General features: G+C 42.1%; 3 protein-coding genes across 7 annotated transcripts in view; 1 reads left to right on the top strand and 2 right to left on the bottom strand.

The window, feature by feature from the left end:
- Positions 1 to 4,694: 4,694 nt before the first annotated feature.
- On the top strand, positions 4,695 to 66,047 carry kcnh1b (potassium voltage-gated channel, subfamily H (eag-related), member 1b; the record flags this gene model as incomplete). Of its 2 annotated transcripts, none has more annotated exon segments than XM_069168462.1 (10): positions 4,695 to 4,818; positions 6,348 to 6,454; positions 7,661 to 7,789; positions 10,637 to 10,755; positions 14,870 to 15,262; positions 23,756 to 24,185; positions 42,502 to 42,701; positions 44,537 to 44,789; positions 49,646 to 49,842; positions 60,093 to 66,047. In XM_069168462.1, coding segments are annotated over 10 exon segments (2,801 nt in total), but the record flags the coding sequence as incomplete, so codon positions are not given.
- Positions 66,048 to 79,204: 13,157 nt separating this feature from the next.
- pex6 (peroxisomal biogenesis factor 6) lies at positions 79,205 to 102,424 on the bottom strand. 3 transcript variants are annotated; one of them, XM_069167663.1, is made up of 18 exons: positions 101,782 to 102,423; positions 99,293 to 99,895; positions 96,327 to 96,496; positions 96,150 to 96,233; positions 95,214 to 95,343; positions 93,798 to 93,931; positions 93,535 to 93,637; positions 93,185 to 93,387; positions 92,083 to 92,269; positions 91,425 to 91,501; positions 90,353 to 90,470; positions 88,425 to 88,630; positions 87,723 to 87,784; positions 84,811 to 84,919; positions 83,084 to 83,206; positions 80,887 to 80,964; positions 80,572 to 80,711; positions 79,205 to 79,563 (listed from the first exon to the last, which is right to left on the bottom strand). In XM_069167663.1, the coding sequence occupies exons 1-18, from the start codon at positions 102,301 to 102,303 to the stop codon at positions 79,427 to 79,429; spliced, it is 3,186 nt and encodes a 1,061-aa protein (XP_069023764.1). In that variant the 5' UTR covers positions 102,304 to 102,423; the 3' UTR covers positions 79,205 to 79,426. The 3 variants fall into 3 exon arrangements, with proteins under 3 accessions (XP_069023764.1, XP_069023763.1, XP_069023762.1); XM_069167662.1 differs by having other exon boundaries at positions 93,535 to 93,640; positions 101,782 to 102,422; XM_069167661.1 differs by having other exon boundaries at positions 93,535 to 93,640; positions 96,150 to 96,496; positions 101,782 to 102,424.
- A 1,839-nt stretch (positions 102,425 to 104,263) lies between these two features.
- ttbk1a (tau tubulin kinase 1a) overlaps positions 104,264 to 119,932 on the bottom strand; it is a 63,229-nt gene continuing 47,560 nt past the window's right edge. For both annotated transcript variants that reach the window (XM_069167128.1, XM_069167127.1), the window contains exons 15-16: positions 105,790 to 107,246; positions 104,264 to 105,680 (exon numbers count right to left, since the gene is read on the bottom strand). In XM_069167128.1, coding sequence (XP_069023229.1) covers positions 105,266 to 105,680; positions 105,790 to 107,246 — 1,872 coding nt within the window. In that variant the 3' untranslated portion in view covers positions 104,264 to 105,265. The remainder of the gene's footprint in view (positions 105,681 to 105,789; positions 107,247 to 119,932) is intronic.

Raw genomic sequence — 119,932 nt, 5'->3', positions numbered from 1 at the left:
GTCCAACGGTAGGGTGTCTCCCTCCGGTTCCGTCCGGTTAATTGGCCGTACCTGGATTTAAACGGTGGCAGCGCGGTTGTTGTGTGAAATGTCTCGTGGTTCTGTTCGGTTGTTTCGTCAGCAGGCAGCTAGACTGGAGTCATTCTATATATATATATATATATATATATATATATACACATATATATATGTGTATATATATATATATGTATATATATATATATATATATGTGCATATTTAAAAAAAACATGCACAGGCTCCTTTTGGTAGCACTTCATTTTCAATGTTCTGTCGTGTAGCACATTAACCGGAATTTAAATAAGAAAATCAGACCGCAGGGATTAGGAGACTGAAACGGGACCTTTTTTGAGGAAAGAATAAATGGGATAAATTATTATTATTGTTATTATTATTATTATTATTATTATTATTATTATTATTATTATTATTTAAGTAGACTATTTATATAAATATTGCGAACCTACATGGGAGTCGGCCATTGGAAAAACAAGTTAAGTTAAACGGTGCGACAAAAAATGTACCATTTTGATCTTTTTTAAAAAACTAAAGTGCCAACGGTTCAAGCTTGACAAATGTGACGATGTGATGATTTTAATTTTGTTTATCATACGCTACATACAGTACATTGAATATGAAACAGGACTGTTGAAGATATCAGTTTGGAAGTTTTAAATCTATTTTACCAGTGAAATATTTGCTGGTATGTCTCCGTTTTAGTCTTTAATGAAACAGAAGTCCAACAATAAGTTATGTGGCTTTAATACTCAGTGTTGTTTGGCCATCTTTATGCATCAGTTACAATTCTCCTCTCTGGGCTGGACGACGTGGACAAAATCAAAAAGCCTATCAGAATAGTTTCGAGCAAATTGTCCTACCACTATGTGGATATGGTCGGATGACAAAATATTTACACACTATGATTTTTTTTAATGAATAATGACATATAGCCTGATAATAAAGCAGATAATGGTTTAAGTTCAGAAAATGACATAACTGTACTGTAATGAAGCTTTTAAAGCAGGAAATGACTTGTAAAATCAAACTATATCAAAAATCTAAAACAATATCTCGCCTCATATCACAATATCGATATAACACTAATATATTGTCGAGCTCCTGTGTGGCAGTTTATCTCTGATATTGGATCAACCTCACACTGTTGCCTTCCATGAGCAAAGGCTGCGTTCGTCTGCTGCTTCATTCATTATTGTAAAAACCAGAGCTTTGCCACCACTGAATCTACACTGCAGCAATAAGAGCCTAAATCACCACAGTTAAATCCCACATAAGTAATATAAATACTGTTTATTCCAGAAATCAGTGACAAGTCCATCATTACTCCAAACCGTTTTCTTTGAGTTTTGCTGTTCCTTCTTCATTTAGACCCAAAACTTAATCTGAGTTCATCCAAATTATCTTCGCTGTTAACTTCAGTTTTGTTTTGAGTTCTTTCCCCTTTTGTTCCCTTTTTCTTTCCACCACATCCACCTTCATCAGTCGAAATCAGCATTTTATTTGACGTTCATTCTTACAGAATTAAATTGTAAATGACAGCCTGTATTATTAAGTGCTACCATTGTAACACAGCAGGCTAACTTTTGCCTTCCAGTTTCCTCGACTTCCTCATTAATTACAGCTGATGTATTGCTTTCATTTAAAATAAACTGTTGCCAATTATTTTCAGATTTGAAAGGTCAGTAGCATCAGTTTAGCTCATTTTATTTTAGAAAGATATTTGAAGAAGTACTCTACATTAAGCTTCATGCAGTGACAGTGTTTTGGGCTCCAGCTGACTTTGGCAGGGTGGTGGACACTGTCCATGTTTCACACGCCATTATAAAGTTTTTCCACTATTTTTCTGCATGTCATTCGCTAAAGTCACTCTTCCAGATTAGTTTTCTGGAGGTCCATCTGAAAATAATCCCTCATTCATTAGAAAAGAAGATTCAAGAAGACCTGTTTTGGGGGGCGTGTCTGTTTGATTGACAGGTCTGTGGTGCAGTCAGGTTACAGCTATCGGTGGGCGGGACGTAGTATCGTCAGGTTTCCAATCAGATCTGTCAGATCCACCGCTGGCTCCTCCCCCAGCTCGTCCAAATATGGTCACTTCCTGCTCCAAACCGCTCTGAACTAGCAAAGATGGTGACGGACAGAATCTGAACTGGAGGATTCATAACGTTCACAAACCAACGATGACATCACTGATGGTTGATGACATCACTGATGGATGATGACATCACTGATGGTTGATGATTGGTTCAAACCCAGATTCTTCTCTCTGTGGGCCAATCACTGGACCACCACCATGTTTTAAGTATGTTGATAAATAAAAACTGGCTAGGTTATAATTGAATACTTTCAGGCCAAGTAGCCCATATTTACTCACTTTTGGAGAACTACTTTTTCTTTTGGCTAGTGACTCTGTTTGCTTCTCTAACATCAGACTTCATGTAAATTAAACCAATCTGTGATATTTAAATGATCAGTCAGCAAAACTTTGTGAATGTGTCCTCGTCAAAGTCAAGAAAAGATACCAAACTTTTGCCATTTCCAGCTGCTGCAGTGTAAACATTTGTTGTATTCTCTAGTGGATCAGCTGTATGCTGATAAAATATGACTTTTAATACAGCCTTTATTATTATCTTTAAATTTGGACTTATTGAAGTTTTGTGCACCACCTCATGTAGAGAAATAGTTGTTACATAAACCAAATTAATCAGTTGGATATGAGAGGCTATGACTTCTCGATTAAATTGATCTTTGGCTCCACCTCAAATACATACAGAACAACAGTTCGGCCTAATTAAAAGGTTTATTAACGTAGAATCCACTAACAGAATAAATTAAAATTAAATGACTAATAGTAACAGCAGAAGGCTCCCAGGTCGTCTGGTCAGGATTTATTTCTGTTGTTTGTCCTCAGCCTCTCTGTTGATGTTAAAAAACGAACATTCAGCTCTGTTCTCAATCCTTCAGCGCTCCTCTACACACACTTTTACTTTTTAACTTTTCACTTTGGATACTGTCACGTCTTCAGATAGATACAGACCGGTCACAATAGGTCGTGTACCTGTACGGTATCCTTTCCCCTCCATTGACCTATTTCACACACACACACACACACACACACACACACACACACACACACACACACACACACACACACACACACACACACACACACAGTGAGAGAGAGTCAGATCAACCTGCTGCTGCTGGTGGACTCTGATTGGCCTTCAGCTGTTTTTTCTTTTGTGTCTAGACTAAATATCACCGAACACAACGTGTGCCCTAAATGTAGTGTTCATGTTCGGCCCTGGTTTACTAACAATCTGCTAACTATTGCAGAAAGACAGATAGACATAAACTAGTAGCTCCGCCCCAGAGATCTGATTGGTCAACTGAACATCTGGAACAAATCATCATGACATCACATCCTGCTCATCACTAGAAATATCACTCCACCTCCTCAATGGAATATAGAATTAGAACTGAGTTTCATATAACATGTAATATAATGTAGTTTCTACTTGTTATAGTTCTATTAAATGACCCATTTGGTGAAGTCGGGTCTCTTTTGGTCCTTTTTGGTCGCTCCGAGCACCCGTACCGTAACACCACGGATAGTCACGCACTTACAATCCTAGAGGAGGCTAGCTGGACCGGTTTGGTTTGAACACATGACACGGAGCTAAAATGTTAAAAACACACGAGAACATGGATATCTTTGTTCATCAGATATCTTTGTTCATCAGATATCTTTGTTCCTCTGATATCTTTGTTCCTCAGATATCTTTGTTCATCAGATATCTTTGTTCATCACATATCTTTGTTCCAACCAGACTGAGCTAGCTGATCAGTTTAGTGTTTCTATGTTCTGTATTTATTCAGTTGGAGACTAGAAATCCTCTCCGTTGCTAGGTGGTTGCTAAGGGTCGGACTACTTCCTGGTAGAAGCAGTCCCCTTCCTGGTGATTGTTTTCCAGTTGTTAGGCATACCCCATGTGTTGCCAGGGAACGGAGATCACGCTAACAAAAAGTTTTATACTTTGAGAGTGAATTGCTCCACAATATGAACAAATGTAGATTATATGTTTTATTTAGTTGGTAACTTGTATAATCGCAATATTACACTTGATGGTGATGCACTGTCGTGCTAATAATGACGTTAAATCACTCCCTCTCGTGTAATATTTCTTAAATATGTGGTATTTATGTGCTCAGACTGTATGATTGTGGCTTAAGTGACAATTCACTTTTTTTTTCTTTTTATTTATAATCTCAATCATCAATTCTGATTTAGAAGAATCTTCATCACTTGTTGGGAACAAAATATTTTTCAGAGAAATTGAACAGATAAAAATCACCAACGTCTTTAATTATGGAAAAAAAAAATTGGTTTACTGGTGATTAATCAGTTTGTTAGCAGCTGATTTATTGACACCAGTTTTACTCGTTGATGAATTTAAGTCAATTTGAAGAAAAAATGGGAAACAATAATGACTGACATCAGTATCTCAAATATTTCCTGGCTTTGTTATTCTTCCATGGAAATCTACTGATGTGAGTCAGCTTTAAGACTGGACGAAGCATGTGTCATATATGTGTCATACATGCATTATACATGTGTCATGGGTCGGACGGGTTCTAACCTTCTGGTTTCTGTCATCAGATACCAACTTCGTGCTGGGGAACGCTCAGATCGTCGACTGGCCGATCGTCTACAGCAACGATGGCTTCTGCAAGCTGTCCGGTTACCATCGAGCTGAGGTCATGCAGAAGAGCAGCACCTGCAGGTACAACAACCGTCCACGTGTCTTCGTCTCAGTCCATGTCCTCTGAAACCAAAATAAGAAAATAAAAAAACGCAGCTTTTTTTCCCCAATTTTGTATCCTAAAATGAACATCAATAGAGGAAAAATGGGGCTTCAAAAAAATTGTTTTGTCACACAAGTTTACAAAAGTGGACATTAACGCATTTTCTGACACTAAAATTATTATGATTAATTATTATATTATTAAAATTTATAGCAAAAGGCTTGAAATTCTGATTCATTTTTCTTGATGAGGAACCCCTGCAGATTTAAAATTAACACTAATCATTTCACATAACAGATTATTGTGAGTTCAGTTAAGAGCTAAAAGTTCACTAACTGATTCACAGCATCCATGTCTGCTGCATAGATTATTATAATAAAATATTTAGCTTATAACGACTAATATGTGGTATTGAGGGAGAATGAGGTATTGGAATGTTTCAGGTACAAGTTCAGAGGCTGCTCCTGTTGCGCTGAATAGTTCACAGCATTGTGATGTTGATGCAGCGAGTCACACACGTTTTTTGTGACCAGGTGCATCACAGGTGTTCTCCGGTACTTTAATGGCACTACAGTCCACCTGCTGGCTTTCATTAGCCAGCTAATATCTTTTTGCGTGTTTAACGCCGACAATAAACACACTGATGGCTCCTGTCCAGGTGGTACTGAGTGGAAAACAAACACTTTTGCGGACATGTATGATGTGTATTTGTGTTCTTGGGCCATCGCGGGTTGAAACGTTTGTGGTCCCTCTCTCTCTGCTTTGTAGCCTTATTGATGACTGTTGGGGGTGGAAAGTGTTTTTACACCATTTGGTGCAGTGTAGCTTTCCATACCTGACTTGTGCGCTCGAAGGAGACGTAAGTACGGGATTGAGACACGGCCTTGTCTTTTTGTCAGGGATTCATATTTTCTAATGGTTAATTAAATGGGTTTTATGGCACTTTCTGTTTTGGCTGCGATATCTGATGACGTTTAGTTAAAGGAGCAGTGTGTAGGATTTAGTGGCATCGAGCTGTGAGGTTGCAGATTGCAACCAACTCAAGACTTCTCCCCTGAACCTCACATTCAAAGCATGAAGGAGAATCTATGGTTCAGATGGATGAAGACCTTTGACTTCAGCTCATACCTACATGGTATTTTTCCTTGGTTCTTTGTCGACCATTACCTCCATCCTTCTGTTCAGGGATGGTAGAGGAAGCGGAAACTCCTGCAGTGACATTTGGACAGTTTGACCACAAAGTCCAATGGACCTTAAAGTTCTGTAGTTATAGTATCATCAAGCTGCTTAGAAGTGGTCTGATATGGTGTGTTCCAGATGTTGTACTCGTGTTCCAGATGTTGTTCTCGTGTTCCAGATGTTGTACTCGTGTTCCAGATGTTGTTCTCGTGTTCCAGATGTTGTTCTCGTGTTCCAGATGTTGTACTCGTGTTCCAGATGTTGTTCTCGTGTTCCAGATGTTGACAATGTGAATGTGCTGATGCAAGGACTCTGTTTTCTCCTGCAGCTTCATGTACGGAGAGCTGACGGACAGCGAGACGAGTGAGAAGGTTCGACTGACCTTCGAGAGCTACGAGATGAACTCTTTTGAGATTTTAATGTACAAGAAAAACCGTGAGTACTCGACTGTATGCTGCGTGTGTCATGTAGGCTGTGTAGAAAGTGTTTCCGTGACCTCAATCCCAAAACACGCAGAGACCCAGGGATCTCTAGACCTCGAGACCCAGTTTATGTCCTAAACTGGGACAGAGTTGTCGACTTCTCTGCTTCCTGAGCTTAACAGATTTGGTAAAAGAGAGAGCGGTCTGACTTCATGTACTGCAATGAACCAGCAATTTCAATTATTTATTACAATGTCTTTTTCTTTAAAGCAACAGTTTGGAGGCTGACAACACATTTAAAACAACATTATCTCCTACAAGTATACAAGACTTGAGTTTAAAAATTGTAAAAATAGTTAATGGCTGCCTTTACACATGGTGAGCCAAAAGAGCTCCCTAAGACCTCTAAAGTTTCCTTGAGGTATCCGGCACACAGTTGCAAGCAGCAGTTCCTTAAAGTCCTGTCAGATGGAATCGGATGAGACATCCACTCTCACCTCGAGACCACTTCATGGTTGGTGAGCAGTGAACCAGAGCGGTGAAGCTGTGGGCTGTCAGATGCTGCAATATCACATAATCATAAAAGAGTCCAGAAACATTATATTTCAAGGAAAAATATATTCAAAACTGCGTTGCAGTAAAAGCCAGAGGGTCAGTGCCTACAAGTAGAGGTGGGCAATATGTTCTCAAAAATAATATCATGATATATCTGGATATTCTTGATGATATGACAAAAAAAAATAAAAAAAAATAATTGACCATTCATTTTAATTTAATACAATTTCAACAAAAGTGTTATCGATTTGTGTCAGTATAAACGTAACATTATGCCTTCAAGTATTCAGTAAAAACTAAAAATATTCTCTTATTTCTTTAGTTTGTAAACAGCAGTAGGTGGAAGTGAGATTGAGATCCTGTAAACAGCTGTGAGGAGGATGTGGAGGAGCGGCGGTGCAGAGAGCTGCTGCTCCGTCAGGACCAACATCATCAACAGCAGAGCCTCTGATAGACTTCCTCTGCACTGTCGGCACATTCAGTGAAGTTTTGGCTGATGAAGTTTAGTTAAAGGAACAGTGTGTAGGATCTAGTGACATCGAGCAAAATACCTCTGACAGTGAAACAGACCAAAACTAAAACTCCAATCATTGTCATTAGCGTGTTCTGAGTTTCCTTCCGTTGATGACATGACAGATTATTTTCTTTCTGTTTTGCGCTGCAGGATTGCCCGTTTGGTTCTTTGTAAAAATCGCTCCCATCAGGAACGAGCAGGACAAAGTCGTCTTGTTTCTCTGCACCTTCAGTGACATCACAGCCTTCAAGCAACCAATTGAGGACGACTCTTCAAAAGGTCGGTGTTGTTCCTAAATGCAGGGCGGCATCAGCTGGTCACACCGTTACTGCTTTGTGTCACTGATGCTTTGATTTTCATCAAGTCAACCAGAGCAGCACTTTTCTTGGAGCTTTAAGAATAAATCAGTAGGACCAACATTAAAACACTCGCTTTGATAAATTTTGTGAGACAACCATAGCACATCAACACTTTTACAAGAAACCAAATGGACAGTTTTTAAAAATAATATCTGTACATCGAAGACATTCATTCTAAATTAGTACTAATGATAATAACTTTATGTGTAGCCCAATATTTCAAATACAGGATTAAATGTAATGCAGCCAAAGACATAAACAAAACCTAAAAACACCATGAAACATTTGGATTACCTCAATATTAAAGCCAGATGGAAAAAAATAAAGAAACTATAGGCATTTATTTTGAGAGTTTGCTCTTCTCAGATGGAAACAAAAAGCAGTCTGAGTAGATTTCTGGTGGGAAAGTGATGGTTTCAGGCCTTCAGGGTCCCGCTGGCTGCAGACAGATGCCATCAGGCCAGTGGTGGTTGCAGCTGTGGAGGTCGCGGACACAAAAACTCAGTGGCACAAACGTGGAGAAAGACTTTCTATTTGTCTTCAATTTTGGCAAACCGTCCAGTGTTTCAGGATGGGAGCGCAGGGCTTACCACAAGGATTCAGCGGGGTGGCAGAGAACTGCTGACTCAGACGGGGAATATCATCAGGCGGTGGAAGGAGCGCTCTGACCAACATGTCCTCTGAGGAAGAGGCAGAGTAGAGATCCACTCATGTCTTGGCAGGTCTCTGAGGTAGTAAAGAAGCTCCTCGGGGACACAGTGAGTTGACTGGAGTCACACTGCTCAGCCTGCTGGCGACAGTTTCTGCCAGTTTGCTGGAAAAGAAGGCGTCGACCGATTTGAACATTTCAGATTCAGGAGGAGAGAGTGATGCTTTGTTAATACAGGGTGCAGTAGAGAGAACAAAAAATACCACTTTAACATGTAAAACATAAATTAATGCTATAATAATAGTTTGCTGGTAAAATGCAGCTGGTAGTCAATAACTGTTTACAACTGTATTTATTAATTTCTTTGTAAATAATCTACTTCCTGGTGCGGTGAATGAAGTCCTTCAACTTTTGTCGACCACTTGACCTGAGGCTGCTCTTCTATTGGTTGGTTCAGATTTTCAGACTCTCCCTCTTGTACTGGCAGCGAATCGGTATTGTTTTACGTTTTTCTATCAAATGTGATTGGACAACTCTCGACATTACTCCTGCTTCTTTCTATCTGACTGGCAGTGGAGCGGAAAGTTAAAGTGGAACTGATTTATTTTCAATTATTCCTAGAGATGAGACGAGTACTAGGCTGAAATGAGTATCCGGTACTGAAAACGCACTTTTGACGAGTATCATCCGAGTAAATGTGTCATCATTCGTGTTGATGAAGGCTTCTAACAGACACTAGCTGTGTGCACACATCGAGCCCAGCTACACACAAAGCCCCGCCTCCTGGTTTACACACAGAGCCCCGCCTCCTGGTTTACCATGGAACAGTGGACCAACTCTTTACCCTTGTAAGGAAACTTGCAGCATCATATGGAGTTGACCCATCCAGTCCACATGTGCGTTGTGGACTTTGTGGACGGCCCGGGGTTCATTGTGCGGGCGACTGCAGAACTACGGGATTCCTGTTCTGGGCAGGAAGTCCAACTGGTCTGTAGAGTGGAGTAAGAGGTTGAAGCTAAAAGCTGACCCTGAACGGTGGGGTTGAAGATAAAAGGTTTATCTAACAGTTAAGTGGGTGGTGATGGAGAGTGAGGTGAGTCGGAGAGTGGGCGGCAGGCAGGATGAGACTTGGTAAGTGTGTGTGTGTGTCTGAGATCCAGGCAGGCTGGATGATGTGGTAAGAGTCTGTGGCAGTGAGGTAGGTGGAGGTGTGGGTGTGTTTGTGCTTGTGAGCAGGGGGGTATAGGGGTGGGGTGAGGGGGAGGTGAGGTGGAGGGGGGGGGGTGGCCTGCACGGCGAGCCGAGGACACAGCAGAGTGCCAGCAGATGGCTGGAGAAGCAGCCGGAGAGGAGGTGAGCTGGAGGATCAGACGGAGAGGAGGGCCTTTAAACAGATTAATAATTGAATAATTGTTTCGTCTATTTGCTGTTTCTAACATCTTAGTATCAATATTTGGGGATTTTGGGTTATTCCTCAGACAAAAAAAAAACACATCACCTCAGCAAATTCTCAAAAAAAGCCTGTTTTTTCTTGTATTTTGTTGACAAAATAATGAATTGATAAATTTAAAAAAATGATGTTGAAAGTTGCAGATGTACATTTTCACACCATCTGTGGAATTTGCCATCAGTCTGACTAATAATGGTTCCTGGAGGAAGCAGGTGTGAAGAACAAAGATCAGCGCCCAGAATTCTTGAGGAACACCATCATCAATTTCAAATGTCTCATAAATGTGACATAAAACAACCTGGGATGTCACCATATTACCCATAAGAGGTTAGGGTTAATGAAAGGGGGCAAACCTACCAATGAATCTGTGTGAGCTGTAATTCAGTCTGCTTTTTTTTGCATCACTGACTCTCTTGTCGCCAACTTGACGTAAATCAAGTAACCGGAACATGTACACGTTTATCTTCTGCTGACAACTAGCAAAAAAACTTTCTTCCTGACAAGCGTTAAACGAGGTTGTTTTCTGGACCCGTGATATAACAGTTGTAATGTTGAAAGACCAGCTGTCATTTTGACCCAACATCCAGCTGGTTTGGTGATGTGCTGCTGAGTTATTCACTCTCGGAGTCGTTCAGTCTCTTGATGCTGTTGTTCGGTCTCGTCGGCAGGTTGGGGTAAATTTGCCCGTCTGACTCGTGCGTTGACCAGCAGCCGGGGAGTTCTTCAGCAGCTCACTCCAGCAGTCCAAAAAGGAGAGAACGTCCACAAACATTCACGGCTGGCAGAGGTAAGACCATTTCTTTACCTCCAAAAAAGTCCTGCATCTTCCTAAGATGGAGTCTTTTCTCGTCATGTTCCATCACCTGAGTTTGTGATACCTGTACTGTCTAAACTGACATGACAAGTTTGGCAGATGACACATGATATGAGGGTAAATCTACAGAGCAGCAGAAAGATTAAACCCTGATGAGCAACTGGTACAAACTTCATCATTGACCATCATCAGTTCCTGAGTTTCTTGTGTGTGTGTGTGTGTGTGTGTGTGTGTGTGTGTGTGTGTGTGTGTGTGTGTGTGTGAGAGTCTGTATGTGTGTGTGTGTGTGTGTGTGTGTGTGTGTGTGTGTGTGTGTGTGTGAGAGTCTGTATGTGTGTGTGTGTGTGTGTGTGTGTGTGTGTGTGTGTGTGTGTGTGTGTCTGTGTGTGTGTGTGTGTGTGTGTGTGTGTGTCTGTGTGTGTGTGTGGTGTGTGTGTGTGTGTGTGTGTGTGTGTGTGTGTGTGTGTGTGTGCGTGTGTGTGTGTGTGTGTGTGTGTGTGTGTGTGTGTGTTCTGGTGTCTCTGGGATGTTTCACACCTGAAACTTAATCAGAGCGAACATCAAAGTTTGAGAAACATTTCTGTGGAACAGAGACGTCTCTGGAAGACCAACCTGGTGAGGAGCTACGATTGTGTTGTTGTGGAGAGAAACACGTGTTTTCGTTGCGTTGTGAGCGGCGTGTTGTCGTGTTGGAGAACCCTGTTGCCATGGTGACACAGTTTGGGTCATTAGAAGTGACCGTGTGTCCTCAGACCCTCAGAAGGTCCAGCAGAGCTCCGTGGTTTCACTCCGACCCTCAAAGAAAACCTGCTGGTTCTCCTGATGTCTTCTTCCAGAGTTGGACGGAGACGTCCTGAACATCTCTAAGGACACGTCTCCAGGATGGTGTCTTCGTGGTCTCAGACCTCCTGAAGCATCATCAGAGTCTCCGTTGATGATTTCCAGAGTTTGATACTAAACCTGACGTGAAGCTTCTGGTCATGTTCACGGAGAAATCAGAACCAGAACTCTGAACCAACACCAGAACTCAGGAAGAGATGATGATCAGGAGATGAAGAACTGATGATGATGATCAGGAGATGAAGAACTGATGATGATCAGGAGATGAAGAACTGATGGTGATGATCAGGAGATGAAGAACTGATGATGATGATCAGGAGATGAAGAACTGATGATGATCAGGAGATGAAGAACTGATGATGATGATCAGGAGATGAAGAACTGATGATGATGATCAGGAGATGAAGAACTGATGATGATCAGGAGATGAAGAACTGATGATGATGATCAGGAGATGAAGAACTGATGATGATGATCAGGAGATGAAGAACTGATGGTGATGATCAGGAGATGAAGAACTGATGATGATCAGGAGATGAAGAACTGATGATGATGATCAGGAGATGAAGAACTGATGATGATCAGGAGATGAAGTTCGTACCAGTTACTCATCAGGTTTTATCTTCCTGTTCCTTGACGTGCACGAGCAGCAGTCTCAGAACTTATTGATTTACCTTCGTATAGTTGAGTTTGAATAATTTCAGTAAACAGTGTGTCTGTTTTGTTTGATTCGTTTGAAATAGGCTATCAGGCATGTGCAGAAAAAAACCCAAATATCATTTCACTATTAACCCACCGACCGCCAGCATCGGAGCACTGACCTCACTGTTATTACCAGAAATATGCACAAACAATCACAAACACTGACTGCTTAATGTTTAACAGGATCTCTTGAAAGTAGCTAAATTAATCAGTTATTAATATTACTCTTTGTTAACAAATTCATTAATGGCAGCAGCATCAATTCAACATCATCCTTTCTGTGAGCTGTGTCCTTTATAAGTTGGAATTGAATTAAACTGTACTGAATTAAAACAAGATTGATAAGAATGCATGTTTTCCCAGCTTTAGGAGACCTCCTGCCTTTTTCAAAGATAGTCTTATCTTCTCTAATAAAAAAAACAGAGTTGTATGTTCAGACATGAGCAGCAGAAACTCCCTCCAGGCAGCCTCACCTGCAGCCACACTTACCTGAGTGCCATTTAAAATGCTTTCTCCTTGTTTTTGACTTCATAGCAGATGTTTCACTTCAGCCTCCAAGAGCTTGTTAGATGGTTTAACCTGATGTATTATGAATGACTGCACTTCCGACTGGTAAACTTTGTGGCATTTGATGCAGTGTGACCACAGACTGGATATAAAAGAGTTCGTAGCTTCAGGTCTGTAAATGGTTCCGATCCAGAAGTGTCTTCAGCTGCAATACCAGCGAGTGCCACTAGAGGTCGGCTCCAAAAAGCCTCCGGCTCCATAGACTCCCATTCAACTTCTCTCATCAAATCCAAAGTGAATAAAATGTGTCCATCAGTTATCTCGGTGTTGTTAGCTAAAGTCACTCCTTCTTATTAGTTTTCTGGAGGTCCATCTGAAAATAATCCCTCATTCATTAGAAAAGAAGATTCAAGAAGACCTGTTTTTGGGGGCGTGTCTGTTTGATTGACAGGCCTGTGGCACAGTCAGGTTACAGCTATTGGTGGGCAGGACCAAAGACGACATAAGAAATGTTGAAACTGAAAAAAATTATTGTTTAATGAGCATATGTTTTCTATAAAACAATAATATTCCTCAGTTCTTTTTTCGGAAACGGGGTTTGTATTTTTTCAGATCAGTCAGATCCACCGCTGGCTCCTCCCCCAGCTTGGCCAAATATGGTCACTTCCTGCTCCAAACCGCTCCGAACTAACAAGATGGTGACGGACAGAATCTGAACTGGAGGATTCATAACGTTCACAAACCAACGATGACATCACTGCTGGTTGATGACATCACTGATGGTTGATGACATCACTGATGGTTGATGCTTGGTTTAGAAAAGAAATGCATTCTCCTTGTGCTACAGACACAGAATGTGAAATAGTTACACAATAAACATGAGGATTCATGAAGCCTCCAGTTCAGATTCTGTCCATCACCATCTCGCTAGTTCGGAGCGGTTTGGAGCAGGAAGTGACCATATTTGGACGAGCTGGGGGAGGAGCCAGCGGTGGATCTGACCGATCTGATCGGAAACCTGACGATACTACGTCCCGCCCACCGATAGCTGTAACCTGACTGCACCACAGGCCTGTCAATCAAACAGACACGCCCCCAAAAACAGGTCTTCTTGAATCTTCTTTTCTAATGAATGAGGGATTATTTTCAGATGGACCTCCAGAAAACTAATCTGGAAGAGTGAATTTAGTGAATGACATAAAGAAAACTGGAAAATTTGTATTGACTGAGAATATCATGAGAGAAGTTGAATAGGAGTCTATGGAAACCAGCACCTTTTGGAGCCGACCTCTAGTGGCACTAGATTGTATTGTACTTCCGCATTGGCCTCACTTTTTGCAGCAGGAAGCTACGAACACTTTTATATCCAGTCTGTGGTCCAAACTGAAAGACTGCTGAAGTAGACGGTGATGTAGTTGATGTGTTTTACGATCGTGAGTTTGCGCATGGGTGTTTTATTTAGAAAATTGACTGGGATTTAATTTAATTTAAAATCTGCGATCTGTTTTGTTCAGATTGCAGCGGTCTCCGAGCGGCTGCCGTCAAAAATAGATTTGCTGTCTATCTTTAGCGGAGACGGCTGTGGGACGCCGCTGAGACGGACCGCGGTGCCGTAGGTGGAGACGAAGCATCGACTTTAATGACGGAGATTCACTCCGGCAGCCTTATCGGAGAAGGAACCGTGTTTCAATCATAAGATCTCTGCTGCCTTCATAACACACGAAACCTCTCAAACTTTAAAAGCTCCTGACTTCCACGCAGAGTCAACTGTTTGCACCCCACCAGTCGATGTTGGTTTTAATCGTGACCACCATTTTTCTCCAACATTAACCAACGTTTTTTTTAACCGAACAATAAGCACAGAGGTGACATCACAAGAAATATGAGGCATTTCTTCGAGCGCTTAAGTGTGTTGTCATTGAACAGAGTATCTCAGGTCTACGGCCGTCACAGATACTGGTGAACTCTGACTTTACTTCTGCTTCATCTTTGTGAGGAGTTCATCTAACTCTTTGTTATTTTCTGTTGTGTGTCTCAGGTTCTCCAGCTGGGTTCAGAGATTTTGCCTCAGTACAAACAGGAAACCCCAAAGACGCCACCACACATCATTCTGCACTACTGCCTCTTCAAGACCACGTGGGACTGGGTCATCCTCATCCTCACCTTCTACACGGCCATCATGGTGCCCTACAACGTCTCCTTCAAGACCAAGCAGAACAACGTCACCTGGCTGGTGGTGGACAGCATCGTGGACGTCATCTTCCTTGTTGACATCGTGCTCAACTTCCACACGACCTTCGTCGGTCCGGCCGGAGAGGTCATCTCCGACCCGAAGCTCATTCGCATGAACTACGTCAAGACCTGGTTTGTCATCGACCTGCTGTCCTGCCTGCCTTATGATGTCATCAACGCCTTTGAGAATGTCGATGAGGTCAGTTGACTTTTATTCTATTTGTTTAATATACCACAGAGCAATCAGTCCCTCCAGGAAATCTTGCGATTGCAATAATTAATGCAAATATTTGCGGAGCTTGCAATTTTTTAAAATTCCCGTGATTTTTCAGCAAAAAATGCCGTTAGCAGAATCTGTGCTGAAAGTATTAACGACATAAAGTCAATATTTTCAGACAAAACTCGCTTTATTTACACAAATAACTTAATAATTATAGCATTTCCAACCAGAAAGTCTCTGCTCCTGTTTTCATCATCAAATCAAAGCTGGTTTCACAGGAGGAAACCTCAGAGACTGTATAAAATAATTCCCAATGATGTGACATTATGGTCTGGCTCTCAGTCAGATGTTCAGGGTTCTGTGGAGTCCAGTGAACTTCTGGCTTTGTGTACTTGGTCACGTTGAAACACAAGAGTTCACACAAAGTTGGCCCCATTGTCTCAAATCTTACTGTACACGTAGTTGTCAGTCTGCTGGCTACACCGGGCTCAAACCAGGAGAGACAACAGTCCTGCATTCAATCCTCCATGATGAAGGTCATGTTCGCTTTTTGTTGTAACTGTGTAACGGAGCTTGTAATTTTCTTTAAATTACCGCGATTCTTCTGCAAAAAATGTCGTCAGCAGAATCTGAGCTGAAAGTATTAACGACATAAAATAAGTCTTTTCAAACTAAACTCTCTTTATTACCAACAATAACTCCTCATTTCAACCAGAAAGTCTCTGCTCCTGTTTTCATCTCCAAATAAAACTCTGTTCACCGGAGAAACAGGAACAAGAGGAGAAACAGGAAGTGACGGGGTTTGTGGGAAATGTGTTCTTCACATTAAAATGATGATTAAATGTTTGTGATCAGAGGAAGTGATTCCATATTACTGGATGTTAAATGAGTTTTCTCCACACGTCCAGTTGTCAGAGACGTCTCTTTGTTTGTTTCATCCAGCAGGTCTATGTGTTGAATGAACATGAATTAAACAGCATCTAAAGCTCTTATTTTGAAAGGCTGATGTAGTCCTTGTTTCTATATTCCAGTCACAGACGGTCTGTTCTGGAAACATATGCAGCTTTTAGGACCTTTTAGGACCTTTTATCTCCACGGTTCTCAAGTTCAATAAATACATAAAAAAAGATCAGAACTAAAATATCTCTGATGTGCAGCATGATTATTATCACAGGAAGTGATTACACATTTACTACTTTATCAGGTAGGGCCTAAAAAAAATCTAATGTTTCTTTCTGAACTTGCAACTTTTTCTAATTTCTGCAACTTTACACAAGAAACTCACTTAAAACTCCACAACATACATGAGAAAATCCACCAGCAAAATCAAACATTTTTGATCGCAACAATCACAAAAATACTCAGCGAAATCCTGGAGGGACTCATCAACGTGAGATACTAATGTGCAATACACGCAAGCAGCGTTGCTGAGTCGCTAGATGTTACTCAATCTATGCTCACAGATACAGTGAATATGTTATACAGACAGAAGAAATAGTCAGCATATATTAGCCAGCAGTGGATGCTGGTTATACAAATTATTGGGGAGGGTGCCGTGTTTCGGGGGGACAAACAAACTGATAGTGGACTTTTGCTCAGCCAAAAAAAAAAAAATCAAAAAACAATACAACACACTAATGCTGCCTAAACACCAGCCACCAGTAAAAGAAGGAGAGTCTGAAAATCTGAAACAACCAATAGAAGAGCAGCCTCAGGTCACATGGTCGACAATAGTTGAAGGACTTCATTCACCCCGTAACAGGAAGTAGATTATTTACACAGAAATGAATAAATACAAGTTGGAAACAGTTTTTATTGAATGCTCACAGACTGACAAACTAACAGCTGCATTTTACCAGCAAACTATTATTATAGCATGAATTTATGTTTAACATGTTAAAGTAGTTGTTTTCTCTCATTGTTGGAGGGGGCGGAGCCCCAATGCCTCGTGATGACCAGGATGTTACAATCTGGGGAGCAAACTCAACAAAATCACAGTTTTTCTTGAGAGCTGACACACTTTAATACGGGGCAGTGGTATATCCTCATCCCCCTGAAGGCTGCAAATGGCTATCATTGTTATTATCAATGAATCTGTCAATCAGCTTTTTTAGTCAGGTCAATAAACATTGAGTATAGTCGTTTTTCTGCCAACAAAGAGTCTTATCCTTACATGTGCCTCAAAGAACACAGCTCAGACTCTAACACAGCATCATCTTCATATTTCACTCCAGATCTTTGGGTTCGTGTGTATCTCGTTAGCTGCAGGCCGTGGTGTGTTGCTGAGTTTCAAACAGACACCAGCGGCCGAGATGCTGAGGTTTTATAGTGCCCTGCAGTGTGTGAGCAATTCCACGTGATTGGCCAATGAGTTCAAAGATCTGTCTCAGGGCGGAGCCTCAGAGTGACTGACCAATAGTGAAGCCCGTTAGAACCAAGACCTTTTGGCACATTTCTGCTCCCACTGTTTTAGAAAGACAGTAAAGCTAAGTTTAGTTCTTGTTTTCCACAAGTTCATATATATAAATGAAAAATGTCCATTCTATTGATTTTGATATGAATAATAATTGTACTGAGACAGAAACTTGATGCCTTTACGTAATGGACTGTAAATTTAAATCTCGTTCATTTTCTTAAGCGTGAACAGTTTGTTGTAGATGCTACAGAGGATTATCCAAAGATAGAAGTATAATATCTGCATTTTGTTTCAGCCATTGTGTGGCTTTTATGGCAGTGATTGTTTTATTGACTGTGATAAATGATGTAATTGCAGCAAGTTTCAAGTCTCTGCAGTTTGATTTTCACCCAGTGCTGCACACAGCTGCCTCTGAGGAAGGAAACTCGTGTGCTTTGTAAAAAAAAAAAAAAAAAAAAAAAAAAAATCAGTGCAGTGAATCAGTAAATACAGAGTATTTGGCTGTCTAGGATGAGATGAGGCTCTGTTTCTGGTTATACAGTGGGTACGGAAAGTATTCAGACCCCTTTACATTTTTCACTCTTTGTTTCATTGCAGCCATTTGCTAAAATCAAAAAAGTTCATTTTATTTCTCATTAATATACACTCAGCACCCCATCTTGACAGAAAAAAACAGAAATGTAGAAATTTGTGCAAATTTATTAAAAAAGAAAAACTGAAATATCACATGGTCATAAGTATTCAGACCCTTTGCTGTGACACTCATATTTAACTCACATGCTGTCCATTTCTTCTGATCCTCCTTGAGATGGTTCTACTCCTTCATTGGAGTCCAGCTGTGTTTAATTAAACTGATTGGACTTGATTAGGAAAGGCACACAGCTGTCTATATAAGACCTTACAGCTCACAGTGCATGTCAGAGCAAATGAGAATCATGAGGTCGAAGGAACTGTCCAAGGAGCTCAGAGACAGAATTGTGGCAAGGCACAGATCTGGCCAAGGTTACAAAATAATTTCTGCAGCACTCAAGGTTCCTAAGAGCACAGTGGCCTCCATAATCCTTAAATGGAAGAAGTTTGGGACGACCAGAACTCTTCCTAGACCTGGCCGTCCAGCCAAACTGAGCAATCGTGGGAGAAGAGCCTTGGTGAGAGAGGTAAAGAAGAACCCAAAGATCACTGTGGCTGAGCTCCAGAGATGCAGTAGGGAGATGGGAGAAAGTTCCACAAAGTCAACTATCACTGCAGCCCTCCACCAGTCGGGGCTTTATGGCAGAGTGGCCCGACGGAAGCCTCTCCTCAGTGCAAGACATATGAAAGCCCGCATAGAGTTTGCCAAAAAACACATGAAGGACTCCCAGACTATGAGAAATAAGATTCTCTGGTCTGATGAGACCAAGATTGAACTTTTTGGCGTTAATTGTAAGCGGTATGTGTGGAGAAAACCAGGCACTGCTCATCACCTGCCCAATACAATCCCAACAGTGAAACATGGTGGTGGCAGCATCATGCTATGGGGGTGTTTTTCAGCTGCATGGACAGGACGACCGGTTGCAATTGAAGGAAAGATGAATGCGGCCAAGTACAGAGATATCCTGGAAGAAAACCTCTTCCAGAGTGCTCTGGACCTCAGACTGGGCCGAAGGTTCACCTTCCAACAAGACAATGACCCTAAGCACACAGCTAAAATAACAAAGGAGTGGCTTCGGAACAACTCTGTGACCATTCTTGACTGGCCCAGCCAGAGCCCTGACCTAAACCCAATTGAGCATCTCTGGAGAGACCTGAAAATGGCTGTCCACCAACGTTCACCATCCAACCTGACGGAACTGGAGAGGATCTGCAAGGAAGAATGGCAGAGGATCCCCAAATCCAGGTGTGAAAAGCTTGTTGCATCATTCCCAAGAAGACTCATGGCTGTACGAGCTCAAAAGGGTGCTTCTACTCAATACTGAGCAAAGGGTCTGAATACTTATGACCATGTGATATTTCAGTTTTTCTTTTTTAATAAATTTGCACAAATTTCTACATTTCTGTTTTTTTCTGTCAAGACGGGGTGCTGAGTGTACATTAATGAGAAATAAAATGAACTTTTTTGATTTTAGCAAATGGCTGCAATGAAACAAAGAGTGAAAAATGTAAAGGGGTCTGAATACTTTCCGTACCCACTGTATGTGACGCCCAGCGTCCACCCGGCTGAGGTGTGAAATTAAAGACAATGCTGTGTGACTGATGTGCCTGCAGTGAGTTTAATCACCATGGTGGAGTGGACTGTTTTACATTCATCCAATGACTTCACAGCATGTTACTTCCTCTAGATGCAGAGAGAAAGGTCATGACTGGGCAATGCAGAAGTGCTGACGTGTCAAAAATGCAAAGCTATCAGTGCAGCAACAAAAATATCTTTTAAATAATGGCAGTGATGTTTCTACAGCCCGCCACATCACTCTGGTGTTTGATTCAGTGTAGATACTAGAAAAAGGCCGAAGGAGAATCATGTTTGAGTGAAATAATCCAGTTTATCTCAAACTGCTGTAAAATGAGCTGAGAGCTGAAGTCTGTTACAGATCAGACCAGAAACACTCTGCTGTTCAACCTGTGAAGCATCATATCTCAAATATTAACATACTTTACATACTTTTTTCTTCTTTGAAATGAACAATTCAATTAAAATAGATATCTGGAAAGTTGCACTCGTTTCCTTCTATGAAACATATTTTTGGAGATCATTCAAATAGTAGGACCTTGATTCTTCTCTGTGCTGCCTAAAGCGTCAAAGTTATGTTTGAAAAAAACTCAGCAGCATTTGTCTTTATAAAAACAACGTCTTGGATGTAGTCGACTGTTTTCATACAGATGATTGAGGAGGAGGAGAAGAGGAGGAGGAGGAGGAGGAGGAGGAGGAGGAGACGGACCAGGAGAGGTTGTGGCGATGAATGATGAGACAGAGAGAGATGAGGCAGGCTGGGAACAGAGCATACAAGGAGCAGGTGGAGGAATCCAGGAGGAGCAGGTGGAGGAATCCAGGAGGAGCAGGTGGAGGAATCCAGGAGGAGCCAGAGCCGACAGAAGTGCAGGAAAAGGAAAGCAGGGTCAGGAGAAGGAGTGAAAGGCCTGAACACTGCTGCCTGGTGTACGTTTCCTCTCACTTGCTGCTCTGCTGCAGCTCGGTTGCATGTCTGTCATCAGCTGTCTGTCATCAGCTGTCTATCATCAGCTGTCTGTCATCAGCTGTCTATCATCAGCTGTCTATCATCAGCTGTCTGTCGTCAGCTGCAGCATTCAATGAGCTCCTCTTTGATGTGGACGTCAGAGAACTTCACGACAAGTGATGAGCTGGAACTAAAAGGCAGGCACGTGATATTTGTTTATCCTTGTTCATAGTGAGACACAAACACACACAGACACACAAAGACACACAAACACACACAGACACACAGACACACAAAGACACACACAGACACACACAGACACACAAAGACACACACAAACACACACAGACACACAAAGACACACACAAACACACACAGACACACACAAACACACACAGACACACAAAGACACACACAAACACACACAGACACACACAAACACACACAGACACACAGACACAAACAGACACACAAACACACACACAAACACACACAGACACACAAAGACACACACAAACACACACATACCCACACAGACACACAAAGACACACACAAACACACACAGACACACAAAGACACACACAAACACACACAGACACACACACACACACACACACAAACACACACAGACACACACACACACACACACACAAACACACACACATAAACACACACAGACACACACATACAAACACACACACATAAACACACACAGACACACACACTGAGACAGAGCTAGTGTTTCCCAGTGAGACGCGGGGAGTGAGACGCGGAGTGAGACGGGGAGTGAGACGGGGGGAGTGAGACGCGGAGTGAGCCTTGTGTCTCAGCAGGCTGTGTGGCTGCTCTGATCCGTTAATATGGAGGCCGAAATGTAATGACGCCACGTGGCGGTGTGTTCAAGGCCTAACAAACATGATTATTAACTGAGGAGCTTTTAGGATTTGTCTGGATGAAGTCAGCTGAGCAGAGTATTTGTAGGCAGCTATAAACTAGAACCTACCACTGATGCTTATCTACTCCTTTATTTAAAGTGTGTCTGTTCATATCAGCGTTCACTGAGCCACTCTGAAGGGCAGACCAATCAGCGGCCATCGTTTGTCCCGTCCCTCCTTCACTGTGATTGGACGGCTGGTGACAGTACCGAGCGGAGCGTTAACATTTTTCAACTCTCTGTGAGCTGAAAAACTCCGACCACAGCGCTCAGCGCAGATTAAACACTCAGCGTCTCGTCACGCTGCTGCCATTCACGTAAAACAATTTTTGAAATGCTTTGGTGGACGCTAGGCGGCTGGCCGGTTTCGGCGCCTGCTGATTGGTTGAAATAACGCGAGGTCTACGCCCAGTAGGATGGAACGACTAAACAATTCCCTTTGTCACTGAAGAATTGTTTCGGTTGTTACAAGAAAACAAGCTTATATCACAATAATTATATAATTGTGTCGTGATAGTAGAAAAACAAAAAGAATAGAAACTATTATTTAATAAACTGCTTGAGGTTCCAGAGAGAAGAGGAAAACAAAGTTGTTGATTGAATGCAGTTAAAGTGTCGGAGGATTTGACCCCATCAGGGTTCGATCAACTCTATCATTCCTCCTTCAGTCATGGTGCCGACTGCTGATGAGGAGCAGTGCATTGTGGGTGCTTCCCTGGTTAGGAAACAGTGTTGCTGATGAGGCGGCTGAGTGGTCTGATGAGAGGCTGCAGTGATGTGACAGATGGGTCAAACAAGGAGAGCATGTGTTTCTGTAAGCTGGGTGCTGCATGCTCTATACATATTTCATGCACTCTTTATACATGTTTCATACATGTTTATACATCTTTCATAGTGTCTATATCCATCCTGATTTTAAGGATCACATAAAATCACTGACACAGTAGTTGGTCTCAAACTGAAATCACTGGCTTCAGACTACAATGTGGAGTGGAACGTTTGGAAAACTAGACATACAGGCTGAAAATTAGCATCATGACATTTGGAGTGGAGAAGAAGAAAAGGAAATTAAACATGACTAGCTGTGCAGTCATTTGAGAACACTCTCTAGCTGATCATAATTAAGTATTAATAATCGTGGAAAAATCCACTTAGCAAAGGCGAACCCTCCTCAGTACCTGCAGGTTTCTTTGTGCTCCTTTGTTCTTTGCAATTCAAGACTTTTTGGTATTATATTTTTCTACCAAATAAAACACATAATGCAACCCAGACCATCATTCTACCGTACATCAGTGAATAACAGAACAAACTGTACAAAATAAAAGAAATCTGGACGATTGTACGAGCTAATTCAATGTGTAGGGCAGCTATAAACACTATCATGTACAGTACATACCATTTAAAAGGACTAGCACACTTCTATTGAAAAGTAAGAAAATATTTATTCTCCTTTTTATGCTTTATATATATATATAACTCAGTTTTCAAAACCTGTGTACAATGTAAATAAAACAGAATGTAATGATTTGAAAATCATATAAGCCCATGTTTAAATGTAAATACACTAAAGACAACATATCAAATGTAGAAACAGAAATGTTTTTGTTTTATGAAAAATATGTTTCTATCTTGAATTTAATGGTAGCAACACATCTCAAAAAAGTTGGGACTGGGTCATGTTTACCACTGTAAATAAATATATATATATATATATATATATATATATATATATATATATATATATATATATATATATATATATATGTTTACAGTGGTATATATATATATATATGGGACTGTGAGAAACAATTTTTTGATTTATCTGTATGCCATATGGTGGAATGAAATTAAAGTTAAAGTTGAAGTTGATATATACAGAGGAACCTCTAAAATACATGGTTTGATGTCTTCTGTTTACGCCTCTCTTTTCCTGGTCTTGTCTTCCCGTCTGTTTCCTCTTCCTCTGCAGGGAATCAGCAGCCTCTTCAGCTCTCTCAAAGTGGTCCGTCTGCTGCGTTTGGGTCGAGTCGCCAGAAAGCTGGACCACTACATTGAATACGGTGCGGCCGTGCTGGTGTTGCTGGTGTGTGTGTTCGGCCTGGCTTCCCACTGGCTGGCTTGTATCTGGTACAGCATCGGAGACTACGAGGTCATCAACGAGGACACCAACAGCGTGCGGATGGACAGCTGGTTGTACCTGCTGGGAGAGACGGTGGGGACGCCATACAGGTTCAACTCCTCGGGCTCGGGCCGCTGGGAGGGCGGGCCCAGTAAAGACTCGGTCTACATCACCTCGCTGTACTTCACCATGACCAGCCTGACCAGCATCGGCTTCGGAAACATCGCACCCAACACGGACGGAGAGAAGATCTTCGCCGTGGCCATGATGATGATCGGATGTAAGTCGCTGGTTTTCCTCTCTTAGTCACTGGTCTGCGCCAGATTTTCCAAACATCTGTTTTCCTCCCTTGTTTCTTGGGTTTTTAAAGGTACTTGGTGGGCAGGTTAATCAAAGCATCTTGAAAAACTTGCCACAGTTGTTGTGTGGATTTGGACTGTCTCAGTGTCTTCTGGCTTTGGATGCTGAGATCGTGTCTCTGCAGAGTCCAGTCCCACAGTGGGGACATTTAGTCGTCACAGCATCATAGAAACACAAAAAGGTGCACACAAAATGAAAACATTTACAAACACGTATACATAAAAATAAGATGAAGAATAAATAAATACACATACACACAGACTATATACACAAAAACAAATAAAATAAAAATAAACAAATATAGCTTGGGATGAATGGAAAGTGTCAGGTGCTATGAAATGAAATGTACAGTGCAGCGCCTCCCTGATGGGTATTACGTGATGGATAATAATCTAAACACATACAGTGCCTAAAAATTGGCAACAAATAATGCAGCCTGTAAGTGTAAGTCATAACGCCCCTCTACCATTCTTGTGTCACAGAAATTGTTCTTGAAATTTGGTGGTAGGTCTGTAGCTAGACCCGACACACTCAAAATCAGGAGCTAAAAGAGGCCAAAAAGCCCTGTAGCCCTGGAGAGTTCAAAACTGCCATGGACACTAGCCACAGTCCACATTCAGTCTTTTCATCTTTTGTTACTCTAATGGTAGTGATTGATTATAGCTTTAACACTTTGAACCCAAAGCAAAAACACTTCTTCAGAGTGACTCCGAATTTCCAAGAATTTTGCAATTTGTGACGTGATATGTGACGTGATTTAAAGTAGGATTAATTGATAAATACCACAGCAGCTGCTTTGAACTGACCAATCAGCCAACGTTAATTTAACATTAACATGTGAAATTAGTGTGGTTGCTGTGCGTGTGTATAAATGCTGGAATTCTGTTAGCTCTCCAGACGTCGGGGAAACCGTCTTCTGTCTGTCTTTTCCTGCAAAATGAACGTAACATCCTCTAATCCCTGTGTACGTAAACAGAGGACAGCAAACGTGAGAATCAGACAGTTCTGTCAATAATTTATTGATGGAAGACTTCTGACATATTCTGATTCATTTTCAGGTTTTAGGTCACAGAGGGGATCTCAAATTCTGTAGATTAGGACAGAATTTGAATTGCCATTCAAATGTAGAAAATAAATCATATTTATTGTATGTATGCCTTCTAATTAATTTTTAAAGTCCCTTTGTATAAGAAGAGCAGTGGCACAACATTGTTGCACAATGAAACACTTATACAACCAGGTTTTCCCAAAAGTTGGGACGCTGTGTAAAATGTAAATAAAAACAGAATGCAATGATTTACAAATCACATAAATCAATATTTGATTGAAAATAGACCAAAGACAACATATCAAATGTTGAAACTGGAATGTTTTATTGTTTTATGAAAAATATAGGCTCTTTTTTAATTTGTTACCAGCAACACGTGTCAGAAAGGTTGACAGAGTCAACAGAAGAAGTGTAAAGCAAAAAAACTAACACCTGGTGGAACATCTCAACTAATTAGGTTAATTGGCAAAAGGTCAAAATTTGAGATCGTTTTTAGAAATCATGGACGCTGCATCCTCCAGGTTGAAGAGGAGAGGGACCATCCAGCTCGTTATCAGCTCAGTTCTAAAGCCAGCATCTGTGATGGTACAGGATGCATTAGTGCACATGGCATGGGTAGCTTGAACATCTGGAAGGAAGCATTAATGCTGAATGACATATTCAGGTTTTGGAGCAACATATGCTGCCATCCAGACAACGTCTCTTTCAGGGAAGGTCTTGTTTATTTCAGCAGAACAACGTCCAACCACATTCTGCACGTATTCCAACAGCATGGTTCTCTAGTAGAAGAGTCCGCTGATAAACTGGCCTCCTGCAGTCCAGACCTGTCAATCATTGGAAACATCTGGAGCATCAGGACATGAACAATACAACAAAGGAGACCCTGAACTGTTGAGCAGCTGAAACCCTCTATCAGGCAAGAATGGGACCACATTTCACTTTCAAAACGTTTACAGTGTTGTAAAATGAAGAGGTGATGCAACACAGTGGTTAGCAAGATGGCGACGGCCGAAATCTGAATTCAAGGCCTCATAACGAAAGTCCACAAACCGACGGTTCACATTTAAAATGTGTTCTTGAGATATCGTATTCATGAGAATAGGTTGAGTTGAGGTCACAGTGACCTTGAACTTTGACTCCCAAAATCGAATCAGTTCGTCCTCGGTACGAAGTGAATCTTTTTGTTTGAGGACAGAGATTTGGCGTTCACGAGAACGAGACGGACGGACGGACGACCCGGAAACAGAATTCCTGCGTCTACGACTGTCTGAATCTCAGAGGATAAAACAGCAGCTGGTTTGGAGTTTAATTTTTAGCTAAGGAAGTTGTTTTCTTATGAACGTTGTGATAAAAACGGAGAAAGCAGCATGTTGTTGGTGTGAACTAAGCTGTGTATAAAGAGAGAGAACTGAACACCACGTTTACAAATGGAGTCCTGTTCATTCACAGAAAGCTGCTTCCTCGGTTCACAGGCTTCGTTGCAGGTTTTTGGGTTCACAAAGTCTGCTCAGTTTATTTCAGTCAAACCGGTTGAAAGCTGTGCGTCTCAGACTTCTGCTGACTCAGCCGGATGTCTTCTGTCCAACACATATGAAAGCCATAAAATAACTTGATCACGTGGCTCTTTCACACTAATTGGAGCAAATTGATCAAATTCTTGTTAAAATCGGTGGTTTTGAAATCAGAAACCTCTTTTATAGTTGCCTGTTGGGCGGATGAGGCTCCGATGGCAGAGCGGGTTGCCCACCAAACGTAAGACCCCTGGTCCACATGCTGAAGTGTCCTCGGGCGAGACACTGAACCCGAGGAGCTCTCCAAGCTGATAAAGTAGAATAAGTGCAGACCATTTACCACAACCGCTCATTAAACATGATTGTGTCCGGGACAGGTGCCTTTGGGTCGGCGTGCTTCACATGATAAATGTGCTCGTAGGTGAAGTCACAGCTCGGCCATGTTCCCGGCGGCTTGGACAGAAACTATATCGGCCCTCGTTCTGCTTGAAGATGTCTTCTTGGAAGCCGTTCTAGCTGCTGTGCTGTTTGTTTATGAGTTGTTTACACATCTGCATGTTGACTTCCTGGGGGATGCTTGATTTGAAGAACCAAAAACCCGCTCAGTGATGTTTTAAATCTGCTCTCTGAAGCCTCTCTGTGTAGCTCCAACCAGAACAGGCTGGTTTGTGTCTGTCTTTAAAACACTTTGATATCCATCGCCATCTTTAATGACAGGCCGGCTTTTTCCTGAGTGAATCACACAAAGACTAACCGCATGTTTCTGTGACCTTGTGGTTTGTTATCTCCATAAAGGAATGACGGCTCTGTTTAGGTCATGCTAAAGGTGTGCATATCATGTGAGTTTGTGACATCACAAACTTATGGAAATCCAAATGTCTTGTCGAAACAGCACAGTAGCTGAGAACCGGCTCTGCGTCTCTCTGTGGACTGAGCATTAAGACGCTTACTCAGCATTTCTGTGGCACTGAGATCTGCTTTATAATAAAAAAGACTGAATATGGGACCTTTAATAAAAAGCCTCACATGTTTGATTCACACATGTTCAATCATCTTCTAATTCATTGCACAGTAGTAAAGCAAGTCAGAGCAAGGAAGTTGTATGTGGTAATGTGTTATAGGCTGTCCACTATAAAACAAGCTCATATCTACAGAACAAAGGGATTAGTGCTCCTTTTTTGTTCCAATGCAGAATTGGTTTCATAATCTTTCCGCCACTTTATGCCTCTTTTATATTTAAAAAATGGCACGAGCATCGCCACGCTGCCGAGCTCTGAAAGCAGATGTGAGAGTGTGTTGACCTCTCAGCCCCAACCAGGTGTCACTCGCAATATATTTCACTTCCCAGAAAAACTGCCGACAGATTTAGTTACTGTAGTTTCAGAAGCAGCTGTTTGTTTCACTTTAGTTTTCATCTAAAAAACATTTTACACAAGATATTTATTTTCATAAAACAATAACATTTCTCTGTTTTTACATTTTGACATCTTGTCTGACTGCAGGTTCCACATTTATATACTGGTTTTATTCTTTGGAGTTATAGGTTCTATATGATGGATACCAAATGCTGAATTCTTCTGCAACAAAACAAGCTAATAATAAGTTAACTTGATGGAGACAAAAAACCAGAGACAGTGGGCTGTTTTTCATTCACAGCCATCTTGATCCATTGTAGAAGAGATGTTTTTCCCCTGCATCCGTTGAGTAATGTTTCACAGCGAGCACGGCCTCTGAAACAGGTTCCCAGCTCCTCTCGTCTGCCTCCACTCACACAGACGGCACGTCTGCAGCTCCTAAAACATCCCGGGAGGGGGGCAAAGAAATCAATGCAGTATAGTATCGCAATATTTTGTGTGGCAATATATTGATAAATGGACACCCAGCAGCAATACATTTATGATGGGACAGCCTGACAGACAGTCTGTCTGCTTCACCGTCCAATTGTTCTGCTATCGAAATGATTTCAGTGAGATTTAAAATGTTATTTTATCAGATAAAATAGATGTTGATAGTTTTCTTTTGAGGTCAAAGTTTGCCAAAACACCCATCAAGACATACGCAAAAAAGTGAAAGTGGCTCCTCAACCATTTGTAGCACATACATGAGTTTGGATGAAAGCCCGTGTTGCGTTTCATAAGAGGCAGTCAGAACCACTGTAGGCGCTTATAAAAGATGTTGAAGATTTTACTCTTTTTTATTAATTTATTTTGCAAACAGAAGCCTTGAGATGGCTGGAGATGGGACTTGCTAGCTGGAAAACACGATGGCACCACAGTATGAAGTCTTATCTCGGAGAGATTCTAATTTTTTATATTGCCTGAAAAATGATAGCGGTAGTATTGTGATCTGATATGGCACACCCCGAATGTCAAAGTTTACCTGGGTGTAATTTTATGTGCACATGGATGCACAGTCAACAGTACGTGATTTGCATTTGCAATATAGATGCAGTCTGCCGGAGTGGTTTCTGCTCCAGAGATGCGAGCTGCTCCCGGGAAACCAGGCCTGTGCATATAAATAGCTGCGCGCAGCAGAAAAGACGCACACGAGACGCCCTAAAATGGCGTCTCAAACAGCCACGATGGAGCCGCCTCGCGAGGCAGCCGCACCCTGTGAACGCTGGCTGCTGCCCTGCTCTCCGTGTTCAGGATTAGCTGTGGGCCCTGCTGGGTCTGACAGGAACACTGCTACTGGCTGTATTCACTAATGGCTGCTCGCTGCAGTTTGAACCCGATATGATTTGTGAGCGTTTTATAGATTTTCTAAGGCCTGACTGATCTGATCCACACTCGCTGATGGCCAGCCGCTCTGCTGGCAGTGGTTTCCTCAGCAGTGGGATTAGGCCTGACACACAGCGGTGTCGCGGAGTTCCTCACTGAAATATTAACTGTACTGTCTTATCGGCTGGACTCCCGGTCCTCCCCGCTGCCTGCTGCAGTCTGCACACATCAGCCGCTCAGCAGGACGCCTGGTTCAGTCTGAGAGCTGGAGGTGATTGTACTCATCTCAGCGATCATATTTTAACACCAGGGACAATAATACGTGTCTGAAGCTTGTAGAAACGGTTGATTTTAGTGTTAAAATAAATCTTTACCAGCAAGAGTAGAGGACAAATATATGAGAATCACTCCATTTACCATCCGCTGTGTATATTCACATATTTTTGTTCTGATTCTTTATTTTACAATTATAACACCTGCATTTGGTGTTTGCTTTATTTCTTTTCACTTTGTAAAATTACGTGTTTTCTCTTTCTTTTTTAGTTTTAGATTTTTATTCACCATTACAGACCACTACACTAACATAAATAGGATCAATAAGATAGATTTGACTCCTACTCTGATTTACTTAGAGTGAAGTCTAAATTTAAAGGTTTACTACTCTAATGACATTACCCAGCACTTACTGTTCTTTCAGAACAGTTTTTTCAAGCTGACTTTTGACCTCTGTGCCGGACGTCTTCCCGTGTAATACCATGGCTCCTTTTTACTCCTCCAGTTTTTCTTCTATAGATCACATCGGCATTTCCTCCTCCAGGGCGTGCTCTCCTGGCCACGCCTCTTTCTGGGGGAAAACATTGACATTGCTTTGCCTTGACAGCAACGGAGAATCAGAGGAAGTTGAGACTCCTCTCCGAACTGCTGCTGTAAACTAACCAGTTTAAATAATGTCATGCCGAAGAGTTGCTGTGTAGTTAGTTGCACCAACAATGGTGTGAAAAAAACTCATGTCTCTGATTTGTTTCCTTGTTATGTCCTAACAAAGTTTCTGATAGAAGGTCTCTATGGCTCCACCCTATAGAAGGGAAGACGGAAGGGACCATGGAGGGATCAAATTCAACTTTTTATCTCTCCAGCGTGTTCTCTGGCAGGCAGAGTGGAAATATAATCCCTAGAAATAGTGCCGCCGTGTCATTTTTAAAGTAATTTTGATCCAGTGGTTTACAACAGAGTGATTTGGTAACAGTATTTTACATTGAAGTCTACGGTGAGAGTCGTTTGTTTTCCCCCAAAAGGGGGCGGGGCCGTGCTGAAAGCCGAAGTTCCTGGATGTGCCGGTCGGATCTGTTGTCTAATGAGTGTCAGAGCTTCCCTCAACTCCCTAAAATGTGTCTTCGCTCTGGAAATGATCCAAAGGTTCAGTTTGATCTGAAAGGAGACCGCCTGATTGGGTCTGAGGCACCTTTCATTCATGTTATTTTGGTTTGGACCAAACCAGCCCAATGTGAAAGCACCCTGAATGTGTAAACCCCACAATTGTTCTGTACCTACAAAACCGAAATTTGACTCACTCTTTATCAACAAATTGAACACACTTGTCTTTGCCAGTTGGTTTTAGAGAGGAGGGTGTGGAGTGGGGGTGGCGAGGGGCAAAGTGAATCAATCAAAAAAGATTTTACACATTTTAATAGTAAAATAATTTAAATCAATACATAGGAGTCAATGTTGTTTGGTTAAATCACTATATGGGAAACAGTGAAATGACAATTGATTAAAAATTATAATTATCACTTAACGGGTCTATGCCTTCGTTTACGTCTATATCTGTTTGTATCTGTCCCGGGGACAAAAAAAAAAAGCAGCAGTAGTGAAGAATGTGAAAGAAACCTGAAATGTGTTCCCATGATTGGCCAATAAAGCTGATTGACAGGAGACGATGCTTCAACTATGGATGTTGGTGCAAAGTAGCTACAAATTCTAAAACATGGTACTTCAGACCAAACGGCAACCATCAGTGATGTCATCAACCATCAGTGATGTCATCGTTGGTTTGTGAACGTTATGAATCCTCCAGTTCAGATTCTGTCCGTCACCATCTTTGCTAGTTCGGAGTGGTTTGGAGCAGGAAGTGACCATATTTGGACGAGCTGGGGGAGGAGCCAGCGGTGGATCTGACTGATCTGAAAAAATACAACCCCGTTTCCGAAAAAAAACAACCCTGAGGAATATTATTGTTTTATAGAAAACATACTCATTAAACAATAATTTTTTTCAGTTTCAACATTTCTTATATCGTCTTTGGTCTATTTTCAGTTGAATATGGGTTTACATGATTTTCAAATCATCGCATTCTGATTTTATTTACATTTTACACAGCGTCCCAACATTTTTGGGGAGCGAGGTTGTATTCCAACGTCTTTTTAACATACCTGCTCTCCTGGAATGAAAATTCCAGAGTGTGCGCTGCAGCGTAATGTATTAGCAGTGTAACGGCTGTTTGCCATCAGCCTTGAAAGCTGGGCGGACACTGTGCCAATCTTATTAGATATGTACGATGTGTTAACTCACTACACGTTATATTGAATGATAATCGGCCTTCCTCCGTGGCCAGAAACGACTTCTCTGCTTGCTAGTGACCTAAATCTGCAACGTCTCTGTGGAATAAAAGCTAACAACTAAAACTCCATATGATTATGTTTAAATATAGTGTGCTCAGAGAGGAGCAGCTCATCACACAGGGGTCCCTTGTCATGTGTTTGTGAGGGGGTGGGGGAGGTGGGGAGGATAGCGAGGAGCAAAGTGAATCAATCAAAAAAGATTTTACACATTTTAATAGTAAAACAATTTAAATCAATACGTAGGGGTCAATGTTGTTTGGGTGGCCACAAATAAATCACTGTGGGAAACAGTGAAATGACAATTGATTAAAAACTATAATTATCACTTAACGGGTCTATGCCTTCGTTTACGTCTATATCTGTTTGTATCTGTCCCGGGGACAAAAAAAAAAAGCAGCAGTAGTGAAGAATGTGAAAGAAACCTGAAATGTGTTCCCATGATTGGCCAATAAAGCTGATTGACAGGAGACGATGCTTCAACTATGGATGTTGGTGCAAAGTAGCTACAAATTCTAAAACATGGTACTTCAGACCAAACGGCAACCATCAGTGATGTCATCAACCATCAGTGATGTCATCGTTGGTTTGTGAACGTTATGAATCCTCCAGTTCAAATTCTGCCCATCACCATCTTTGTTAGTTCGGAGCGGTTTGGAGCAGGAAATGACCATATTTGGACGAGCTGGGGGAGGAGCTAGCGGTGGATCTGACCGATCTGATCGGAAACCTGACGATACTACGTCCCGCCCACCGATAGCTGTAACCTGACTGCACCACAGGCCTGTCAATCAAACAGACACGCCCCCAAAAACAGGTCTTCTTGAATCTTCTTTTCTAATGAATGAGGGATTATTTTCAGATGGACCTCCAGAAAACTAATAAGAAGGAGTGACTTTAGCTAACAACACCGAGATAACTGATGGACACATTTTATTCACTTTGGATTTGATGAGAGAAGTTGAATGGGAGTCTATGGAGCCGGAGGCTTTTTGGAGCCGACCTCTAGTGGCACTCAGTGGTATTGCAGCTGAAGACACTTCTGGATCAGAACCATTTTTCAGACCTGAAGCTACGAACTCTTTTATATCCAGTCTTGACACATCCTCGACCAGACAACATAGAATATACAACATAGAATATATCACCACAGTTTATAGGTGGACACCCAAGATTAGTGTCACCAATTCAGTATCCAACCAAATGTCAAATATGGTCACAATCTGAGTTATGGCTTTGAGTAATAGCCAGAAAAGTGTTTTTCCAAAACATTTTGATGGAACAGTGAATCTGTTTCATCTTGTCATAATTTGAGTCACAGACTTGCTTGTTTTGTGAGGTCACAGTGACTTGAATCCAGATGAATATATGTTTCAGATTAACTCACTTAATAGATATCCCAATACGGGATGGACATGAGGTCAGCTCGACCTTGGCTTTTGACCCCCAAAATCTAACCAGTCCATTCTCACGTCCAAGTGAACATTTCTGCCAAATTTTAAGAAATTTCCTCAAGGTAGTCCTTAGATGAGGTGTGCATGTATATTGGATGAACGGATGGGAGCGACGTGAGGTCATAGTGATCTTAACCCCAGACCTCTAAATCTAACCACTTCATCATTGGGAACAAGTGAAAGCTTTCTAAGAACTTACCTCAATTACTATATTATTATATTACATCTATTTGCACGTATATGTACGTACGAACAACCCGAAAACCTTTCGCCTCCATTATCCGTTGAGCTGAAGCGAATTTCATGCTTTATCTGTACCTGCATCCTGTTTTCAGTTTTCCACAAAATAGGAGAAAGTATTTGTTGCACCCTTACCAACTTTTGTACTTGAGGTTAGTGAGTCTTCTTATAGCTGCCATTCATTGGAGCAACTGGTTTTTCACCGTGTCAGCAGGAAATAGAGGCAGAACCCTCTATTTAGACGGGACTTTGGGGTTTAGGAAAAGTAACCAGCTTTTCTGTTACCTCGGCTTGTTGTCACAAAGGAAAACCTGTGTCCTTCCAGTGTTACTGGACGTTGGAGACTATTATTATGGTGTATGAGCTATTCCACCCAAAGAATGGATACCTCATGGGTCATATTCAGGGATATTTTTATAATGACATGTGAGACTATAAATTAGACGGGACTTGACATGATGTGGACAATTCAACCAATAACAGAATACAACACAAACAAGTAAACAGACAAAAAAGACCAAGCAGTGATAATTAAAGGAAAGGGGAAAAATGGAAAAACAAAATAAAAACAAATCAAAAGACAAAAATAATAGTATACATAAACGAACATTGGCTTTCCCAGTCATGTATGGACATAAATAGGGGCAGTGTGTGTGGGGAGAGTTCAGTATGTGATTAAAACAGTGATTAAGAAAGTAATAAAGTGTTATGTACAAACAAAACTGACATGTTCAGGGACATTTCTGTTCAGGGGCAATTCTTGCGTGGGCTAAAGCTCGTAGTGAGATGCCAAGCGAGATTAGAGAGAGAACATTTGGTTACCCGGATAACCTGGATAGGATACCTGGTGTGGGGCCACTGGTGGGTATGAAGAGGAATGGGTGGCGTGCTGTTGGGATGAGCGGTGTGTCCCTTTCAGAGAACTGTAGTTACCCTGGTAACCAAATCTTTTGTCTTGAGTTGTTGTAAAGTGAAGGAAAAAAAAAAATCGTTTAAAATTATGAATTGTTAATTACCATGAAAGAAAATCGAGATGAATATTTTTGGTCATGTTGGCAGGCCGTATTACAAACTGTTGGTCAGACTTCCATTGTATTTCCAACAATTGTGTTACCGTAATTTCCGGACTATTGAGCGCACCTGAATATAAGCCGCACCCACTGAATTTTAAAAAAATAATTATTTTGAACATAAATAAGCCGCACATGTCTATAAGCCACAGGTGCCTACCGGTACATTGAAACAAATGAACTTTACACAGACTTTAACGAAACACGGCTTGTAACAAAAATAAAAATTTCAGCGTGACGGATGATTCGCCTTTCCTGTTGACAGTCCGAGTGAGAGGCAGGTCAAAGGTCAGAAGAACCTCATCCATATTTATGATGTCATGCGGGCCAATGTAATGCTCCGCTATCTTTGCATCAGTGAATTTGCGGAAGTTTGAAACGTTTTCCTCGTAGTCGGGAGGGAGCTGCTGACACAGACTCGTCCGTACCCTGATGGACAGGCCTTTACGTCTCATAAATCTGAGACACCACGACGGTCCACCTCTAAAATCCTCAAACTTCACTGCGGTGGCGATTGTTTTGGCTTTCAGTCGGATCTGCACAGTTGAAACACCTCGGCCGTCTGCTCTCTCTGTGTTGAGTCGGCTCTATTTCCTTTTCCGACAGCCAGATCTAATCGCCTTCAACTTGTAAGCTGCATCATGTGCATTTCTTGGTGTCTTTGCCATGATGAGGGTGACAAAATGACGACCGTAATCAGAACGATGGGAAGTTTGAGCGCGCTCGATTTAATCTAAACAGTAAACTAAAAGGTTACATTGTTTCACCTGAACCCGTTCGGCAATTTCATTGGTCGAAAGCTTCATGCCGCCAAAAAACTGAGCACCGTCACAGAATGTGTTTTTTTGCTCAGTTTTTTGGCGGCATGAAGCTTGTGAAAGCGGGAAAAATCCATAAATTAGCCGCGTCATTGTTTAAGCCGCGAGGTTCAAAGCGTGGGAAAAAAGTAGCGGCTTATAGTCCGGAAATTACGGTAAATAATTTCTGACAAACAGTTTTTGGAGGTTTTTCAGAGCAGAGAAGAAATCTGCAGGTTAAAGCTTTTCCTCACTGAGCACGAGTAGCTTTAATGTTGACAATCTGTCGACTTGATCGGAAGCTGCTGTCATCTTGTGTCACGTCAGGATCTACAGTGTGTTCGTGTGGATCACATTCACTCAGGAGTGAACTCATTCATTCAGGAGACTGAATCTTCTTTTTCAGACTTTAAATCCCTTTAATAACTTAAAAATGTATCTTTTACCTTACCAGTTTCCATTTTGTATTATAGGCAATCATACATCTGAAATTATTATAAAATGAAATATATGGTTCACAGGGAGCAGTGAAATGCTCCTGAATTGAGATGGAGAGGTTACAGTGTCATTCTGGGGCTAGAAGCACTGTAAAAGCTGCAGTGCAGTCTGGGTAAAATATTTTGGTTTCCTATTTAGATTCATGAGCAACACTGAAGGAAACCGAGTGTTAGATGAAGCATCTACTTACACACCCCTTTCTGTCAGCTTCCTGGCCCGCAAAGTGTCTGAAAGCTACTGGAGGCTGATGAAAAGCGGTTGCCATGACAGCCAGGATCCAGGATGAGAGTTTGGGTCATTAGCATAGAGAGTGTAAGTGTGCTAGTGCTGACTGTGACATCAGGATGGGACCTGAGAGGAAGAACAGAAATAGCTGGTCCAGTTACTTTACAGAAGATATCCTCCATCGCTGCTCTCAGAGAGACGGGAACAAACTCCTGCTCAGCACCTGTGATGATGCTGAAGGATTTATCCTCACGTGGTCATCTTCTGCACCAAATTATAAAGTTAGATCGTTGTTTATTTTTCTCTGTTGAAGTAAAGGTCTCAGAGATTTCACCTCCCCGTGAACATCTTCTAAACTTTCATTAACCGTACAAAAAGGATATCGCTGATCTATTTTCAGACAAGTTAAACTGAAAAGTTTTTCCATAAAAAACCCCCAAAATAATTCAACTACCTGGCTAGAAATTATTCAACATCAACGCTGAGCAACCTCATTGATAAAAAAAGAATATGTCAATATATTTCATTTCTAAAATTTAAAGCTTTAAATTCAGATTTTGGTGGGAAACATTTAACTTTCATCTGAAAACAGTCAAAGCAACTCTGAAGCTACATCGTTCTGTAGAGTGAAGCAATAAGACGCTAGAGGAATAATAATAACAAAAAACCTTTATAAGTCGAGGGGACTCCAATCGTGCAATAACTCAGTAACTGTGGTCCTGTGACACAAGCCGGTCTTACGTGATTGGCCGAGCCGAATTGTTTTGTATGCTAACAGTATGCTGTTTTTTTTAGGGGATTTAAACTGTGCTCAGGAAAAATTTTGATTTTTCTCAAAAGTGCTGAAACTGAACCAGAACAGTAAAGTTGTGGCTGGGAACATAAACAGTGAGTTAAAATTTGTGATACAGCTCAAAGGAGAGCCTCAGACGTAGCTGATAACCCTGTAGGTTCGACACGACTCCAGAAACCTTTTCTATTGCAACACTGCGTCTGCAAAATAAACTAATTAATGACTAGAAGAGCACTAACATGAATGCCTCGTTTTCTGTGCTACAACCGTACGACAATAAATCAGTGTGGTGCTGAACTCTGAAAATAACACAAACCGGTCGACTGCTGTGTGCAGCATCTCAGCGGGGAGCCTCCGGACCTGGCTCTGCTTCTGGACGCCCTGTTGCTGTTTCAGCACAAGCTCGGCTCCACCACCAAGCAAAGGCTGAACGATGACCTCGATGAAGGTCACAGTGAGTCGTGTGTCATGATTCTGACACTTACAGTCAGTGCCTCAGTCTGAGCTGCTGTCACTGTGGTCAAGGTGGATGCTAACAGCTGATGGTGGATGGAGGCATCGATCCGGTGAAGCCAGGTACATACTGCTGACAGGCTGTGAGGACGGGGAGCTGAGTCAGGGACAGACGGCAGCAGACTGTTAATGGCCTTAATTGTGGCCTTGAGGAGACATTATTGGTTAAACTGTTGATGTGGACACATCAGGACATATATTTATCAAACGTGTTAGAAAGACACAACGCTTTAAAGTACAAACCCGTTTTCAAAGAAGTTGGGACGCTGTTTCAAATATAAATAAAAACAGTGATGATTTAAAAATCATCCTTCCATCCATTATCTATACCTGCTTTATCCTTAACAGGGTCACGGGGATTTGAAAATCATGGAAACCCATATGACCTTAAAAATAGAACAAAGACAACATATCAAATGTTTAAACCGAAATTTTGTTGGTTTTTGGAAAATATCTGCTCATTTTGAATTTGATGGCAGCAACATGTGTCAGAAAGCGTTGTGACAGGATCATGTTCACCACTGAGCTGCATCACTTCTTTTTACAACGCTGTAAACGTCTGGGAACTGAGGAGACCACTTTCTGAAGCTTAGAAAGTGAAATGTGGTCCCATTCTTGCTGGATGTCAGCTGCTCAACAGTTCAGGGTCTCCTTTGTTGTATTTTTCACGTCATGATGCTCCAGATGTTTTCAATGCCATGTGCACTAATGCATCCTGTACCATCACAGATGCTGGCTTTAGAACTGAGCTGATAACAAGCTGGATGGTCCCTCTCCTCTTTAACCTGGAGGATGCAGCGTCCATGATTTCCAAACAGAATCTCAGATTGTGATCCATCAGACCTCAGGACAGTTGTCCACTTCACCTCAGTCCATCTTCAATGATCTCGGTCCAGAGAAGGCGGCGGTGTTTCTGGATCATGTTTCTATCTGGTTTCTTCTTTGGAGAGTTTTAACCTGCATTTGTGGACTCAGCGATGAACTGTGTTCACAGACGATGGTTTTCACAAGTGTTCCTGAGCCCATGCAGTGATTTTCGCTTCCCGGCCTGAAGATCACAGTCATCCAATATTGGTTTTCAGCCTTGTCCCTTGTGTACAGAGATTTCTGGGGATTGTCTGAATCTTGTTTTATGATAATGTGAACCATAGATCATAAAATCCCCAAATACTTTGCAATATATATATTGAAGACCATTATTCCTAAATTGTTTCACTATTTCCCCACACAGTCTTTCACAGAGTGGTGAACCTCTCCCCATCTTCACTGCTGAGAGACTCTTCCTCTCTGTGATGCTGTTTTTATACTCAATCATGTTACTGACCTGCTGCCATTCAATCTAATTAGTTGTCAGATGTTCCACCAGGTGTTTTTTCAGCATTCCACAACTTTTCCAATCTTTCGTTGACACTGTACCAACATTTTTTTGAATGTGTTGCTGACATCAAATTCTAAATAAGCACATATTTTTCTTAAAGCAATAACATTTCTCAGTTTCAACATCAATCAAATATGGGTTTACATGATTTGCAAATCATTGCATCCATTTTCTATTTACATTTTACACAGTGTCCCAACCTTTGTGGAAATGGGGTTGCACTAACTTCAGACTAATTGGTTGGCTGAGTGTGAGAAAATAAATACATGTGACTTCAATACATGCTGTGTGGCTCAAACAGTAGAGCGGGTTTCCCACTAATTGTAAGATTAGCAGTTCAATCCCCAGTTCCTCCGTTCTGCATGCCGAAGTGTCCTTGGGAATGACACTGAACCCATCTGCTTGTGTGTGTGTGTGTGTGTGTGTGTGTGTGTGACTCTACATCCGCATATAAAACCCTGTTTCCAAAAAAGTTGATATGCTGTGTCAAATGTAAATAACAACAGAATGCAATGATTTGCAAATCACACAAACCCTATTTAATTAAAAATAGACCAAAGACAATATGTTTTATGAAAAACATGTGTTTATTTTGAATTTGATGGCAGCAACACATCTCAAAATAGTCGGGATGAGGGCATCAAAAGGTGGTAGGACTGGTGCTCCTCGTCAAGCTGCTGGCGTTCACTAACAATTCTGAAATTATGCTGTGCTCAGGAAAAAACGCTTCGTGGACACGGTAGGTAGTTGAAGAGGTGTCAGAGTGTCGGCCTGTGTCGGTGCATGCTCATTGGTTAAAATTAAACCGAGGTCTACGGCAAGTAGGATGGAAGAACTGCGAACGAGAACACGTAATCTTTTCTGAAATATAAATTTCCTCACGGGCTTCCTATGAAGTCAGAAATGTTAGTGACATCATTTTGACTAAAGTCAAAATTTTTGAAAAAGTATCTGAAAAATATTTTTTTGTCTGTTCTATTTATTGGTCATTGTTGGTCTCTTTTTAGTCACAATCTGTGAGTCTGTTTAGCTTTTAATTTGATTCCATTTCATATTTTATCAGATTATTCTATAATCTCTTTTTTTAATTGAATTGTTTCTACAGTTATTAGTTTTGTTTAATTGGCAGCTATTTCACCTTTGTGATTAATAAAGTACACGTGACACTATCATCCAAAAAGTGCTTTTCTATGAGGACTTCAGAAAAAGTAAGGCAAAACAAGGCAAGGCAAGTTTATTTGTAGAGCACATTTCAACAACAAGCTAATTCAAAGTGCTTCACATAAAACCATTAAAAGCATCAAAACATCAGGCAAAGGAAAAGCAAATTTAAAAACAATTAAGAACATTGATCGAAACATTAAGAACAGTCATTAAAACATTAAACAAGCTAAAAACAGGTTAAAGTGCAGTTTAAGAAATAAAATACAGGAGTAACATGCAGAAATGCAAGAAATTAATCAACATCCTTAAATCTGATTCAAAGAAAGGCAGCAAACAGAAAAGTCTTCAGTCCTGATGATAGTAGGCTGATTTTGTAACTGTCTTGGTATGGCTGTTCAGATTGAGGTCTGAATCCATAACTACAGATTTCTGGCTCGGTTTGTGGTTTTTAAGATCAGAGATTGAAGCTGAGCACTGACTTTCAATCGTTCATCTTTGGCCCCAAAAACAATTACTTCTGTTTTATCTTTGTTTAATTGAAGAAACTTCTGGCACCTCCAGGTGTTGATTAGTTCAATGCATTTACAACCCTTGTATGGGATTATAGTCCCCTGGTGATATAGTTATGTAGATTTGTGTGTCATCTGCATAATTATGATAACGCATTTTGTTTCTTTCCATAATCTGAGCCAGTGGAAGCATGTAGATGTTGAACAGAAGAGGCCCCAGAATGGAACCTTGGGGAACACCACATGTCCTTTTAGTCCGCTCTGATGTGTAATTAGCTGCAGACACAAAGTCTTCTCGGTCCTTCAAGTAGGATTCAAACCGGTTTAGTGCCAGAGAGTCCCACCCAGATTATTAGTCTGTCTAGTAGTATTTCATGGTCGACCGTGTCGAATGCAGCACTGAGATCCAGTAATACTCAGACTGAAGTTCTGCCACCGTCTGTGTTTCAGTGGATGTCGTTGAAAACCTCAATAAGAGCAGCTTCAGTCCTGTGGTGCTGTTGAAAGCCTGACTGGAAGACATCAAAACACTTATTTACAGCCAAGAAGTTGTTCAGCTGTTGAAAAACAGCTTTTTAAATTATTTTACTTAAAAATGGGAGGTTTGATATTGGCCTGTAATTTTTCATTGTTGCAGAGTCTAAATTATCCTTCTTTAGAAGTGGTTTAATAACTTCAGTTTTTAGGGCCTTAGGAAAGACACCTGAGAAGGGATGAGTTTACAGTTTGTAAAAGATCATCGGTCATGCAGTTAGAAATATTTTTGAAAAGGTGTGTTGGTAGAATATCCAAGCAGCCGGAGGAGGACTTCAGATGTTGGATAATGTCTTCAAGGCTTCCACGGTTGATTGAATGAAATTGTGTCATGATATTTGAATGGACATTATTTAGAGATGGGGACAACACGTATCCTGTGGTTGGTGTGGAGGCACTTACTGCTTGTCTAATTTTCTGCATTTTGTCATTAAAAAAGGAGGCAAATTGATTGCATGCCCAGGTGGAGTGAAGCTCAGCAGCTACTGACTGGAGGTTTGTTAGCCAGTCGACGGGAGCAAATAAGGTGCTGCATTGTTATTGTTTCTGGTTATGATATCAGAGAAAAAGGACTCCCTCGTATTTCTCAGTTCCAGATTATAACTGCGAAGTCTTTCTTTATAGATGTCACAGTGAACCTGGAGATTTGTTTTCCACCTGCGTTCAGCTTTGCAACTCTCTTTTCTCTATTCTGACCAGCGTGGCATTTCTCCAACGAGATCTTTGCTCACCAGAGACAACCTTCACTTCAGTCAACGCCATCAACATGTTTAACTTTAGAGTTGAAGCTATCTACTAGCTCATTGACTGAGATGCCAGAGAGGGCTGGTGTGGAGGAGATGGTGTTTTCAGAGATGTAACGCTTCGTCACCACCTCGGTTTGGACATTTGTGTCTCAAGAGATTGAACTCTCAAATAAAACACAGGAATGATCAGAGAGGCAACCTTGGAGATGTCTAGACCTTTGGTGATGATGAGGTCCAGGTTGTGTCCTCTGTTGTGGGGGGGGGGATCCTGTCACATGCTGAGTGAGATCATAGTTATCAAGGACAGCACATAGTTCAATATTCCTTCTATAGAACTATAGTAAGATATAGCAGCCAAAACAAAGAGAGTGTGTTTGGTACAGACGTGCAGGAACTGAATGTTCCTTCCTTCTGTCTGCAGCGCTGCTGTACGCCACCATCTTCGGTAACGTCACCACCATCTTCCAGCAGATGTATGCCAACACCAACCGCTACCACGAGATGCTCAACAGTGTGCGAGACTTCCTCGAACTCTACCAGGTCCCCAAAGGCCTCAGCGAGCGGGTGATGGACTACATAGTGTCCACCTGGTCCATGTCCAGAGGCATCGACACCGATAAGGTAACACCCCGGTCGAGCTGCCCAGCTTTGGTTCAGATGATTGTTGCAGGGCATTTTGCAAACAGACAACCAAGAGGCAAGAGATGGAGGATGTCAGTGTGCACCAGGGCTCAGAAAAATGTAGAAGCTCTTTAATGTTGCTGGATGTTTTCCCATGAAGTGTCAAGTCATCAATTAATGAATAAAGGCAGCCAGCGGAAAAAAGATAATATTTTAGTAAGATGATCAAATTAACTGGTTTTAGTCGAAAGCCTTTGTGTTCAGAGGTGGATACGAGTTTTTTGATTAATTCAATTCAATTTTATTTTGATAGCGCCAAATCACAGCAAGCGTTATTTCAGGGCATTTAACATTATAATGTCCTTACAGTTAGGGGTGGGACATTACATTTGGAGTACCCGAATCGTCGTTATAATATATAAAAAAATCGATTAGTATGTGTGACTATCATTCTTCCTTTTTTCCTGGCGCCTGGTTCTAATATGTTACTCCCGCCTGAAGGTGGCGGTAACTGGCCTAAAAGCGTTCACACAAAGTTGGTCACCCATTGTCTCAAATCTTACTGTACACGTAGTTGTCAGTCTGCTGGCTACACCGGGCTCAAACCAGGAGAGACAACAGTCCTGCATTCAATCCTCCATGATGAAGGTCATGTTCGCTTTTTGTTGTAACTGTGTAACGGAGCTTGTAATTTTCTTTAAATTACCGCGATTCTTCCGCAAAAAATGTCGTCAGCAGAATCTGAGCTGAAAGTATTAACGACATAAAATAAGTCTTTTCAAACTAAACTCTCTTTATTACCAACAATAACTCCTCATTTCAACCAGAAAGTCTCTGCTCCTGTTTTCATCTCCAAATAAAACTCTGTTCACCGGAGAAACAGGAACAAGAGGAGAAACAGGAAGTGACGGGGTTTGTGGGAAATGTGTTCTTCACATTAAAATGATGATTAAATGTTTGTGATCAAAGGAAGTGATTCCATATTACTGGATGTTAAATGAGTTTTCTCCACACGTCCAGTTGTCAGAGACGTCTCTTTGTTTGTTTCATCCAGCAGGTCTATGTGTTGAATGAACATGAATTAAACAGCATCTAAAGCTCTTATTTTGACAGCTGATGTAGTCCTTGTTTCTATATTCCAGTCACAGACGGTCTGTTCTGGAAACATACGCAGCTTTTAGGACCTTTTAGGACCTTCTAGGACCTTCTAGGAGCTTTTATCTCCACGGTTCTCTAAGTTCAATAAATACATAAAAAAATATTAAACTAAAATATCTCTGATGTGCAGCATGATTAATATCACAGGAAGTGATTACACATTTATTACTTTATCAGGTAGGGCTTAAGTCTTTTTTTAAATTTGTCTAATTCCTGCAATTTTTCTGCAAAAAACTCACTTAAAACTCCACAAATTACATCAACAATTTTTCAGAAAGTCCACCGCAAAAGCATTTTTAATCGCAACAATCACAAAAAAACTCCTGGAGGGACTGTGAATGAGATGGACAAAATAATAGAAACACCAGTCAGTAAAACAGTTAAACAGCACCACAAACTGCAGCCGTTGAATTGACACTTATATATATCTTTTCTGAAGGAGGATTTATTGCAGAACTATAATATTACACTGAAATAGCTTCGTAAACCTAATAAATTGTTTATATTATTAGTTTTTGCCTTCATTTAAACGAAGGGCTCCAACGAAGGAAAAAACTTCTCAAAACAAATATGCCAAATATGCCAACTTATCCATCCTGTCCTCCACCATTTAACTGCTGCTGACATATCGGTAATGAGTTGTGATGGTTCCTTAGTTTGACCTAATGTGTCCACAGGTGCTGCAGATTTGTCCCAAGGACATGCGAGCGGACATCTGCGTGCATCTGAACAGGAAGGTGTTCAAGGAGCACCCGGCGTTTCGGCTGGCCAGCGACGGCTGCCTGCGAGCGCTCGCCATGGAGTTCCAGACGGTCCACAGCGCGCCGGGTGACCTCATCTACCACGCCGGAGAGAGCGTGGACAGCCTCTGCTTCGTCGTGTCGGGATCACTGGAGGTCATCCAGGATGACGAGGTGGTCGCCATTTTAGGTGAGGGGCTCAGTGTAGAATTTAAAGCTCTTTAAAAGTTTAAAAATATATTTTCTTTGGTGAGATATTTAAAAACAAATATGTTACTATGTTTTGCCAGAATTTCTAAAGTGAATAAATATAGACCATTAGCTTATTTAGGAAACCAATGATCTTCAACCACAACTGTAAACGTCTTTCACTTAATGACAATCAACACCAGATATCATATCAGATATCACAAAAACAATAAGGAAACCATTTAAATACTACATTAAATGAAACAAAAAAAAAGTTTTTATCCACATAATATTTTTGACCTTCATTAACTTTGCAAGATTTGACATTTGTCCAACTAAATGCTATAAATATTGATCCCATACTCTGAGTGTCATGTCTGGGACCTCACGGATTTATATTAACTCATAAATCTCAACTCAAGCACCTGCGCTGCCAAATCTCCTCCTAATCTTATTCTGTTGGCTCTTTCAGATCTGATTTGATTTTGATTTGATTTATTTTTGCACAAATGTGAAAACACACAAGATTTTACAAGATTAAAAAAAGGCAAACAACCCGGTGGGCCTGTTTGAACGCCCCCCCCGTCCTCCGTCCCCCGTCCCCTGTCTCCCCCACCCCGATGAAGTTGAAAGTTCACAGTTATAGAAAACACAAAGTTTACTTACAGAAATATTATTGTTACATAAAAATAATGGAAACAACTAACAACAAAATGTATATGGCAACCACAGCAAAAACAATAGGATCAGCAGTCGCCCCCCCCCCCCCTGCTCATTTAGTGATTATGGTATTTATATTGAACAGCATTGAAGGTGAGGCTTAACATTAAAAAAAACCAATCCCTGAGCTTCAGTAGCTGATCAGCCCTCCTGTGTCAGTGTCATTTCCTCAAAACCCTCTTCTGACTGAGGTTTACATTTGAATTTACGATATTGGACGACAACAGCATTTAGAAAGAAGTTCCATCACAGTCGATGCTCATATAATGATACTCTAAACAAATGAAAGGACGTCAATTCATCATTATGTACTTCAATGCCATGTGCCAATACAAGACGGCAGTTACCTCCACTTTATCATCTTGTTGATAGCGCCGCTCTGAAAACAAATACAAATACAGATTTACCAACCAGATGAAAAAAAGATGCAAATTCACAAGAATAAAATAAATAAATACTATATTACAATTAGTTTTTTTGATGTAATTATTACAGGTGGGATTTATACATATAAATGTGTAAAATCAAACATGCAGGACGGTTTCGATCCTGTCGCAGACACACTTTCAGACACCAGAAGAGTTTATCAAACAGAAGATCTTTGGAGTTTCAGTGTTTCAACCACTGAATGTTGTTTTTAACAGTTTCTTACACTTCTGTTGGCTTTGAGCCCAGAATTACATTTTTTTAGTTTTTTTTTATTTCTGAACAAGTTTGCTCAGTTTTGTCTGCCCTTTTAAAGTCAAGTCATCTGTCAATGATGGTGAGATGGAGTGGAGATATCCTTACTAAAAATGAAGGAGACTGTTTACTGTTGGAAACACAATTCAGTTTTGCAAATTTGTCATCCGACACGTCTTCTCTCAAGTTTATAAAAAGTGCTTCACTGGAACACAGATGAATTGTTGATGTGTTTTAGTCCTGAAGCTTCTCCCAGCTGACACCTCCTCTGTTTCCCTCTGAAGGAAACAGCTGAGCTCTGGAACAAAACCACCATCAAACTAAACCCTGTAGATTAACCTGCTACACAGAAAAACATAAAACAGGCCAAAAAAGAAAAAAGAAAAGCTCCGCTACTTCCTCAGCACATCAAAAACAAAAACTAAAAATGTTTTCTATTTTCGTCAGCGTGCGAAGGATGAATGCTCCAGGGTTCTCATTATCAAAGCATCATTTTTATGCGTGAAGGTTTTTTTTTTTCTTTTCTCCCTGAAACATGCTGCCTGGTTTCAGGGCTGATGGAGGGAGAACATCCACCAGTTCACAAGTGAACAGAGTGAGAGATGATGGAGGAAGCTGTCAAGGCGGAGCACGGCTGAACGAACAGCTGTCAGAGTCATTATGCAATTCTCTCGGAGCGTTCACGAAACCTCTCGGCTCTTTAACGGCTCCACCACGTTCAGCAAACTTCTACGTTTTTAACCAAATCTCTAAGTTATTTGCCATTTTCCTGTCTTCTCCACACCTGCGCACACAAATACAATTTCAACTAGCTTGTAGATAGAAGATATCAATCATATTAATATATATATACACATATATATATATATATATATATATATATATATATATATATATATATATATATATATATATATATATATATATATATATATATTCTGAAATGTCAAGCAGCCTGCTGAAGTCCTTTTGTTGCTTCCAGCTGTTAGATTGCAGGATGATCATAAGTCCTTGCAGCCAGCAGCAGGATCCACGTCTTCAGAGTGAGAAAAGGACTGCTGTGTTTCCTCATTGATTTCTTCTTCTTTAGTTAATCTCTAAACCTGATCGGTGACGGTCGAACCGAAGCCGGCCGTCAACTTCTGTATTCACTTCAGACATGTATACTGTTACTGTGGTTTTAATACAGTCAAACAGAGGTCATGTTCAGGATGAATCCTCAGATACATTAGAAGCTGTCCAGGAATTTTAACTTTATTATAAGTTATTTGTGTTATTATTCTGTCCTTTCTAGTTTAACACTTCACATCCCTTCAGCTGGGAACCATCAGTCATTCAGGGCGGTGAGCTGAAAGCTGGACACTTCTAATTGCTCATCATGCGTTTGCTACGGAAAAGCTTGTCGGAAGCACAACATTGAATTTGCACTCCAAAATACTGCAGGAACCTCAAATCTAAATCATTTTCTTACGATAACACACCGTGTCAGCAGAACGTGAAGAACAACGAATGTGTTTGTTTGTGTTGGTCTAAATACTTATAGGCTCAGCTGACGTCTTTATTTGGGTCCAGGAATTCATCTTTTCATCCTTGTTGAGACGCTGAGATGAAATGAGTGCAGCTGCCTGCTCCTGTGTAGTTTTACTTCCTGACAGTCTCCAGAAGACATGTTATCAGCACGCTGAACCAGCTTCACATCCTGTCTGGATAAATATTTAGCTGTAGTTTCACATCTCATTAGACTCTATTTAAAGTCCATGCGCTGCTCACCGCAGCTTCACTTCCTCATCTCACATTAAGACAGACGTTTTCTCCGAGCAGCCACCATCTGCATCGAAGCTGTTTTTCACTCTGATAAATGCGTTTTCACAGCGACGATCTGTCCTTTCATTAACGACGGCGTTCATCATTTTGACACTCATATGTTGTCATTTATCCATCTTCAGCAAAACGGACGACATATGTCTTCAAAGGAAGAAGCAAAGCTCTGAATCACAGAAGCAGATTTACAGCTGCGTGGTTGTACAAGGTGTTTCTGAGATATCACATTCACAGACCTCAGAACGAAACGCCTCCGGCTGCAGATGTCGTTGGCTCAGAGGCACTAAAAGATGCTTCACAACTTGCCTGAGAGTGTTTTAAAGGTTTCACAGCATATATGATGATCTTTTACCAGGTCTTCTCCTGATAACTTTAATGTTTTGATTGATGCTAATAATTGTGTAAAATGTAAGTAAAAACAGAATGCAATGATTTGCAAATCATGTAAACACAAATTCAATGGAAAATAAATTAAAGACTACATATTAAAGACATTTTATTGTTTTAGAAAAAATATGCTCCTTTGGATTTGATGGCAGCAACACATCTCAAAAAAGTTGGGCCAGTGTCAACAAAAGACCGGAAAAGTTGTAATACGAAATAAAAACACCTGGTGGAACATTTCACAACTAATTAAGTTACCAGGCAACAGATCAGCAACATGATTGGGTATAAAAAAAAAAAAATCCCAGAATCTCGCAAGGTTTTTTTTTTGGAAATCATGGACGCTGCATCCTCCAGGTTAAAGAGGAGAGGGACCATCCAGCTTGTTATCAGCTCAGTTCTAAAGCCAGCATCTGTGATGGTACAGGGATGTATTAGTGCACATGACATGGGTAGCTTGAACATCTGGAAGGAAGCATTAATGCTGAATGATATATTCAGGTTTTGGAGCAACATATGCTGCCATCCAGACAACGTCTCTTTCAGGGAAGGTCTTGTTTATTTCAGCAGAACAACGTCCAACCACATTCTGCACGTATTCCAACAGCATGGTTCTCTAGTAGAAGAGTCCGCTGATAAACTGACCTCCTGCAGTCCAGACCTGTCAATCATTGAAAACATCTGGAGCATCAGGACATGAACAATACAACAAAGGAGACCCTGAACTGTTGAGCAGCTGAAATCCTCTATCAGGCCAGAATGGGACCACATTTCACTTTCAAAACTCCAGAAACTGGTCTCCTCAGTTCCCCAACGTTTCCAGAGTGTTGTTAAAAGAAGAGTTGATGCAGCTCAGTGGTGAACATGATCCTGGAACAACTTTATAGAGACGTGCTGCTGACATCAGATTCAAAATCGGCATATATTTTTCATAAAACAATAACATTTCTCAGTTTCAACATTTGATGTGTTGTCTTTGGTCTATTTACAACTAAAATATTGTTCATTTTTAATATTGTTGTTTGCTTCACGAAGCTCCAATATCAAGCAGGAAATAGAGCATTCATTTAGATTTTGTTGAAGATGTGAATCTTTGGAGAGTAGTTATCATTCGTATGTTCAGCCGAGAGGATGATGGACATGCTGAAGAATTTGCAGTGATGTTTGGACTCCTCAGATCTGCTGGTAGAAGCTGTTGAAACCACCCCGGAGGATTGCTGTGCAGGTGACAGTGTGTCTGTGCGTTCTCAGGTAAAGGTGATGTGTTCGGGGACGTGTTCTGGAAGGAGATGACGTTGGCTCAGTCCTGCGCTAACGTCCGAGCGTTGACCTACTGCGACCTCCACATCATAAAACGAGACGAGCTGCAGAAAGTCCTGGAGTTTTACTCCAACTTCGCAAACCACTTTGCCAGAAACCTGCTGCTCACCTACAACCTGAGGAAGAGGGTGAGTCCGCTGGAACACACTTCTCTTATTCGTTTGATTTTATTTAAGCTATTTTTACTCAGAAAGTCCTCTGTGTGCTGCTGCTAATCACGTGTCAGCATCCTGCTTTCATCCGTTTACGTTTTAAGAGTTAATTATACACCGAAAAATTATTGATGAAAGAGATATTCTGTGCAGAGTTTAAATATACAACTTTAAATCAGGGCAAACGGACAAAAACACCACGGAAAAGGATAAACGGGCGTATGTGTGTTAAGCTTAGTGTGTGTGTGTGTGTGTGTGTGTGTGTGTGTGTGTGTGTGTGTGTGTGTGAGTGTGTGTGTGTGTGTGTGTGTGTGTGAGTGTGTGTGTGTGTGTGTGTGTGTGTGTGAGTGTGTGTGTGTGTGAGTGTGTGTGTGTGTGTGTGTGTGTGTGTGTGAGTGTGTGTGTGTGTGTGTGTGTGTGTGTGTGTGTGTGTGTGTGTGAGTGTGTGTGTGAGTGTCTGTGTGTGTGTGTGTGTGTGTGTGTGTGTGTGTGTGTGTGTGTGTGTGTGTGTGTGTGTGAGTGTGTGTGTCCCGTGACCTGAGATCATGTTGCGGTTCGGTGCTGCGATCGTTCTGTTGACTTTACATGAGCTTATTGTTGTCGCTGCTGCAGAGCAGGTGTGACGTGTCAGTGGAGCTCAGTGTGGAGGTGGATGACGACAGCTGCCGTGTTCACACCTCAACGGCTGCCACAGTTCAAACAACGTCACCCACAGAAATCCATTCAGGCCCAAGAGAAAATAAACTCTTGTAAATAAGTTGGAGGTCCAATGAGCAGCGAGTTGTTGGCATGTTTGATGGAAATATTCTTCTTGGAATAATAATTGTGTCTTACGTAGTTAAAAATGTTTAAATACCTGCTGAGAAATTCTTAAAATGAAATCTACATCTTTCTCCTTCAAAATGCACAACCTATGAAAATTTATTTTTCCATTTCAAAAGTTTCTTTACTTCTCCTCCTCCTTTCCTTCAGCTCTTTGTTTTCTGTGTTTCCACTGAAGCCTGCAGCAGTCAAGACAAGTTTCAAACATCGAAGGCTGTTTTACTGCTTCATTTATTTGTGCAACAATACCAAACAGTGACTCTACCAAACGGTAATAAAAAGTTATGGAGGTAAAATGTGAAGTTGCACATTCCCACTGGACCTGTTGTTGCTCCATCTTAACGTGTTGAAGCACAACGAAGACAAACTAAGCCAACTTGTTTGTATTTGGATGCTGAAAGTTGACGATCCTTCACAGGGACTTTCTGTCCAACAGGCAGAAGACAAACACATCTTCATAAAAAGGTTTAACGTGAACAGTCTGAGGAGCGTTTCTGTACAGAAAGGATGGTGGCTTTTCTGAAGTGAGCATGAGTTCAGCTCTGGTTCCTCTGTGAGCAGCAGCGATAGAGGAAGTGAGCTCCTCACGTCCAAGTGGAACGTTTCTGCTGTGAGACGTGATGAGATAAAACTTTCTGACCACTCACAGATGAATTAAAACACAGATTATCTGGTAACATCCAAATGAGGGACACCATTACAAGATAAGAAATAAAATAAGATTAGACTTTATTAATCCCACAGCGGCAAAATTCAGTCGTCACAGCAGCATAGAAACACAGTTAGGATGAAACACGTAAGTGCACAATAAATAAAAATGACAAAATAATGATTATTATTATGATATATTATAACACTGATAACGAAATGAGCAGTGTGAAAGAACGGCTGTGCGACGGAGAACAGCAAAACATTAGTCCAATAAAATACTGTATTAATTATACCAGCAATTTTTTACGATTACAATTACAAGCATGAAAACACAGCTCATCAATACTCATTATGAATATTTTTAACACATTTCACACATGCAGAACATCAGTTAACATCGAACAATCATCATCTAGATCTTGATAATAAAAGAGTTTTGTTTTTTTAAACCTCCATTGAAAGTTGAGCTTTCAACTTGTTTCTGTATGAAGACACGTCGTCAGCACAATAAGAAGTCTGAGTGTTTCTGCTTTGGACCGAAAACACTCATCCAGACATCACATCACAGGTGGAGGGAGGCGGAGGGAGGCGGAGGGAGGCGGAAGGAGATGAAGGGAGGCGAAGGGAGGAGGAGGGAGAGGAAGGGAGGTGGAGTCAGGTGGAGGAAGGTGGAGAGAGGTGGAGGGAGATGAAGGGAAGCGGAGGGAGGTGGAGGGAGATGAAGGGAGGCGAAGGGAGGCGAAGGGAGACAAAGGGAGGAGGAGGGAGATGAAGGGAGGGAGGCGGAGGGAGGTGGAGTCAGGTGGAGGAAGGTGGAGGGAGATGAAGGGAAGCGGAGGGAGATGGAGGGAGGGAGAGGGAGATGAAGAGAGGGAGATGAAGGGAGGTGGAGGGAGGAGGAGGGGGATGAAGGGAGGCGGAGGGAGGAGAAGGGAGGCGGAGGGAGATGAAGGGAGGAGGAGGGAGATGAAGGGAGATGAAGGGAGGAGGAGGGAGGAGGAGGGAGATGAAGGGAGATGAAGGGAGGAGGAGGGAGATGAAGGGAGATGAAGGGAGGAGGAGGGAGGAGGAGGGAGATGAAGGGAGATGAAGGGAGGAGAAGGGAGGAAGAGTATGAGTTGTGTATTTTGTAAATTAAAAATGTTCACATTAGCTAAAGATGAGTTTCCTGGTTTCTTTCAGATGGAATCAGTGTTGTTCATAAATTATCTGAACACTGATGAAGATCATGATGAAGATCACGATGAAGATCATGATGTCTCTGATGTATGAATTAATTGCATCGGGAGCTTTGCGTGTCCATACTTTCCTCTCCAACCATGAATGAAGCCGTGTTGTTACACAGACGTGTAGATTCAAACATGAACCAGGAGCCTTACAGTGCAGCTTAATATTATTTCATTAATTAATATTAATTTAATAGTAGTTAATCCAAGTAGTTAATCTGAGATTGTTTACTGCTTCAACACGTTGGACTCAGCGAAGCTGTCGGTGGTTCTGGTCTGTTAACATGCTGCCGTCATCTAAAGACTAAATGTTCCTTCGTTTGCTGCGTTGAACGTGATGATTTCACCTCAGAAACAACGTGGAGACAAGACGACGTGACATAAAGGATTCATCTCAGTTTATTTATTTAAACGTAAAGGATTCATCTCATTTCATTTATTTAAACATAAAGGATTCATCTCAGTTTATTTATTTAAACGTAAAGGATTCATCTCAGTTTATTTATTTAAACGTAAAGGATTCATCTCATTTCATTTATTTAAACGTAAAGGATTCATCTCAGTTTATTTATTTAAACGTAAAGGATTCATCTCAGTTTATTTATTTAAACGTAAAGGATTCATCTCAGTTTATTTATTTAAAAGAGGTTTCTGATTTCAAAACCACCGATTTTAACAAGAATTTGATCAATTTGCTCCAATTAGTGTGAAAGAGCCACGTGATCAAGTTATTTTATGGCTTTCATATGTGTTGGACAGAAGACATCCGGCTGAGTCAGCAGAAGTCTGAGACGCACAGCTTTCAACCGGTTTGACTGAAATAAACTGAGCAGACTTTGTGAACCCAAAAACCTGCAACGAAGCCTGTGAACCGAGGAAGCAGCTTTCTGTGAATGAACAGGACTCCATTTGTAAACGTGGTGTTCAGTTCTCTCTCTTTATACACAGCTTAGTTCACACCAACAACATGCTGCTTTCTCCGTTTTTATCACAACGTTCATAAGAAAACAACTTCCTTAGCTAAAAATTAAACTCCACACCAGCTGCTGTTTTATCCTCTGAGATTCAGACAGTCGTAGACGCAGGAATTCTGTTTCCGGGTCGTCCGTCCGTCCGTCTCGTTCTCGTGAACGCCAAATCTCTGTCCTCAAACAAAAAGATTCACTTCGTACCGAGGACGAACTGATTCGATTTTGGGAGTCAAAGTTCAAGGTCACTGTGACCTCAACTCAACCTATTCTCATGAATACGATATCTCAAGAACACATTTTAAATGTGAACCGTCGGTTTGTGGACTTTCGTTATGAGGCCTTGAATCCGGATTTCGGCCGTCGCCATCTTGCGAGTGATAAAAAACAAACTAACGAGTTAAGATGAAGACGAGGTATAAATCGGTGATGTTGGCCATCAGCTGCTCCCCCTCTCGGTTTCTCCCGGTTTGTTTTACAGCGTTGCTCGCGCTCCGTCTTTCTGCTGTAAATCGATGTGAAAGCCATCGTGTCCTGTTCTGCTTGGCTGTGCAATAATGATGCTGGTGAAGAGAAATGACCTCCCAGAGCAGCGCTCACCTCCAAACCTCCAGACTGCTGTTTCTGCACCGCCCACCGTCACCCAGCTGATCAGCTGATAGCTTCACCAGGGAACATGTCAAACGTGTTAATGACAAAATAACATTTCAGATGGGAAGATTTTCAGCCTCGTGCTCATAATTAAGACCAATCTTTCTTTTAAATGGGAAACAAACTCAACTAATGTGCTGAGATAGTTTCACTTTTCTACTTTGTCTTGAAATGTACAGAAATACATGTTAATACATTGTAATGTCAGCGATCGTGTTGTAGGTGAGAACTTCCTGTTTCAGAGTGAGAGCTTCAGAGAACCGAAACGCTTTCTGGTTCACGTTGAATGATTTTCCGCAGTCGTATCAGAACATCACCGGAGAAGTCGTGTTGACCGTTTGAGGCCGGAGGACGATTTCATTGCACACAACCGTGTACATGTCGGAGATCCTGACTCGGCGTTCCTTCTTCAGTCTTTGAACAACGCCGTTCTCTCCTTCTTCAAACATAAATGTCGCTCAGACCAGCTCGGCCTGCTCGTTGCTTCCTCGCTGTAGGGCAGGTTCGACCAATAGGAGCCGATGCTGGTGGACCAGGCTCCATTCAAAACAACTAAGCCGTTCGATTTCTTTTTCAAAGTTTGATCCTGCCTCAATATGCTACTTGATTGACATGAAAAGCGTTCGCTCTGCAGCCAGTTACTTGTTTCCTCGAGCCGGTCGCTACCTTCACGTGTTTTCCATTCGGAGACACTCAGGTGGCCTCAAACATCGCAAAAATGTTTCATCGTCCAAATTCCCGTCCCTTCTGCTCAGGTGAATTGCTGCGTCCGTCTCCAACCTCGCTACTCTGGATTGAATTACGTCCGACGTCCCGATCGCTTCAACGCGTGCTGCATGTTAACAAATAAACAGCAGAACTTCCCTTTCTGATTGTACTCGTCGTTTCTCTGTACGACAAAACATTTTCAACTAATCCAGTTTTGAAATCCCAGCTGACTTCTGCGTTGTCTCCAGCACGGGGCTGAACATGACATCCCACTTTCTAGGACTTTTATTTTCCTAAATAACTTATTTTCGGGGCAACCTGACAGTCGAGTTATTAACACGCAAATCACATACAATATGGAGGCTTCATACCTTCATACCAGGTACATCTGTGCATGTTCAGCAGTGGGATTTTTTTAAATTTTGTTTTGGTAGATCTCATTGAATGGCCATTTTAGAAGAAGTTCCCAAGCTGAAGAAGTGTGGGCAACCCTGCCGTGGTGTTTCTAATGATTCTAATGATTCTAATGTTTCTAATGATTCTAATGTTTCTAATAATTCTAATGATTCTAATGATTCTAATGTTTCTAACGTTTCTAATAATTCTAATAATTCTAATGATTCTAATGATTCTAATGATTCTAATAATTCTAATGATTCTAATGTTTCTAATGTTTCTAATAATTCTAATGTTTCTAATGTTTCTAATAATTCTAATGTTTCTAATGTTTCTAATAATTCTAATGATTCTAAAGTTTCTAATGATTCTAATGATTCTAATAATTCTAATGATTCTAATGTTTCTAATGTTTCTAATGATTCTAATGTTTCTAATGTTTCTAATAATTCTAATGTTTCTAATAATTCTAATAATTCTAATGATTTTAATGTTTCTAATGTTTCTAATGTTTCTAATAATTCTAATAATTCTAATGATTCTAATGATTCTAATGATTCTAATGTTTCTAATAATTCTAATAATTCTAATGATTTTAATGTTTCTAATGATTCTAATGATTCTAACGATTCTAACGTTTCTAATAATTCTAATAATTCTAATGATTCTAATGATTCTAATGATTCTAATGTTTCTAATAATTCTAATAATTCTAATGATTCTAATGATTCTAATGTTTCTAATAATTCTAATAATTCTAATAATTCTAATGATTCTAATGATTCTAATGTTTCTAATGATTCTAATGTTTCTAATGATTCTAATGTTTCTAATAATTCTAATAATTCTAATGATTCTAATGATTCTAATGATTCTAATGTTTCTAATAATTCTAATAATTCTAATGATTCTAATGATTCTAATGATTCTAATGTTTCTAATGTTTCTAATAATTCTAATAATTCTAATGATTCTAATGTTTCTAATAATTCTAATAATTCTAATGATTCTAATGTTTCTAATGTTTCTAATAATTCTAATAATTCTAATGATTCTAATGTTTCTAATAATTCTAATAATTCTAATGATTCTAATGTTTCTAATGATTCTAATGTTTCTAATGATTCTAATGCATTTTAAGGGGCTCCATTTCCAATGTACAGATATTAACAACAATGTGACGTGCGCTCTTTGTTCAGCTGATGTTGATGGAGGGTTACAGCAGCGTCCCAACGTTTGGATCTACCTTCGTATACGTACTGCTGTTCTCTTTGAGCCCCATCTTTAGCCTGTACTTGTTTACATTTTGTAGAATCACTGCAATTAAAAATAGCTAAATTAGCTATTAGTAATTCCAGCTAAATGGCCATATCTTTTGCAGGCCATATCGAATAATTTAGCAAAATTGAAAACCCTTTTCTGAATAATGTTTTCATTTACCGGGGACCACGAGGAACTGTAGTGTTCGTCTTGGCTGCAGACGGTGGAGTTTATGTATGAACACAACAACTTTGTTCTGTTCGGACCAGCAGGGGTTGAACATGATCAGAATCTCTCACATATTGCGTTCCCCTCTGAGAGCGCTCTGACACAACCGTCCAACTGACTTCTCCCTCCACATCGTCCAATTTCAGCGGGTTAGGAGAGCTGACTGATCGGCTCCGGGTTCAACATACTGATGACATTGCTGAGGGGAAAGCCCGGCGACCTCCAGCGCTCGCTGTCACTGCAGAATAACGACACTCTCCGACGGCCCTCGGAGACTTCATCGTTCACACGCAGCCAAAAGTGCCTCGACACCTTTAATGGACATTCAAGTCATTTATCTGACGAGCAAGGTCAGCCGTAACGTAACCTTCACTTTGTGCATCACCTGCAACAAATGAAACGAGGGCTTCACTGTTTTATACCTGCTGAAGCACACTTTGCATTTCTGCAGATCATCTTCCAAATCCGTCTGAATTATTTCCCTCCAAGCAGCAGTTGTATTCACTGTTTTCCTGAACCTGATGGTATTTGCTGATTGGGCTTTAAGGCTCCTAAAAAAACAGATCACGACATTCGGAAAAACAATGGAGCTTTCAATTTTTTTATTTTAAACTCATAATTTCTCCAAAAATTCATATTAATTTAAGAATGCAGTAGTATTTCCACAAAAAAGTCAAATTGAGCAATTTTGAGAATTGAGTGGTAATGTTTAAAGAAAAATATCAGAAAATGTGATACTTGGATAATAATGTGGTAAACCGGTTTCATTAGAAAACCTTCAATCATCTTTAGTGAATGAGTCCGTTACCAGATGCCTTTTGAAACTGCAGCTTCGAGTCCTCCAGACAAAGAACGTAGCGGTCAAAGCACAAGTTGAGGTGTTAGAACAGGTTAAAAGCAGTGGACGTAGGAATCTTAACAAAAGAGGAAATAAGTCTGCATCATACTTTTTAACCTTTTCAAAATAAGTTGGGACGTTGTTTCAAATGTAAATAAAAACAGAATGCAATGATTTGCAAATCATGTGAACCCAAATGTAATGGATGCCCCTGAATTTTTTTAAGTTTTAATTTTGACGTTTTAGGCCAAAACAATTTCAGAGTGTTGACAGCTGTATATTGCAGTTACATACAAAATAAAGGTTTTACAAAGTTACAACAGATTTCAAAGTATAATACATTTTTCATGTATAAAGAAGTGGAGAAGGTGCGATATGCGTATTTCACATTTGTATTTGTGCAGCGTCAAATCACAACAATTACAAGCAATTACGACAGGAACTCAACAATTTAACCACATGAGCAACAGCTAGACAGAAAACAGGAGGAAACGTGTGACAGAACCAGGCTGAGAGGTTGGACCAGCTGAGCTGAGGAAACAGCAGAGACGACAGGTGGAAACTTCAGTTGAGGCTCCAGGAAAAGCAGACAGATGAGGTGGTGATGGGGAGGAGAAGGGTTGCTGGTCAGGAGGTCTGAAAGACAGACTGACAAAATCACAATTTAAAGTAGTTAAAGAACCAGGTAGGGAAACTGATTGGGTTATAAAAAAAAACCTGGGCAGAGACTTCATTGGTCAAGTATGACAACAAGATTATGAATCAGTGGAAAACGTGAGAGGAGAGAGGAGCAGGAAAAGCTCAGCCACAGAGGATGAAGATGAAACGTGAGGAAACATCATCCTCACTGAACTCACGGATCAGCTTCATAAAGGTGTCATTAGATAAATTCACTCCTGATCAGAGTTCTGGTGGTCCTTCTGAAAATAACTCCATAATTCATTTGATATGAGGCTCAGAGATCGGCATGCCTGCCCGGTTTGACTGACAGGGTGTTTTGTTGCCGGTGTTGGTGCACATGCATCGTGTTCGTAGCTCCTCCCCACCTCCAGCCTCTCGTCCAAATATGGTCATTTCTGGTTCCAAAAAAACAAGATGGCGAAAAGCTCGACTTGAGGCTTCAAAACAGCCGTTCACCAACCAGTTGGTAACCAACGACGTCACCGTGAGATGCCACGTGGTTTAGACTGAGGTTGCAACCGTCAGGAGTGTTTTTAAAATGAAGGGTACATTTTTTATTTATACCAGAGTACTTTTTTATTCAACAGTGTTACAGGTGAAACGTATATTTTTTTCTATTTTTCTGTATGTACAGTGTATTTACTTTTTCAAGTTACTCCCCTAATTTTCTTTTCTTGTCTTTTTATTTCTTACAAAACTGACTGTAAGTGACTCCCACAAGAATTCAGCAGCCTATTTTATTGAATTAGAGGCAAAGATGGGCTAGAGCACATCTTCCTCACGTGAATATCAGCAAATGCATTTCATTGGCTTCTTTGGTTCATCTAAAACAGACCTTGATTATCACTAGTAGAGGTTATTTTATCGAGATGTCTTATCCTGAACTACAGTATCTACATCTTTCTTTTTACACTAATATTTAGATTTAAGCTTTAGAAAATGGTTTCTTTCTTAATATCTCTCTGATCAGTTCTTACAGCACACGGATGTTTCTTTAATAATAAATGGACTTTTTTGTAACAGCAGAAGCAGTCTCACTCCGAACTCTTTCAGATGTGAGTGTGATGCAGTTTTAATTGATGGCCTGAAGCTCTGGTTGGGACTCTGAGCTCCTGTTTTCAGATCTTTCTGCGTCAGCACATGAAACGTTTCCTCAGCACGTATTATCTGCTTTTTCCCTCAGGACTCATCCTGGGCTTGTGGGGCAGAAGTTTTATCCACTTTCGATGTTTCGATTCTGTTTGATTATGCAGCGTTATCAGGGAGGCGACTGACATCCCAAACTGCGGCAGGAGAACAAGCCCACACACACAGCCAGAGTCATAAAGAAGCATCTCTTCAGTACATGAACCATCAAATTCATTTTCAGCATAGAATCAGCTGTTAGCGGTTGAGCAGTTGTGACTGAAGGTTTGTACAGAACGAAACAACTCGGACTGGCAACCGCCTGAACTGACGACTGAAGATGGACTGAATTAACGTTGAATGTCAGACGCATAAATAAACTGTGGCACGATGCTTCAACCAACCTACGGGGAGAACCGGTGAACTGACAGGCAGAAGATTTATCGGCAGGAAAAACATTAAATAGCTACACAGGAAAAGGTTATTCTGGGAGATTTGACTGTTTAGCACTGCAAAGCTTAATAACACATTTTTGTGCTGTAACTTCTGGCAGGACAAGGTGGCGAGCTGAGCACAACGTTTACAGTTTGTTTAGAAGCGACATCAGTCTGAAACCCTCTGGTCTCATAATGTGTGAATCAAAGCTCTCTTGTCTTTTCTGTCTTTTCCCAGATTGTCTTCCGTAAGATCAGCGATGTGAAACGTGAGGAGGAGGAGATGCTGAGGAGGAAGAACGAGGCTCCTCTGAACCTCCCTCCAGACCACCCGGTCCGACGGCTCTTTCAGCGTTTCCGGCAGCAGAGGGAGGCCCGGCAGGCCGGCGAGCGGGTCGGTCAGCCCGCTGGCGATGTGGAGAAAGGCGTCACAAAACCGGAGCCGCCCAGAGGCCCGGAGATCCTGGCCTCCACCAGCATCGATATGGTGACCGAGAGCACGGCCACACCCACCACCTCCTCCACGTCCACCGCCACCGCGTCATCCAGGACCTCCAGCCGGGTCATGCTCCACGCTCCCCTCACACAGAACGGCAATCCGACCGGCTGCAAGTCTGCCGAGCCCCCCAAAGCTAAAGGCTGGGGGCGGTTCAGGGAGTCGGTGGTGAAAGCCGAGTCGTGGAGCAGCGTCTCCAAGGCCGAGTCCATGGAGACGCTGCCTGACAGAACTAAGTCTCACGACGAGACGTCCCTCAAGAAGACCGACTCGTGTGACAGCGGCATCACCAAGAGTGACCTGCGCTTGGACAACGTGGGCGGGGCCAGAACACCGCAGGAGAGGAGTCCGGTCCAGTCGGAGGAGAAGAGGGCCTTCTGTCCGATACCGGAGCAGAGCATGCAGGCCTCCTTCCTCGAGCTGAAACAGGAGCTACGAGGAGACATCCGGTCTCTGAACAGTCGGATGGTGGGGCTGGAGACTCAGCTGGCAGAGATGCTTCGACTTCTCAAATCCAGGAAGTCATCCGGCTCCTTTTTCGAGATCTCGCGACCCCCCTCCCCCGACTCTGACAAGGACAGCTTCTCTTAAACTCAACATGTCGTCAGTCTGCCAGAATTAAACTCAAAGTATTCAGCTTCCAAGTGCAAAGAAGAGCTTCCGGTTGTAGTGTGAAGAGGATGATGATGATGATGATAATGATGACGATGATGATGATGACGATGGTGATGATGACGACAAAAGCACTTTGTAACGTCCTCAGCGTCGCCCTGCTGTTCAAAACATTACAGACTGAAACTGAAACTGTTCATGAATGACGGTTTGAAACCTTCAGACCATCACATGATACCTGCAATAATAACAGATGGCTTTAAAGTTGGTTGTGGTTGATTTGGAGGTTCTGATCCAAACAGTCTGTTTGGCTGTGCAGAGGCTTCAGGTGCTGAGGAATACTTCAGAGGACCTTTACAGTGTCAACCAAAAAAAAGGCCAAAAATAGAGACATGGAAACATTGTTTGCATATCAAAGCAACGCTTTGTGATTGGTTGTTAAGATGAGATGCAGTTTAAGCAGGAAGCTCGGAGAACTTGGTGGATCAGTGGTTTGGTTTTGCACGACCAGATAACCGACCCGATTGACTGATTAACATCTTTCTCCTCTGAGTTATTAGGATTTACAGAGAAACCTACGAAGAATGTCGACACCATCATGCAGACTAAACACTGTGTGCTGACTTCACCGAGAAGTTGGGAATGTTTGGAATCAGGAGCATTTTTATACCCACGAGTTGGAGGGATTTCATGCAAAGTGGAAGTGAGGCGCCAAATGTTAAGTGTTGATGTTGAAGTGGTTCCTCTGGAGTTTTAGATTTTGATGTGTGTTTGCTCTCTTCCTTGTACCTTTGCAATAATGAGTATTCACATCTTGGGTGATGCAGAATACTCTCAAGAGACGGTTCAAAATGTGTAAGGCAGCGGTCACATGGCAGATGGAGGCGGCCCAAAGTGAGAGGACGACTTTTTACTGTAAGAAGATAATCCGAGCAGGTCGAGTAGTATTTTTTTCCTTTGCTGAAGAAGGACTCGTGTAGATCGTATTCTCGGCAGCTTGACATCGCAGGAAGAGTTTTTTCTGTGTGGAATTTTTTCTCAAGAAAACTTCCAAATTGTACACGATAGTTGCTGAGATCTGATTCAAAGGAGCTCGTCCTGATCCAGCTGGATCAGATCTTTTACAGTAACATGTGTCAGCAGTGAAGTGTTTCACATTCAGTCCTGTGAAAAGTGGAGACAACCTCATGTCCAACTCTGCCCGCTTTTTAAGCGAATTATTTAATTATTTTGAATAAGAATCCTGGAGGAAACAGATTTCTATCGAAACACAAGAGAGATGAGTTTGTCTGCATTGTATACTTATAATACTACTGAACTTAAAATTGTAATAACTAGAGGACAGCGTAAGAAGTAATAACAGGTAACGTTGCAGTCTGTCCACCGAGACACTGACTGCATCAGTCTGAAGTTCAAGTTTCATTCAAGTCATAAAAAACCTGCTCAGCCTGCAAGGTGCGCCGGAACATCGTGGACCGCGTTGCTTTAAGGGTTAAAACAGCAGTTTAACAGTTAAATCCAGCAGGGGGCACTAAAACTAATCAAAGTTACACAAAAAGTAGTTCCGACCCAGAGATCTGATTGGTCAACTGAACATTTAAAACCTGCTCAAATCATCATGACATCACATCCTGCTCATCACGAGAAATATCACTCCACCTCCTCAATGGGAATATAGAATTAGAATTAAATTTAGTTTCTACTTGTTATAGGTCTATTAAATGACCCATTTGGTGAAATCAGGTCTTTTTTGGACCTTCTTTTTTACTAAAATGTTAAAAACATGAGTCCGTGGATATCTTTGTGCATCAGATATCTTTGTTCATCAGATATCTTTGTTCATTAGATATCTTTGTTCATCAGATATCTTTGTTCATCAGATATCTTTGTTCATTAGATATCTTTGTTCCTCAGATAGCTTTGTTCATCAGATATCTTTGTTCATTAGATATCTTTGTTCATTAGATATCTTTGTTCATCAGATATCTTTGTTCATCAGATATCTTTGTTCCTCAGATAGCTTTGTTCATCAGATATCTTTGTTCATTAGATATCTTTGTTCCAACCAGACTGAGCTAGCTGATCAGTTTAGTGTTTCTGTGTTCTGTATTTATTCAGTTGGAGATTAGAAATCCTCTCTGTTGCTAGGGTGGTTGCTAAGGGTTGGACTACTTCCTGGAGTAGTAAACATTACATACGTTACATAAGAGTCTACTGACGCCACTGATTGTTTTCCGGTTCTTAGTCGTACCCCATGTGTTGCCATGGAAACGGAGATCACACGAACAAACAGTTGTATATTTTAGAGTGAATTGCTCCACAATATGAACACATTTAGATTATATGTTTTATTTAGTTGGTAACTTGCATGATCGCAATATTGCTTAAATGGACCAAAAAGCATCCGAATGTCAAAAGGGGAGAATTCTGTCAGAACCAGACTTCACTAACCAGAAGCTGCAGTAATTAAAATCGGACTGCTACGCAGCACAAAGACAAACAGAACCAAAGTGTCTTTTTGTCCTCTGTGTGGGACGTCTCCATCTCTCCAGACTTTTGCCTCTTTGTTGTGATTTGATGAGATTGTTCTGTTTGCGTCCTCTGTTGCTTCTGGAGGACGTTTGTTCCTCTCCAGATGTTTGTTTGTGCCTCAAGGCGAGAACAGAGACGACTGCTGCAGAAACACCATGAGGAGGACATGAAGGGAAAACACGGACCCGAGGCGTGTCCTCCGTTCGTCACCGCTGGACAGATGTTGTCCACAGCGATCTGTTCACTCTATTCTCAAACATTCACTCACTGGCAGCTTATGTTGAAGCAGACGTAACACACAAAAGACTCTCAGAGGAGCGCTGTGATTGGCTCAGCTCTTTTTGTCAGGTCTTCCACTGGTTTTAGCTTTTTCATCTTCATCTGTGCCTTCATCTCGTTCGCAGCATCTCATCATCCATCCTGATGAAACTCTCACGAATCTGAAGGTCTGGTCGCAGCAGGGTTTAACAAGGCTTCAGAGCCCAGTGGTTTTTAATGGAACTGTCACAATCAGTGGAAATGGTCGAGTCTAACTTTGACTGAATTATCCGACTGGCTGACTCCGTATAAACCTTCTCAAATGGAGAAATGCATATAGTTCTTTAGAGGAGACGCAGTCAGTCATGATCCAGGTGTTAATGGTAGAAATAGAAGCTGTGTTACCAACCGTCCAGTTTTTACTGAAGAAAGCAACAAATCTACAACAACAAACCTCCAGATGTTTTCACTTTTAGCTTCACATCTGTCCTTCATGCTCCTCAATGATTTCCCACCATATGGTTTCTGGCCACCTGCTGGCCACAGCTTTATCACCTGTTGGCCACACCATGATCACCTGCTGGCCACAGCTTTATCACCTGCTGGCCACACCATGATCACCTGCTGGCCACAGCTTTATCACCTGCTGGCCACACCATGATCACCTGCTGGCCACACCTTGATCACCTGCTGGCCACACCGTGATCACCTGCTGGCCACACCTTGATCACCTGCTGGCCACACCTTGATCACCTGCTGGCCACACCGTGATCACCTGCTGGCCACAGCTTTATCACCTGTTGGCCACACCATGATCACCTGCTGGCCACAGCTTTATCACCTACTGGCCACACCGTGATCACCTGCTGGCCACACCTTGATCACCTGCTGGCCACACCTTTATCACCTACTGGCCACACCGTGATCACCTGCTGGCCACACCTTGATCACCTGCTGGCCACAGCTTTATCACCTGCTGGCCACACCTTGATCACCTGCTGGCCACACCTTGATCACCTGCTGGCCACACCGTGATCACCTGCTGGCCACAGCTTTATCACCTGCTGGCCACATCGTGATCACCTGCTGGCCACATCGTGATCACCTGCTGGCCACACCGTGATCACCTGCTGGCCACACCGTGATCACCTGCTGGCCACACCTTGATCACCTGCTGGCCACACCGTGATCACCTGCTGGCCACACCGTGATCACCTGCTGGCCACACCGTGATCACCTGCTGGCCACACCGTGATCACCTGCTGGCCACACCTTGATCACCTGCTGGCCACACCGTGATCACCTGCTGGCCACACCTTGATCACCTGCTGGCCACACCTTTATCACCTGCTGGCCACACCCACACAGCACCTCAGTCTGTATAACAGGTTTCTGAGCTGAGACAAAATAAGCAGCAACCATCACAAAGTCTGATAGGCTGAGACACCTGTCAATCAAACAAACACCCACCAGACATACTTCACATCAATGAGTCATTATTTTGGACAAACCAGGAGGATTCTGGAGAATACGTCTGTTTTAAATGTAAAAAGTTGTTGTGCAGCTTTGAGCTGAGACAGATTAAAAGTAACCCGACTTACAAATTGAAATGAAAACGTTTCTAACGTCTGGAGCCGGATGAAACATTGAGGATTTATTCCTTTCAATCAGAGGAACTGATTTAAAAATGTACTCACCTGAGATGAAATGATAACCTGAGCTGTGTTTGTCTTGACCTTGGTCTCTTGTGTATCATGTATGTAGGTGTGATAGTATATCGTCATAATATGCAATTATTGCCGTGTATGCTGTTTTTCCAGCGACTGGTTGGTGTCGGTGGTACTTTGTGGACTTCACGCTGTCACACGAGCTCGCCGGTGTCAACACTGATGCACTTTAGTCATCTGGTCGCTGCGTGACGCTGGTGTCCGAGACCTGGTTTTCTAAAGGAAAGCCTGAAACCGAGAAGACGTTGCCTTGCTACTTAGAATATCTCGGAGGACTGTGAGGTTTCACTCTCAACTTCACGACCTTCTGCTGTCGCTCACATGTATGTTGCGACCTCTGTCTGCATGAAGTGCACCTCAATGTGAAAATGGTGAAACGTCTTTATGAATATCATGTATGCACTGTTTTGGAACTCCTCCAACTTGTGGTAACCACAGATACTTATTCTTTATTTCTGTTCTTCACTTTTTGTCAGCTACTCAAAATGTATTAGCACAAAGAGTATTTATAAAAAAAAAATTAAAAAAAATCACATCAAATGTCAACAATAAATGATTTTATACTTTGTACTTGTATCTGTGTGTCTCAGTCATCCAGAACTACGCCTGAATTATGTCTTTAACTTCCAACATTATAGTTTCCTCTTTGTTTGTAAAAGAAGTCGCTCTGCTGCAGGTACACTTGTGCATGTCTGTGATTGGTCGGATGCTGCAGACTCCTCCTCTTTCATGTGACCGCTGGTAGCTGGACGGAAAGCCTGAGTTGACACAGTGAGTTTGTTTGTTCAGCTGGATGACGGAAAGACGTCCTGATATGTTGAACGTGCGTTGTAGTTCAGGCCTCAGGTCAGATTCCATCTACGTTTCAAGACACTTCAGCGAGTCCTGTTGCCTTTTGATTTGAATTTAATGTCTGTAACGAGAGGATTTCATTTTGACATCAAACATTTGTGAATGTTAAAACGTGCTGAGTCGTGTTAGTGTGATGTGATATCACTGATGTCAGCTGGATTCAGACTCCTCAGTCACTGATTAACAAGAGGAAAAAGGGGAATTTTGAAATAGTCCCAAAGTCCCAAAAATCAGTCCAGATGTGTTTGACAACGCTGGAGCTGACGGCTCAGACCAACGTCTCCAAACTGAAACGTGTCAGTGTCAGCAGCGGTGGCCTTTTCTCCCAGAGGACGCCATTTTAATAAAACTATTTCTAATTTAGTATTTTAAAGTGGAACAGTAAGTCTAAATGTTATGTTGGCTTCATTTGTAGTGAAAGATTGTGTTGCAGTGCCATTTGCACTCGTGTCCGAAGCCAGGCTGATTAACCAATCAGAGGAGGCCAAACTGTGATTAGTGAAGACGATGTCAAATGAAGCCCTTCGACTTACATCAATCAAATCATAGCATGTCGTCACTGTCACTGAACAACGGATGATAAACATGTACCAGTTTGTATTGATATCATAGAGATTTGGAGTTTTGATTAGAAAACAGTTTTACTAAACTACCATGAGAGCAGCAACTTGAAATGAAACCTGGCGGGAGGCCGACACCAAAACTAGAGAGGACATTCAATGTGGAAAAGGATTTCTTTTTGTTTTGGACCACCTGCTGAACAAAGAGGTTTTCCTGATGTTTTTATGAGATTTCAGACAACGTACTATCCTATGATTTTTGGACCACATGCTGCAGCATTTTTATGTTATTTCTAACAACACAGTATAATATGAAGTTTTTATGACATTTTTGACAACATACTGTAGTTGTCCTTTTTCCTGACTTTTTGGACGACATACTATAATATGATGCTTTAAAGACATTTCGGAGAACATACCATAGTATGACATTTTTATGAAACGTTAGACAACATTATTTATCTCCTCCACACCTACTTTCACATACGTTATATATAATATATACAGTATATGTATAATTACAACGAGGTCACTGAGGGGGACCCCCACCGAAGTCAATACCAAGGTTACGCGCTTGTGTAGAAGTAAAAAAAAGTATCATAAAATGGATAGACTCAAGTAATATACAAGTACCTCAAAATATTTATTACAAATACTTCTTGAGTTTGTGGATTCAGCTAAGAGCGTCAGGCCACTTCTTTGTTTGCTACAGCTGAAGTCAACAAAAGGTCACCTCTGGAAGATGTTTGCATCATGTTGAGGACTGATAGATTCTCTATGCAGCTCCGTGCACCTCACTAAGAACAATGATCAGTGTGGTGGTGTTTTAATATCAGATGATGATCCCTGACTTAAAGTTGGACCTCTTTAAACTCGTCTCAGTCGTGCCTCTTTGTGCAGATGGAGAAATTCCCATCCTGCTGCAGCGTACTTTTATCCCCAGAACAATCTCAATAAGTGATTGGAAAATAGGACGAGAAAATAATCCAACTTCTACCCTGTGAATTTAAGAATTGTAAATATAAATGAGGTGGGGAGATAGATTTATAACCTCACTACAAAAGGCTGAAAGTAAACATAACACAAACCATACATTCAATTTGAATCATTAAAGATTTGTCACATTCAAGTGAATTATACTTTTGAAAAGTTCCTCTTGTAGTCCGTGTCACTGCTCCTCAGGTCTCCTCCATGCTCCTTGTGTATGTTGACGACCTCCTCCTGCTCACAGGTGCGCTTGATTCATCGCTGCCCTCCTGTTTCTTTCTCCTCTCTGCTACAGTCGCTGGTGGAAAGCTTTCCCAGAACTTGAATCAAGGCAGTTTGCTGGATGAACTAAAACAAATCTTAATTCCACTCAGAGGGAATGTTCAGATTTGTGTGTTTTACATATGAATTGGTGAGTTGCTAACTTGCAGTGACATATAATATGTTCATTTGCAGAGCACTTAAAGAACAAGACCACATGAAGAAACAGCTGCACACAGCCTTTTAAAAACTCAGCTCAGCATAAATAAAAGACAAATTCTAACGGATATACTGGACAGGTGAAATGATCTGAAACATTACAACAGTTACTTGCAGTTTGACTGAACGTGAGCTGAGATCGTTTTTGCTCATTTACATCAAAATATTCAGATCAAGGTTGTTTGTATAATATAATACATCAAAAAATAAATGTCTTTGTCAAAACAAGTTCGAATTTAAGTGGTTTGCAGCATCACAACATCTGTTTCACATCAGCGTCCCGGTCGTGTTTGAGCTGAAGTCGTCGCTGCTTGTCTTCCTGAATGAATGATGCCAACAGGGAATCCCTGAACCTCCCCAACGGAGAAAAATATACAAAAAGCTTTCTGCAAAGCCGGTAGCTCCATCTCTCCTTCCCCTCCTTTCCTCTCTCCCTCCACCTCCTCATTTGATGATCTGCATTGCAGTGCCACCCCCTCCCCCTTACCCCCCTCCAGGTTGCAGCAGCGCACCAACAGCAGGGCGATCCTCTCAGTCTGAGACTCAACAAGCCTCTGCAGCTTCCCCAGCCTCCATCTCCCTCCTCTGCATCTCCTGCGTCTTTGTGTGACTCTGATACCACAGCGCCCTCTACAGGGCGGACAGCGCATCACACAAAGCTCCCTGATCAGGTTTCATCTTCTTACACCTGATAGTTTAAAAATCAGTGCCACTTAATATTAGTAATTAAACCCTTTTAATGCATTCATGAATTGAGAAAATATTAACTGCAATGTTAAAGATTAAGTTTAAATTTAGGATAAAACCTGAAAAGACCAGAAGGCCTGTACAACCAAGAAGGTGAGCAAGAAACCTCAGGTTTAACCCTTCAGGGTTACCAAGGCAACGATACATCACCATCTTACATTATCCTCCAGAGCAGGTTAGGTTAAAGCCCCACCTACTGACCAATCACATCTGTTGGATAAGGACATCACCAATCGTCTCTCAACAAAGAAGGAGCGTTCAGAGCCCAGCGGGCCTCTTCTGTTTCTCTGAGATGAGCCTCTCATTGGCCTTCAGTATGTTAACGTCATCCTACATACCATATCAAACCCAGCTCCCACTTTGAATGATGTTTTTATTCTTATTTTCCACCCAGTCCGTTTTACACCGCAGACAGAATAATTGTCATACATGCATAACATCACACGGAAATCTGAAAACCATCTAATATGGAGCGTGACATGAACGCAGTTATGAATGTTTTTTTGCAGTATTACATTGCACATTAAAGATACTGTTTATACGTTCATACTGTGCATATTTGCACTAGATGGATAGATAGGACATTTCCTGAAAAGATCCAGACAGTATAAAAAGTGTCCGACACCCGCAACGAGAAAACAGCTCCAGCTTTTACTTGATTTTTCCAACTTCTGCCAACGGTTGATGAAGAACACGTCAGAGTGGCCGGCGGAGGAAGAGCCGAGCACGCCGACATCAGACCGGCCAATCAGAAGGACTCACCTACTTCAGGCTCAACAGTCTCCTGGTTGGGTTCAACAGGGCAACCTGACTGTGTACATTCACTTAATTACTGTCCTTCTGCACGGTCCAGTTTCACCATACGTTGAGGACATATTGTTCTTTTTACTCCACTACATTCATTTGATGGCTTTCCTTCCTAAATTTACAAAATTAAGATTTTTGGATACAAAACAAAAGAAGTGCTTATGACATATGATGCTTTCTTTATCAAACTACTCAACAGTAAATCAAAGTAGAGCTGAATTGCTCATTTGATTGAAAAAAAAATATGTACTTTTGATTTCTAAAATCATTTGTTAATTTCCAGGAAAAAAGTGCCCAAAAGTTTATGATCCAGTTTTTCAAAGGGGAGAATTTTCTACCTTTTCTTTTAATTATCTTGTACTTTTTAACAATTTTAAGGTTTAGACTTTTGGTTTTCTGAAATTTTAGCAACTAAACAACATGAAGGTTAACATATAACCTCTTTTGTGTCATATGCAACCTTATGAGTTCACCGCTCGGACATATCGGGTCTCTTCAGAGATCTTAAACATGTTGAAGAGTCATCACAATGTTTAGTCTTTATCATGGCTGTGTGTGTGTGTGTGTGTGTGTGTGTGTGTGTGTGTGTGTGTGTGTGTGTGTGTGTGTGTGTGTGTGTGTGTGTGTGTGCACTGCAGTCAGACAGGATGTGTGTAAGATTTGTGCAGCAGGTGGCAGAGTTTTGTCTGCAGGCTCTTCCTGCTCTGTACAATCCTCTTGGTACCAGACGTCATGGCAACAGGTGAAGTCAGCTCTCTGATTGGCTGTTTGTCCTGGGATCACCCTTTGCCATTTGCAGTCAGAAGTGCTGAGTGGACCCTCCTTTTTCAAAGGCCCTGGCACCGCCTCTCACCTCCCCCACCCCCTCCCCCCCCCCCCCCACCCCCACCAGCCGGGTTCATGGTTTCCTATTATTTAGCACATTTGTTTTTGCATCCTGGCTGAACCTTCTAGTGTGTGAGCAAAAAACTGCAGCAGGGATCATATATGTACCTCTACAGGGACGCCGGGGGCATAACCTAACAAATGTGTGGGGTCAATTGGTAAGGACTGCTTTCTGTTGTGTTCCTTGTGCGGAGGTAGGGAGTGCTGCTAAGTTGTGTGCTGAGGTGAGGAGTGGAGGTGATGGAGAGCTTGGATGTGGAGAACATCGACTGGGACTCCACGTCCCACTTCTAAACTGCTTGTTCATAAACTCGATGTATTTCAGAGTCTCAGTGAGAACTTGGACTCCTGATGAATTTGAGGCAAGTGTTTGTGTTTGTCGGTGCTGTAAAGTTGTAGATCTGCTCTGAACCGTTTCCAACAGCGTCGTGCCTCGAATCTCTGATGTGTGTGAGTGTTTGTGAAAATAAACTTCTCACTTGGATTCCTAAGTTTTGGGATGAATGGTTCTTTTCATGCTGAAGCACACAGAAGGCAGCGTTGGTGATCAGCGTTGGTGATCAGCGTTGGTGATCAGCGTTGGTGATCAATGTTGGTGATCAATGTTGGTGATCAGCGTTGGTGATCAGCGTTGGTGATCAGCGTTGGTGATCAGCGTTGGTGATCAGCGTTGGTGATCAGCGTTGGTGATCAGCGTTGGTGATCAATGTTGGTGATCAGCGTTGGTGATCAGCGTTGGTGATCAGCGTTGGTGATCAATGTTGGTGATCAGCGTTGGTGATCAGCGTTGGTGATCAGCGTTGGTGATCAGCGTTGGTGATCAGCGTTGGTGATCAGCGTTGGTGATGATCTGCCAGCTTGTTTGTGAGGTGACTCAGATATTAAGAGTGAGCTCCTCTCGCTGGCTGCGACGGGCCGGACGGACGCGGAGAATGTCAAAGTTACCTGGTTCCTCGGACTCCAAGGACCTCGGCAGCCGGTCAGTAACAGGAGGAGGAAGAGGGGGGACGGGGGGGGACACACAGCTTCGGTTGACATTAGAAAACCTAACAAGACAAAGACAAAGGTGCACGATCATGTGATTCATGACAGAGAGCTTTAAGGTGAAACACTGAACCTGCTTCTATTGGACGGATCAGCAGAGGAGGACGAGAAGAGACAACGACCCAAGAGAAAGGACAAGAGAGAAGACCGGGACAAGAAGACAACAAGGAAGTACATGATGGGAAACTGACACAAGACAAGAGAAAACTAAAGTGTGAGGTCATCAAGAGATCGAAGGAACAGTCTTGGATCCTGAATTTCAATCGAACCCGAAGAGGATCTGAAGACGACAGCTGATCCTCAAACAACCACTCGGAAACTTGGAAAGAAGATGAAGCTAATTAGATGAGGACAATGAGGGATGAGGGCTAAAGGGAGGGAAAGGGGGGCGAGGGAGGGGAGGAGGGGGAGGGCAGGGTCAGCTACACAAACAATGTTCACCTCGGTACATTTAACATCGAGCCCTGCGGGGCAACAACAATGGCGTCAGCAAGGCCCTTCCACATCTAAACGTTGCTAGATTTCTCTCTGGCTGGTTTCTGTGTGCTCGAACAGCACAAAGTCCAAACAATTGACAGGTTTTTTCTGTTTTCCATCAAGCTCAGCAGGTCACCACTCGTATAAAGACAAAAGGCGGTAGCTGCCGGGGCGTTGCACGCTCGCTGCCGTTAAACGGCTGCAGCGCGCCGGTGAACGTGAGGCCGGCGTCCGGAGGAGCGTCGGGGATGATGGTGCTTCGGTGAGGAGTGTTACTGGTTGAGGTACTGTCCTTCTCATCCAGGCTCTTACTCAGCGACAGGAAGCTGGAGCTGCTGCAGACGCGAGGAGCAAAGAGCTCTGCTCGCCGTGCTGCCGGCTGACGTCTGAAAGGCCGCGAGGCGAGAATGTGATTGGTTGACGAGGTTTTTGTTCACGAGGTGTCGATTCTCAGATTAAAAGTTACAGGAATAAAAAAAACATGGAGGACGCAGCTGAGAAGTGGAAGTCAGTCAGAGCATTCGTGATGTCTGTGGCTGCTGTGCTTTATTTCAGGATGATAAACTGGACAATCAGTTAATAGTCAGTTGAAAGAATATTGATGTGGAACTATAATGAATCATTTTGGATGTTTTCTTTAAAACTAATATTTTCTGGTTCTGCGTTGTGATCTTTCCAGATGTGCGTTAATCTGGACAATCTGACCTGATTTTAGACTGTTGGGCCTTTAAAAATAACTGATGTGAATTTGATGGTTCCAGATGCTGAATATTGAATGTTTTTAGTGGCTTTATATTGGATTTACATTTTATATGAGATTCATGGATCATTTAAATAAGAATGAGTCGCAGGTTTACAAACATCCGTCGACCTTCTCACAACTGTTAACGTTTTTCTGAAGTAAAAAATGCGAACAAACTTCAGTTAAAGGATAATTCAGGGTTTTTTTCACCCCACGGTTCATATGTTTATACATATGAACCGTGGGGTGAAAAAAAAACCCCATGTTTGTATGTTCGTATGTTCATATCTTTGTATGTTTGTATGTTCATATCTTTGTATGTTTGTATGTTTGTATGTTTGTATGTTTGTATGTTTGTATGTTCATATCTTTGTATCTTTGTATGTTTGTATGTTTGTATGTTTGTATGTTCGTATGTTTGTATGTTTGTATGTTTGTATGCTTGTATGTTTGTATGTTTGTGGTTGAAATCTCGCTGCTCACCTTCGTTGGTTCTGACAGTTTGTTTCTCAGCTGTTGGAACACGAAAAGAAAACAGAAAATGTTGACGTGAGCAAACACGTTTACAGACTTTTGAAGTGCAGATATTAAATACGTCTTTCTCATGTTTCGGATAACATGGTATGATGGGATGCTGTTTCTACGGTTACGTCTGACACTGCATTATTTAAGCAGCCTGGCCGGTGTCATACAGATTTGTATTTTTCATATCTTTTCCCGTTGGCCACTTCGCCGGCGGTTTTCATTCCTTCGCCGTGATGTCACGTTTGTTTTTTGTTTTTTGATGTTCTGCTCATTTGTGCATCCAGCTGAACTCTGTCGCTCCATTTCTGGTTCCAGTTCACAGACTTCATCTGCTGGGGAAGTTTGTTCTTTGTGTACTGAGCTGCGATTGATTGAATCACTGAGAAGATGACGTTCTCGATTTGATTTGGAAGGCTTGAGTTTGGTCAGAAGCACGAGATGGAAATAAATATTTGTTTTGTAGCGTTCACATTAACATGAAACAGCGGGCAGTTGTAATTTAACCCTGACTTTATTGGTTATGCAGCCCAAGCACTGATTTCCGTGCAGCCTACAGCTGAGAGACTTCAGTACTTCATCAGGCTGCAAGAACATTAAGTGTCTGGACTAAAGTCTTCATGTAGCATGTTAGCAACACTTGCTAATTACCACTTAACACTATTAGTAAACTATAGGACCAATTCACAAAACATAGATTTATGTGGAACATCAATTTCTGCACAAAATGTCGTGACAATCCATCCAATGTGTTGAGATGTGATCTGGACCAAGTATTTACATTTCTATATGGAGAATTTTTTGCTTTATTGGAGAGTTGCCCATAAAATGACCTGAATTAGTTTTTATCTTTCTGCTATCTTTGTCATTTTATAAACAATAGTGTGAAGAAGTAAACTCTTATGACGTGATGTGCTGTGTGGACGCCCCGTCTGTAACGGACTGCTGTTCCTGCAGGTTTCCCAAGGGGACGCTACTGAGAAGCTGGCTCACCAAGTCGCGGCCCAGGTTGCTGCTGCTGATCGCAGGGTTGAAGAGGCCTCAGGTGACCCTCATGAGGAGGAAAAGGATGAAGCGCACAAAAGTAGCAAAGGCCACGTAAGCGGTAAATATGGCTTATGTTGCATGGAAGAATGCTGAACCCCATCGCCAACGAAAACACAGGAACTGGTTAGAAGGGAGGACGACGTAATGTTTACACAGAGAGGACCAAAAAAATGAAACACAACATCATTTTGAACCAAAAACAGCAGAAAATCAGTAAAGGAGGAGAAACTAGATGAACTTCCAACAACACTCAATTGAATTTTTCTCTGCAGGAGCCATTTTGGGCCCGTTTCCCTTTTATTTCCTAAACTATGAATGTTAAATCACCACATGTAAACATCACCAGACTGTAGTTTAATGGCTTAAATTGACAGATACTTGTAGCATTCAATGTATACAAATAAGAATGTTCATGAAAATATGGGGCATTGAAAACACTTTTTCTTCTTTCAATATTCATTTTACACATATAAACACGAATGTTTAAACTTACATGCATGTAGTTACATAAACACACAAAGAAGAGAAAGCAAAGGGAGGAGGTTCATAAACAAAGTAGTCAAGTGAATTGTAAGCCAATAACTTTAGAAAACATAATTACAGGAATCTATTAATAGGAGATAAATTCTAATTCTAAAATGTTTATCTTTTATCTGGCGTTTCCAAACCTTGTAGAAGAACGTGTCAGACTCCCAGTTATTGTTTGATCAATTAGCAGTTGATGAAATCATATCTTTTTATCTTTGTGTCTCCATTTTGTCCTTGATTTTTGTCAGCGTTACTTACATTCAAAAAAATGATATTTGTCATTGTCGAGATTAACTTGAATGATTTTCAACATTTAACCAAACGTTAACATCTTTAAAATCACGAGGAGTCACGGTTCCTTCTTCATAAAGCACCTTCGTTCTTTTATTGGTGTTTATGGGGTTTCGTGTTCAGCGTGTGGTTGTTGATGAATTTCCAGTTGAACAGAACATTTTTCAAAGTGCGTATTTTCCTGTATGATTTTTTTTGTCAGTCTGTTTGGATTTTCTCTGCTCAGTAAACGTGAACACAGAAAACCGTCTTCAAACGTTGATGCGGTCCATCAAATGTCGCCCGTCTTCTCTCAGAACCTGCAGCCGAATGCCCCACTTCACCTGAGCGCTCCACGGACAGGATGTGCTTGCTGGACATGGAAGATGAAGAAAAGGGAGCCCTGCGTGTTGGACCGTTGCCCCGGAAACGAACTAAAACCCCACAACCACAAAACAGAATGAAACCAGAGGACGAACCACAAAGACTGAGACCTCCCGACTAATCCCGATGACACTCGGACCCGTGCTGCCAACTTCACCACCCTCTTCAATACACTTCTGTTTTGGCTCATGGTACTGTAACCACTGTGGCTTGTGCATCTTTACTACCCAAAGACGAAGCGTTGGTAGAACAGACCATCTGTGGGACCTCTGGGACGGAAACTCCCGTCTCACACTATTCTGTCAAAATCTAAAGTTTTCAAGTATCTTACTTCCACACAATACAAAGCTTCACATGACACACAGAAAACGTGAGCATTTGGATGTTCAAGCCGAGATGAAATGAAAATTTGTAATGTCCAGATTCAGACATCACCTAAAACAGTACAGTTGCTCGGTATGGTAATGTTTGCAGTAGAAACATTAAATTAGTTTAATCATCTGTGCTGTTGTTGAAGGATTAACTATGAGACATATTTTCACATTGCAGATCTCTTTAGCTTTAGTCAAACTTAATGGATTTATTTTTTTTCTTTTTCATATAGAAAGTTTGGGAACGAAAAGCTTCCTTTCCGTCGTGTTTGTTTGTACATGATTGTCGCCACACCGACGGCTCGAGCAGCGGAGTGTCTGGAGAAATCTGCTTCATGTTGGAGAATTGGAACTCGCTGAGCCAAAGATATTATTGACCGATGATATCCTCTCACAAGCCTTCTAGAAAATAAAGACTTGTGATGTGTTTTCCTGCCTGGGGAAGTTTCCAGTGCTTGTTACAACCAGCTACACTACAGTACACAATAATTTACACTAATTAAAATGGCATCTGTCCAAAAACATCCTTTTATAAGACTTTTGTCGTCAGAGGAGGTCCCCAGTTAAAATCAGTGATCGGAGTTATGATCTTAGTGAACTGTGACATAATGATACGCTTACAAAGTAGTTCGATTTATTTAAAGCATTATATAAACCAAAGAAATTGTTAAATAAAATGAAAACATTTTCTTCTTGTGATCAAGTGGAGTTCCCTTTTGTTTTGTGTTGGCTATGTAACGTTCAACATCGCAGATCGATTGGTAGTTTTATTTAAAAGCCAAAATCAGAATCTCTTGAGGAACTTATATAAATGTTGGTCAGAGATTCATCAGGAACCAAACGGGAACATTTTACTAACAAACTGTCGGAAAGTTCTCGATTCCCTCAGTTGGAGGTGACGGTGTGGTTATGTGATATTAGTATGCAACTTGTAATGGTAGTTTTATGGCAGTCATATGGTAGCCAAATTTTGCTGTGATAATTCACTTAATAAGGAATTTGAAATTGCATCCAACTTGCTACACTTCATATTAAATTTGTTTCATTTAAAGTTATTTTTATTACGTCATTCAACATAAAAAAAGACTGAAATTAATGGATTTAAAGATACTTAATCATCTTTGTGAACCATATTGACTTGTTTAATAAAGTGAAATAAACTACTGACTTAGTATAAAGTGTTGGCGAATATTTGTAATATAAGGAAGGGCCATCGAGAGAAAAAGAAATGAAATCGTGAACACGAATTACTAAGTAGACACCACAGACGTTTCTATGGAGACGTCACAGCAGAACAGCGTTTCTCCTCTCAGCGTGAAGTTCAGCTGCTTGGATGAAAGGTCACCTTGACCTCTGACCTCTGAGAACAAACTACTCACTTCATCCTTGAACCTGAGTAAATGTCTGTGTCAAATTTAAAGAAATTCTTTGAAGGTGTTCCTAAAATATTGCATTCATTGTTTCTTTGTATTAATTTTAATTTAATGGCATTTCCTTGGTTTTAACAACGATCATGAACGCAACACGAAGCCTCGACAGACGGGAGTCACTTCTCCAGTCAGTGAGGATGATGAAGATCTGCTGCATCACCTCATCATATTCTATATCTGTCTGTATCATGTATTATTTCATTATGTTGTTGTTGTTGTTGTTGTTATAGTATCCTCAGCTGCAGCTGTCTGACAGCATTGCGTTGAAGTCACTGTTCTCCTGAACAACCAGATATCAGTCCCTCCAGGAAATGGTGTCAATTCATCCATCCATCCATTATCTCCACCCGCTCTGTCCTGAGCAGGGTCACAGGGGGGCGGAGCCTATCCCAGCTCACTCTGGGTGAAGGCGGGGTTCACCGGGACAGGTCCCAGTCCATCACAGGGCCGACACTTACAGACAGACGGAAACAAAGACAGACGGAAACAAAGAGCATTCACGCCTAAGGGACATTTATATGAGGTATGAACCTGAGGTTCATTGGTGTTTTTTGGATGGTGGGAGGAAGCTGGAGTACCGAGAGAACCCACTCAGGCCCACGGAGAACATGCAGGCTCTACACAGAAAGGCCCGGATTCAAACCCTGAACCTTTTTGCCGTGAGGCGACAATGCTGCACCCCGCTGCACCACCGCTGCTGCACCCCCGCTGCACCCTGCTGCACCCCGCTGCACCACCGCTGCACCGCTCCAGATTCAGATTCAACCAATCTCTACAACAATCTGCAGATGCTTTTATTTTGTAAAACTTCTCCACCTCAGAAATATTTAACAGAAGCTGAGCTGAAGGTCTTTCAGCGCAGAGTAAGTCTGTCCAAACAAAACCTGATGCATCAACTCTAATACGTCATTATTTACAGTTAGCAAGGCCATTCAGCCTCTCCTCCCATTTCAACCATCAAACAGACCACATGGCGAGCACTGGGGAAACAGGAAACGGAACGTGATTTGGTTTATGGCCAAAAACATCTTCTCATGAGAATTAAGGTGTCTGATCCGACAACACCAGTTTATACACGCTCACAGTTGGAAGAGATTTATTTTGTGTTTACATAAACGGTGTTAAATAATATGATGTAAAAACTATTTAAAGCACTTGTTTTTACAGAAGAAGGCCGATTCTTTGTCCTCTGCTACAGACGGGATGTGAACTCACTCAGGATGTTTCATTACCTTGAAGTTTAGAAAATAAAGATCAGAACTAAGACATTTACAGCTATTTGTATGATGTCCGGGATGTTTATCATCCGAACTGATTACATACAACTCCTTCTTTATTAGGCTGTAGTTATAAAAAAAAAAGTATTTTGTTTTGCAATTTAACAGAAAAAAACCCATAAAACTCCACAAATTGCATTTTCTGGTGTTTGAGTCATTTAAAATTGCATCAGTTGTTTAGTTTTTGTGTGTGTTATGTTTGTGTGTTTTATAAAGTGTATTCACTGTAAAATATGAAGAGCCGAGGAAGAGTAGCTGCTGCTATACAAAAGCTAAATCTAAGATTTAAATAAACAAACAAACAAACAAACAAACTCCTCACAGCCCGGCAGAGCATTCATTTTATTATTTACACTTAATATTTGATAAAATAACTTCTCTTTATATCATTAACATTTCATTGCTTGTCAGTAAGAATTTCTCAAAGGTGCTGAGAACTACAATTCCATTATTTCATGAGACACTGATGTGTCGTGATCGTTGGGTCTTTTTGATCGAGTGTTGGAGGGCGAACATCTTTCAGTAGCTTCTGTGTTTCTACGTTGCAGCGAGTCTCTGTTGAAGGTTTTTATATCTCGACAGCTCCTGGTCGGAAACAGACGGCTGGAAGTTCTCTAGAGCTGCAGAGAAATCGTCGACGGAGAGACGGACAGGAGAAACCTCCGAATCCAGACCTGGAGGGGGGGGGGGCAGACGAGTCACAGCTGCTGAACAAAATATCTTTACTATTATTATACTGACTATAAACAGCTGTTTGAAAGGATCAGCGATATAAAGGGGGAGGGGCATAGTATTATTTACTTTGTACTTGTTGAGACGAGGACTTCTTGCATCATATTGCTGTTATCAGGATGTTACCAGGATATGATGTCAACACGTGCAAACACCACAACGCCAAATAGTTTAACGGCAATTGTTCGTTTTGTTTTTCATTTCTTTCAATGACTACGATTATGAATTGATTGTGAAAACTGTTGCTGATAATTGTCTGTTGATCGACTAATGTCAATGAAGACTTCTGATATTAGACCCAGGAAAAAAACAACAACATATATTTACAACATCTGTGAAATGTTCAGTTTTATGAAAAGCAGTAAACGGAGTGAAAGCCAGCGATCACTGAGTAAATAAGGTTTTCACTGGATGAGTGTCTGGGTGTGTTGCCGCGGCCGACGCGCTGCGGCGACCGAAGCCTTTTCTCCCAGAGTGCAGCGTGTTTCTGAAATAGTTTGACTGAACGACGGCAGCGTGACGAGCTGCTGAGCGTCGAGTCTGCGTTCAATGTTTGGAGATATTTTTTTTCCGGTCGCCGAGAGTTGAAAAATGTTAACGCTGCACTCGTCACTGTCACCAGCCGTCCAATCACAGTGAAGGAGGGGCGGGACCGACACTGCTCTCTGATTGGTCGACCCTTCACACTGCATTCACAGAGAAGAACACTGGAGCTGAGCGACGGTCGGAGCGGCCAGACGAACTTCATCCAGCTTCTTTAACACCTTTTTACAATGAAATTTGAATTTGAATCATTGTTTTTTTAAAACAACTGATTAAAAATGATGAATAGCTGTTTAGACTGAATAAAACGATTCCACGTGTGGTCATGTTTCAGGCCGGTGGAGGCTCCGCCCAGTTTGTGTGACGAAGGTTTTCCTGCTGATGCGGCGGGTTGTGTATTTTCTCACCGTCGTCGATGAGAGAGATCTTCCTCTTGATGGCGGCCGTCATGGCGTCTGAACAGAGAGCGTACAGATCGGCGCCGGTCATGCGAGCGGGGCAGCGATCCACCACCTCCTGCAGGTTCACAGCCGGGTCCAACTGGAACCTTTGAGGTGAACAGGAAAGCAGCACCACACTTTTATACTTCCTACATCAATACTTTGGGAGGGGGGGGGGGGACTACTCCAAAGTCTAGTGGGGGTCGGGTGGGGTGTGTGTGTGTGTGTGGGGGGGGGGGGGGGGGGGGGGGACTACTCCAAAGTCTAGTGGGGGTCTCTTACTTTTTGAGAACGGCCTGGAGAACCTGCAGCTGGGAGGCTTGATCCTCGTTGATTCCAACGTAGACCAACTTATCAAACCTGAGGACAGATTCAGACGCAGGTCAGCGTTTCTGTGGATCATTTCACTTTTCCTTTTACAAACAGGCATCAAAAATAACTAAATAAAAACTGCAAGTTATTTGATTTATATTTTGAAACAAAAAAATGTATTGGAAAAAGAAGGTATTTTTCTTTCACATGGTCATGAAGCCCAAACTGAACACTGCTGAAGCTTTGTTCCTGTTTATTAATGTGTGTATACTCAATGTAGTGTTGTAGAGGTGGTTTTGAAAATGAATGAAACCTTATGAAGGTCACCTGTTGAGTTCCTTCAGGCTCGTCCTGCCTCTGAGACACTTTGTACTGTGTATAAATTATATTTCTAAGGTGACAAAACTACTACATCTCATTATATTGGCTGATGACACAAAGATATTTTACTCAGGAAAAAAAATGAAAACTAACTTTTGGACGCAGTTGAAAGCGAAATATCAACCAAAGACGAAACTGAGACATTTTATTGTTTTATAAAAAAAGATATGCTTATTTAGAATTTGATGCCAGCAACATGTCTCATTTACATTTTACACTGTCCAACTCTTCAGAAAGGGCTTTTATTTGCAGTCTGAAAATGTTGTGTTCTGCAGCTCATGACAGGATGACAGGAGTCTGCATTCATGTTCCAGCATATTCCCCGTAAACTGTGAAGCACTGACCCCCACACGACCCCCACACGACCCCCACACGACCCAACACGACCCCCACATGACCCCCACACGACCCCACACGACCCCCACACGACCCCAACACGACCCCCACACGACCCCAACACGACCCAACACGACCCCCACACGACCCCAACACGACCCAACACGACCCCCACACGACCCCCACACGACCCCAACACGACCCCCACACGACCCCAACACGACCCCCACACGACCCCAACACGACCCCCACACGACCCCAACACGACCCAACACGACCCCCACACGACCCCCACACGACCCCAACACGACCCCCACACGACCCCAACACGACCCCCACACGACCCCCACATGATCCCCCAACTCTGTCGCTGCCTCACCGATTCTTTTCTTGGACCACTTTTGGTTTCATACCAGCAACTCTCTGACGCAGACGTCCAGACATCACAATTTAAACCATTTCAAAGACATTTTGCTTCACATCAACTTCAAGAACTGACAGGTCACTCGCCGTCTAATCAATCATCAACCATCAGTGATGTCATGAACCATCAGTGATGTCATGAACCATCAGTGAGGTCATCATCCATCAGTGATGTCATCAACCATCAGTGAGGTCATCGTTGGTTTGTGAACGTTATGGATCCTCCAGTTCAGATTCGAGCCGGAAGTTTTATAGTCTGTAGTTTTATATCCAGTCTGTAGTTTTATAGTCTGTAGTTTTATATCCAGTCTGTAGTTTTATATCAAGTCTGTAGTTTTATAGTCTGTAGTTTTATATCCAGTCTGTAGTTTTATATCCAGTCTGTAGTTTTATATCAAGTCTGTAGTTTTATAGTCTGTAGTTTTATATCCAGTCTGTGTTTTATATCCAGTCTGTAGTTTTATATCAAGTCTGTAGTTTTATAGTCTGTAGTTTTATATCAAGTCTGTAGTTTTATAGTCTGTAGTTTTATATCCAGTCTGTAGTTTTATAGTCTGTAGTTTTATATCTAGTCTGTTTTATATCCAATCTGTAGTTTTATATCCAGTCTGTAGTTTTATATCAAGTCTGTAGTTTTATAGTCTGTAGTTTTATATCCAGTCTGTAGTTTTATATCAAGTCTGTAGTTTTATAGTCTAGTTTTATATCCAGTCTGTAGTTTTATATCAAGTCTGTAGTTTTATAGTCTAGTTTTATATCCAGTCTGTAGTTTTATATCAAGTCTGTAGTTTTATAGTCTAGTTTTATATCCAGTCTGTAGTTCCCATAATGTGAAACAAATGTTTTAAAGTTGTAGACTTACATTAGGTTTAGGTTTAGTAGAATCAGGGTAACATTCCAGGAACTTAAAGTAAGTCAGTGTCATGTTATATAAAGAGATGGAAAAACAAACTTTGTGTGTGTGTGTGTGTGTGTGTGTGTGTGTGTGTGTGTGTGTGTGTGTGTGTGTGTGTGTGTGACCTCTGACCTCCCCGGCCTCAGCAGTGATTGGTCCAGCAGGTCTGGACGGTTTGTTGCTCCGATCACAAAAACTCCTGCAGAGGTGCTGCAGTGCAGCGCGTCGAGCTCGGCCAGCAGCTGAGACACGACTCTGTACGGACACATTCAATCAAACCGTGTTACAGAGGAACACGGTAACACGCGTGTGGAGCAGACGTCACAGTGCTTCACAGTAAAAGACTGAAGCAGTTATAAAATACAGCACTAGAGATAATAGAAGTGATAATGTGCAGTAACAGGAAATATGATGGAGGTAGAAGTTATGAAGAGTTTATAAAAGTACACAAAATTAAAAGCAGCAAAACATCCAGACAGTTTGTTTAATCAACAATCTCTTCCTGAACTGGAGTCTGTACTACGAAGCCCGATTAGGGGATAGTGAGGTAATGTCACGTTTAACAATGTTGTCAGGGTTATGACCAAGCGGCAACCATCAGTGATGTCATCGACCATCAGTGATGTCATCGTTGGTTTGTGAACGTTATGAATCCTCCAGTTCAGATTCTGTCCGTCACCATCTTTGATAGTTCGGAGCGGTTCGGAGCAGGAAGTGACCATATTTGGACGAGCTGGGGGAGGAGCCAGAGGTGGATCTGACCGATCTGATTGGAAACCTGACGATACTACGTCCCGCCCACCGATAGCTGTAACCTGACTGCACCACAGGCCTGTCAATCAAACAGACACGCCCCCAAAAACAGGTCTTCTTGAATCTTCTTTTCTAATGAATGAGGGATTATTTTCAGATGGACCTCCAGAAAACTAATATTATTTATTTATGAGACATTTATCACCATGGTAACTTATGCTGCTCACCTCGCCTGTTCTAGAGCAGTTAATGTTCAAGATGATGGATCGACGCCTATTAAATCACCGTCTACTGATAAATGCATTTCCTTGGAAAACGACATCATCATTTGTAGATACGTGGACAGTGAACGGGTCTATTAGGAGAGGAAGAACGTTCAGGGACCAAAAAAGTCTCATGGATTTTACTGAAAATTATTGATGAGATATGGAGATTCCATTTCATTGTGTTTTTGTAAACTGATCTCGTCCTACAACAGAGACTGATTGAAGCACTAAGGCCTTGTACTTGTTGTACTTATAAGATATGAAAGTAAGAATATCTACAGCTATGAATAAGGTTTTTATATTAGTCTATATATTCATAGATTTTTCTTTGCTCGCATGTCTGTTCGACACCGCCAGAGTTGCAGTTAAAGAATAAGGCTAAAATAGTCACAAGACGCATGAAGTATATATCTAAGTAACATGATAATTTGATGGCATAACCAAATGCAAATATAGTCAGAAACACTCACCCTAACGATGCAGCTGTGATTATAAACCTATTCATTGACGCATTCGCACCATTTTCATCGTTAGCCGTCCTTGCTGCATTTGGCAGGTTGGATATGTTTAACTTCAAGGTTCAAGGTTAATGTTTTTGTATCCATATTATTTGACATACGGTGGAACGAGATGACGTTTCTCAGGACCAGGGTACAAAGATAATTCTCTGAAAATTGCTAAATACACAAGTACAATTTTCTGCTAAAAACATACATAAAACTGACTAAGACAGAGAATTAGAAGACAATAACAGAGCATCAGAGAGCAGCTGAAAAGCTGAAAAGTGCATCAAGTAAGAGGTAATAAATATAAACTCCCTCAGTGCTGGTCAACACCCACCTGTCCATCACCCCTCCAGAGTCTCCACTGCCCCCCCTGCTGGGAGCCAGAGAGTCCAGCTCATCAAAGAAGACGACGCAGGGAGCTGCTGAGCGTGCTCTGCAGAACACTGGAGACCACGTACACATCAGTCCACACATACAGAAACACAGAAACATAGAAACATAGAAACATAGAAACACAGAAATATAGAAATATAGAAACATAGAAACATAGAGACACAGAAACATAGAAATATAGAAACACAGAAATATAGAAATATAGAAACATAGAAACATAGAGACACAGAAACACAGAAACATAGAAACATAGAAACATAGAAACATAGAAACATAGAAATATAGAAACATAGAAACACAGAAATATAGAAATATAGAAACATAGAAACATAGAGACACAGAAACACAGAAACATAGAAACATAGAAACATAGAAACATAGAAACATAGAAACACAGAAATATAGAAATATAGAAACATAGAAACATAGAGACACAGAAACACAGAAACATAGAAACATAGAAACATAGAAACATAGAAACATAGAAACACAGAAATATAGAAATATAGAAACATAGAAACATAGAGACACAGAAACATAGAAATATAGAAACATAGAAACATAGAGACACAGAAACATAGAAATATAGAAACATAGAAACATAGAGACACAGAAACATAGAAATATAGAAACACAGAAACATAGAAATATAGAGACACAGAAATATAGAAACATAGAAATATAGAAACAGAAACATAGCAATATAGAAATATAGAAACACAGAAACATAGAAATATAGACACAGAAATATAGAAACACAGAAACATAGAAATATAGAGACACAGAAATATAGAAACATAGAAATATAGAAACACAGAAACATAGAAATATAGAGACACAGAAATATAGAAACATAGAAATATAGAAACACAGAAACATAGAAATATAGAAACACAGAAATATAAAAATACAGAAACAGAAATATAGAAATACAGAAACAAAGAAACACAGAAATACAGAACTACAGAAATAAAGAAATAGATGGAATTCACAGAAGGATGGAAGATGGAAGGACATGGCGACACCAAGATGAAGGAATAGGAGCAGTCAGACGATCAAGCAGGTGGGAAACAACCCAAAGGTTGATTTAAATGATCCAAACAACTACATTTCAATGAATATTCCCACATTGCAGGAAAACTTCAGTAACTCAGCTGCCATGTTGAATAATAGTTTAATAATAATAATAATAATAATTAATAATAATGAGCTGAATCTGTCATTGAAACGGTTTAAGACTTATATATTTTTGAGTAATGCTAATGTTGATTTCTTTTTAAATCTATGTGATGGTCTGACTGCGTGCATTTTTTTCTTTTTAATAAAGTCTCAGCCACTGAAGTCCATTTCCAAACATGTATTCAGTAACAACTCCACCACTGTCAGGCCCACCTGAGAAACCTTGAGCTCTGTGGATGAGGGACACCTGGGAGAACTTTTGAATACAATAAGTCTTCCTTTTCAAATCACCAGGCTACAATGGGATTTAAAAACCTCCCAGAAAACCTGCTGTTTCTCAATCAGTCAGCGTACCGATGCTGCTGATCCTGTGCTAAAGAATCTCAACTGCAGACAAATTTGATGCAAAAGAAACAAAGCACCAAAAATGTTTCACCCGTTTTAAATCATAGCAGCAACAGGCAGCGTCTCCATTTTAAAACACTTTAGAAGAAGCTGACAGATGTTGTGGCTGTTAAAGCTTCAGGATACGAGCAGATCTCGGTTCTGCTCTGCTAGTAAACAAGCAGCACAGACTTCTGCAACGCACTGATAAATGATACGAGCTGCAGCGTCATGTGACCACTCGTCTTGCTGTGACCTGTCATCAGGTGGGAAGTTCAAAACAAAATCTGTTTTTCTCTTTTTGAAACAGTTCTTTGAATTGAAGGATGTTTAAAACGTCTTTTGAAAATAACTAATGTGCATTAATGTAAAAGCAATATTTTACTGTTGTGGTTGGTTTAGGTGAAGCTCTTTAAAAAATGTCCGTATCAAATAGCGACTAATAATTATTTACATTACGTGTCAATCTGCTGATTATTTTCTTCACAAATTAATTCATTGTTTGGTTGGAAAAAGTGAGAAATTCCCTCAAAAGTGATCTGAAATATGATCTAAATATTTGCCAATTAAGTGCACGACAGCACAGATGGATCCTGTCTGAACCTTTAACTCACACAAACACTCACCTGATCAGGTAAGGTTAGTGTGTGTCGGTGTGAGTCAGAGGTTAGACAGACGACGCAGATCGAACCAGGAAGGTGAAGGTCACTGTTTTATAATTACAGATTAAACTTTGATCTGCGTGGAGGGATGTGATGCGATTCCTCATCTAACAGCCACTTTGCATCCACATTTTCTGCCTCGAGGGCACCGGTATACCGCTTTAACCATCACTGGAATATGAAAGAGGAAAGTGAAGCACTGATTTCATATATTTTTGACTGAGAACATTTGTTTTTGATGGAAAAAGCAAAATTGAAATCTAGAATTTAGTCTGTGAGGCTGTGAAACATGTGTCACTGAGTTTTAAGCAGCTGTTTTGCTCAAATTTGTGGATTATTTGGTTAGAAAGACAAAGCTGTGTAGTTTCATATGAAACCAAACATGCAGTTGTGCCATGTGGCAAAATTGCAAAGGCAGGTTTGAAATGAGACTGCTGCTTACAGCCGTGGAAGAATTAGCTGGTTACCCTTTTAAAAAAAAGGGAAATATCGTTTGGTCGACTCTTCCAGAGGAAACTGCTCCAGCTGTCTGTTTGTTTTGTTTCAATACTAAAGAAAGAATAATTGACAGGACAACATGGGGAAAGCAAAAAACAAAACAGTAAATAGAAGACAGGAGGACACCGACCTGCTCTGATGTTTTCCTCGCTCTGACCCACGTACATGTTGATGAGCTCTGGACCTTTAACACTGAGAGAAGACGTCCATGAGAAGTCACAGGAAGCATTCAGCTCCTCACATCTCAACAAAACAGTGGAGTCATCACTAAACTGACCTGGGCTGTGCACTGCACTGCCCCCTGCTGGCAGCCACAAACATCTATTTAACCCTTTGAACTCCAGGCTATGTTCAGGGTGATTTCACTACCTTCACTTATAAACTCATATCTTGGTCATTATAAGGGCTAACCATTCATACTACATCTTGTTTTTTTTCAAGACAGTCGAAGCTATCTAGATCTTTCACTAGATCTTTCACTAGATCACTCTGATAATACTTTGAGATTTTTTTAGATTGGCCTTTATATCAAGGAAAAAAAGATTTCCAAATAATACTTTTTTTTGTTTTTACATGTATCGCAGCAGAAAATATTGTCAGCAGAAATATCTTTTATAATTGTGTAGAATCTGGTAATATCTGAACCATGTTTGTGGGACACAAATATGGGCTTAATGTCTGACAGAAAATAAATGTCATGAATGACTCCGGGTGGCTCAAACCAGGGACTCACACTCAGTGCATACGGCCCTGTAATATGTGTTAATAACTCAGCTGTAGTGTAGGACCACAAATACGTTGTTATTTGGGAAGGTTTTCTAGAGTCGAGTACCTGAGGAAGGTCATGGAGCACTCAGTGGCCACAGCTTTGGCTAGCAGAGTCTTTCCTGTTCCTGGTGGTCCATACAGTAGGACCCCGGTCCGGTTCAGACCCAGAGACAGGAGCTCAGGTCGCTGCAGAGGAAGCTGAATTGTGTCCAGGATCTCCTTCTTCACGTGCTGCAGACCTCCAACGTCCTCCCAGCGCACATGAGGGATCTGCTCAGACACAGAGTTCAAGTTACGGAGAGAAGAGTTTAAGTTACGAAGAGCAGAGTTCAAGTTACAGAGACCAGAGTTTAAGTTAAGGAGAGCAGAGTTTAAGTTAAAGAGAGAAGAGTTTAAGTTAAAGAGAGCAGAGTTTAAGTTAAAGAGAGCAGAGTTTAAGTTACGGACGGCATAGTAAAGTTTAAGTCACGGAGAGCAGACTTTAAGTTACGGAGAGCAGAGTTTAAGTTAAAGAGAGCAGAGTTCAAGTTACAGAGAGAAGAGTTCAAGTTACAGAGAGAAGAGTTTAAGTTACGGACGGCAGAGTAAAGTTTAAGTTAAAGAGAGCAGAGTTTAAGTTACGGAGAGCAGAGTTTAAGTTAAAGAGAGCAGAGTTTAAGCAGAGTTTAAACAGAATTTAAGCAGAGTTTAAATTACGGAGAGCAGAGTTCAAGTTACAGAGACCAGAGTTTAAGTTAAAGAGAGCAGAGTTTAAGTTAAAGAGAGAAGAGTTTAAGATACGAAGAGCAGAGTTCAAGTTACGGAGAGCAGAGTTTAAGTTACGGACGGCATAGTAAAGTTTAAGTCACGGAGAGCAGACTTTAAGTTACGGAGAGCAGAGTTTAAGTTAAAGAGAGCAGAGTTTAAGTTATGGAGAGAAGAATTTAAGTCACGGAGAGCAGAGTTTAAGTTAAAGAGAGCAGAGTTTAAGTTATGGAGAGAAGAATTTAAGTTACGGAGAGCAGAGTTTAAGTTAAAGAGAGCAGAGTTTAAGTCACGGAGAGCAGAGTTTAAGTCACGGATGGCAGAGTAAAGTTTAAGTTACGGAGAGCAGAGTTTAAGTTACGGAGAGCAGAGTTTAAGTTAAAGAGAGCAGAGTTTAAGCAGAGTTTAAACAGAATTTAAGCAGAGTTTAAATTACGGAGAGCAGAGTTTAAGTTATAGAGAGGCTCAACACGATACAAGGAAAGAAACAGCAGCCTCTTTCAGGTGTCGTTTTAAACCCTGTGAACATGACAGAAAACATCTGCTCAGGATCTCCGTACAACAAGAAAGCTTTTAATGAGATCGTTTTCTCATTTTAATGAAAAAAAAACCCCACTTGATATATATTATTGTGTTCCAGATCATAAAGAAACTGAACTTCATCAACACTCAGACACAGAACGGAGTATTTAAAGGATGACTGTGCTCACATTTCACTCCGTTAATGAGAAAAAAGAATGGACAGGAGCACAGCAGCTGCTTTTCTGTTCATATTCTGCACAATGCAACATGCTTACACACAAAGACTGCTGCTTATTATTACAGCTCATTTCCAGAAGGTAGATTTTGATTTCCAAAACCAAATATGTTATTACAGATGTGGCTGTCATCAGCATGGCGACACACGTTGATGCCGTACACTGAGAAACCAAACCCATGTTTGTCACAGAAGCACTTAATACCATTCTGTAAACATATATTTATCATTATAACAGGTTTTATAACGAGGGAATAGAGTTTACTTGTTGTATAAGCTACCAAATGTTATCTCTTTATGATGAAAACGTGCCTCGTAATGAGAACATAAACATTTTTTTTTTGTCAGTTATGCTTCATCCAACCAATAAAGAAAACATTTGACAGGTAAGATCATCTCTGGTTTGCTGTCTTTAGCTGCTAAATTTTCCACTTCAACAGATAAACAACAGATATCCTGGAGGCCCGTCGTGCTGAGCGGTGAACTCTCACCTTCGGGGCTCCGACGGCTTTGGACTGGGCGTCCTGCAGCGTCTCCAGGGCCAAGGTGAAGTCCTGGTTCAGGACAGTCACTCCGCTGCAGCGCAGATCCTCCTGCTGCCGGCCACCACTGCACACAGGAAGGAACTCAAAAGAGGGGAACTAAAACATTGCATATGTTTTAAATTTGGACTGAATCTAACAATTACTGTCTGTTACGTGCTGAAATAATCTTTGATTGACAGCAGTGATTTCCTTCAGTCGTCATCACCTTAAAAGTTCCAGCTAACTAGCTATTTTCTTAAAACCTCGTTTTGTAACATACATTAAAAGTAGAGAGGACCCAATACGTTGCTTTGTGGGACTCCACTTACAGTAATGTATATTTTAAGGATCCAACAGATGTTAGCTTTTGGCAGCAAACTATAAAATGCCCACCAGAATCTCTCAAAGCCCAACATGTTGGATTCAGATTTTATCTGAGCAATGGTCTGAAACCCCAAATATTCAGTTTATAAACATTAGAAAGAAGGAAAGCATCAAATATTCATGTGAGAATCTTTAACAAGTATATGGAATTCTTTGTTTTGATTAAAAGAAAAATTTAAATAAGATCACAAACAGCCTCAAAAATGATTAAAGAGCTGCGTGAACACCTGTAACAGTCTGAACAAAGACTGACAGTATTTACTGTTTCAGTGTGAATTTTTTTTAAATGGGTGTAACTCATGTTCATGCACAGATTAACTTTTTTTTAATTATTATTATTTGGGGCCGATGATGATGAGGAAGTAAGAAAAAAAAAAGCAATAGCAATATATTGACCAAAATGTGACAAAGATAGAAATGGAGGCAGGATATTTTACAGTTTAAGAATACATTTTTCTAAAATTGCATCTCTGGAAAGCTAATAATTATAAAAACTAAATAAAAAAAACCCCACCAAATTCTAAATTACTGCAAGCATCTTTTCTGCATTAAAGTTTATATAACAAAAAAAAAAGGTTTCATATCGGACAAGAAATGAATGCCAATATGGCTGCGTCTCTATTAAAAAAGTGCTGTTGTTGGTCTTCAGTCCTACCAGGTGTGGATCAGCCTCCTGCAGGCAGCTCGACCGGCCTCAGCCAGCAGAGCACTCAGATCCCCCAACACGAAGCCCTGCAGAGGACACGGAGGAGGGCAAGAATGAAGGAACTCACTGCTGATAACTTTCATCCAAAAGAAAAGATGTTTTGTAGTTTTGTTGTGTTTGCTGAGGAGATTTTTGTTGTTTTCTGTGTTTAATACTTCCGACTTTATTTTGGGCCAATCGTTGAAGATCTACAATTTGTGTCATTATCATGTTGCACTTGTTTACTTAATCTGTTGTTTTAAATTCCTAATGTTGTCAGAAATGACAGCAACAGGTGCGAGTAAATAAAAACTGGTTCGATAGGACGTGTGTGAATAAATTATTAATATGGCAAACTGTCGATGAAGGAAATTGTTGTTTCTAGATTTGCTTCTAGAGTTTGGTCTCAACATATCGAAGATTTATTATTGTACAGCTTTACAGTTTTCCTTTTTGAGTTTTATGCGTGTTTCAGCAGATTTCACCTAAGTGGGGATCAATTCTTCATTAAACCACAGAACCTTCCGCCTTCTTGGTGTAAAAAACTTTCTGATCAGGACCAACAGTTTAGTTTTGTGTCCCAGATGAAGGATCAGACTGTCGGTCGGTCACCAGAATCACGACGTACCGCGGTGAGTTTGGAGAGTCTCTCCAGGCTGACGTCTCTCCCCAGCTGAAGGTCTCGACTCAGGCTGACCAGCATCGAGCCCCGCTGCTCCTCTGTGGGGCTCTCTATCGCCACCTGATGGACGTACGCCCCCACGACACCCGCAGACAGATCCCGAGGTGTGCAGACCGTGGCCACCACCACCACACTGAGACACACACACACACACACACACACACACACACACACACACACACACACACACACACACACACACACACACACACACACACACACACACACACACACACACACACACACACACACACACACGTTACATTTCCTCCCGACTGTAATGCCTTCAGGTACAAGTGCTGGTTTCATTATAAACACTGCAGCTCAGTCTAATTCAAAATGAACATATTTTTCCTAAAACAATACAATGCTGTCTTTAGTCTATTTAAAATGAAATATGGGTTTACAAGATTGGAAAATCATCACATTCTGTTATATTTACATTTTACACAACAGGCCAACCTTTTTTTCAGAAAAATGAGGCTGATGCAAAAGTGCCTTCAGCTGCAATACCAGCGAGTGCCACTAGAGGCCGGCTCCAAAAAGCCTCCGGCTCCATAGACTCCCATTCAACTTCTCTCATCAAATCCAAAGTGAATAAAATGTGTCCATCAGTTATCTCGGTGTTGTTAGCTAAAGTCACTCCTTCTTATTAGTTTTCTGGAGGTCCATCTGAAAATAATCCCTCATTCATTAGAAAAGAAGATTCAAGAAGACCTGTTTTTGGGGGCGTGTCTGTTTGATTGACAGGTGAGAACAAGAAGAAGAGGAATTAAAAGGAAGCGTACTCATTCCAAATTACATCCTTTCTCTTTTTACATGAAATGTTGCGCTATGGATGACAAAGTAGGTCAAAGTTCAAGACACATTTTTATGATGAAGTATGTCCCAATTGTAAACATAGTACATGCAACAGTAGATACTTTTTAAGGGTAGCTGTGGTCTGTACTAAAAGTAAAAAGAAATAGTGTGCGATTCGGAATGTGTGTCGGTCTCCATGAAAAGCCAGATCAGTGTTATTGGATGAGGGTTAGGGGCGGTTACTGACCCGGTGGTGGCGCTGCTGAGCAGCTGGCAGAGTGTCGCCTGCAGCCGGCCGTCGTCCTCGGCGGCCCCTCGAGGTCGGAGCAGGAGCTGCAGGTTCCTGAGCAGCAGGATGCACGGCTGCAGGGCGTCGGCCCGCTGAAACACCGACGTCAGCTTCACCTCGGAGGCTGCGGGAGTGTCGGCGCACAAGTTCACACACTCCACCTGCACACAGGAACTGTTACTGCCACAAGACAAGCCAAACCCTAAAACACACGGGTGGAGAACATGTCATGAGAACTCTGCAGTATATTTATGCAGATGTAATTTCATCCACCTGATGATTTGATATACGTTTAACAGCCGTCGTACCTTCAGCAGGTGGAGGTTCATTCTACGACTCGCCGCTCTGACCGCGGTCGTCTTTCCGCTTCCTGCAGCACCGTGGAGGAGGACAGTGCATCCAGACAGAGAGCTGCTACAACCAGACACAACACTGACATCAGCAATCACATGACCACGTGTCATCACACCTCTGTGTTACAGGTTTATGATAGCAGGATGGTCAGATCTTATTGTAGATTTATTGTTTTTCACTGCTTCCTGTTGTAGATCTGTGAGGACGGGGGAGTTACCTGTGCTGCAGGTGAGGCAGGATGCTGCTGATTATGAGCTCGATGGTCTTGTTGAGGCCCGGAGGAGACAAACTACTCCACAGAGACGCTCCCTCCACAGAGCAGCAGGGGACGGGGCTGTTGGTGGAGGCTCCCTGAGGAGACCAATAAACAACAGGGACCGAATAATCACAATAAGATCACAGTCTTATTTCAGGATTGTATACTTTGTCATTTTCATGGGTCAATAATTCTGACATGTTTGCATTAGTGGGCATAGAAAAATTCAATGAAAAAAAACCACTCCTAATTTCTCTCTAAGCAGCATCAACAGTCCCAGATACCTGGTCAAACCCACAAAGAAATACAAAATGACCACCAAGAGATTAAAAACTACCACAAAGAAATTAGAAACTACCACCAAGAGATTAGAAACGACCACCAAGAGATTAAAAACTACCACAAAGAAATTAATAACGACCACAGAGATTAATAACGACCACAAAAAGATTAGAAACGACCACGAAGAGATTAAAAACTACCACAAAGAGATTAGAAACGACCACCAAGAGATTAAAAACGACCACCAAGAGATTAAAAACTACCACAAAGAGATTAGAAACGACCACCAAGAGATTAGAAACGACCACCAAGAGATTAAAAACGACCACAAAGAGATTAGAAACGACCACGTAGAGATTAGAAACGACCACGAAGAGATTAAAAACGACAACGTAGAGATTAAAAACGACCACGAAGAGATTAAAAACGACCACGTAGAGATTAAAAACGACCACGAAGAGATTAAAAACGACCACAAAGAGATTAGAAACGACCACGTAGAGATTAAAAACGACCACGAAGAGATTAAAAACGACCACGTAGAGATTAAAAACGACCACGAAGAGATTAAAAACGACCACGTAGAGATTAAAAACGACCACGTAGAGATTAGAAACGACCACGAAGAGATGAAAAACTACCACAAAGAAATTAGAAACGACCACCAAGAGATTAGAAACGACCACCAAGAGATTAAAAACTACCACAAAGAAATTAGAAACGACCACCAAGAGATTAAAAACGACCACAAAGAGATTAGAAACGACCACGAAGAGATTAAAAACGACCACGTAGAGATTAAAAACGACCACGAAGAGATTAAAAACGACCACCAGGAGATGAAAAACTACCACAAAGAAATTAGAAACGACCACCAAGAGATTAAAAACGACCACAAAGAGATTAGAAACGACCACGAAGAGATTAAAAACGACCACGAAGAGATTAAAAACGACCACAAAGAGATTAGAAACTACCACGAAGAGATTAAAAACGACCACGTAGAGATTAAAAATGACCACGAAAAGGATGATGGCAGGATGACCCAATTACAAAATAAAAAACTGGTAGTTGAGGGCAGAGGTCAAAGTTCACCATGTAGAGTGAAGTGTGTTGTCGGTCGGCCAGATGAGCTGCTCCTGCTCCTCCTTCTTCTCCTCCTCCTCCTTCTTCTCCCTCTGCTGACTGACACACCTTCTGCACTCTGAAGTACAGCACTGGACATCTGAGAAAGGTCAAAGGTCACACGGACTCATCACTGAGCAACATGAGAACTTTAATCATTTATAGTGAATTTAGCACAAGTGTGACTTTTTAAAGCTGTGGAAAGAAATTACTTAATTATCTGTAATTACAGATAACAGATAATAATCTTAGTTATCTATAATTACAGATAACGGTTAATAATCTTAATTATCTATAATTATAGATAACGGTTAATAATCTTAATTATCTATAATTACAGATAACAGATAAGGGTTAATCTTAATTTTCTATAATTACAGATAACAGATAATAATCTTAATTATTGTGTTTTATGTAGAAATCAAACACAACGTGTTTGTATCAAAGAGTAGATTGAAGCCCATTGGTTCCTACTGAAGATGTAAATCTCTAAAAACACGTCACAGATATAAAGTATTTTTTTTTTTAAAGGTTTATTAATTTCCTGAAACGGCCACTGTAGTATTTGTTTTAATCCCACAGAGAAATAAACAGGAAGTAGTTAGTTGGGGACTATTTTCCGCGGCGGATTGACCTCGTCTGCTTCTCTGGGGAGAGTTTAGGAGCAGGAGGACAAAATGAAGCTCAGTATGTGATGAAGGAACGTGTCCCAGTTCAGCAGCTCCTCCCTCAACTGGTTCTGGAGCTCCGTGAGGCTCCGACGGATAAAATACACAATGTTAGTGAACTTCTCAGATAATTACTCTATGACTAACGTACGTGTGTGTGTGTGCGTGTGTGTGTGTGTGTGTGTGTGTGTGTGTGTGTGTGTGTGTGTGTGTGTGTGTGTGTGTGTGTGTGTGTTACCTTCGGATGCCCTCTGAGTTGTTCTCCAGCAGATCTGGATGGTTCCCAGCAGGAAGTGTGAGGACATCTCCCTGAGCAACCAGTCTGTGGTGAGAAAGAAGGAACCGGTTGAAGTTAAAACATTTCAACTGGAACATTTGAATATGTGAAGCTGTGACTCGGAGAGCACCGGCTGACCTGGGAATGCCGAAGTGTTCGGCGAGCAGGTTGTCGTAGCAACCGAGGTTTTTGTAGAGCGGGGAGACGACCGGCTGGATGTGAAGCTTCGTGGCGAACGGTGGAGACGCCGAGCGACAGAAAGTGTCGGAGCGACGGCCGCCGGGCTCCGGGGGAGACGGAGTCCACCGCTGAGACAAAACAACCACAGAAAAATACATTTTGGAAACGGGTTTGTAATTGTTGTTACATAAAATAATGTTTGTAGCTGATTTTAATCTCTTCTCATCATTTTCTGTCGACTTATTTCTCTTTGTGGTCGTTTCGTGTCTCATTTTGTTTCTCCGTCTGAGACGTTTTCCTGGTGAACATCAGGACAGATGGACGAGTTCATCCGTTCAGTCTGCTGACTGCTTCAGTATCAATGTTCAAATTAATAACATCTAGTAAAAGAGTCTCTATTCAGGTTTCTGTTATGACAACGAGTTTCTGGAGGGAATGTGGGACTGTACAGGTGTGTGTGTGTGTGTGTGTGTGTGTGTGTGTGTGTGTGTGTGTGTGTGTCCGAACAGGTGTGTGTGTGTCCATACAGGTGTGTGTATGTGTGTGTGTGTGTCCGTACAGGTGTGTGTGTGTGTGTGTGTGTGTGTGTGTGTGTGTGTCCGAACAGGTGTGTGTGTGTCCATACAAGTGTGTGTGTGTGTCCATAAAGGTGTCCGTACAGGTGTGTGTGTGTGTGTGTGTGTGTGTGTGTCCGTACAGGTGTGTGTGTGTGTGTGTGTGTGTGTGTGTCCGAACAGGTGTGTGTGTGTCCATGCAAGTGTGTGTGTGTCCGTACAGGTGTGTGTGTGTGTGTGTGTGTGTGTCCGAACAGGTGTGTGTGTGTCCATACAAGTGTGTGTGTGTCCATACAGATGTGTGTGTGTGTGTGTGTGCGTGTGTGTGTGTCCATACAGGTGTGTTTGTGTGTGTCCATACAGGTGTGTGTGTGTGTGCGTGTGTGTGTGTCCATACAGGTGTGTGTGTGTGTGTGTATGTGTGAGTGTGTCCATACAGGTGTGTGAGTGTGTGTATGTGTGAGTGTGTCCATACAGGTGTGTGAGTGTGTCCATACAGGTATGTGTGTGTGTCCATACAGGTGTGTGTGTGTGTCCGTACAGGTGTGTGTGTGTCCGTACAGGTGTGTGTGTGTGTCCGTACAGGTGTGTGTGTGTGTGTGTGTGTGTGTCCGAACAGGTGTGTGTGTGTCCATACAGGTGTGTGTATGTGTGTGTGTGTGTGTGTGTGTGTGTGTGTGTGTGTGTGTGTGTGTCCATACAAGTGTGTGTGTGTGTCCATACAAGTGTGTGTGTGTGTCCATAAAGGTGTGTGTGTGTGTGTGTGTGTGTCCATACAAGTGTGTGTGTGTCCGTACAGGTGTGTGTGTGTGTGTGTGTCCGAACAGGTGTGTGTGTGTGTGTGTGTGTGTGTGTGTGTGTGTGTGTGTGTGTGTGTGTCCGAACAGGTGTGTGTGTGTCCATACAAGTGTGTGTGTGTCCGTACAGGTGTGTGTGTGTGTGTGTGTGTGTCCGAACAGGTGTGTGTGTGTCCATGCAAGTGTGTGTGTGTCCGTACAGGTGTGTGTGTGTGTGTGTGTGTGTGTGTGTGTGTGTCCGAACAGGTGTGTGTGTGTCCATACAAGTGTGTGTGTGTCCATACAGATGTGTGTGTGTGTGTGTCCATACAGGTGTGTGTGTGTGTGTGTGTGTGTGTGTGTGTGTGTGTGTGTCCATACAGGTGTGTTTGTGTGTGTCCGAACAGGTGTGTGTGTGTCCATACAAGTGTGTGTGTGTCCGTACAGGTGTGTGTGTGTGTGTGTGTGTCCGAACAGGTGTGTGTGTGTCCATGCAAGTGTGTGTGTGTCCGTACAGGTGTGTGTGTGTGTGTGTGTGTGTGTGTGTCCGAACAGGTGTGTGTGTGTCCATACAAGTGTGTGTGTGTCCATACAGATGTGTGTGTGTGTGTGTCCATACAGGTGTGTGTGTGTGTGTGTGTGTGTGTGTGTGTGTGTCCATACAGGTGTGTTTGTGTGTGTCCATACAGGTGTGTGTGTGTGCGTGTGTGTGTGTCCATACAGGTGTGTGTGTGTGTGTATGTGTGAGTGTGTCCATACAGGTGTGTGAGTGTGTGTATGTGTGAGTGTGTCCATACAGGTGTGTGAGTGTGTCCATACAGGTGTGTGAGTGTGTCCATACAGGTATGTGTGTGTGTCCATACAGGTGTGTGTGTGTGTCCGTACAGGTGTGTGTGTGTGTCCGTACAGGTGTGTGTGTGTGTGTGTGTGTGTGTCCATACAGGTGTGTTTGTGTGTGTCCATACAGGTGTGTGTGTGTGCGTGTGTGTGTGTCCATACAGGTGTGTGTGTGTGTGTGTGTGTGTTTGTCCATACAGGTGTGTGTGTGTGCGTGTGTGTGTGTCCATACAGGTGTGTGTGTGTGTGTATGTGTGAGTGTGTCCGTACAGGTGTGTGTGTGTGTCCGTACAGGTGTGTGTGTGTGTCCGTACAGGTGTGTGTGTGTGTCCGTACAGGTGTGTGAGTGTGTCCATACAGATGTGTGTGTGTGTCCATACAGGTGTGTGTGTGTGTCCGTACAGGTATGTGTGTGTGTCCATACAGGTGTGTGAGTGTGTCCATACAGGTATGTGTGTGTGTCCATACAGGTGTGTGTGTGTGTCCGTACAGGTGTGTGTGTGTGTCCGTACAGGTGTGTGTGTGTGTCCATACAGGTGTGTGTGTGTGTGTGTGTGTGTGTCCATACAGGTGTGTGTGTGTGTGTATGTGTGTGTGTGTCCGTACAGGTGTGTGTGTGTGTCCATACAGGTGTGTGAGTGTGTCCATACAGATGTGTGTGTGTGTCCATACAGGTGTGTGTGTGTGTCCATACAGGTGTGTGTGTGTGTCCATACAGGTGTGTGTGTGTGTCCAGTGAATCACAGAGTGAACACACCTTCATCCTCAGCGAGCAGCTGTTCACAGGGATCACTTCTCCTTCAGTCATGTTGAACCACAGAGTCGTTGAAATGAAACCCACGTCCTCGTGGATCAGCGGTTCTGGACCCGGTGGCCGGTCCACCACCACCACCGACACCAGCCGCTCCCCGACATCCGTCTCCCCCGCCGCCGGTCTGGAGGATCCGCCCGGCCTCCACAGCCTCACCCACTCCTGGTTGAACAGCCCGAGTCTGAGGAGCAGCGGCTTGCTCAAAAACACGCAGCTGTCCACGTCCACCGCTTGACCTCTGACCCCGAGCCACCTCCGCGTGTCCGCGACCCGGACGTCCACCCGGCACTCCAGGGCCCGCAGGACGCCCGAGAACCCCGAGCTCAGCAGCCTCCTGTTGTCCAGCAGAGACCGTCCGCCGCCGAGGCCGTCGGCGTAGTGAGCGAAGTCGGAGACGCAAAGTCTGAGCGGTCTGCCGGGCGCGGGGAAGCCGGGCGGGTCCGCCGGGTCCGAGCAGTCCGTCAGAACCAGAGAGGTGACGGCCGTGATCCTGCCCTGAGTCACAGGACTGCACTCCAACACCAGCAGCTCCGACAGCTGCTGCTGCACCTGAATGCACCAGGAGAAAATCACTGAGCAGGAAATGGGACAAACGTTTGGGTTCTGCAGGAAACTGTACAGTGTGAAGGTGTTTCTGTGTCCACCAATAGAAACTCTCTCTCATCGTAAGTCCCGCCCACTACATCCAACTCACCTTGTCGGCGTTTGACTTGAACGCAAAGGTTTTCAATTTGCAGACAAAAAAAAAAATCTAGTTTCATAAGCAAAATCAAACCTAACAAAACTGTGAAAGAAAATGTGTTTGCAATGCAACAACTTTATTCTCAGTTTATATATTTTATAATTGAACTCAATTTTTGATTGTATAATAAAGACACAGAAATACCTTCATAGTACAGCAGCAACTATTAGTTTAACGGTGGAGAATTAAGAGTCAACTGTTGTGAAAATTGATTTGAGTAACTGAAATGCAAAAACTGCTGCAGGCTCAGTTTGACAAACAAAAAGACATTTTCAGACATCAATCTGCATTCAGTGAATCTGTGTTTATTTGAGGACTTTCTTCTTCCATCCTTCTGAGCCACAGGTCCACTTCCACTCTGCTGCTCTGGTCCACTGAACACTGTTGGTCCAGTTTATCTAAACTACAGGAAGGAGGGATGATGTGACGCTTTACAACCAGGCAATTCTTCAGCTGTGGCTGAATGTGGTTGTAGTCTGGACTTTGGCTGCTGCTGTGGTTAACAGTGGTGGACATCAGCTGCTGTGGTTAACAGTGGTGGACATCAGCAGCTGTGGTTAACAGCGGTGGACATCAGCTGCTGTGGTTAACAGTGGTGGACATCAGCTGCTGTGGTTAACAGTGGTGGACATCAGCTGCTGTGGTTAACAGCGGTGGACATCAGCTGCTGTGGTTAACAGCGGTGGACATCAGCTGCTGTGGTTAACAGCGGTGGACATCAGCAGCTGTGGTTAACAGCGGTGGACATCAGCAGCTGTGGTTAACAGCGGTGGACATCAGCAGCTGTGGTTAACAGCGATGGACATCAGCTGCTGTGGTTAACAGTGATGGACATCAGCTGCTGTGGTTAACAGTGATGGACATCAGCTGCTGTGGTTAACAGTGGTGGACATCAGCAGCTGTGGTTAACAGTGATGGACATCAGCTGCTGTGGTTAACAGTGATGGACATCAGCTGCTGTGGTTAACAGTGATGGACATCAGCTGCTGTGGTTAACAGTGATGGACATCAGCTGCTGTGGTTAACAGTGATGGACATCAGCTGCTGTGGTTAACAGTGATGGACATCAGCTGCTGTGGTTAACAGTGGTGGACATCAGCAGCTGTGGTTAACAGTGGTGGACATCAGCTGCTGTGGTTAACAGTGGTGGACATCAGCTGCTGTGAAAGTATTGTGAGGGTGTAAAGTTGAAGAGGCCTAACGAAACGTCTCCAAACAAACAGGCTGCTTCTTCTTCTGCAGAAACATCCTCATCTAACAACGTACGTTTGCTTTCACTGGTTAAATAACGGCACCGCATCACCATACGTGCTGCCCGGTTCAGAGTAACATTCAGGGGGATGCGGGTCGTTGGCAGCTGACAGCGTCTCAGAAGACATGGCGGAAGAAGAGCAGTGAAGAGGGAAGCAAAAGTGATCCTGGCCGTGACCCCTCGGGGACTCCGTAGTGAGGCCAGTTAAAATAAAATACTTCATAATAAAAGTAACTCTTGGCTGTAAATCTGCTGCAGAGGCAGAATACAACACCTTCTCCTGTTATTCACTCTCTATGAATAAATACATGATTAAAGATCATCCTTGAGAAGGTTTCCTGTTATTAACAACCAGCGTCATAATATCACCAAACAAGCAGCTGATCAGTTGCTCTTCTCTAAAGTGATTTTCTGTGTTCAGTCGAGAATAACCGGTCCCACCTGTCCCGGGTCCTCTCCGAGCAGCGGGTGTCGGGGCAGCAGCAGCGGGTCTCCCCGCCGGGCCAGCAGCCACCGCCCCGGCCGGCAGAGCTCCAGCAGCCCGCCGGTGAAGCGCTCCGCTCCGGCGAGGCGGAGGCTCTGCCTGCTGCGGGCTCCCAGCACCACTCTGGCCAGGCTGACTGGCTCCAGAGCCCGGACGGTTCCGATGCATCCGAGCTCTTGGAGCCCGTGGTGCCGCTGGAAGAACCGGCTGGTGAACAGTCGGACCCGGCGGCCGGAGCCTCCTCCGGGGCGGTTCTCGAACCCGAAGCCCGCCGCCTCCTCCTCGACTGTCGGGTGAACGCGTAGTAAAATGCCCGTGCTGTCGGCGTCCTGCAGCCGCTGCGGGGTGAAGAGGACGGTCGGCGGGTCCGTGTCATTCTGGAAGACTGCGTCCAGGTCAGAGTTCAGGAGTAACACGTCCAGCGGACTCAGGTGTGACGGGAAACTCTCCAGGCAGCTCAACTCCACCTGCACCGACATCTTTGATCTTCTTCGCCGCCCCTGCTGCGCTTTGGTTCCTCAGCCTGTCATTACCGCCACCTAGTGGAGAAGTAGAGGAACTGCAACAGGACAGGCAAATCCAGCCTCTCTGGTTTATCTTTTTAGTTCGATATATTTGTTGAGGTTAATTTTCGTTGTTGCAACATAAGTGCTTGTTGACGATCAAAGTTTGCTTTTATTTCAATATTTTTTTGATTTCTTCAGAGATTTTTTTTCCAACCAATCATTATTCACAGAAATGTGAGAAAGACACTAATGTTCCCTTTGTAGCAGGAGTTGAGAGAAATACTTGTTTACCTGTAATCTGGTATTGCCTGCATGCAAAACGACTGAGGAGTAAAATGTCACCATTTATTAACTGTATTTACATTAAAGTGGAAACATGTACTGAATTGTTCCACCTCTTAGAACAGGAATCACTTTGTCAACATTTAGCTGCTTCAGCATATTCATCTGTTATTTGTCAAGTAAACATTCTGTCATTCATCGAGATGTGTGTTCTGAAATTCATTATTATACCAAAAGGCATCTTTATTGGTCTTTTTTACTACTTTGTTTGACAGAATGAAGCAGACCAGTCTTCCCTCAGATATTGTAGAATAATGCACACATTATCAAGAATTTGCTACCAGTTGAAAACTTTAAATAACGGTGTCATGTTGCTTTGCTTTTATACTGTCTACTGAGTTGTGGATGCCATTTAGCATCCTTTTTATTTTAAACTTTTTTTTTTTTTTCTAAATTATGTGTTATTTCGTCTTGTTGTTTTGTTTTTTTCATCCTTTTCTGAGTTTCTTTCCTTGGTACTTATAGTGACGTTAGAAATTCTCCAGAGAGAGATCGTTGAATAAAAGCGGAGTAGTGTTGGTATATCTTCTGTTATTTACGATTGAACGAGTGTTTAACAATTCAAGTACACTTATTTGAATTACTTGCAATATACAAGTGCGTGTTTGAAATCTGTCGTTCTGCAACTTACTGGCAATGACTGTAACATTTGAATGCATCACCAGCTTTGATTATTTTACCCATAGTTGAATCTGTTTATTCTCTGTTTAATACACACAATCAACATTTTAGAAACCGCTGCTGCTTCCTCTGATGCTGCAGTTTTAAAAAAAACACCTTTAGTTTGGAGGACCCTCCTTCTCCACTGCTCACACATTCACCTTCGAGTTTGAAGTGTCCATCGCTCCATACTCAGTTTGACCCCTTTGCGTACATCATCCGGGCACTCGTAGTGCGCTGCATGAACCCATACTTGAAATAGTGAGTGTTGGTATGTCACAGAGAGAGAGTCCTGAAGGCAGTTCGCTCGGAGTGTCTGGTTTTGTGTAACTTCGGTGTTTGTTCAGATCTGAACTGATGCGTTAAAACACAACTAGTTCTGTAAAATAAATTAGCGTCATCGTCAAAGGATTCTGGTGTCTTTGAAGAGAGCATGGATGTAATGGCGCGGTCACTCCGACGGCAAGGTAACGCACTGAAAATAGTCTAAATATAGCATCAACTTTAGGTGTTTCAGGTGGGCCCTTATTTTATAGCCTGGCCGGCTCGTATTATTGTTTGCACAGCCGCTCTGACGGACGGACCAATCAGAGACCAGTATCAGTGGTTAACTGCGTCGGTCCCGCCCCTCCTTCACTGTGATTGGACGGCCGGTGACAATTGACGAGGGCAACTCTTTGTGACCGGGAAAAAACGCTGACCGTTCAGCGCTCGGTGCAAAATAAACACTCAGCTGCTCTCAGGTAAAAGCACTGTTTTTGGACCCGGTAGGTCGCTGCAGCGGTGGCAGAGTGTCGGCCGGTCTCGGTGCAAGCCGATTGGTTAAGATTAACCGGAGGTCGACGCCCAGTAGGAGGGAGCGTCTGCAAACGATTCTCTATGGGGGGGACCAGACTCATATAATCTCCGCGAAAAGAATGACAAGACGCCCTTCCACATGACCAAGACTTTACTTCACAGCTCAGTGCCCAGAGACCCTGTACAAACACAACAAGGGCTCCAACAACCAGCACACCTTTGCACCATCAGCAGAATCCAAGAAGCTATAACGCCCTCCCATTGTTAAACCCTGTTTTTCTCATGCGTTAAAAAACAGGCGCAGTGCCAACACATTGGAACAGAAGGTTAAAGACTTAATTTACACTTTGCTCGGCAAGATAAAAAATAAAGATGTCTTTATGGGAAATGATTCTATTATATACAATTTAGAACATAAACAAAATAAAAACACCCAGAAAATAGAATAAAGTAAAGCATGCCCATTGTCACACCATGAGGAGGGGACCATTCTGGGTTCACATCCAACTCTTCTCTTCATCCAAGGCCATAATGATTACAGGATATATTCTGGTATCTCTTATCATATTTAACATATTTCGGGCATTCAAACAAGGTCAATTCAATCCTTTTTTTTGTTGTTTTTGTTTTTTTGTTGGGGCAAATAGGAAGGGGAGAACTATATTGAATAATTTAAAGCACAGATTTTTGTACATGTTGTTTTCCCTCTACAGATTCAGCATATTTGTGATATACAGTACTTTACCATGCAATGTGGACCAAGCGGACTCTTGTCAATAGAAGAGCAGTATAGCTGTGGGGAGCTGGGAGTACTGTGGTAAGTGTGAGGACCTGACACCGGACCTGCTGGAGGCCACGATTCTCAGAAAGCGGTTTAAATTGGGGATTGACCGGGGTGGGGGGGGCAGCAGACGCATCCATAGCACCGTGGCTCGGTCGAGATTACTGGAAGCCCATGAAGACAGTTCAGTTAGCTGTCCGTGGAAAAAACAAGATGTCTGTGTACATGAGATGAATCGAAGGAGGTCATCGTAACATCACAGTCTTGTATGGAATAAGGTGAGAACCTTTGAGGCGTAGCTTGTCTGAAGACTCATTAAACACAAACATTGTCCCAGAGATGAGTCTCTTTGTATTATCTAGCGGGCGCCGCCTTCTCCCTGGCGTTCACCTTCCCTTTGGCCGCACTGCTTGGTTTGGGCCTCACCCTGGTAGGGGGGGCGGCGCCAGACGAGGGCTGCACGGTGGCTTCCTGCGAGGCGCTGCGCCGCATGGTGGTTGCAGTCCTGGGTGGTAGCATGGGGACGGTCGGGGCTCGAACCGAGAGGGGCTGCCTGGACGGGCATACTCTCTGAGGGGAGGGGCTGTCAGTCCGAGAGTGGGTGGAGCTAAGGCTGCGTCGGGTTCCAAACAGGACTCGTAGGGGCATTCGAGGACTGCCAGACGGGGCGGGGGCAGCCGAGGGACGGGGACAGGAGGAGGAGGACCTGGGGGGGACGGCCTTGGATTTCCGTTGGCTGCTGAGTGTGCTGAGTCCAATTTTCTGATTCCTGTGGACAAATGGGGACATTGAACGTGTTATTTCTTAACAAAAACATTTCATCAGCCTGCTTCAGAGGGGAATCCTGAGTACAGTTAAAGGAGGAAAGTCATTCATACCCGTTAATGATGGATGATGGTCCTTTGGTAGAGCTGGAGTCTGGCAGGGAGAGAGGAGAAGCAGCAGCAGGAACCCCCCGTGAAGGCCTCTTTACGGGGGTCACGGGCCTGGGGATTTTGCTCCTGCACTCCTTGGAGCCTTGCTCTTCAGTCGGTTTGAGACGGGAACTCTTCCTGGACTCGTCTGAGGTATGCGTGTCCTCCTCTGAGCCGGTGGTGGACAGAGTCTCAGACACCCTCCGAAGCTCATCGTCCCCAGAGGACAAGGATGACGACGTCCCCGAGAGCATCCTCCTCCTCATCCAGCGGTCCTGTTGCTTCTGCACGAGCAGGCGGGCCAAGTCGAGCTGCCTGGCCCGCTGCCGAAGCTGCGCTCGAGCCGAGACGGAAGAGGACTGCTCCGAGCCAGAGTCCTCTTCAGAGATGAGCACCGGGATTCGGCTTCGGATTCTCGGCTTAATCGCAGCCGGTGGTTCTGATCCGGCTGTCTGAAGCTCGGCAGCTTCCTCAGTGGGTGATTGCTGTTTCTTAGGTTCCTGTGACTGGTCTTCATGGTCGTGAACTGGTGACGTGGTTTCTGGCACCGGCTCCAAAGACTGGGAGAGCACAGCCGACGAACCGTTCTCAGTCTTGGGTTGTTTTCCAGCCGGTACGGTCGGGTCCGGTGCGGGCTCCTCCGGAGACTCTTTCGCCACCGGTGCTCCGTCCTGCTCCGGAGTCTCCACCCCCACAGCTGGTTCCTTCATGATGGAGAGGACTTCCCGGTCACTGTCCCTGGCAGAGTGACCGTTGGAAGACATAACATTGAGGTGCGATGTCTCAGCGATATGGATGAAAGTGCGCTCGACTTTGGTGAAGGGAGGTGATGCCGGAGCGATGGGAGTGGAAGGCCTCAGGTCGGACCGGAGCGCCGGGGACAGGCGGCCGGTCTCTGGGGCTTCAAGCTGAAGTGCTTCCCCGACCAAGAGGCGGTCATTACGAGAAGTGAGAGCGGACGGCGTGGCCAACTCGCTCTCCAGAACATGGTCACCGCCACAGGGAGACTTGCGAGTGTCTCCCGGCGAGAACAGGACGAGGGTTTTGGATGCGTCCTCCAAGTCGGGGTCCGCGTCGGCGGCCGAGGCGTGCTCCCTCGTCCCCCGCTGGTCCTCGGCCATGAGAGTGGAGTGAGCGGCGTCCTGGCTGCGTTCGGTGCTCTTCTGACTGGCCTCGCTGTTGGACTCGCTCTTCGTGACGTCGTCGTCCTTCGGCCCCGGAGGTTCTGGGACTTCTTCCTCCGCCGTGGCAAAGCTCCGGCGCTGAGGCAAGGTACCGGTCAGGATGACGGTGAGGAAGTCCGCCCGCTTGGCCTGCAGCTGAGGAAGGATGTGGAAGTGCTCCTTCTCATCCCCCTGGCCCTTCGTCCGATAGTCTGGGGAGGACGGAGACGGGGCGCTCTGCTCCGTGGGCGACAACACCTGGAAACAATGCAACAAGAATATTTAATACAACCGAGTCCACATGAACTTAAACATCATGGAAAAAGGGTTCTGATGAGTTCTTGAGTTTGGAGTTTTATTCAACTCGCAGGCTTAAAGATGACGTCTTTTTTGCGTGTTTTAAACCATATTTTGACAAGAAAAGAGAGGAACCAGTGTTTCAGAGGAAAGTGCATCCGACGACCACATTCCCAATAAGAGAAACCGCAGGAATTGAAATATTTGCCCCCAAATCCATTTTAATGTCATTTTGGTTGTACACAAGCTTTTCAAGATTGTCTAGATTACATACATTAATATAAAAGGCACAAAAAAATGCATTGCAGAGTTTTGTCCTTAGACAGCACGCAGTCTGATATCAGGTGATTTTTCAAGTGTATCCCTTCATAAAGATTTAACATACAGCCTGTACATACCTACTGAACCCTGCTAATGTCATGCTATTAGAGATTAACTGCAAACCTAATTACTTTCAACATTTCATATGTACACAATTAATCATTTGGATTTACAAAAAGTTTAAAATACATGCTTTACCTGTAAATTATACAAGCAGTACTGTACAATCATATAGTGATAGAAAAGAAAAGCTTACATGTATTATACACGTGAAATACACTCACGGATCGTCACACTGAACAGACACGGCGAGCTTCTCAGTCCTCTTTCACTTCGACAACAGAAAACTCTGCTTTTATTTTATTGCAAAAAACTTTGAAGGAATATTCAGATGTCTCGAGAATTTTTGTTGTTGTTGTTTGTCACCAGAGTCACATGAGAACTGTAGCCTAGCTTAGCACAAAGACTGGAAGTGCGTGTTTAAAGAGCAGATGTAGAAAAACAGTTTCAAAGGTTCCCTTTGGTCTATAAAGAAACACACAAGACTCGACTACCAGAGCTCAATAAATCAAAGCTAACTTTACCATCAAATCCACGACAGCTCAAAGTCAGGTTTACATGTTGTGAGTCGTTTATTACCGGCTGCAGAGATAGAAATGAACAAATTAAAATAAGAGTCTGTGTTTTAGCATCAGGTAACTTTGGAGCTATTTGATGACCAATACGTTTACAGAGTTCCTAGATTGCCTCGGTCCGCCTGTGTTCCTGACATTCATGTGGCACGTAATGGGAACATGACCAGAGGCCCCGTGTTTCCCGGTTGTGAATGTGCTCTCCGAGGGTCCTGAGTGTTCCTGCGGTCTTATGTTCCCCATCGGCCGGCAGCTTCACTTTACTTCTCTGTGAATAACAGTCTGGTGACTCGGCTCGTATTAGCGTTTGCAGCCGCTCTGAAGGGCCGACCAATCAGAGAGCAGTATCGGTGGTTAACCGTGTTTGTTGCCGCGCCTCCTTCGCTGTGATTGGACGGCCGGTGACAGCGACGAGCGCAGCTCTCCGGTGACCGGAAAAAAAAACGCTGAACGCAGAATAAACACTCAGCACCTCGTCACGCTGCTGCCATTCATTCAAATTCACTGGTTTACGCCGTGCTCGGGAAAAAACCCCGTTGGCGGACACGGTAGGTAGCTGCAGTGCTGGCAGAGTATCGGCTTATTTCGACGGTGCTGACTGGTTAAAATTAAGCCGAGGTCTACACCCAGTAGGAACGAACACAGCTCTGTATAGCACATAATGGGAACCTGAGAAAGATGTTCTCCAGCTCCCAGTGGTTGAGAGCTGAGCTAGCAGCTTCCCGCTGCTTCCAGTCTTGGTGCTAATGACGACTCTACGTACATCTCCGTGGAGACACACAGAGGTCACTCATCCTCGGCGGGAGAAGACAACACGTTTCAGCCTAAAACAAAAGGATTTCTGATAATATCTGAATGTCCCTTTGAGAATCAGTGAAATAAGAAGTGATTTTTGTGACATCTGTGTCTGATAAGGTCCTCGATGATCTGATGAACAAACGGATGAATGTGGCATACGAGTAAAACCAAAACCCACATGGACAGAAGTTCTCACCTCTAAAGACAAACCCTTCTCTCTACAGACACGTTTTCTGCACAATATCACCCTGTTATTCCATAAAGATGAACACAAACATGTCAACTATGTCATAGAGTTTACGTCTGGGAGGAGCAAAATACAGGTGAGTTTTTACATTGCAATGATTCTAGTGTTTATGAGGTATAAATGTTTTGTGGCAAAAATATTTTTTAACAGTTTCGGCTGAATTCCCCAAATGGCTTCAAATGTGCAGTAAATTTCTTGTTATTAAAACGTGATGTTTTCCATTAATAAACCTTTAAAATGTATATTTTACCACTACTGCTGACACCCATCACATCTTCATACTGCACTTCCACAAATCAGGAGGATTTCTAGAAATCACGTTAAAAGTAGCAGCAGTCTAACGAACATAACTTTCCAAACTAAATATATTTTACATGTTCTCACAGCCAAAACGAACGGGTGACATCGGCGGCAACGGGATCACTGGTCGCAATTTTGCACAAAATTAAAAGAACAATAGGAGTCATTCTGCAAGCCTTTACTCAGAGCACCATTTTGAGCAGCAGCTTAGCCTCTGACGCCTCAGTTTGTTCGGCCGGCTTCACGCGTGTTTCCAAATGCGTCACACACGTAAAGGTTCGATGGACATTTACAGCCTCTTTTAGATCCTGGTCAGACTTTTGTTTTTCGGCCACAATTCATATCGACCAAGAGGTGAATTAAAAACACTCAAAATGCATTTTTTTTTTTTTTTTATGGTCCATTTACCTGCAAAAAAGCTTCAAGTCCAGTTTGAACCTGGAAGAAACTCTTTGAAGTTTAAAGTGGACTGTTTGAATGAAAACATCCAAAAACGGTTTTGTAATTGCGACAGCGTGCCTCTGTGATGAAGCTGTCGATCAAATCCTGTTGTGATTGACGGTACTTATGTCCAAAACAGCAAAAATGTGACTTAAAAATCAGTCTCATCCATCCAGAAGTGTCATCGTCAAGAACCGCCTGACTCTCCACGAATGAGAAGAGAGGCCTTCTTCTTCTGCACTAATGAACAAAACACTGGATGTGAATATAAACAGCAGAATGAAAGACGTGAGGTCAGATTATGGATTCTGTTACTAGCAGGACTTCGGCTTCTTGTCATTTCAACATGTGCGATGGACTCGACAGCTCTGATCCGTGAGTATCTTCTCCAGTAGCGACGTGAGTTATTTACAAAAACAAATCACAGACTTCTCTCAGAGGTGTATATTGTATGTTTTTGTTGTAATTACAGTGCAGTGCTGTTTTTAGTCATTTTACAGTCAGAGGTGCATGTCGTACAAACAGTTGATCTCATGCAAAGAGTGGTGACAGCCGGTAAACAGTCTTTTGGTGTGTTAGTATTTACCGTTATCGATACTGCTGATCACTTTTTTTTAAACTCGGGGTGTCGTCGGCATACAAAAGCACGATGAGAGCTTTCTGAAATCTGTGACTGAATGTGGCGACGTGGGACAAAACATTGACATGTATTAGTGACAATCTTGTACGGTAGGTGAATCATTTTGCTGGCGTGCAAAATAAAGTGTGGAGTTAGCAGCTAGTCCACTTCATACATTCTCTAAGTGGTTTTACTGTAACGCTGTGCTAAATATAGAACGCAGAGGCGTCCCCAACTCAGCATTGAAGCAGCATGAAAACAAACTCAAGACGTCTCACTGGTGCTGCAACGAGCCTCAGCACAGAGAACGCCTCGAATACAAGCTCAATGAAACAGCAAGCGGTGCATATTTAGTTAACGTAGCCCTTAAACACATTGAGAAAGCAACAGTTCGGCTTTCATTGCACAAAATGGCCGGCCAAGCTCGTCTCCTCTCGTCTCGTCTCGTGTGGCCGGATTTGGGATTTCTGTTCAGGAGATACGGCCTGGACTCCCAGGAAAGTCATTTCAATGACATTCACAGCAGCATACGACATCCCACTGCTTCTGTATGATATTAGCAGCGGCCACACATTAAGTTTCACTGCTCAACACTCCAAGGCTCATCGTTCTGAGAGTATCAGACCATCGAGCCAAATCTTTTTCCACTAAAACCTTCCATCTCTCTGGATGCAACAAACCCGGATTTTCTTAAGGACAACTTTTACTGTTATTATCAAAATAAAAACGAACCATCGGCGTGTCTTGTAAAGATCTTTTGCTGCGATACGATGAAAGAGTTGAAACATAGGAAACCTTCTCAAGCCCGTCGATTCAATGTTGGTCAAAAACACCCATTGTTCCTCCTGCTATTTGATTTGATGGGTTTTGTAAAACATCTATTTCCAAGCGGACTAATGAACCAATCAATGTTCTGTTCAAAGGTCCACAGACACGATAGGCACTGATAGACAGTAATCAGAGCCAACAACAGCTATCTGTGTTGGTGAATTTAAGTATTTGCAGTGGTTGAATTTAATATGGAACTGAAACACCAAATGCGATGTAATGATATAACTTTTTTTTTTTTTTATAAAATCAGCCTGGCCCAGGAGCCAAACATTTATCTTCATTAAAGTCTTCCTCCCTACACAAACCAAACCACATTTTTGTCTCTGTTTGAGTTTAAGCACAAAACTTGAACTTGGATTTCGGTTAAAAAAAAAAGAGGACTTTCATCGTCATGATACAATAATAGACACGCAGTTACGCTTTTGAAACAGTCATGTTTAGAGTTGTTTGTAACTGAACGTTTTTGAATGTTTTTGACACTGAAAAAAGTCTCCAGTATAAAACGTTTTGTTGGCCCATCCATCCCCCCTGACCTCCATCCCCCCTGACCTCCATCCACTTCCTCCTTTGTTCCTGTTATACTCAGTCCAGGGCAGCGGGGTGTTTCTGTTTAATGTGAGGACAGTCTTGTTTTGTGACGAAGGCCATGGGATTTTCTTTCAGCTGTTGACCCTCCGTTTCACTAATTTTCAACCACAGTCAAATGTTCAGACAAAATTTGTATGCAGAGTTGAACCATCTTAACTTGCAAAACAACTTTGGGATTTATTGGATTTTGCTTGAAAACCAAGATGTCCCTCAACATATCAATAACTCTAAATAAACATTACTTCCACCGCCACCAAAACACAATAAAAAAATGTGATCAGATCACTTCCTACATGCCTGGTCATTGGATGTTTGCTGATTTGATTGTGTTTACTCCCGACACTTCTCCACCGGATGAATCACTAAAACACAATCTTTCCGTTTCTTGAAAACGACCAGGAACTAACATCTTTTAAATTGTTGAGACATGACCACCCACCTGTACTGAAACCAACAACAAACACAACAATGTCCTGCTGGTTTTGTAAAGGTAAATAAAACAACGGTGAATAAAACACCGGTAGATAAAACAATGGTAAATAAAACACCGGTGGATAAAACTGCCCTGACAATATAACTGTTACTTAAATTATTATGCCTCACTGTTTGTGTAATGCAGAAAGTGGCATCGTGAAATTACAAAATCCATCTCTCTGCTCTATTAAATTAAGTTTTTTGTGTATTTTACGCCATTAATTCCTCTTCATTCCTGCTCATAATCCATTAGATTGTTTATCAGATTGAGTGCCTTCCACCCAGGCTGTCAGTTTCATTTTCTATGTATTTGTTATCATCATCTTTCCGAGTTTTCATATCTAAAATAAGTTGTTGGTTTTCAAACTCTTCTTAGTAATGAGTTTAAGGATGCTTCAAGTCTCTGAAGGTAGATTTTCTCATACAAAAGAAGTGAAAAAGGAAATCAATCTAAAAACTGAATGATTCATTTAAACATGTTCAAAGAAAACATGTAAAACACCAGAATAATTGTTTTTTTTTAAGTCTCTTTTTTTGCTATAACATCCCACAGTTCCCTTATTGCATGTGTGTTTTGCAGCCGTATAGCGAGACCCTCGGCTCGGCCCGATCTCCCTCTCTGGCCCGATCGCTTATAAAGTGCACCAGTAAAGTCCAGCGAGATAAAAGGAAGCATTATGGATGGTGATCCAAAAACATAAAGTGTCGGAGCCATGAAAACCTCACTGAAGAACACTGTGACACAGATTTCAAGAGATAATGAACCTCGCTGCCATTTAGAAAACAGACCAAACTGTTATTCTCCAGGTCAGCTGACTCAATCAGAGACAGACGGCCTTTAAAAAACTTATAAAAAACACCAAAACCTAATCAATACAAAAACCTAACTCTTCAATGCGATGAAATCCTAAAGTCTTCAACGGTTATCTTTCAGTATCTCCATCAACATAAAACAAGTCTTTTTGATTTGAGTTTGAATGATTAAATAATGAATAAATACATGTTGTCTGGAAGATCTGGATTTAATTCAAACCCAACAACCAAATGTGGTTCGTTGCATATCGGATGAAGAGACAATAAATCTCCACGCTGGATTTCTATAGATTTGACTGACTTTAGTTTGACTTAAATGATCTCTTTAGATAAAACAAAGTGCCTCTAACAGTATGAGTACTGATCTGTGTTTGATATCCTGATCTCATGATCAGGAGGCTGTGAGCAGACTGTCCGTCCAAATCCAGTTTATGTGCATATCTGACCAGAATCGGATCTCACGAAGCCAGAAATTTTACAATGTAGTTGTGACTTGGTCGGTGATTTTAGATGCATGTAAAGGAAAGAAACATGGTGGTTTGGTGGCAGAGGAAGGAAGTCCCATCTGTTGTGTTTGGACCACATTCCTCTCTACTGGAACCATCGACGGTGCAGCCGGCGCAGTTGTCAGAGGAACCGGGGAAGGATTTACCGACAGGACTTTAATGCGTGGACCAATCCACAACGTCTTCGAAGTGATGGTGATAGTTACATATGCACCATGTGGCTTTTTTATGTACCGTTATTGAAATGTTCCAAAAAAATATATATTTTATTAGAAATATCATTTCTATATTTCATGTTTAATCTGGTTGCTTTATTCTCAAAACTTATGAAGGAAATAGGCTGTTGGAAAATGCTAATTAGTTTCTCCAATGACGTTGCTCCATGGCATTTGAGGTGACTCGGGTTTTTCTCAATGGCCCAATCGTTCACTAAGAAGTTCGCATTTATTATTGGTTGGCTTCAGATTTTTTGATATTTGGAGAAGTGAGGCGGTGTGAGCCCAGAGGAGGCAGTCAGATCAGCATTAGTACGTTGGCCTTTTGAGCAGCACCACCAGCAGCAGCTGTCTGGGTTGATGATTGCGTAACACAATCACAATCATGTTGGGCTGCAGCTCCGCTGGGCAGGAACAACACAATCACATCTGCATTCATGAAATGAAACAACGCTGGCAAACATCCTCTGTCTCCAGTTTTCACGCAGCTTCATTTGTAGCTAATAAGGAAGACGTTTTCTACTTCAGGGCGAAACATCGTTACAGAAGCAAACAGTGTGATTAAGACTGAAAATAAGGATTTTCCACCCGGTTACACAGGTTGAATCATGTGATGTGTGATGCATGCAGCCAATCAGGGAATCGGATACGGACAAAACTGGATTTCAACTGAGAGTTTAAACAGCATGAGAGTCAAACGTCAGTCCGGCTGATACTTAATATATTTAATTCTAAATCCCTCACGGTGGATGTCGTTATGACTCGTCCTCTGGAGACCATGAACTAACATACTGCAGTCTGGACCATCGGTGTTCCCCTTTGACCAACATTGCCACTTTGTGTAACGGCCAAGAAACACGTTCCACGCAAGTACACAAATATAAAAGACCCGCGAGGCGCTTTGATGTAAATCTGCAACACCGTCTGAGCGCCAGGAGCACGAACGCTCTGCACTTATAAAGCAGTTTATCACCTTCACGGTCTCAAAGCGAATCCCATTCACCCACACAGACACACACCAATGTGTGAACGTACAAAGCCTGATGACTCGATGCCAACCGGCTCCACCAACTGAACCAGTCTTCTGCTGAAGCGACCGCTCCTGAGGGAGGTGGTACCGGCCGGTGACAGATAACCAGAGACGTTCCATTATTAACTACACTGACAGAACAAAAGAGAAACACAACAGGTGTGTTGTGCAGCCTTTAAATATCCCACAGAAGAAGAGGAGGATTCCCGTCTCGAGTGAGTCTTTGACTGATTTTGCTAAAGTTTTGAGAGTTTTGCTGGAACCGGTCACCATAGAAGAGATTTCAAAAGGAAAGGGCTCAACTTTCTCATTTCATTTTACGTCACTTTGCAGTTTTTCAGGTGAAAAAACTCACTAATGCAACACTGCATTAAATAAATTTGTCTGCATTTGGGTACTTGCATGGCGCATGTTTGGCATTTAACAATTTTCTAAATAATAAAATGATGAGAAAACAAAGTGATAGTCTCATAAAGTCCTAAAATAAATTGACAAACTGATACAAGAAAAAAAAGGCTTATTTTTGTGATCAACAACAGAAAATGTTCCATTTTATATGATGGAATACGTCTTTTTTTTTTTTTTACATTTGCAGTCCCTTTCTAATGATAAAAATTCAATGTAAAAAAACAGGTCACAAAAATGTATAGAAATCATCCTCAAACAGGTTGAGAGTGTTTTCAGAGACACTCTCCCGTCACAGTGGCCCTCAACAGCCAAATTAAAGAAATGTAACTTTCCAGGCGATAAATCTGAAATTAGTTTACTAAAATTAGCAATTGCTACACTCAGCTGATAAATAATGGATTTTTTTAGGATTTACAAATTATTTGTTAATTTGTTTTGCAGAATAAAACAACTTTGATTTGTTAATTTGTTATCTAGTCTAAATTTTCCATCTGTTTACTGTCTAGTCGTAGTATTTTTTATATTTTTAATCTATTTTCTGAAAAATTATGTAAATGTATTGTTTTGATGTCCTTTAATTTATAAATACATTTTCGCGTCGTGAACTTATTACGTGAAATGTTTTCATGTTGTTTTTATAGAACTTCGTTGTGATTTCACTCCCGTTTTTTTGTTTTGTGGGGAATCTTTTGCGCTACGGGGCCACCGTACTTCCTGACCCAGCAGTGTTCGTCCTAAAGATGTGATTGGAATAAAAGTCGAATCACTTTTCACACCTTCAGAAAGACTTTTTCCACACATTTCTCTCTTCACAGACAACATTTAATGAAGCGAGGCGTCGGGGTCGCGGCTTCTCTGTGGGCAGAGTCGCGTTGCGAAGCGGTGGCGGCGTATTGCTCGGTGGACACGATGATCAGACTCCAAAGTCTTGGTGCAAAAACTTGATCGCTGGGACGACCTGCATTCCTGGACGATCGCTCCTTCATTTTTAGCAGGAAAAAGCAGAAAAAAAAAAGAAGTAAAAAAACTAAAAAGCACAAATACTGTAAAGCTTAACAGTCTGTTAGCAGCCCCGCTCCGTCTCAGGCTCCTCCTCTTCACAGGAAGCAAAGAAGTTCCCGTTTCACATTATTCCCAGCAGTCTGCCAGGTCTGTGGCGTGTGCAACATCAGGTTTGCAGGGAGGCTTTTCGGAGTTTATTGCATGGAAATTATTTCCCGTCTTCATCACTTTTCTCCACTTCTTCTGATTCTCTGCTTGAAAATTACTTGGTGGAGCTACGCGAGTGTGAGTGTGAGTGTGTGAAGCTTTTCACCAGCACAGCACTGCTGCCGTGGGCCAGTAATATGGCTTATTGTTTTCATTATCACGTGTGGTTATGATCTCAGTGTGCTCTATCTTTTTTTGTCTTTTTCATTTATGTTTACATTCATATCTGTTTGTAAATGCAGAGCTGGCCAGAAAGCATTGAATATGCCAAATATAGTGTCAAATGTTTGTTTACTTCTTCCAATCTTCTTATTTAAAGGTTGATTTTAACACATTATCAGAATATCCTGCCACCTGACTGGTGGACAGTCAACATTGAATTTTACAATTTAGGGGCACTTTAACTTCCGGGAACCATTTTTGATGTTTTACTTGAGACGAATCAAAATAAATTTCAAAGATTTTCAGATCAATCAACAATAAATAAATGCACGGTGGGTGATCTACACGGCGTGCGACCTTTATAAAGAACAGTTTGTGTGGCGGAGGGGAGGTCCAACAGGTGGTGTGACCAACCCTGCATGTGTGATGTTTGTGGATGTGTGTTATGTATCGCTATACTTCGTGTGTGTGTGTGTGTGTGTGTGTGTGTGTGTGTGTGTGTGTGTGTGTGTGTGTGTGTGTGTCAGTCGCTGCGCTCTGAGTCCGTCTCTCAGTCCACTCAGCTGTTGTTCTTGTTCATGAGCTTGGCTAACATCTGCTGCAGCTGTGTCCTCGACATGTTCAGCACTGAGTGTCTGCTTCGCGGGCTGCCGGGCGCCGGCAGAGTGCCGGCGTGCCGTCGCCGGGCCGAGGCGTTGGTGGCGGTGGCGGTGACGTGGGCGGGGCTGCTCTCGGCCGAGCGGCTCCTCTGGATGAAGCTGCCTCCTCCGTGGGGGTACTGCTCCGTCTCCAGGGTGGAGGAGGAGAAGACGTAAGAGGCCAGCCTCCGCAGCTGATTGGGTCGCGGCTGGTGCCTGTCCTCCTCCAACTGCAAACAGACCAATCAGAGAGGGGGAGGAGGGAGAGGGAGGTTAATGAGTTGAAACTGACTTCACATAATAATAAATGATGTTTTTCTACAGCTATGTCCCAACACTATGATTTGATTTCCAACCCTTGTCTCCTCCGCCTCCCTGAACAGACATTAGACAGGAGAGAGCTGATTGACGCTCTCGCACATCTAACGCCTTCAGATGTTAGGTCAAAGGTCATGAGGGGAGGAGCGTGGGAAGAGAAGCTGAGGAGTGTTGGTGTAAAACTGGAACTGTCTACAGTTACAGCTATCACATTATAGTTAGGAGCTATAAACAAGTTAGCAGGACAGATGAGCCAATAGACTTATTAGCTGTGGGTTGCCAGATTGGTCAGACTAGCATCCCTCTAGCTGGAAACATGGTGATGAAAATATTTTCCCCACAAAAAAAACAAAAAAAAGCACTTAAAAGGACACAAAGTCAACAGCACGGTCACTGCACACACTGTCTCTCACTAGTCTACAACAGTCTGAGCCTGGACAGTTTGAGCTTTTGTTTTCTGAAGGAAAAATTATCATTGGAGATGCAAAAAGAAACAGGGAACACAAAATAGAGATGGAGTCATCAAGCACACAAAACACAGACACGCAAAGGGGGGAAAAAGGGGAGGAAATATGTCTGAACAGAAGGAAAAGGAAGAGGAGGAACAGAAACTGAGTGAGAGAACAGAGGTAAAGGACTATTCCTAAACTGTGCTTACCCCAAAACATCACTTTATTTCTTCTTGTGTTGTCCCAATGGCACCCTCGCTCTTTTCTCTCTCTCTTCAGGTGAGTCAAACTTGACATACTGTGTACTTTTAAAGCGATAGGTTGGGGGCAAAGGCATCAGTAGTTATGTGGAGGGGTGGGGGAGGGGGGGGAGAATTGGAGAAGAGTAAAAAAGAGGATGGCAGTCCTCGATGGTTGGCGGCCGGTGAGCTCGCTTTGAGTCTAGTGGTGACAATCGGCAAAAAAACATAAAAGAAAACTGAAGAAGAGCTCCCGAAGTTATCTCTAAAATCCCATATGTGCACACGTTGTTTTTGCACTGACGAGGAGTTAAACGATGAAACGTTACACTGCAGATAAAGTGGAATATCGGTGATGGTGTCATTACGTCCAGCAGCCACCAAGTATGGAGGACCAAAACTGACCTATTAGTAAATAAATAAATGAGTGCATGAATAAATCAAATGGTCACATAAATGTTTTGTTAAACTAAAAAGCAAAAATGGATAAAGAATAATAAAAAAACAAAAAAACATCATCACACTCATGAAGAAAGTCCTGCTGAAGGAAAATAAAATAGAAATCTTTGGAGGTGAACATTCAATGTCAAATCAATGTGAAATTCAAAGATTCCACATTCATTTTCCACAAAACCAGATGTTCATATTCAGACTCCCCAGAGGTTCAAACTGAATTGTGTGGTGACCTCCTCTCTTTCTCAGCACCGCCGTCCGACAACATGTCGCAGGAAGTACACAAGCACGCGCACAGAAACCCAAACTCTGATGTCATGAAGCGTCCTGATCACATTCCTGCTCCTCAGAGGAGGAACCCCTCAGACCATCCTTCCGACGGCAGCTCTCTGTACTCTTAACCTTGTGATGAAATCATAAAATTGTTTGAATCATTTATTGAATTCTTAAAGTCATCAGGTTTGGTCCTCCATAACAAAGTGATCAACTTCAGAGGCTGCAGTTGGATTTGTTTTATAAGCAGATCTTATCATCAGAACCTCTTTATTGTGATTATAATAATAAATATATAATAGATTTTAGTGTATTTATATATATGTATATATATGTATATATATATATGTATATATATATATATATATATATACAGGAATTAGTGTGTTGTAAGACACTATTGATGAAAGCGTGACAGTTGTGTGTTCACGACATGAAACATTCAGTTTCTGGTTTCCAGTTTGGACTTCAGACTTTTTATTTTCAGGAGCAGTTTTCATTTTGATGACCCGACGGATGCTAAAAGTTATTATCACAGCCGAAGCTTTTCTTTTTTTAGGAAAATAAATGTTTTGTTGTTTTGGTGAAGCACCTCTGACTGAGCCAACATGTTGAATTTTTGATGTTCTCTTCAATAAACATCAAACAATCCCGAGTTTATCTTTTATTGAAGCCGACTGATG

The sequence above is a fragment of the Embiotoca jacksoni genome, unplaced genomic scaffold, assembly GCF_022577435.1.
Source record: "Embiotoca jacksoni isolate LCO1_2020_lvr unplaced genomic scaffold, fEmbJac1.0.p SCAF_4, whole genome shotgun sequence".
In the NCBI taxonomy this organism is placed as follows: Eukaryota; Metazoa; Chordata; class Actinopteri; family Embiotocidae; genus Embiotoca; species Embiotoca jacksoni.
This window is presented reverse-complemented; position numbering and strand designations above follow the sequence as displayed.

Coding starts and splice junctions, on each gene's coding strand:
- pex6 (XM_069167661.1), bottom strand. CDS start 102,303: ATGTCGGTGCAGGTGGAGTTGAGCTGCCTGGAGAGTTTCCCGTCACAC. Junction 99,896..101,781: donor TCGGAGAGGACCCGGGACAG/GTGGGACCGGTT, acceptor TGGTGCATTCAG/GTGCAGCAGCAGCTGTCGGA. Junction 93,388..93,534: donor TGAACCTCCACCTGCTGAAG/GTACGACGGCTG, acceptor TCCTGTGTGCAG/GTGGAGTGTGTGAACTTGTG.